At 45.8% G+C, this 125000-nt stretch overlaps 3 protein-coding genes across 3 annotated transcripts; 2 read left to right on the top strand and 1 right to left on the bottom strand.

The window, feature by feature from the left end:
* The first annotated feature begins 20831 nt into the window (after nucleotides 1-20831).
* LOC121571001 (E3 ubiquitin-protein ligase Topors) lies at nucleotides 20832-38703 on the top strand. The gene is made up of 10 exons (XM_045222200.1): nucleotides 20832-21030; nucleotides 21630-21847; nucleotides 22272-22450; nucleotides 29493-29544; nucleotides 29743-30091; nucleotides 31943-32250; nucleotides 36040-36207; nucleotides 36309-36449; nucleotides 37686-38264; nucleotides 38695-38703. The coding sequence occupies exons 3-10, from the start codon at nucleotides 22275-22277 to the stop codon at nucleotides 38701-38703; spliced, it is 1782 nt and encodes a 593-aa protein (XP_045078135.1). The 5' UTR covers nucleotides 20832-21030; nucleotides 21630-21847; nucleotides 22272-22274.
* A 266-nt stretch (nucleotides 38704-38969) lies between these two features.
* On the top strand, nucleotides 38970-44995 carry LOC123491354 (MAGE-like protein 2). Its single transcript, XM_045221714.1, has 3 exons — nucleotides 38970-39465; nucleotides 41745-42616; nucleotides 43029-44995. The coding sequence occupies exons 2-3, from the start codon at nucleotides 42034-42036 to the stop codon at nucleotides 43598-43600; spliced, it is 1155 nt and encodes a 384-aa protein (XP_045077649.1). The 5' UTR covers nucleotides 38970-39465; nucleotides 41745-42033; the 3' UTR covers nucleotides 43601-44995.
* An 11395-nt stretch (nucleotides 44996-56390) lies between these two features.
* LOC121572685 lies at nucleotides 56391-106159 on the bottom strand. Its single transcript, XM_041884708.2, has 3 exons — nucleotides 105897-106159; nucleotides 94271-95416; nucleotides 56391-57033 (listed from the first exon to the last, which is right to left on the bottom strand). The coding sequence occupies exons 2-3, from the start codon at nucleotides 95279-95281 to the stop codon at nucleotides 56986-56988; spliced, it is 1059 nt and encodes a 352-aa protein (XP_041740642.1). The 5' UTR covers nucleotides 95282-95416; nucleotides 105897-106159; the 3' UTR covers nucleotides 56391-56985.
* Between the last annotated feature and the right edge of the window lie 18841 nt (nucleotides 106160-125000).

Below are 125000 nucleotides of genomic sequence, written 5' to 3'. Positions count from 1 at the left end.
GAGAGAGAGAGAGAGAGAGAGAGAGAGAGAGAGAGAGAGAGAGAGAGAGAGAGAGAGAGAGAGAGAGAGAGAGAGAGAGAGGGAGACACACAGAGAGAGAGAGAGAGAGATCTGTTCATGCAAAAATAGGAAACAACCATCTCAGATAATGTCCGTAATTATAAGCCTATAGACAAACAATTGAAGCATTTCGGTACCATAAGGTTGCACCCTAAAGCCCACTATAGCATGGCGTCTATATCGTACAGCTCATCCATACAGCTAACAGTATATCCAGCCGACTAGTCCTGCAGACCAGAGATGCAACCTTTTATATAACACCAACCAACCGAGGTTATAAAATTTACTTTTGAACGATTCACCCACCGGTTCATTGTCTAACTGCGGGGCACAAGGCCACGGCATCACTCTGGTTGGTCGAGCATCTAGAACCGATCCGCCGCTCTCCGGTAGAAGTCTCCATCATCGCTCTCTCTCTCTCTCTCTCTCTCTCTCTCTCCGGCAGACTGGCCGCCATTGCCACCCGGTACCGTTCCGTCAACGATACTTCTCCCCCAAAGTCCGCATCCGTAGGATACTCTTCTCATTCCCCGCACGGAGCGACAGCGCCCGATAGAAAAACAACAACCTTCCACACAGAAAAACGGTAAATTGATTCGCACAAAAACAACAAATAAAATGTTTATTTCATGTTGCGATGTAAATGAATATCAAAGGATTTATTTTACTCGCACTGAACGCATTCGCCTCTGATTGGCCGAGGGTGACAGTGGTTCAGCCAATCAGGGTGACGGGGGGCAGTAGGCTCAGGGAAGTAGCTCGTCTTAATCAACCTGGACTCAGGGGTAAACATAACATAGTAAAGTAAATAAGTCTACCTCCATTAAAATAAAAAATAAAAAAATGGGTCATTTAGCAGACGACTTACAGGAGCAATTAGGGTTAAGTGCCTTGCTCAAGGGCACAGACAGTTTTTTCACCTAGTCGGCTCAGGGATTAGAACCAGCAACCTTTCTGTTACTGGCACAATGCTCTTAACCACTAAGCTACCTGCCACCCTGTGTATGTTATGTTTCATATTGTATGTATTCATTTGTGGATGAGCATCATCCATTTTGTATGATATGTTATGAATTACAAATCGCAACTGGTCTCTGTCAATCGATAAGGAAATCAATAGCCTATAGAACTGACAGTACACATTATATGACTAAACATGTTGGCTCTTGGGATGTTGAAAATGTTTTCCTATATGGTCTCAAACTGTCGTGTACTGCCTACAGAGTCAAAGACCGTGACCTTGTGCCTACAGAGTCAAAGACCGTGACCTTGTGCCTACAGATTCAAAGACCGTGACCTTGTGCCTACAGAGTCAAAGACCGTGACCTTGTGCCTACAGAGTCAAAGACCGTGACCTTGTGCCTACAGATTCAAAGACCGTGACCTTGTGCAAGGAAAGGTGAAATTAATAGAAATGTATTCAAAATTTACATTCTTTAGTGTCACGTGCACAAGTACAGTGAAATGCCTTTCTTGCAAGCTCCAAACCCAACAGTGCAGTAATCAATATCAATAGCTAGGTTTCCATCCAGTTGGTGACAGATTTTCATGCAAATATCCTAAAATCTGCATAAAGAAAATATGTCCATTTTCCCACAAGTGGTGTGTTTCCACCAAACTGACTCAGTGCGTGATGACATAGTGCTTTTCACATACGTTTTTATGTACCGAATAAAAATCTAAAGTTCAATGTGTTTCCATCGCATTTTCAACTCTACCGATAGTTTTGTCACAAAAACTGTTGTGTTAAATAGCAAATGTACCTACTCTGGTCTTGGCACCTGCACTCTAGCCGACAGCTGGCAGATACAGCGACAGCTGGCGACCCGTCATTCAGGGCAGATGGGGCTGATTTAAGGCATTTTTTGCCCTTTTTATCTTGTGGTTGCCTGTTTTGCATGTTATTTTGGCATTCATACGTGTGACATATCAATTTGCAAACAATGTAAAAAAATAAATAAAAATTAATTGAGTTAATAACGCCGCATACAAACATGGTCTCTTTCTTGAGTAAGGCAGCTCCAAAATACAGGTGTTTCAGCCTCGCTCAGTGCTTTCTGTGGTGGTGGGGCAGCCAGCGTAGGGGTTGGTATTATGTTCTCTAGTTGCGCCGTGATTGGCTCAGTGTTCTGTCACTCATGGTCGACACTACATCACTGCCAAATCTAAGGGTAGAGCTGGAAAATTCAAGCCCCCTGGGTGCTGCCATAGAGTTACATAAGAAGTAAAGTACTTAAGTAAAAATACTTTAAAGTACTAGTTAAGTCGTTTATTTTACTATTTATATTTTTGACTACTTTTACTTTTACTTCTCTACATTCCTAAAGAAATTAGTAATGTACTTTTTACTCCATACATTTTCCCTGACACCCAAAAGTACTCATTACATTTTGAATGCTTAGCAGGACAGGAAAATGGTTCAATTCACGCACTTATCAAGAGAACATCCCTGGTCATCCCTACTGCCTCTCATCTGGCGGACTCACGAAAATGGAATGCTTTGTTTGTAAATGATGTCTGAGTGTTGGAGTGTGCCCCTGGCTATCATATAAGGATTTTGAAATGATTTATACTTTTACTTTTTATACTTAAGTATATTTAATAACAAATAATTTTAGACTTTTACTCAAGTATTATTTTACTGGGTGACTTTCACTTTTACTTGAGTCATTTTATAATAAAGTATCTTTACTTTTACTCAAGTATGACAATTGGTTACTTTTTTCCCACCACTGTCTATTCCAAGTTACCACCGGCTAAATCTATGACATTAAAATGCCTATTTACTCTGTTCCATCTGACTGCGCAATCCACTGTCTCATCAGCCCAGCCAGGCAATTTATAAACTTGATCTCCACTATAAAAAGCATCTAGACATTATCTCACATTTCTTTTAGACTAACATTTCGTTTTCAACAGCGGAGATTTGTATAAACCTTGCTGTCTGTCTCTCCGACATTTGCAACATTGTTTCAATATTCAAATTCGATATCCAGCTGTCCCATAGTAATGAACGTGTCGGGAGTCGTGGACGAGACAGACAGGCAGGCAGCGTTTTCTCAGCCAGTCGAAATCATGAATCAGCTGGCATAATTGTTATGGATATGTACAAAGAAATGTCAATTGAAAAAAGGTCAAACGAAATGAAGTGCAGCTAGTTTGCAGTCTTTCCAGCTTCAGTTTGAAGTGATTGTGTTAGCTGTGTTGTTGGCTAGCTCCTCTGAACAACAGTGTCCTGACGAGAGAGCACATTTTCTGTGCCAATATTTTTTTTCTCCCTCATTAGCTAATTGTTATGGATGTATCCAAATAAATGTCACTAGAAAACAGCTTAAACAAATGCAAATGCAGCTACTGTTGTTATTCTGGCTGCACTGTTTGATATGACTGAAAGTTAGCCGTAGTTGGCTAGCTAGCAAGCAAGGGATGAGAACGATGCCAGCCAGTATGACAATGGAACATTTAGAACGAACGACTGGGTCGCGTCCATAGAATTTGAACGACTGGGTCGCGTCTCTGGCAACCGAACCGATAGAACGAACGACCAGCCGACTTCGTCTCGGGCCTAACAACACCCGTGCCAATATACCCTCCAAACACCGGCTTCTCTGGAATTATCACTTACAGTGGGGGAAAAAAAGTATTTAGTCAGCCACCAATTGTGCAAGTTCTCCCACTTAAAAAGATGAGAGAGGCCTGTAATTTTCATCATAGGTACACGTCAACTATGACAGACAAATTGAGGAGAAAAAAAATCCAGAAAATCACATTGTAGGATTTTTAATGAATTTATTTGCAAATTATGGTGGAAAATAAGTATTTTTTTAAAAAGTGTTCTCTTCCTGTTTGATTACAGTGAACATGTCACAGGTCTCACATTTTATGGGTTTTTCTGTCCATCTCCGGAATCTGACTCCAAAACAGAGGAGTCTGACATGCTTATACTCAGGTAAGTAACGGCGGTCCTGGCTACAGGAGTCAACCGCGACGTGAGACAAGCTTTTGCCGTTGACATCCGGGTAACCTAGCTAGCCTGCTAACGTTAGCTCCAGGAGATGGTCAAATCCAGCCGAACACGGTGTGTTAAGAACAGCACTAACAAGGGTTTTAAGGTGTAAAATGTACAAGTGTCTTAGAAATACAAAATGTATAGCTAAGTGTTTATAAAAATGATGAAACGCTGAAGCGCTGTATCGCCACACCAAACTTCCTGCTTCTTACTTAAACGACACCTTTCGACCTGATTTACTGTGAATATAATAAATTGAATGGTGTCTCCACTCAAGTCAATGATGGCATAATGGGTGGACTGGCGGCCATTTTGAGTGTACCCATGCCAGGAAGTAAAAGCAGGAAGTGTACCCTTCAATCTGGGTCATGGCTAGAAGGGAACCAGCTTTTGTCAAATTAACGTCAGATTTGACTTTTCGTTGGCAGGCTTGGAGAACTTACGCAGCAGGTTAGGAGAATTAACGTAGCAGGTTAGGAGAATTAGGTTTAGGTTAGGGAAATGGTTAGGGTTAGCTAAAATGCACCAAAAAAAATCAACTTTCGCGTTAATTTGACAAAAGCTGGATTCCTTCTAGCCATGACCTTCAAGGTTCAATCTGTGCTGTGACATGTTGAGTCAACTCAACTGATATTACAAAAAAATTAATTCCATTGCATGAGCCACATCAGTTAGCATAATTTAAATGAGCATTCTACAATAACATGGCAATTCAGCATCAGTTGATAGAACATTCCAAAATACCTTGGAAATTATTGCATCACAATACCAGGCAGCCATTGCTAGTGTACCCATGAGTTCACCAGTCAAATTCCCAGGGTTAGAGGTTCCAACTCCGTTCTATTCATTATATTTATATGTTTGTCCTGCTCCTCCAATGATGGTATCTATTTAAGTGATAATGCCTGAGAAGCCGGTGTTTGGAGGATACATTGGTACAGTGTCACGATCGTCAAAAGGATTGGACCAATGCGCAGCGTGGAATGCGAACATACTTTATTATATATTCACCACATGAACAAAAACAACAAAACGATACGTGAAGTCCTTGGTAACAAACACAAACCAACACGGAACAAGATCCCACAATACACTGTGCCAAACAGGCTGCCTAAGTATGGTTCCCAATCAGAGACAACCAGCAACAGCTGATTCTCGTTGCCTCTGATTGAGAACCACCCCGGCCAACATAGATACACATGAACTAGATCCTAACATAGAAACACAAACACATAGAATCTACACACCCTGGCTCAACATATAAGAGTCCCAGAGCCAGGGCGTGACATACAGGTGTTGTTAGACCTGAGACGAAGTCGAGGCAAACCGTGCCAACATATCCTCCAAACACCGGCTTCGAGGGCATTATCACTTTTATACAACAGGTTTCCAATTTATGAATTTATTCATACTATTTCAGCCTTCCACAAGATGTAGTCCCGGCACATATCTATGTCTATGTCATATCTGTCTGTCATATCTGTCTGCTAAATGGCATATTATATTATATTATTATTATATTATATATTATTATATTATATTATTATTATTATATTATTATTATTATTATATTATTATATTATATTATTATTATTATATTATTATTATTATATTATTATTATATTATTATTATTATATTATTATTATTATTATATTATTATTATTATATTATTATTATTATTATTTTATTATTATATCTAGGGTTGCTACCCAAGCCGGCTGATCGTTCGTTCTATCGGTTCGGTTGCTAGAGACGCGACCCAGTCGGTCAGTCTTTTTGTTCTGTATCTATGGACGCGACCCAGTCAGTTCCATTGTCATACTGGCTGGCAACGTTCTTATCCCTTGCTTGCTAGCTAGCCAACTACGGCTAACTTACAGTCATATCAAACAGTGCAGCCAGAATAACAACAGTAGCTGCATTTGCATTTGTTTTAGCTGTTTTCTAGTGACATTTATTTGGATACATCCATAACAATGAGCTAATGAGGTGTGATTTCGCCTGGCATAGAAAATGTGCTCTCTCGTCAGGACACTGTTGTTCAGAGGAGCTAGCCAACAACACAGCTAACACAATCACTTCCAACTGAAGCTGGATAGACTGTAAACTAGCTGCACTTCATTTCGTTTGACCTTTTTTCAATTGACATTTCTTTGTATATATCCATAACAATGATGCCAGCTGATTCATGATTTCGACTGGCTGAGAAAAGCTGCCTTCCTGTCTGTCTCGTCCACGACTCCCGACACGTTCATTACTATGGGACAGCTGGAGATAGAATTTGAATATTGAAACAATGTTGCAAATGTCGGAGAGACAGACAGCAAGGTTTATACAAATCTCCGCTGTAGAAAACTAAACGTTAGTCTAAAAGAAATGTGAGATAATGTCTAGATGCTTTTTATAGTGGCGATCAAGTTCATAAATTGCCTGGCTGGGCTGATGAGACAGTGGATTCCGCAGTCAGATGGAACAGAGTAAATATGCATTTTAACGTCATAGATTTAGCCGGTTTTAACCAATCAGCATTCAGGATTAGACCCACCCATTGTATAATATGACATGTTCTATCTCTCCTCCTATCCTGTAGTAGTTATCTGCTGAACCCCTCCTGTAGTAGTTATCAAACAAAAAAACATGTATGCACTCACTCACTAACTCACTCTGGATAAGAGCGTCTGCTAAATGACTAAAATGTAAAATGTGTCCTGGAGGGCGGGTAGTAGGTAGGACAGCCGTGAGTTGGGGAGGAGGGAGGAATTTGGGCCGAGGTCAGGTCAGATAAAGTCAGAAAGAACAGGCTTCACTAAAGTCCTGTCTAGTAACAGAGATGTATTGGCTCTCCAGATGTGCAAGGAGGAGTCTCAGAATAGGAGGAAGGTATAAATACATTTGCTTGTGTAAACATGTCTTGGTCTTTGCAGCTGTTTGACCCATTGGGTGAATAAACTTGGTTTGAGCGTTGACTAGTTGTCCGTTAGTTTTTTCACTCTGTTTGTCAGAACCTAACAAAGTAGCCCTCTCTGTATACATCACATACACCAGGGTTCTTCAATTCCGGTCCTGGAGGGCTGAAACACCTCTGTTTTTCATCCTCTCCTTCTAATCAGGGGCTAATTCAGACCTGGGACACCAGGTGAGTGCAATTAACTACCAGGTAGAAATAAAAAACAGAAGTTTCGGCCCTTCAGGACCGGAATTGAAGAACCCTGACATACACTATCAAACATTTCACACATATTATTTAGATACTGACTGTTAGCACCTGGTGGCCAATAGCAACACCCCAAAAGAAAAGGCTTTAGATGTGCCAGGTGAGCCTGCAACCACAACACTTCAATAACACTTGACATAAGATCTTCTCTAAGCATCACAGGGATATGGCTCTGAATATATACAGCAACATCTCCCCCATAAGCATTCCTGTCTCTTCTATAGATGTTATACTCTTGTATTGCTACTGCTGTATCATCAAATTAATTATCTAAGTGAGTCTCAGAAATGGCTAATATATGAATCTTATCTGATGTTAGCAAGTTATTGATTTCATGAACCTTATTTCTAGGGCTACATATATTAATATGGGCTATTTTCAGCCCTTTCCTGGGTAGCTTATCAGAGATAGACATAATATGAAAAAGAGCAAGCAAAGCAAGAGAAAAAAATATACATTCAGCATCCATTAATCAGTTGGTGTGTGTGTGTGTGAGTGTAATGTTTACTGTTCATTTCTGATTGTTTATTTCATTTTTGTTTGTTGGCCTGTCACCTGGGCCGGTGGTGGGTTTTCCAGTCCTGTGGGAGCGCTCCACCTCAATCTTCCTGTGGTCCATCTTCAATTTCTCAGAGATAATTTCCCTCACTTTGTCCTCAGACTCTGTCCAGGTCTCATGTTGAGATTCTGTAATTCTGTCCACAACCATGTTATTCCGCCTTGATTGTCCCTCGAGATATTCTGATTTATCCGTCAATGTTATAATGGATTCACACACAGAACTGATGTCCTCTCTCAATGACTTACAGATTGCTGTCATCTTGCCGTTCTCCTGTTTCAACTCATTGATCTGACCCTGGGAGAACTGCAAACTGTTCTTCAGGTCCTGGACCTCTCTGGTCAGGTCATCCATTCTTTTATTAGTTGACTCCACCAGTATTTGGACAAAACACTTGAAGCTATTTTCTTGTTGTCGTAACAACTGTATATTTAACTATTTTTGTTCGTTTAAAAGATCCTTCGCCTGTGATAGAGAGACACCACTGTCCTCGACAACGGTACTCCCGCCCGCTTTGGTCTTTGTCATGGTTACGCTGTTACTCCTCTCAGCTCCAGACAGGACAGGTCACAGGGAAGATTGAAAACAACAAACAGCAGGGATCTAGACAGCCACAAACCCGGGTCAATCCGCAGTCCAGACTCCTTGACCACATTTTCCTCAGCAATCTACACACAATACCCCATAATGACAAAGCGAAAACAGGTTTTTAGATTTTTTTTGCAAACTGATTATAAATTAAAAACAGAAATACCTTATTTACATAAGTATTCAGACCCTTTGCAATGAGACTCAAAATTGAGCTCAGGTGCATCCTGTTTCCATTGATCATCCTTGAGATGTTTCTAAAACTTGATTGGAGTCCACTTGTGGTAAATTCAATTGATTGGACATGATTTGGAAAGGTACACACCTGTCTATATAAGGTCCCACAGTTGATAGTGCATGTCAGAGCAAAAACCAAGTCATGAGGTCTAAGGAATTGTCCATAGAGCTCCGAGACAGGATTAGGTCGAGGCACAGATCTGGGGAAGGGTACCAAAACATTTCTGCAGCATTGAAGGTCCCCAAGAACACAGTGGCCTCCATCATTCTTAAATGGAAGAAGTTTGGAACCACCAAGACTCTTCCTAGAGCTGGCCGCCCGGCCAAACTGAGCAATCGGGGGAGAAGGGCCTTGGTCAGGGAGGTGACCAAGAATCAGATGGTCACTCTGACAGAGCTCCAGAGTTCCTCTGTGGAGATGGGAGAACCTTCCAGAAGGACAACCATCTCTGCAGGACTCCACCAATCAGGCCTTTATGGTAGAGTGGCCAGACGGAAGCCACTCCTCAGTAAAATGCACATGACCACCTGCTTGGAGTTAGCCAAAAGGCACCTAAAGGACACTGACCATGAGAAACAAGATTCTTTGGTCTGACGAAACATTTACATTACATTTTACATTGAACATTTTGGCCTGAATGCCAAGCATCACTTCTGGAGAAAACCTGGCACCATCCCTACGGTGAAGCATGGTGGTGGCAGCATCATGCTGTGGGGATGTTTTTCAGCGGCAGGGACTGGGAGACTAGTCAGGATTGAGGGAAAGATGAACGGAGCAAAGTACAGAGAGATCCTTGATGAAAACCTGCTCCAGAGCACTCAGGACCTAGGGTGAAGGTTCACCTTCCAACAGGACAATGACCCTAAGCACACAGCCAAGACAACACAGGAGTGGCTTCGGGACAAGTCTCTGAATGTCATTGAGTGGCCCAGCCAGAGCCCGGACTTGAACCTGATCGAACATCTCTGGAGAGACCTGAAAATAGCTGTGCAGCGACACTCCCCATCCAACCTGAAAGAACTTGAGAGGATCTGCAGAGAAGAATGGGAGAAACTCCCCAAATACAGGTGTGCCAAGCTTGTAGCGTCATATCCAAGAAGACTCGAGGCTTTAATCGCTGCCAAAGGTGCTTCAACAAAGTACTGAGTAAAGGGTCTGAATACTTATGTAAATGTGATATTTCAGTTTTGTATTTTTATTTTTTAGCATTTTCTAAAAACCTGTTTTTGTTTTGTCATTATGGGGTATTGTCTGTAGATTGATGAGGGGGAAAAAGTATTTAATCAATTTTAGAATAAGGCTGTAATGTAACAAAATGTGGAAAAAGTCAAGGGGTCTGAATACTTTCCGAATGCACTGTATATTTAGTATAGTTTTATCTAAAATTGATAAATTGTTTTATGTTTCACAATTATTATTTTTATGAAATTCACTGAGGATGGTACTTCCTCCTCTGAGGAGCCTCCACTGTTTTATTACTCTCATTTCCTCCTTATAGTTACACTATGAACCTCCACACAACTATTATTTATATATATATATATATATATTAACATACAGCCTATTGCCTGAATCAAGACAACGTTGTTTTTATTAATCTCTGATTCTCAGTTTGTCAGTGTCAAAGTAGCCTGTCATTTCGATCATTTGTGCGGTATAAAAAAATTATTCTGCCTTAGTCTCCAGTCCAATTATGTGGAATTGCATGAAACGCATTTATAAGCGGCCACATTTTCCCCGGACACTAGGCTGCTAAAAATGTTCCCCATGTGTGCAACTTCTGTAAGTGCCTGTACTCCACTGCTCTGTGCCACTATGCAAAAAGCGATGTTATGCATGTAAAAAATAAATAAAACATTCAGCATGGTGGTGTAGAAATTAGTCTGAAAGAACAGCAGGTCTAGACAAAGTCGAGACCAGCTTCATCATAGGAGGTCATGTTGACTGGGTCTGGGGAATCTCCATGGTGATGACTGAAGACTAGCTGGGGGGAAATGAGAGCTAGAATTTTTTGATTGGGTGGATTGATGTTTGATTCATTGTTTTGTGATGTCATAATAGATCGAGGGCAGTTAAAATTCTTATGTGTAGGATATTCATTAGAACACACAAAAAAACAGCCCAAACACTCAAACACAGAGCCATATATAGGGTGCGTTCGTAAATTCACTCTAGCTTTCTACTCCGATTTCAGAGCACTCTCGTCTGAGTGTGCCAGAGCGCAGAATAACTGATGAATTTACGAACGCTCAACACCCGTTGAATATGGCCGTTGTCAGTAAACGTCGGCAAAAAAGCGTAATTAAATTGTTGCCAGCAGCACAGTTACAGTCACCAACGCTCTGGATAACATGAAAACAGCCTAACCAGCTCTGCTAGGGCGAGGAAAATGGTCAGAGTGAGCTGTTCTCTCATTTGTGTCTGGAAGTACCACCGTTAGCCAGTTAGCTTGGGTGCTTGACTGCCGTTGTGAGGTCAGAACGCTCTGATCAACCCTACTCCTCTGCCAGAGCGTCCAGTGTGCGCTCTGAACACTCCGAGAGCGAAATGCTCTGAATTTACAAATGGACAATCTGTTCTGGCACTCCAGATTGAATTTACGAACGCACCCAGAGAGTTCAGCCAACTTTAAGAACGGACGTAATTTTGCTGCCATTGAGCATTCCATTTATCCATTCATGACAAGTATTTGGATTCTAATTTTTATTCTAAATGTTCAGTTACATAGCTAGCATTGTTTAAAATTACGAAAATTCCATAAACTGCTATTGGTCAATATTGCCCATGGGGAGCCAAAATGTCTGCCATGTAGTATTCGTTGATTGCAATGTGTCATATACACTACCGTTCAAAAGTGTGGGGTCACTTAGAAATGTCCTTGTTTTCGAAAGAAAAGCAATTTTTTTGTCCATTAAAAGAACATCAAATTGATCAGAAATACAGTGTAGACATTGTTAATGTTGTAAATGGCTAATGTAGCTGGAAACGGCTGATTTTTAATGGAATATCTACATAGGCGTACAGAGGCCCATTATCAGCAACCATCAGTCCTGTGTTCCAATGGCACGTTGTGTTTGCTAATCCAAGTTTATCATTTTAAAAGGCTAATTGATCATTAGAAAACCCTTTTGCAATTATGTTAGCACAGCTGAAAACTGTTGTGCTGATTAAAAAAGCAATAAAACTGGTCTTCTTGAGACTAGTTGAGTATCTGGAGCATCAGAAATTGTGGGTTCGATTACAGGCTCAAAATGGCCAGAAACAAATAACTTTCTTCTGAAACTCGTCAGTCTATTCTTGTTCTGAGAAATGAAGGCTATTCCATGCGAGAAATTGCCAAGAAACTGAAGATCTCGTACAACGCTGTGTACTACTCCCTTCACAGAACAGCGCAAACTGGCTCTAACCAGAATAGAAAGAAGAGTGGGAGGCCCCGGTGCACAACTGAGCAAGAAGACAAATACATTAGAGTGTCTAGTTTGAGAAACAGGCGCCTCACAGGTCCTCAACTGGCAGCTTCATTAAATAGTACCCGCAAAACACCAGTCTCAACGTCAACAGTGAAGAGGCGACTCCGGGATGCTGACCTTCTAGGCAGAGTTGCAAAGAAAAAGCCATAAGGGATGGGAGGAGGGGATGGGAGGAGTGGGCAATCAGACGTCACTAGATGCAGAATTTAGTCTGGGGGAGAGCAGAGAAAGCGTTAAAGGATGAGGAGAAGGAAGAGGCAGAATCAAGAGACAGGAGGTGCTGTGGTTAGTTCTTCCTGTCACTTGTCCTCGACAGGTCTTGAAGGGGGGGCTTGAATTTTTGCTGGTTGTCGTCTTGTCTCCTGGCCTCCGTCTCGGAACATGGCAGAACCCCTGGAGGTCAAAAGCAGAGTAAAGGGAAGAGGGGAGGGGTCCGGGGAGGAGTCGGGGGAGGAGTCAGGGGAGGAGTCAGGGATGGCGGGATGAAAAGATGAAAATGGTTTAGCTGGAAGTTAGTTAATGTTCAATAACATGGGCCTGGTTTAGCTGGAAGTTAGTTAATGTTCAATAACATGGGCCTGGTTTAGCTGGAAGTTAGTTAATGTTCAATAACATGGGCCTGGTTTAGCTGGAAGTTAGTTAATGTTCAATAACATGGGCCTGGTTTAGCTGGAAGTTAGTTAATGTTCAATAACATGGGCCTGGTTTAGCTGGAAGTTAGTTAATGTTCAATAACATGGGCCTGGTTTAGCTGGAAGTTAGTTAATGTTCAATAACATGGGCCTGGTTTAGCTGGAAGTTAGTTAATGTTCAATAACATGGGCCTGGTTTAGCTGGAAGTTAGTTAATGTTCAATAACATGGGCCTGGTTTAGCTGGAAGTTAGTTAATGTTCAATAACATGGGCCTGGTTTAGCTGGAAGTTAGTTAATGTTCAATAACATGGGCCTGGTTTAGCTGGAAGTTAGTTAATGTTCAATAACATGGGCCTGGTTTAGCTGGAAGTTAGTTAATGTTCAATAACATGTGTGCAGGGGTACCAGGTAATAACATGGCTATGTACACGGGGTACCAGTACTGAGTTGATGTGCAGGGGTACGAGGTAATAACATGGCTATGTACACGGGGCACCAGTACTGAGTTGATGTGCAGGGGTACGAGGTAGTAACATGGCTATGTACACGGTACCAGTACTGAGTTGATGTGCAGGGGTACGAGGTAATAACATGGCTATAGAGTGAGGGAAACAAGTATTTGATCCCCTGCTGATTTTGTACGTTTGCCCACTGACAAAGAAAAGATCAGTCTATAATTTTAATGGTAGATTTATTTGAAAAGTGAGAGACAGAATAACAACAAAAAAATCCAGAAAAATGCATGTCAAAAATGTTATAAATTGATTTGCATTTTAATGAGGGAAATAAGTATTTGACCCCCTCTCAATCAGAAAGATTTCTGGCTCCCAGGTGTCTTTTATACAGGTAACGAGCTGAGATTAGGAGCACACTCTTAAAGGGAGTGTTCCTAATCTCAGTTTGTTACCTGTATAAAAGACACCTGTCCACAGAAGCAACCAATCAATCAGATTCCAAACTCTCCACCATGGCCAAGACCAAAGAGCTCTCCAAGGATGTCAGGGCCAAGATTGTAGACCTACACAAGGCTGGAATGGGCTACAAGACCATCGCCAAGCAGCTTGGTGAGAAGGTGACAACAGTTGGTGCGATTATTCGCAAATGGAAGAAACACAAAAGACCTGTCAATCTCCCTCGGCCTGGGGCTCCATGCAAGATCTCACCTCGTGGAGTTGCAATGATCATGAGAACGGTGAGGAATCAGCCCAGAACTACACGGGAGGATCTTGTCAATGATCTCAAGGCAGCTGGGACCATAGTCACCAAGAAAACAATTGGTAACACACTACGCCGCGAAGGACTGAAATCCTGCAGCGCCCGCAAGGTCCCCCTGCTCAAGAAAGCACATATACAGGCCCGTCTGAAGTTTGCCAATGAACATCTGAATGATTCAGAGGAGAACTGGGTGAAAGTGTTGTGGTCAGATGAGACCAAAATCGAGCTCTTTGGCATCAACTCAACTCACCGTGTTTGGAGGAGGAGGAATGCTGCCTATGACCCCAAGAACACCATCCCCACCGTAAAACATGGAGGTGGAAACATTATGCTTTGGAGGTGTTTTTCTGCTAAGGGGACAGGACAACTTCACCGCATCAAAGGGACGATGGACGGGGCCGTCAAATCTTGGGTGAGAACCTCCTTCCCTCAGCCAGGGCATTGAAAATGGGTCGTGGATGGGTATTCCAGCATGACAATGACCCAAAACACACGGCCAAGGAAACAAAGGAGTGGCTCAAGAAGAAGAACATTAAGGTCCTGGAGTGGCCTAGCCAGTCTCCAGACCTTAATCCCAAAATCTGTGGAGGGAGCTGAAGGTTCGAGTTGCCAAACGTCAGCCTCAAAACCTTAATGACTTGGAGAAGATCTGCAAAGAGGAGTGGGACAAAATCCCTCCTGAGATGTGTGAAAACCTGGTGGCCAACTACAAGAAACGTCTGACCTCTGTGATTGCCAACAAGGGTTTTGCCACCAAGTACTAAGTCATGTTTTGCAGAGGGGTCAAATACTTATTTCCCTCATTAAAATGCAAATCAATTTATAACATCTTTGACATGCGTTTCTCTGGATTTTTTTGTTGTTATTCTGTCTCTCACTGTTCAAATAAACCTACCATTAAAATTATAGACTGATCATGTCTTTGTCAGTTGGCAAACGTACAAAATCAGCAGGGGATCAAATACTTTTTTCCCTCACTGTATACACGGGGTACCAGTACTGAGTTGATGTGCAGGGGTACGAGGTAATAACATGGCTATGTACACGGTACCAGTAATGAGTTGATGTGCAGGGGTACGAGGTAATAACATGGCTATGTACACGGTACCAGTACTGAGTTGATGTGCAGGGGTACGAGGTAATAACATGGCTATGTACACGGTACCAGTACTGAGTTGATGTGCAGGGGTACGAGGTAATAACATGGCTATGTACACGGGGCACCAGTACTGAGTTGATGTGCAGGGGTACGAGGTAATAACATGGCTATGTACACGGTACCAGTACTGAGTTGATGTGCAGGGGTACGAGGTAATAACATGGCTATAGAGTGAGGGAAACAAGTATTTGATCCCCTGCTGATTTTGTACGTTTGCCCACTGACAAAGAAAAGATCAGTCTATAATTTTAATGGTAGGTTTATTTGAAAAGTGAGAGACAGAATAACAACAAAAAAATCCAGAAAAATGCATGTCAAAAATGTTATAAATTGATTTGCATTTTAATGAGGGAAATAAGTATTTGACCCCCTCTCAATCAGAAAGATTTCTGGCTCCCAGGTGTCTTTTATACAGGTAACGAGCTGATATTAGGAGCACACTCTTAAAGGGAGTGTTCCTAATCTCAGTTTGTTACCTGTATAAAAGACACCTGTCCACAGAAGCAATCAATCAATCAGATTCCAAACTCTCCACCATGGCCAAGACCAAAGAGCTCTCCAAGGATGTCAGGGACAAGATTGTAGACCTACACAAGGCTGGAATGGGCTACAAGACCATCGCCAAGCAGCTTGGTGAGAAGGTGACAACAGTTGGTGCGATTATTCGCAAATGGAAGAAACACAAGGTCAAGCGCCTCCAAGGTCCCCCTGCGCAAGAAAGCACATATACATGCCCGTCTGAAGTTTGCCAATGAACATCTGAATGATTCAGAGGAGAACTGGGTGAAAGTGTTGTTATCTATTGAACTAACTACACTGAACAAAAATAGAAATGCAACATGTAAAGTGTTGGTCCCATGTTTCATGAGCTGAAATAAAATATCACATAAATTGTCCGTAAGCACAAAAAGCTGATTTCTCTCAGATTTTGTGCACAAATTGGTTTACATCCCTGTTTGTGAGCATTTCTCCTTTGCCAAGATAATCCATCCACCTGGCAGGTGTGGCATATCAAGAAGCTGATTAAACAGCATGATCATTACACAGGTGCACCTTGTGCTGGGGACAATTAAAGGCCACTCTAAAATGTACAGTTTTGTCACAACACAATGCCACAGATGTCTCAAGTTTTGAGGGAGCGTGCAATTGACATGCTGACTACAGGAATGTCCACCAGAGCTGTTGCCAGAGAATCTAATGTTAATTTCTCGACCATAAGACGCCTCCAACGTCGTTTGAAAGAATTTGGCAGTACTTCCAACCGGCCTCACAAGCGCATACCACGTGTAACCACGCCAGCCCAGGACCTCCACATTTGGCTTCTTCACCTGAAGGATCTTCTGAGACCAGCCACCCAGACAGCTGATGAAACTCAGGAGTATTTCTGTCTGTAATAAAGCCCATTTGTTGGGAAGATCACATTCTGATTGGCTGGGCCTGGCTCCCCAGTGGGTGGGCCTATGCCCTCCCAGGCCCACCCATGGCTGCACCCCTGCCCAGTCATGTGAAATCCATAGATTAGAGCCTAATGAATTTATTTCAATTGACTGATTTCCTTATATGAACTGTAACTCAGTAAAACCGTTGAAATTGTTGCATGTTGCGTTTATATTTTTGCTCAGATCAAATCCAGACAGGAACTACATATTATTTTAACAGGTGACCTAAATTATACATTTGATAAGATTGAAAGACATAGTAATAAAAAAGGCATAAAAATGTTAATCTTTACAAATTATTTACCTGGAGATTATTATTCCCAACAACAAAATATTATTTTTTCTCAAAGTAAGTAAAGATATTCAAGAATTGATTACATTTTTATTTCAAAAAATGCACTGGATAAATTTTTTTATGATATAGTGATATCGGATCATTCTCCAGTTTCATGTTTAATTAGACCAATAGAAAATACACTTAGCGACAGAGTTTGAAGAATGAACAGAGCGCATCTTCTGGACCCAAAATTTATTAAATTCGTTAATAAAAAAATAAAAAAACTTTGCCATTCCAAATATAGACATTGAGGACAGAGAAAAGCCTAACCCCCGATATAATTTGGGATGCCTTTATAGCTTACATTAGGGGGGTGACAGCTCATACTTGGAAAAAGTTACATCTGATTTAGAAATTCAAATTAAAGAAAAATAAATCACTATCTTCCCATGAAAAATCTTTCCAAGGTAAAGAAGAAAATACCATTTCGGAACTTAAGCAGGAATACGATATTTTACTTTTGAAGAGAGCCAACAACTACAGGTTAAACTCAAATAAAGCATACTACTTAATGTCAAATAAACCTGGTAAATATCTCGCAGCTTTCACAAAATGAATACATGCTAAAACCAGTTATAAAGATGGGGTAGGGGGGGTGTACTAGTGGGTCTGGGCAGGGTGTTTTTGATGATCTGGAGATGGTGGGGTGTGCTAGTGGGTCTGGGCAGGTGTGATGTTGATGTTTGAATTATGTTGTTGTTTGTATGTTTTGCATTGTTTATCAAATAAAAAAAATTAACAAAAAAAGAGCCTTAGTAAGAGCATCTTCAAATTCCGAGCAGTTTACAAAAACCGTCTTTATTAACGTTGAAAATGTTCGTAATCGAACGCCTGCCTCAGACCACTCGTAGAAGAGCTAAGTGCAATCACCGTTTGCCCTCCCGCGTCACTTTTCACACAGAAGATTTCTGCTAAACATAGAATAAATGTGTTTATTTGTCTGTGACCACCGAAAACTTCAACGTTGAATATAAATAGCCAAAAAAGTTTCCAACGTTATAAATAAACGAAGTAAGGATAATAAAATAAATAAACCCAAGATAACTAAAATAATTATATAATAACTATATTATTAGGCTAAATATTGACATCCCTTTCATATATGTGCAATCATCATATCCTGTTTTTAGGCCACGTTGATATTTTCTATTTTCTATTTCTCTGACTTTGGCTTTATTTATTCTTGTTTACACAAACTGAAGAAATGCAGAATTTACATAATCAAACATTGCATACAAAATAGCATGAGAAAACACTTGTCAAACATAATACAAACACTTAAATAGAATAATTTACATGTAACGACACAGTTACATTTCACTTTGAAACGAGTGCACTGCGTGGTGTTTTGGGAAACGGGTCTTCATCTTCTGCCTGTATTTTTTATAATGCATCGTTAAAACACTCGTAAGCCAAAGTTCCATCGCTATCGGGAAACTGGGCCCAGGTCTGAAATCAAATAATTACATGACAATTTGCACATTTATAGATGGGAAGTGGACAAGTAATACTACGAAAGCGAAAGATGAAATAGTTTCTACCAAAAACAAATGTGGACGCAATCAATCAACATAAACCTCTTATCTTCCTTGGCCACTAGTAGAGCGTGCGGCTGCGCGAAGGGAAAGTCCTCCAGTATTTCAACAAGCATTTTGCTACGGCTGGACATGCTTTCCACCTGGCTACCTCTACCCCGGCCACCAGCTCTGCACCCTCCACTGCAACTTGCCCATGCCCCCCTTCTCCTTCACCCAATTTCAGACAGCCGATGTTCTGAAAGAGCTGCAAAATCTGGACCCATACAAATCAGCTGGGCTAGACAATCTGGATCCTTTCTTTCTAAAATTAGCTGCCGAAATTGTCGCAACTCCTATTACTAGCCTGTTCAACCTCTCTTTCGTATCGTCTGAGATCCCCAGAGATTGGAAAGCTGCTGCGGTCATCCCCCTCTTCAAAGGGGGTAACACTCTAGATCCAAACTGTTACAGACCTGTATCCATCCTGCCCTGCCTTTCGAAAGTATTTGAAAGCCAAGTTAACAAACAGATCACCGACCATTTCGAATCCCACCGTACCTTCTCCGCTATGCAATCTGGTTTCCGAGCTGGTCATGGGTGCACCTCAGCCACGCTCAAGGTCCTAAACGATATTATAACCGCGATCGATAAAAGACAGTACTGTGCAGCCGTCTTCATCTACCAGGCCAAGGCTTTCGACTCTGTCAATCACTGTATTTTTATTGGCAGACTAAATAGCCTTGGTTTCTCAAATGACTGCCTCGCCTGGTTCACCAACTACTTCTTAGATAGAGTTCAATGTGTCAAGTCAGAGGGCCTGTTGTCTGGACCTCTGGCAGTCTCTATGGGGGTGCCACAGGGTTCAATTCTCGGGCCGACTCTATTCTCTGTGTATATCAATGATGTCGCTCTTGCTGCTGGTGACTCTCAGATCCACCTCTACGCAGATGACACCATTTTGTATACATCTGGCCCTTCATTGGACACTGTGTTAACAAACCTCCAAACGAGCTTCAATGCCATAAACACTCCTTCCGTAGCCTCCAACTGCTCTTAAACGCTAGTAAAACTAAATGCATGCTCTTCAATCGAACGCTGCTTGCACCCGCCCGCCCGACTAGAATCACTACTCTCGGCGGGTCTGACTTAGAATATGTGGACAACTACAAATACCTAGATGTCTGGTTAGACTGTAAACTCTCCTTCCAGACTCTGTAGCTCAGCTCTGTAGCTCAGCTGGTAGAGCACGGCGCTTGTAACGCCAAGGTAGTGGGTTCGATCCCCGGGACCACCCATACACAAAAATGTATGCACGCATGACTGTAAGTCGCTTTGGATAAAAGCGTCTGCTAAATGGCATATTATTATTATTATTATTATTTTATATTATAAGCATCTCCAATCAAAAGTTAGATCTAGAATCGGCTTCCTATTTCGCAACAAAGCCTCCTTCACTCATGCTGCCAAACATGCCCTCGTAAAACGGACTATCCTACCGATCCTTGACTTCGGCGATGTCATTTACAAAATAGCCTCCAACACTCTACTCAGCAAATTGGATGTAGTCTATCACAGTGCCATCCGTTTTGTCACCAAAGCCCCATATACTACCCACCATTGTGACCTGTACGCTCTCGTTGGCTGGCCATCACTACATATTCGTCGCCAAACCCACTGGCTCCAGGTCATCTATAAATCACTGCTAGGCAAATCCCCGCCTTATCTTAGCTCATTGGCCACCATAGCAACACCCACCTGTAGTCTGCGCTCCAGCAGGTATATCTCACTGGTCATCCCCAAAGCCAACACCTCCTTTGGCCACCATTCCTTCCAGTTCTCTGCTGCCAATGACTGGAACAAACTGCAAAAATCTCTGAAGCTGGAGACTCTTATCTCCCTCACTAACTTTAAGCATCAGTTGTCAGAGCACCTTACCGATCACTGCACCTGTACACAGCCCATCTGAAATTAGCCCGCCCAACTACCTCATCCCCATATTGTTATTTATTTTGCTAATTTGCACCCCAGTATCTCTATTTGCACATAATCTCTTGCACATCTATCATTCCAGTGTTAATACTAAATTGTAACTATTTTGCACTATGGCCTATTTATTACCTTACCTCCATAACTTGCTACATTTGCACACACTGTATATAGATTCTCTGTTGTATTTTTGACTGTATGTTTTTTTTACCCCATATGTAACTCTGTGTTGTTGTTTTTATCGCACTGCTTTGCTTTATCTTGGCCAGGTCGCAGTTGTAAATGAGAACTTGTTCTCAACTGGCTTCCCTGGTTAAATAAAGGTGAGAGATAATTTAAAAATTAAAAAAAATAAAAAAAATTGTTTTTTCCCGAAATCCTCTTTGTTTCCGACTTGCGCTCTGCTTTCTGATTCACAACACCAAGCTTGCTAGTTCGCCGACATCCTACCATTAATGTTACAATTTATACCTTTCTTTAGGTCTGAATTCGCCGTAATGTCGTCAGATAGCTAGCTAATGAACGACACTAACGGATTCGGTGGTCGGTGTTGTGATGTTTTGAAAGTGAACCGGAGGAGCTCTGCAGGGATTCCAGTTGTCAGGTAGGAAGAGAGACGTTGGCTAACTGTGTTAGCTAGCTAGCGCATGAACTAGCTACTCGGCTAGCCCGTCAGCTGACAAACTAGCTAGCTACCAACCTCTTATTGGTATTGTTTGATTATCATTATTAGTGCTAGCTAGTGATGCAGCTACTTAGCTATCTTTGTAGGTAGTGAGTGACTGCGATTGTTGATACAAGAAACCCAGGGCACGGATGGTTAGTATTAAGGTTAGCACGCTACGCTAGCTAGCTGGAGACGAGGTGGGGACAGACGCGGAAGCAGCACGTCGTTACCAAAGCCAGCTGTGAAGTATATATATATATATGCTAGATCTGGTCGCTAAAACCACACAGACAATTTATGCTTGGTCTGAAAATGTGGTCGGAGGCGCCGTATGGATGGTGTGACGCAAACGCGGATACTCTGGAGGCTCACAGAGGCCAAATTGAGCTCTGTTCCGCATACCTGTGCGCCTCTCAAATGTTGTAACAATACGGAGGGCGCTGTAGAGCTCCGCATTGACATGATTAGTTAACGGTAGGTGAGGGCGGGAGGTCGTGTATAAACAGTCATTTCCTTTATATCTTCCTTCACAACAGCTCTGCGAAGCATGAATGCCCTGACTTCGGCAGAGGCCGGAAATGCCGCCCTGCCAATGCAGACAACGGATTGACCACGCAACTCCTTTTACTGTACACTGTTTTAACCGGCTTTAACACAGTTGCAGCCGACAGTATTTTTCAGTGACGACACGTTTGGCGTCCGTCTTCCGTTTTACACACGGGTGTTCGGAGACGCAGGTGGTTAATTGGCACAGGTGGGTCTTCTGTTTTCCATAAACAAGCGCTGTAACATGGGAATATGGCCGTGTGGGAACCTTAACACTATAAACGTGTGTATCAATTGAACGTTTTTGTTTTTTGAAAATTATTTCTCGCTGATAAGGTCCTTATGCTTCCAAAACCATAACCCCAAGCGATGCCTGTTAATGTTCAGACCAAGCGTTGCAGCTCTTAACAAAACTCCCGGTACAGAAGACGCCTTCATCCAATGACTCTTGTGTGTAATGTAACTGAGAGTTACCAGTGATCTAGTCTAGGGCCTAGATAACATGTTTGTTGATTCACATCCCCATAGTAGGCTAACCTACATTCATCTCAAACATACACTGTAGCAATTTTTGTTCAACTGATGTATTGGGGAGGTGTATCGACTGACTGACACCTTTCCCCTCTCTCTAGAAGATGGCCCCTACTAAGATGAAACTGCGTGTCCGGCGGAAGGAGAGCGGAGGTGCAGGAGGTCAGGAACAGGAAGAGACCTCTAAGACCTCCTCTCAGTCGGTTTCGGCCGAGGCGTCTCCTGACTCTAAATGCCCAATCTGTCTGGACCGCTTCAACAACATGTCTTACCTGGACAGGTATTAGGCTCCCCGATTATCTGCTGCAGAGGCTACTCTTCCTGGGATCCAAACAGGAAACAACACAACAAATAATAATATACATTTACATGACAATTTAGACATTCAGCAGACGCTCCCATCCAGAGAGACCCACAGCTAGTGCAGCGAGACAACCACGTATCACAAACACGTATTACAACCACATATCACAACCACGTATCACCACCACGTATCACAACCACGTATCACAACCACGTATCACCACCACGTATCACCACCACGTATCACAGTCGTATCACAACCACGTATCACAGTCGTATCACAACCACATATCACAGTCGTATCACAACCACGTATCACAACCACGTATCACAACCACGTATCACAGTCGTATCACAACCACGTATCACAGCCACGTATCACAACCACTATCACAGTCGTATCGCAACCACGTATCACAGTCGTATCACAACCACGTATCACAACCACGTATCACAGTCGTATCACAGTCGTATCACAACCACGTATCACAACCACGTATCACAACCACGTATCACAACCACGTATCACAACCCCGTATCACAGTCGTATCACAACCACGTATCACAGTCGTATCGCAACCACGTATCACAGTCGTATCACAACCACGTATCACAGTCGTATCACAACCACGTATCACAACCACGTATCACAGTCGTATCACAGCCACGTATCACAGTCGTATCACAACCACGTATCACAGTCGTATCACAACCACGTATCACAACCACGTATCACAGTCGTATCACAACCACGTATCACAACCACGTATCACAACCACGTATCACAGTCGTATCACAACCACGTATCACAACCACGTATCACAACCACGTATCACAGTCGTATCACAACCACGTATCACAACCACGTATCACAACCACGTATCACAGTCGTATCACAACCACGTATCACAACCACGTATCACAGTCGTATCACAACCACGTATCACAGTCGTATCGCAACCACGTATCACAACCACGTATCACAACCACGTATCACAGTCGTATCACAACCACGTATCACAGTCGTATCACAACCACGTATCACAGTCGTATCACAACCACGTATCACAGTCGTATCACAACCACGAATCACAACCACGTATCACAGTCGTATCACTACCACGTATCACAGTCGTATCACAACCACGTATCACAACCACGTATCACAGTCGTATCACAACCACGTATCACAGTCGTATCGCAACCACGTATCACAACCACGTATCACAACCACGTATCACAGTCGTATCACAACCACGTATCACAGTCGTATCACAACCACGTATCACAACCACGTATCACAGTCGTATCACAACCACGTATCACAGTCGTATCACAACCACGTATCACAACCACGTATCACAGTCGTATCACAACCACGTATCACAACCACGTATCACAACCACGTATCACAACCACGTATTACAACCACGTATCACAACCACGTATCACAACCACGTATCACAGTCGTATCACAACCACGTATCACAACCACGTATCACAACCACGTATCACAACCACGTATCACAACCACGTATCACAGTCGTATCACAACCACGTATCACAACCACGTATCACAACCACGTATCACAACCACGTATCACAGTCGTATCACAACCACGTATCACAGTCGTATCACAACCACGTATCACAGTCGTATCACAACCACGTATCACAACCACGTATCACAGTCGTATCACAACCACGTATCACAGTCGTATCACAACCACGTATCACAGTCGTATCACAACCACGTATCACAGTCGTATCACAACCACGTATCACAACCACGTATCACAACCACGTATCACAGTCGTATCACAACCACATATCACAGTCGTATCACAACCACGTATCACAACCACGTATCACAACCACGTATCACAACCACGTATCACAGTCGTATCACAACCACGTATCACAGTCGTATCACAACCACGTATCACCACCACGTATCACCACCACGTATCACAGTCGTATCACAACCACGTATCACAGTCGTATCACAACCACATATCACAGTCGTATCACAACCACGTATCACAACCACGTATCACAACCACGTATCAGTCGTATCACAACCACGTATCACAGTCGTATCACAACCACGTATCACAGCCACGTATCACAACCACGTATCACAGTCGTATCGCAACCACGTATCACAGTCGTATCACAACCACGTATCACAACCACGTATCACAACCACGTATCACAGTCGTATCACAACCACGTATCACAACCACGTATCACAACCACGTATCACAGTCGTATCGCAACCACGTATCACAGTCGTATCACAACCACGTATCACAGTCGTATCACAACCACGTATCACAACCACGTATCACAACCACGTATCACAGTCGTATCACAGCCACGTATCACAGTCGTATCACAACCACGTATCACAACCACGTATCACAGTCGTATCACAACCACGTATCACAACCACGTATCACAACCACGTATCACAGTCGTATCACAACCACGTATCACAACCACGTATCACAACCACGTATCACAGTCGTATCACAACCACATATCACAGTCGTATCACAACCACGTATCACAGTCGTATCACAACCACGTATCACAGTCGTATCACAACCACGTATCACAGTTGTATCGCAACCACGTATCACAACCACGTATCACAGTCGTATCACAACCACGTATCACAGTCGTATCACAACCACGTATCACAACCACGTATCACAGTCGTATCACAACCACGTATCACAGTCGTATCACAACCACGTATCACAGTCGTATCACAACCACGTATCACAGTCGTATCACAACCACGTATCACAGTCGTATCACAACCACGTATCACAGTCGTATCACAACCACGTATCACAACCACGTATCACAACCACGTATCACAGTCGTATCACAACCACGTATCACAGTCGTATCACAACCACGTATCACAGTCGTATCACAACCACGTATCACAGCCACGTATCACAACCACGAATCACAGTCGTATCAGAACCACGTATCACAGTCGTATCACAACCACGTATCACAGTCGTATCACAACCACGTATCACAGTCGTATCACAACCACGTATCACAGTCGTATCACAACCACGTATCACAGTCGTATCGCAACCACGTATCACAACCACGTATCACAACCACGTATCACAGTCGTATCACAACCACGTATCACAGCCACGTATCACAACCACGTATCACAGTCGTATCACAACCACGTATCACAACCACGTATCACAACCACGTATCACAGTCGTATCACAACCACGTATCACAACCACGTATCACAACCACGTATCACAGTCGTATCACAACCACATATCACAGTCGTATCACAACCACGTATCAGTCGTATCACAACCACGTATCACAGTCGTATCACAACCACGTATCACAGTCGTATCGCAACCACGTATCACAACCACGTATCACAACCACGTATCACAGTCGTATCACAACCACGTATCACAGTCGTATCACAACCACGTATCACAACCACGTATCACAGTCATATCACAACCACGTATCACAACCACGTATCACAACCACGTATTACAACCACGTATCACAACCACGTATCACAACCACGTATCACAGTCGTATCACAACCACGTATCACAACCACGTATCACAACCACGTATCACAACCACGTATCACAACCACGTATCACAGTCGTATCACAACCACGTATCACAACCACGTATCACAACCACGTATCACAACCACGTATCACAGTCGTATCACAACCACGTATCACAGTCGTATCACAACCACGTATCACAGTCGTATCACAACCACGTATCACAACCACGTATCACAGTCGTATCGCAACCACGTATCACAGTCGTATCACAACCACGTATCACAGTCGTATCACAACCACGTATCACAGTCGTATCACAACCACGTATCACAACCACGTATCACAACCACGTATCACAGTCGTATCACAACCACATATCACAGTCGTATCACAACCACGTATCACAACCACGTATCACAACCACGTATCACAACCACGTATCACAGTCGTATCACAACCACGTATCACAGTCGTATCACAACCACGTATCACCACCACGTATCACCACCACGTATCACAGTCGTATCACAACCACGTATCACAGTCGTATCACAACCACATATCACAGTCGTATCACAACCACGTATCACAACCACGTATCACAACCACGTATCAGTCGTATCACAACCACGTATCACAGTCGTATCACAACCACGTATCACAGCCACGTATCGCAACCACGTATCACAGTCGTATCGCAACCACGTATCACAGTCGTATCACAACCACGTATCACAACCACGTATCACAGTCGTATCACAACCACGTATCACAACCACGTATCACAACCACGTATCACAACCACGTATCAGAGTCGTATCGCAACCACGTATCACAGTCGTATCACAACCACGTATCACAGTCGTATCACAACCACGTATCACAACCACGTATCACAACCACGTATCACAGTCGTATCACAGCCACGTATCACAGTCGTATCACAACCACGTATCACAACCACGTATCACAGTCGTATCACAACCACGTATCACAACCACGTATCACAACCACGTATCACAGTCGTATCACAACCACGTATCACAACCACGTATCACAACCACGTATCACAGTCGTATCACAACCACATATCACAGTCGTATCACAACCACGTATCACAGTCGTATCACAACCACGTATCACAGTCGTATCACAACCACGTATCACAGTCGTATCGCAACCACGTATCACAACCACGTATCACAACCACGTATCACAGTCGTATCACAACCACGTATCACAACCACGTATCACAGTCGTATCACAACCACGTATCACAGTCGTATCACAACCACGTATCACAGTCGTATCACAACCACGTATCACAGTCGTATCACAACCACGTATCACAGTCGTATCACAACCACGTATCACAACCACGTATCACAACCACGTATCACAGTCGTATCACAACCACGTATCACAACCACGTATCACAACCACATATCACAGTCGTATCACAACCACGTATCACAGTCGTATCACAACCACGTATCACAGCCACGTATCACAACCACGTATCACAGTCGTATCGCAACCACGTATCACAGTCGTATCACAACCACGTATCACAGTCGTATCACAACCACGTATCACAGTCGTATCACAACCACGTATCACAGTCGTATCGCAACCACGTATCACAACCACGTATCACAACCACGTATCACAGTCGTATCACAACCACGTATCACAGCCACGTATCACAACCACGTATCACAGTCGTATCACAACCACGTATCACAACCACGTATCACAACCACGTATCACAGTCGTATCACAACCACGTATCACAACCACGTATCACAACCACGTATCACAGTCGTATCACAACCACATATCACAGTCGTATCACAACCACGTATCACAGTCGTATCACAACCACGTATCACAGTCGTATCACAACCACGTATCACAGTCGTATCGCAACCACGTATCACAACCACGTTCACAACCACGATCACAGTCGTATCACAACCACGTATCACAGTCGTATCACAACCACGTATCACAACCACGTATCACAGTCGTATCACAACCACGTATCACAGTCGTATCACAACCACGTATCACAGTCGTATCACAACCACGTATCACAGTCGTATCACAACCACGTATCACAGTCGTATCGCAACCACGTATCACAACCACGTATCACAACCACGTATCACAGTCGTATCACAACCACGTATCACAGTCGTATCACAACCACGTATCACAACCACGTATCACAGTCGTATCACAACCACGTATCACAGCCACGTATCACAACCACGTATCACAGTCGTATCGCAACCACGTATCACAGTCGTATCACAACCACGTATCACAGTCGTATCACAACCACGTATCACAGTCGTATCACAACCACGTATCACAGTCGTATCACAACCACGTATCACAGTCGTATCACAACCACGTATCACAGTCGTATCGCAACCACGTATCACAACCACGTATCACAACCACGTATCACAGTCGTATCACAACCACGTATCACAGCCACGTATCACAACCACGTATCACAGTCGTATCGCAACCACGTATCACAGTCGTATCACAACCACGTATCACAACCACGTATCACAACCACGTATCACAACCACGTATCACAACCACGTATCACAGTCGTATCACAACCACGTATCACAGTCGTATCACAACCACGTATTACAACCACGTATCACAGTCGTATCACAGTCGTATCACATACATAATACAATGCATAGAAATATCTGTGTGTCTCTTCACAGTCCCCGTCGTGCCGAAAGGTGCTCTGTTATCTGTTTTTTAAAATCTATTTTTATTGCTAGTTTGAGTTACCTGGGGTGGCAGAGAGTTCCATGTAGTCATGGCTCTATTTAATACTGTGTGTTTCCCAGCCTCTGTTCTGGACCTGGGGACTGGGAAGAGACCTCTGGGTTGCATGTCTTGTGTTGTACCGATGAGTGTCCGAACTGTGTGCCAACTGCTTGAACAGACCGTTCGGTAACTTCAACACATCAATACCTCCCTCAAAGACCCCAATAGTGATGCAGTCAATCTCTCCTCAACTTTGAGCCAGGAGAGATTGACGTGCATGTCATTGACATTCGCCGTCCGTGTACTTCTAAGTGCGATCCGTACGTGCTGCTCTGTTCTGGACCAACTGCAATTAGCCGATATCCTTCTTAGCTGCACCAGAACACACAACTGGACAGTCCAGAACTAGGGCCCAGGTAAAGGAATGACAGGCTGTTCCCAAATGTAAGTTCTGACTTCAGCAGACTTCACCCGACGAAGACTTCCTGTGAATTCAAAATGTGTGTATTTTGGTAGTATATTCTTTTTAGCCCAGCAGCAGTATTGTGAAGTTTAGGATGTCACCCGTTTCACCCGTTTCACCCGTTTCACCCGTTTCACCCGTTTCACCCGTTTCTTCATGACCAGGTGCCTCCACCGCTTCTGCTTCCGATGCATACAGGAGTGGAGCAACAACAAGGTAGGAGTCAAGTGTCCGAAATAGAACCCTATTCCCTATGTAGTGCACTACTTTTTTTGTACACAGAAGAAGCACTAGGCTAGACTTTGTGTATTTACAATATCATTGCTCTGAGTTGCTTTTTGATTGCTGAAATGATTGACAAACCAATTTGCCCTCTGGGATGAATAAAGAATGTTATTTGTGATCTATCTCTAGGTGGAGTGTCCGCTGTGTAAGCAGCCGTTCTCCTCCATCCTCCACTCTATCAAGGCCCAGGACAACTTTAAAGAGTTTACTCTCAGACCGGCACCTGTACCTGGAGAGAACGGGACCGCAATGATCGCAGCTGCCGAAGCAGCCGCCGCTGCCTTGGTGACCGCCAGGGTGGGCGATAATCAGGGAGAACGAAGGAGGACGCGGAGAAGAGGAGGAGGAGGAGGAGGGAGAGAGAGGAGACAGTCAGGACGACTGTGGAGAGGGAGGGGACTCTCTTCTGCTCCTTCCCCTCCTCTCCCCACTCTTCATCCCCCTCCTCTACCCCGGCCCGATGAAGGAGGGATGAGAGGTAACCTTAGACACGATTTGTTTTTACCACTTTGGAAAGAAATGTTTTCATTCATATTTTAAAGTGCTCTATTTTTTTACCCAAATAAATTCAATTTACTGCTTGAGGTTGGTCTAGAGGGTACCTTCACCTGTAGGAGTTACACACACCTTCACCTGTAGGAGTTATACACACCTTCACCTGTAGGAGTTACACACACCTTCACCTGTAGGAGTTACATACACCTTCACCTGTAGGAGTTATACACACCTTCACCTGTAGGAGTTACTGTAGGAGTTATACACACCTTCACCTGTAGGAGTTACACACACCTTCACCTGTAGGAGTTATACACACCTTCACCTGTAGGAGTTACTGTAGGAGTTATACACACCTTCACCTGTAGGAGTTATACACACCTTCACCTGTAGGAGTTATACACACCTTCACCTGTAGGAGTTACACACACCTTCACCTGTAGGAGTTACACACACCTTCACCTGTAGGAGTTATACACACCTTCACCTGTAGGAGTTACTGTAGGAGTTATACACACCTTCACCTGTAGGAGTTACACACACCTTCACCTGTAGGAGTTATACACACCTTCACCTGTAGGAGTTACTGTAGGAGTTATACACACCTTCACCTGTAGGAGTTACACACACCTTCACCTGTAGGAGTTCTACACCACCCCAGTGTGGGTACCTTCACAGCTATTCTGCATCTCTCCTCACTGTTTCCACACTCATTTCACTCCCGGTCTGGAGAAACTGAAAAGATTGGGATTTTTTTTTTGTTCTCACCCCTCTCTCTCTCTGTCCCTCTCCCGTCTCTCTCTCTGTCCCTCTCCCGTCTCTCTCTCTCTCTCTGTCCCTCTCCCGTCTCTCTCTCTCTCTCTGTCCCTCTCCCCGTCTCTCTCTCTCTCTCTCTGTCCCTCTCCCCGTCTCTCTCTCTCTCTCCCCCTCTCTCTCTATCCCTCTCTCCCCTCTCTCTCTCTCTCTCTCTCTCTCTCTCTCTGTCTCTGTCCCCGTCTCTCTCTCTCTCTCTCTCTCTCTCTCTCTCTCTCTCTCTCTCTGCTCTCTCTCTGTCCCTCTCTCCCCTCTCTCTCTCTCTCTCTCTCTCTCTCTCTCTCTCTCTGTCCCTCTCTCCCCTCTCTCTCTCTCTCTCTCTCTCTCTCTCTCTCTCTCTCTCTCTCCCTCTCTCCCCTCTCTCTCTCTCTCTCTCTCTCTCTCTCTCTCTCTCTCTGTCCCTCTCTCCCTCTCTCTCTGTCCCTCTCCCCCTCTCTCTCTCTCTCTCTCTCTCTGTCCCTCTCCCCCTCTCTCTCTCTGTCCCTCTCCCCCTCTCTCTCTCTCTCTCTCTCTCTCTCTCACTCTCTGTGTACCTCTCCCCCCTCTCTCTCTCTCTCTCTCTCTCTCTCCCTCTCCCCCCTCTCTCTCTCTCTCTCCCCCTCTCTGTCTGTCCCTCTCTCTCTCTCTCCCTCTCTCCCTCTCTCCCTCTCCCCCCTCTCTCTCTGTCCCTCTGTCCCCCTCTCTCTCTCTCTCTCTCTCTCTCTCTCTCTCTCCCCCCCTCTCTCTCTGTCCCTCTCCCCCCCTCCCTCTCTCCCCTCTCTCTCTCTCTCTCTGTCTCCCTCTCTCCCCTCTCTCTCTCTCTCTCTCTCTCTCTCTCTCTCTCTCTCTCTCTCTCTCTCTCTCTCTCTCTCTCTCTCTCTCTCTCTCTCTCTCTCTCTCTCTCTCTCTCTCTCTGTCCCTCTCCCCCTTTCTCTCTCTCTCTGTCCCTCTGTCCCTCTCTCTCTCTCTCTCCCCCCTCTCTCTCTCTGTCCCTCTGTCCCTCTCCCTCTCTCCCTCTCCCCCTGTCCCACTTCCCTCTCAGGAGAGATGGATGGAGAGGACCCGGGGGTGATCTTTGAAGGGCTGACTGGTGTGGCCGCACCCCCCCCTCACGACCGAGGGGTACAGCGCCTCATGGTGCGGCTGGCTGCTAGGCGACGGTCCCAGAGAGAGGGGCGCTCCGCAAGACTGCTCCGACCACGGGAGATGCTCTCCTTTCGCCGGGCTCTCTACCGCAGTGGCGTACGTGTCAGGAACGGTCGCGGCAGTGGCGAGAGGCCCCGTGACATCACGGCGGCATTTTACCAGCGGAACCCGGCAGGTCTCCATAGACTCCTCCCCTGGTTACAGGTGTGTGTGGTTACAGATGGATGCTGTTTCTACTTGCAGTGCATCTGGAAAGTATTCAGACCCCTTGACCTTCTCCACATTTTGTTACTTTACAGCCTTATTCTAAAATTGATGAAATTGTTTTTTCCCCTCAAATCTACACACGATACCACATAATGACAAAGCAAAAACAGGTTTTTGGAAATGTTTGCACATTTATTAAAGACAAAATACTGAAATATTACATTTGCATAAGTATTCAGACCCTTTACTCAATACTTTGCTGAAGCACCTTTGGCAGCGATTACAGCCTTGAGTCTTCTTGGGTATGACACTACAAGCTTGGCACACCTGTATTTGGGGAGTTTCTCCCATTGTTCTCTGCAGATCCTCTCAAGCTCTGTCAGGTTGGATGGGGAGCGTCGCTGCACAGCTATTTTCAGGTCTCTCCAGAGATGTTAGATCGAGTTCAAGTCCGGGCTCTGGCTGGGCAACTCAATGACATTCAGAGGCTTGTCCCGAAGCCACTCCTGCGTTGTCTTGGATGTGTGCTTAGGGTCGTTGTCCTGTTGGAAGGTGAACCTTCGCCCCAGTCTGAGGTCCTGAGCGCTCTGGAGCAGGTTTTCATCAAGGATCTCTCTGTACTTTGCTCCGTTCATCTTTCCCTCGATCCTGACTAGTCTCCCAGTCCCTGCCGCTGAAAAACATCCCCACAGCATGATGCTGCCACCACCATGCTTCACCGTAGGGGTGGTGCCAGGTTTCCTCCAGACGTGATGCTTGGCATTCAGGCCAAAGAGTTCAATCTTGGTTTCATCAGACCAGAGAATCTTGTTTCTCATGGTCTGAGAGTCCTTTAGGTGCCTTTTGGCAAACTCCAAGCAGGCTGTCATGTGCCTTTTACTGAGGAGTGGCTTCTGCCTGGCCACTCTACCATAAAGGCCTGATTGGTGGAGTGCTGCAGAGATGGTTGTCCTTCTGGAAGGTTCTCCCATCTCCACAGAGGAACTCTGGAGCTCTGTCAGAGTGACCACCTGGTTCTTGTTCACCTCCCTGACCAAGGCCCTTCTCCCCCGATTGCTCAGTTTGGCCGGGCGGCCTGCTCTAGGAAGAGTCTTGGTGGTTCCAAACCTCTTCCATTTAAGAATGATGGAGGCCACTGTGTTCTTGGGGACCTTCAATGCTGCAGAAATGTTTTGGTACCCTTCCCCAGATCTGTGCCTCGACACAATCCTGTCTCTGAGCTCTACGGACAATTCCTTCAACCTCATGGCTTGGTTTTTGCTCTGACATGCACTGTCAACATGTGGGACCGTATATAGACAGGTGTGTGCCTTTCCAAATCATGTCAAATCAATTGAATTGACCACAGGTGGACTCCAATCAAGTTGTAGAAACATCTCAAGGATGATCAATGGAAACAGGATGCACCTGGGCTCAATTTCAAGATTCATAGTAAAGGGTCTGAATACTTATGTAAATAAGGTATTCCTGTTTTTTAAATTGTAATCATTTGCAAAAATTTATATATCTGTTTCTGCTTTGTCATTAAGGGGGTATTGTGTGTAGACTGATGAGGGGGAAAAAATAATTTGATTAATTTTAGAATAAGGCTGTAACGTAAAATGTGGAAAAAGTCAAGGGGTATGAATACAAAAATGCTTAAACCACATCAGGAGACCACTTTTGAGGTCTGGGGAAATTTAGATTTCTAGTAGTTACCTTTTTAATTCCAGTGCACCTCTAGCAAGAGCCGCTTTAGTGATGTTTTTGTAGCACAGGTGATGGTTTGCAAAACAAATATCCACGGGATTGATGCGAATAATCATGATATCATTCTGACAGGCTACTTTGTAGTTAATATTTAATTGAGAAGGTTTTTGGGAAAGCCTTTCCATTACCAGAAGATTCTTCATAGGCTTCATAGCAAACGGTTACACAAAGTGGTGGACACATGCACCGCTCATACGTACAGGAGGAATTCTCCTTGCCTCTTCAGAAAGATTCAGGAAATATGAATCACTGATGCATTCTGTTCATGGCTTATGATCAACTTGGGCAAATACATTTTCAATACAGTTAGTTGATTCCCTACTAAGTAAAAAAAATATATATAATATTGTAGAATTCCGTTTTAATGTCTGGATTCCGTGATTCCGTCCGTGTTCGCTGTATCTCTGATCTTATAGGGCCCTAGGTGTAGGGTGATTTTATAGGGCCCTAGGTGTAGGGTGATTTCATAGGGCCCTAGGTGTAGGGTGATCTTTATAGGGCCCTAGGTGTAGGGTGATTTTATAGGGCCCTAGGTGTAGGGTGATTTCATAGGGCCCTAGGTGTAGGGTGATTTTATAGTAGGTGTAGGGTGATTTCATAGGGCCCTAGGTGTAGGGTGATTTTATAGGGCCCTAGGTGTAGGGTGATTTTATAGGGCCCTAGGTGTAGGGTGATTTTATAGGGCCCTAGGTGTAGGGTGATTTTATAGGGCCCTAGGTGTAGGGTGATTTTATAGGGCCCTAGGTGTAGGGTGATTTTATAGGGCCCTAGGTGTAGGGTGATTTTATAGGGCCCTAGGTGTAGGGTGATTTTATAGGGCCCTAGGTGTAGGGTGATTTTATAGGGCCCTAGGTGTAGGGTGATTTTATAGGGCCCTAGGTGTAGGGTGATTTTATAGGGCCCTAGGTGTAGGGTGATTTTATAGGGCCCTAGGTGTAGGGTGATCTTATTGGGCCCTAGGTGTAGGGTGATTTTATAGGGCCCTAGGTGTAGGGTGATTTTATAGGGCCCTAGGTGTAGGGTGATTTCATAGGGCCCTAGGTGTAGGGTGATTTCATAGGGCCCTAGGTGTAGGGTGATTTCATAGGGCCCTAGGTGTAGGGTGATTTCATAGGGCCCTAGGTGTAGGGTGATTTCATAGGGCCCTAGGTGTAGGGTGATTTCATAGGGCCCTAGGTGTAGGGTGATTTTATAGGGCCCTAGGTGTAGGGTGATTTTATAGGGCCCTAGGTGTAGGGTGATTTCATAGGGCCCTAGGTGTAGGGTGATTTCATAGGGCCCTAGGTGTAGGGTGATTTCATAGGGCCCTAGGTGTAGGGTGATTTCATAGGGCCCTAGGTGTAGGGTGATTTCATAGGGCCCTAGGTGTAGGGTGATTTCATAGGGCCCTAGGTGTAGGGTGATTTCATAGGGCCCTAGGTGTAGGGTGATTTCATAGGGCCCTAGGTGTAGGGTGATTTTATAGGGCCCTAGGTGTAGGGTGATTTCATAGGGCCCTAGGTGTAGGGTGATTTTATAGGGCCCTAGGTGTAGGGTGATTTCATAGGGCCCTAGGTGTAGGGTGATTTTATAGGGCCCTAGGTGTAGGGTGATTTCATAGGGCCCTAGGTGTAGGGTGATTTCATAGGGCCCTAGGTGTAGGGTGATTTCATAGGGCCCTAGGTGTAGGGTGATTTTATAGGGCCCTAGGTGTAGGGGTGATTTCATAGGGCCCTAGGTGTAGGGGTGATTTTATAGGGCCCTAGGTGTAGGGTGATTTCATAGGGCCCTAGGTGTAGGGTGATTTCATAGGGCCCTAGGTGTAGGGTGATTTCATAGGGCCCTAGGTGTAGGGTGATTTTATAGGGCCCTAGGTGTAGGGTGATTTTATAGGGCCCTAGGTGTAGGGCAAGGCCAGTAAGCTTTGCAATCAAATGTATTTTACTGCCGCTGGTATCAAGTCTCTCAGAGCGTGTTTGCAGTTTGCATATTTGATTAATTGAAACTTTGACCGCTAACCCTTGACCTGTAACCCTTGACCTGTAACCCTGGTTACAGCGGGAGCTGACGGTGCTGTACGGCGCCCACGGCTCATTGGTCAACATCGTCCAACGCATCATCACATCGCGAATCACACGTCACGACATGGAGGGAGGGGGCGGGGCCATCCAGGACGAGCTCCGTCCCTTCCTGCTGGCGAGGACTGATCACTTCCTCCACGAGCTGGTGAGCACCCTCTCCCTAAACCACATGCACTCAATCACGCACTAACTCACCCCCTCCAACCTCACCCCCCCCCCCACTAACCCTCGTGTCTCTCCCCCCAGATCAGTTTTGCCCGTTCCCCTCTCAGTTTGGAAGCGTATGACCAGCTGGCCATCTACGACCCTCCAGCGCCGTCCTACGAGGACAGGATGACATCATCTAGCGACACTGACGACTCCGTCATCGCCATCTCGGATGAAGAGGTTTATATATATATATTTTTATTGCTACTTCTTACTGAATACTTTTTAAATAGTTGCTGAGAGAAGAGTTGGTGAGTAAGCATGTCATTGTACTGTCTACACTATGCTGTATCCTGTCTACACTATGCTGTATCCTGTCTACACTATGCTGTATCCTGTCTACACTACGCTGTATCCTGTCTACACTACGCTGTATCCTGTCTACACTATGCTGTATCCTGTCTACACTATGCTGTATCCTGTCTACACTATGCTGTATCCTGTCTACACTATGCTGTATCCTGTCTACACTATGCTGTATCCTGTCTACACTATGCTGTATCCTGTCTACACTATGCTGTATCCTGTCTACACTATGCTGTATCCTGTCTACACTATGCTGTATCCTGTCTACACTACGCTGTATCCTGTCTACACTATGCTGTATCCTGTCTACACTATGCTGTATCCTGTCTACACTACGCTGTATCCTGTCTACACTATGCTGTATCCTGTCTACACTATGCTGTATCCTGTCTACACTACGCTGTATCCTGTCTACACTATGCTGTATCCTGTCTACACTATGCTGTATCCTGTCTACACTATGCTGTATCCTGTCTACACTATGCTGTATCCTGTCTACACTATGCTGTATCCTGTCTACACTATGCTGTATCCTGTCTACACTACGCTGTATCCTGTCTACACTATGCTGTATCCTGTCTACACTATGCTGTATCCTGTCTACACTATGCTGTATCCTGTCTACACTATGCTGTATCCTGTCTACACTATGCTGTATCCTGTCTACACTATGCTGTATCCTGTCTACACTATGCTGTATCCTGTCTACACTATGCTGTATCCTGTCTACACTACGCTGTATCCTGTCTACACTATGCTGTATCCTGTCTACACTACGCTGTATCCTGTCTACACTATGCTGTATCCTGTCTACACTATGCTGTATCCTGTCTACACTACGCTGTATCCTGTCTACACTATGCTGTATCCTGTCTACACTATGCTGTATCCTGTCTACACTATGCTGTATCCTGTCTACACTACGCTGTATCCTGTCTACACTATGCTGTATCCTGTCTACACTACGCTGTATCCTGTCTACACTATGCTGTATCCTGTCTACACTACGCTGTATCCTGTCTACACTACGCTGTATCCTGTGCATTTGATTTGAGGACGAATAGGAGTATATTTCCCCTCAGGAGTCTGTCTGTCTCTCTGTCTCTCCAGGAAGAGGAAGGAGGGTCGATGGGAGGACGGGAGAGACGGCCGGTGTCGGTAGCAGGAAGTAGCGCTCTGAGCCAATCCGCTTGGGACGATGAAACACCAGGACCCTCCTACTCTACAGCTGAGCCGTCCCATTCCCCCATGCCGCTGTCGATCAGCCCTGGGGGGCGGGACTCTGGTCCAGTGGGAGCCAATCAGCATCCTGCTCAGGACATGACAGCGGCAGGAGATGAGGAGGAGGAGGAGGGAGAACAGTGTATGATCGTGGGGTTTGTTAAAGCCATGGCTGAGAGAACTCCTGAACTGGTCCAACTCTCCTCTGACCCCTCAGACGAAGAGGAGAAAGAGACTCTTCCACTTCCAGCACTACCCCCTCTCTCTCTCGCTATCTCTCCTCTGTTTAAAAACACCAGCACAGAGAGACAGGGAGGAGTGGGGGAGAGCGGAGTGGGGGAGGGCGGAGTGGGGGAGGGCGGAGTGGGGGAAGGGACTGGGGAGAGGGGACTGGGGGAGAGCGGACTGGGGGAGAGCGGACTGGGGGAGAGCGGACTGGGGGAGAGCGGACTGGGGGAGGGAGAGGGAGTGGGGGAGAGCGGAGTGGGGGAGAGGGAGAGCGGAGTGGGGGAGAGCGGAGAGAGGGAGAGGGGACTGGGGGAGAGGGAGAGGGGAGTGGGGGGAGAGGGAGAGCGGAGTGGGGGGAGAGGGAGAGCGGAGTGGGGAGAGCGGAGAGAGGGAGAGGGGACTGGGGGAGAGGGGAGTGGGGGAGAGGGAGGGGAGTGGGGGAGAGGGAGAGGGGAGTGGGGGAGAGGGAGAGCGGAGTGGGGGAGAGGGAGAGCGGAGTGGGGGAGAGGGAGAGGGGAGTGGGACTAAAACATCTAGACAGAGAGAGAGAGCGGGTAGAAGAGAGACTCCTCTATTGCCCTCTAGTGGAGAGAAGGGAGGGCAGACCCCGAGAGAGGTCTAGAAGCAGACAGCGGTCAGCGAGCGTCTGGTCACGGTCCCGTCGGTCCAGGAGTTCTGAACGGAGCTGGTCGGCATGGAGCGCCGTGTCCGTACGGAGCGATGACAGCAGCCAGGAACGCCACCGGAAGAGACGGGCGAGAGAGCGGGAGAAAAGGAGAAAAGAGAAGGGAAAAAGAAGAGACAAGACATCCCACTGCAGAGGCTCCTATAGACAACACAGCAGACAGCGCAGGAGGGAGAGACAGACCAGTGGAGAGAGGGAGAGGGAGAGGGAGAGGGAGAGGGAGAGGGAGAGACAGACCAGTGGAGAGAGGGAGAGGGAGAGGGAGAGGGAGAGGGAGAGGCAGACCAGTGGAGGAAGTGAGAGGGAGAGAAGCAGAGGTAGAGACCGAGCGAGAGAAAGGATTCCATATGAACCAGCCAGGTCCAAATATTCTCACGCAGGAATAGTCTTTAGTCCGGAATACAGCGTCCTATCCCATTCCCCGTCCTTATCCTGGAGTAGCCAGCGAGGACCAGAATCCCCTGGGGAACACCGGCGTTCCCGGTCCTCCGACAGCCTCTCTTCCTCCAGCTCCCTGTCCCATCTCTCTGCAGACAGACAACATTCCCGGCGTTCCCAACGCTCCGACAAGCCAGGAGGGAAGAGGAAGTATAAAACGCGGCATCTGGAAGACCCTTCCTGGGAGCCATCCAGCTCCGCAAGGAGAGAGCGGGGGAGAGGGGGAGAGAGGGGGAGAGGCGGAGAGAGAGAGAAGAGGGGACGGGGAGCAGAAGCCACCGCTAGCCCCAGGAAGTGCAGAGGCGGTCTGGAAGAGAGGTGAGGAGGACTGGGGCTTGGAGAGGGTTCTAGTCTATACCATAACATACTGGGTGAGTCCCAAATGTTACCTTATTCCTTATATAGTGCACTACTTTAGACCAGAGCCCTATGGTCAAAAGTAGTGCACTATATAGGGCAGGGGTAGACCCTACGAGGTCCGGAGCCTGCTGGTTTTCTGTTCTACCTAATAATGATCTTTTTCTTTTTTGTTGCCTTACAACCTGGAATTAAAATGTTTTTTTTTGGGGGGGGGGGTTGTATCATTTGATTTACACAACATGCCTACCACTTTGAAGATGCAAAATATGTTTTATTGTGAAACAAACAAGAAATAAGACAATTTGAGCGCTCATAACTATTCACCCCCCCACATCTAGCCACTGGGATTTTGCCCATTCTTCAAGGCAAAACTGCTCCAGCTCCTTCAAGTTGGATGGGTTCCGCTGGTGTACAGCAATCTTTAAGTCATACCACAGATTCTCAATCCGATTGAGGTCTGGGCTTTGACTAGGCCATTCCAAGACATTTAAATGTTACCCCTTAAACCACTCGAGTGTTGCTTTAGCAGTATGCTTAGGGTCATTGTCCTGCTGGAAGGTGAACCTCTGTCCCAGTCTCAAATCTCTGGAAGACTGAAACAGGTTCCCCTCAAGAATTTCCCTGTATTTAGCGCCATCCATCATTCCTTCAATTCTGACCAGTTTCCCAGTCCCTGCAGATGAAAAACATCCCCACAGCATGATGCTGCCACCACCATGCTTCACTGTGATGGTGTTCTTGGGGTGATGAGAGGTGTTGGGTTTGCACCAGACATAGCGTTTTCCTTGATGGCCAAAAAGCTCAATTTTAGTCTCATCTGACCAGAGTATGTTTGGGGAGTCTCCCACATGCATTTTGGTGAACACCAAACATGTTTGCTTATTTTTTTCTTTAAGCAATGTCTTTTTTCTGGCCACTCTTCCGTAAATCCCAGCTCTGTGGAGTGTTTGGCTTAAAGTGGTCCTATGGACAGATACTCCAATCTCCGCTGTGGAGCTTTGCAGATCCTTCAGGGTTATCTTTGGTCTCTTTGTTGCCTCTCTGATTAATGACCTAAGTTTGTTGTGGTGCCATATTCTTTCAATTTTTTAATAATGGATTTAATAGTGCTCCGTGGGATGTTCAAAGTTTCTGATATTTTTTTATAACCCAACCCTGATCTGTACTTCTCCACAACTTTGTCCCTGACCTGTTTGGAGAGCTCCTTGGTCTTCATGGTGCCGCTTGCTTGGTGGTGCCCCTTGCTTAGTGGTGTTGCAGACTCTGGGACCTTTCAGAACAGGTGTATATATACTGAGATCATGTGACACTTAGATTGCAAACAGGTGGACTTTATTTAACTAATTATGTGACTTATGAAGGTAATTGGTTGCACCAGGTCTTATTAAGGGGCTTCATAGCAAAGGGGGTGAATACATATGCACGCACCACTTTTCCATTATTTATTTGAATTTTTTTAAACAAGTTATTTTTTTCATTTCACTTCAGCAATTTGGACTATTTTGTGTATGTCCATTACATGAAATCCAAATAAAAATCAATTTAACTTACAGGTTGTAATGCAACAAAATAGGAAAAACGCCAAGGGGGATGAATAATTTTGCAAGGCACTGTAAATCAGTCCCTGATTTTTAGAGGGGAACAATTAAAAAACACAGTGGAACTGGCTTGGAGGTCCAGAGGGTAGTTTGAGGGGATAGGGTGACATTTGGGATACTTCCACTGTTGATTTCTAATCCTATAGTGTATTCTCACTAGGTATGTCATTTCTAACTCTGTGTGTCTTTCTGTCTGTGTGTGTGTCTGTCTGTGTGTGTCTGTCTGTGTGTGTCTGTCTGTGTGTGTGTGTGTCTGTGTGTGTGTGTCTGTCTGTGTGTGTGTCTGTGTGTCTGTCTGTGTGTGTGTGTCTGTCTGTGTGTCTGTCTGTGTGTGTCTGTCTGTGTGTGTGTGTCTGTCTGTGTGTCTGTCTGTGTGTCTGTCTGTGTGTCTGTGTGTGTGTGTGTGTCTGTGTGTGTGTGTCTGTCTGTGTGTCTTTCTGTGTGTGTGTATCTGTCTGTGTGTCTGTCTGTGTGTGTCTGTGTGTGTGTGTCTGTCTGTCTGTGTGTCTGTGTGTGTGTGTGTATCTGTGTGTCTGTCTGTCTGTGTATCTGTGTGTGTGTCTGTCTGTGTGTGTATCTGTGTGTGTGTCTGTCTGTGTGTCTGTGTGTGTGTCTGTGTGTGTGTCCATCCGTCCCCAGTGTGAAGAAGAGAAGGCGTCAGTCCCGCAGCCCCAGTATTGAAATCCTCTATGAAGGGAAGACTGTGAATGCTGCTAGCCCTTTACGACCGCAACACAAACGCAATGGCCGGAGGAAACAACGCCTCGACCGCACCCTCCAACACTCTCCCGTGGTCATTACCATAGACAGCGACAGCGACAACAAACATACAGTCCAAACAACCACACTGGAAGATGATCGCGCCCTGGATTTATCTGACCGTGCTCTGACCGTGCCTGGTCTTCCACTTGGCGACCACAACCTGGACATGGGGGTCGATATCAGTGATTTACCGGTCGATATTCTCGACCGTTCTTTGACCGTTTCGGACCACAACTCGGACATTGACCACAATGATGTAATCGACCATAAAACGGATGTCGATGACGACTGTGTAGTTGACGTTTCTATAGACGTCAAGGACCGCGTTCTGAACACAAACACTGACGCAAATGCGGTGGATCGTACCCAGAACGCAGACGGTGGCGGTCTTGTTCGCCCCCAGGTCAACCACAGCTGTGACCCTGGGGGCGCAGCCTCCGACTCCCGTCTCCTAGCAACCATCCTGCAGGACCTGGAACATATCACGCAGCCTAACCTGACCTTTACCCCCAACCTGAACCCAGACCCTAACCGCATGCAGAAAGCCAGGCCGCCCAGAGAGACCACACCGACTCCTTGGTCCTCTGAGGGAGAGACTAACTTCAACACCAACAGCCCTGTTTCACCTACAGCGACCCACTCTACTAGTTCTGTATCATTCACAGACTACCACTCTGCTAGTCCTGTATCGCCTATAGGTCACTCTGCTAGTCCTGTATCGCCTATAGGTCACTCTGCTAGTCCTATAGGTCACTCTGCTAGTCCTGTATCGCCTATAGGTCACTCTGCTAGTCCTGTATCGCCTATAGGTCACTCTGCTAGTCCTATAGGTCACTCTCACGCCTATAGGTCACCCTGCTAGTCCTGTATCGCCTATAGGTCACTCTGCTAGTCCTATAGGTCACTCTGCTAGTCCTATATCGCCCATAGGTCACTCTGCTAGTCCTATATCGCCCATAGGTCACTCTGCTAGTCCTATATCGCCTATAGGTCACTCTGCTAGTCCTGTATTGCCTATAGGTCACTCTGCTAGTCCTATAGGTCACTCTGCTAGTCCTATATCGCCTATAGGTCACCCTGCTAGTCCTATATCGCCCATAGGTCACTCTGCTAGTCCTATATCGCCTATAGGTCACCCTGCTAGTCCTATATCGCCTATAGGTCACTCTGCTAGTCCTATATCGCCTATAGGTCACCCTGCTAGTCCTATATCGCCTATAGGTCACTCTGCTAGTCCTATATCACCTATAGGTCACCCTGCTAGTCCTATATCGCCTATAGGTCACCCTGCTAGTCCTATATCGCCTATAGGTCACCCTGCTAGTCCTATATCGCCTATAGGTCACCCTGCTAGTCCTATATCGCCTATAGGTCACTCTGCTAGTCCTATATTGCCTATAGGTCACTCTGCTAGTCCTATATCGCCTATAGGTCACTCTGCTAGTCCTATAGGTCACTCTGCTAGTCCTATAGGTCACCCTGCTAGTCCTATAGGTCACTCTTCTAGTCCTATAGGTCACCCTGCTAGTCCTATAGGTCACAACTCTAACTCTAGTGCATTATCACCCATTGTCCACCCTTCTAACAGTCCTTTATCATCACCCATAGCTGGCCCTGTATCGGTAGAAACCCCCCACTTACCTTTTAGCCCAGGATCATCTATATCGCCCAGTCCTTTATCATCACCCATAGCTGGCCCTGTATCGGTAGAAAACCCCCCACTTACCTTTTAGCCCAGGATCATCTATATCGCCCAGTCCTTTATCATCACCCATAGCTGGCCCTGTATCGGTAGAAACCCCCCACTTACCTTTTAGCCCAGGATCATCTATATCGCCCAGTCCTTTATCATCACCCATAGCTGGCCCTGTATCGGTAGAAAACCCCCCACTTACCTTTTAGCCCAGGATCATCTATATCGCCCAGTCCTTTATCATCACCCATAGCTGGCCCTGTATCGGTAGAAACCCCCACTTACCTTTTAGCCCAGGATCATCTATATCGCCCAGTCCTTTATCATCACCCATAGCTGGCCCTGTATCGGTAGAAAACCCCCCACTTACCTTTTAGCCCAGGATCATCTATATCGGCCAGTCCTTTATCATCACCCATAGCTGGCCCTGTATCGGTAGAAACCCCCACTTACCTTTTAGCCCAGGATCATCTATATCGCCCAGTCCTTTATCATCACCCATAGCTGGCCCTGTATCGGTAGAAACCCCCACTTACCTTTTAGCCCAGGATCATCTATATCGCCCAGTCCTTTATCATCACCCATAGCTGGCCCTGTATCGGTAGAAAACCCCCCACTTACCTTTTAGCCCAGGATCATCTATATCGCCCAGTCCTTTATCATCACCCATAGCTGGCCCTGTATCGGTAGAAACCCCCCACTTACCTTTTAGCCCAGGATCATCTATATCGCCCAATCAGGAGAGGCCTATCCACGAACACGGTATACAGCACTGACTGATCACCTGGACACACGCACACAGGGACGCACGCACGCACGCACGCCACACACACACACACACACACACACACACACACACACACTTAAACTGTCATACACACTTAAACTGTCATACACACCGTTTGAATATGCTGAGTTTGTTTAACTGTTATTTGATCAAAACCTGTTGTCTTCTGCCAGATGGACTCTTTAATCTGTTGTCTTCTGCCAGATGGACTCTTTAACGTGTTATCTTCTGCCAGATGGACTCTTTAATCTGTTGTCTTCTGCCAGATGGACTCTTTAATCTGTTGTCTTCTGCCAGATGGACTCTTTAGCCTGTTGTCTTCTGCCAGATGGACTCTTTAACCTGTTGTCTTCTGCCAGATGGACTCTTTAATCTGTTGTCTTCTGCCAGATGGACTCTTTAATCTGTTGTCTTCTGCCAGATGGACTCTTTAACCTGTTATCTTCTGCCAGATGGACTCTTTAACCTGTTGTCTTCTGCCAGATGGACTCTTTAATCTGTTGTCTTCTGCCAGATGGACTCTTTAATCTGTTGTCTTCTGCCAGATGGACTCTTTAACCTGTTGTCTTCTGCCAGATGGACTCTAATGAAACTGTTATCTTTCTGCAGAAAAAAATATAAAAATAAAATCACATTTGATGATTATCATTTTATTTTATTATGTTTGATCATTTTGAGGTGCCGAGTACTGTATTTTCAGTTCTGTGTTTTCAGGTAGTGTACTATATAGGGAATAGGGTGCCATAGGGCTCTGGTAAGGTAGTGTACTACAAAGGGAATAGGGTGTCATAGGGCTCTGGTCTAAAGTAGTGCACTATATAGGGAATAGGGTGTCATAGGGCTCTGGTAAGGTAGTGCACTATATACGGAATAGGGTGCCATTCTCTGGTCTAAAGTAGTGCACTATATAGGGAATAGGGTGCCATTCTCTGGTCTAATGTAGTGCACTATATAGGGAATAGGGTGCCATTCTCTGGTCTAAAGTAGTGCACTATATAGGGAATAGGGTGCCATTCTCTGGTCTAAAGTAGTGCACTACATAGGGAATAGGGTGCCATTCTCTGGTCTAAAGTAGTGCACTATATAGGGAATAGGGTGCCATTCCCTGGTCTAAAGTAGTGCACTACATAGGGAATAGGGTTCCATTCTCTGGTCTAAAGTAGTGCACTATATAGGGAATAGGGTGCCATTCTCTGGTCTAAAGTAGTGCACTACATAGGGAATAGGCTGCCATTCTCTGGTCTAAAGTAGTGCACTATATAGGGAATAGGGTTCCATTCTCTGGTCTAAAGTAGTGCACTATATAGGGAATAGGGTGCCATTCTCTGGTCTAAAGTAGTGCACTATATAGGGAATAGGCTGCCATTCTCTGGTCTAAAGTAGTGCACTACATAGGGAATAGGGTGCCATTCTCTGGTCTAAAGTAGTGCACTATATAGGGAATAGGGTGCCATTCTCTGGTCTAAAGTAGTGCACTATATAGGGAATAGGCTGCCATTCTCTGGTCTAAAGTAGTGCACTATATAGTGAATAGGGTGCCATTCTCTGGTCTAAAGTAGTGTACTATATAGGGAATAGGGTGCCATTCTCTGGTCTAAAGTAGTGCACTATATAGGGAATAGGGTGCCATTCTCTGGTCTAAAGTAGTGCACTATATAGGGAATAGGGTGCCATTCTCTGGTCTAAAGTAGTGCACTATATAGGGAATAGGGTGCCATTCTCTGGTCTAAAGTAGTGCACTATATAGGGAATAGGGTGCCATTCTCTGGTCTAAAGTAGTGCACTATATAGTGAATAGGGTGCCATTCTCTGGTCTAAAGTAGTGCACTATATAGGGAATAGGGTACCATTTGGGATGCACCCCTGGAGTTTAAACTTAAACGTCATGGTCACATCTCTGAAACCATTGGTAATTAAAGGTGCAATCCAGCTGTCAAATCATTTCTGGGTAACAATTAGGTAGACCTATACACCTTACTGTTATTGTTTTCAATTAAAATGGTCAAAATAAACAAAAATAGCTTATTGCTTATTAGTAAAGGCGAAAATTGAAAACTAGCTGTTATTGGCAGAGAGGTTTGGAACTCTATTTCTTATTGGTCTATTAACTAATTTACCACCTGGTGATGTCATCAGGCAGGCCAAAACTCCATCTCACCAAAACAGGCTGAAATTTCAGCCGATCTTTTCAAACAGCTCTTGCACTAAAAGGGCATTTATCATTTTTACAATTTCACAGTGTGGAAATGTATACTGAACAAAAATATAAACGCAACATGTGAAGTGTTGGTTTCATGAGCTGAAATAAAAGATCCCAGAAATGTTCCATACGCACAACAAACTAATTTCTCTCCAATGTTGTGCACACATTTGTTTACATCCCTGTTAGTGAGCATTTCTCCTTTGCCAAGATAATCCATCCACCTGACAGGTGTGGCATATCAAGAAGCTGATTAAACAGCATGATCATTACACAGTTGCACCTTGTGCTGGGGACAATAAAAGGCCACTTTAAAATGTGCAGTTTTGTCACACAACTCAATGCCACAGATGTCTGTTGTTAGAGTATACCATTTAGATTAATTAAGACAAAAAACCTAATTGGTAAAAAATAATAATAAAGTCTGTTTTTAGTGACTTTATTTTCGACCCATTACACTCTCACCTCCTCTTTTTGATGTCTCCTGACTGCGTTTGCTCCATTACACGTGCAATTGGCATGCTGACTGCAGGAATGTCCACCAGAACTGTTGCCAGATAATTTAACGTTAATTTCTCTACCATAAGTTTTAGAGAATTTGGCAGTACGTCCAACCGGCCTCACAACCGCAGACCACGTGTAACCACGACAACCCAGGACCTCCACATCCGGCTTCTTCACCTGCGGGATCGTCTGAGACCAGCCACCCGGACTGCTGATGAAACAGTGGGTTTACACAACTGAAGATGTTCTGCACAAACTTTCAGAAACCGGGAAGCTCATCTGTTTGCTAGTCGTCCTCATCAGGGTCTTGACCTGACTGCAGTTCGGCGTCGTAACCAACTTTAGTGGGCAAATGCTCACCTTCAATGGCCACTGGCACGCTGGAGAAGTGTGCTCTTCACAGATTAATCTGTACCGGGCAGATGGCAGACAGTGTTGTGTGGGCGAGCGGTTTGCTGATGTCAATGTTGTGAACAGAGTGCCCCATGGTGGTGGTGGGGTTATGGTATGGGCAGGCATAAGCTACGGACAACAAACACAATTGTATTTTATTGATGGCAATTTGAATGCTCAGAGATACCGTGACGAGATCCTGAGGCCCATTGTCGTGCCATTCATCCGCCGCCATCACCTCATGTTTCAGCATGATAATGCACAGCCCCATGTCGCAAGGATCTGTACACAATTCCTGGAAGCTGAAAATGTCCCAGTTCTTCCATGGCCTGCATACTCACCGGACATGTCACCCATTGAGCATGTTTGGGATGCTCTGGATCAACGTGAACGACAGCGTGTTCCAGTTCCCGCCAATATCCAGCAACTTCGCACATCCATTGAAGAGGAGTGGGACAACATTCCACAGGCTACAATCAACAGCGTGATCAACTCTATACAAATGAGATGTGTCACGCTGCATGAGGCAAATGGTGGACACGCCAGATACTGACTGGTTTTCTGATCCACACCCCTACCTTTTTGTTAAGGTATCTGTGACCAACCGCGATGCATATCTGTATTCCCAGTCATGTGAAATCCATAGATTAAGGCCTAATGAATTTATTTCAATTGACTAATTTCCTTATATGAACTGTAACTCAGTAATATCTTTGAAATTGTTGCATGTTGCGTTAATATTTTTGTTCAGTGTATATAAAACACAGGAAAATCACGTTTTCGACTGCACTGGGCCTTTACGGTAATGATTATGTCACCTTATTCCCCAGCCAGCATGTCCAGGTGAGATGTCAGGTGCTCCACCTGAGTTTCATATGGGCTTCAGGGCTCTAAACGGTTATCTTAGGTGGTACCCAGTTGGGGGTCAGACATGGACAAATCTACAGTACCAGTCAAAAGTTTGGACACCTACTCATTCAAGGGTTTTTCTTTATTTTAACTATTTTCGACATTGTAGAATAATAGTGAAGACATCAAAACTATGAAATAACACACATGGAATCATGTAGTAACCAAAAAAGTGCTCAGCATATGTGGGAACTCCTTCAAGACTGTTGGAAAAGCATTCCAGGTGAAGCTGGTTGAGAAAATGCCAAGAGTGTGCAAAGATGTCTTCAAGGCAAAGGGTGGCTATTTGAAGAATCTCAAATATAAAATGTATTTTGATTTGTTTAACACTTTTTTGGTTACTACATGATTCCATATGTGTGATTTCATAGTTTTGATACCTTCACAATTATTCTACAATGTAGAAAATAGTAATAATAATATGCCATTTAGCAGACGCTTTTATCCAAAGCGACTTACAGTCATGCGTGCATACATTTAAAAAAAAATGTTTTGTGTATGGGTGGTCCTGGGGATCAAACCCACTACCCTGCCGTTACAAGCGCCGTGCTCTACCAGCTGAGCTACAGAGGACCACCAAATAAAGAAAAACCCTTGAATGAGTAGGTGTGTCCAAACTTTTGACTGGTACTAGTGTGGGTCCCAAATGAGCCCTGAATTTTTTTTTTTATGCGCTGTAATAAAAAAATTAAAAAATATTTCACCTTTATTTAACCAGGTAAGAAGCCAGTTGAGAACAAGTTCTCATTTACAACTGCGACCTGGTCAAGATAAAGCAAAGCAGTGCGATAAAAACAGCAACACAGAGTTACATATGGGGTTAGGGTTAGGGTTAGAAAATATATATACAGTGTGTGCAAATGTAGCAAGTTATGGAGGTAACACAATAAATAGGCCATAGTGCAAAATAATTACAATTTAGTATTAACACTGGAATGATAGATGTGCAAGAGATGATGTGCAAATAGAGATACTGGGGTGCAAATGAGCAAAAATAAATAACAATATGGGGATGAGGTAGTTGGGTGGGCTAATTACAGATGGGCTGTGTACAGGTGCAGTGATCGGTAAGGTGCTCTGACAACTGATGCTTAAAGTTAGTGAGGGAGATAAGAGTCTCCAGCTTCAGAGATTTTTGCAGTTCGTTCCAGTCATTGGCAGCAGAGAACTGGAAGGAATGGCGGCCAAAGGAGGTGTTGGCTTTGGGGATGACCAGTGAGATATACCCGCTGGAGCGCAGACTACGGGTGGGTGTTGCTATGGTGACCAATGAGCTAAGGTAAGGCGGGGATTTGCCTAGCAGTGATTTATAGATGACCTGGAGCCAGTGGGTTTGGCGACGAATATGTAGTGAGGGCCAGCCAACGAGAGTGTACAGGTCAGAATGGTGGGTAGTATATGGGGCTTTGGTGACAAAACGGATGGCACTGTGATAGACTACATCCAATTTGCTGAGTAGAGTGTTGGGGGCTATTTTGTAAATGACATCGCCGAAGTCAAGGATCGGTAGGATAGTCAGTTTTACGAGGGCATGTTTGGCAGCATGAGTGAAGGAGGCTTTGTTGCGAAATAGGAAGCCGATTCTAGATTTAACTTTGGATTGGAGATGCTTAATGTGAGTCTGGAAGGAGAGTTTACGGTCTAACCAGACACCTAGGTATTTGTAGTTGTCCACATATTCCAAGTCAGACCCGCCGAGAGTAGTGATTCTAGTCGGGCGGGCGGGTGCAAGCAGCGTCGGTTGAAGAGCATGCATTTAGTTTTCACTAGCGTTTAAGAGCAGTTGGAGGCTACGGAAGGAGTATTGCATGGCATTGAAGCTCGTTTGGAGGTTTGTTAACACAGTGTCCAATTAAGGGCCAGATGTATACAAAATGGTGTCATCTGCGTAGAGGTGGATCTGAGAGTCACCAGCAGCAAGAGCGACATCATTGATATACACAGAGAATAGAGTCGGCCCGAGAATTGAACCCTGTGGCACCCCCATAGAGACTGCCAGAGGTCCAGACAACAGGCCCTCCGATTTGACACATTGAACTCTTTCTGAGAAGTAGTTGGTGAACCAGGCGAGGCAGTCATTTGAGAAACCAAGGCTATTTAATCTGCCAATAAGAATGCGGTGATTGACAGAGTCGAAAGCCTTGGCCAGGTCGATGAAGACGGCTGCACAGTACTGTCTTTTATCGATCGCGGTTATAATATCGTTTAGGACCTTGAGCGTGGCTGAGGTGCACCCATGACCAGCTCGGAAACCAGATTGCATAGCGGAGAAGGTACGGTGGGATTCGAAATGGTCGGTGATCTGTTTGTTAACTTGGCTTTCAAATACTTTCGAAAGGCAGGGCAGGATGGATATAGGTCTGTAACTGCTGAACAAGCTTGCGTTAGTAAAGGAAACTCTTGTTTGAACCTCAGAGTTGATTTTTTTCATTCTTTGTGAGTGTAAAATTCTCAGTAGCTAGCTAATTATACGGTCTTCGCTGTATTTGTCGGCTGTTGGTTTCGAGGCTGTTTGTACCGAGGCATTTACAATTTGACAGGACTGATGACGGCTGCCATTTTGAATTGTTGAGGAAATTATTCGCGATTCACATGCTGTAATATGTTGGGAATTTATTTTTAAGGGATCAAGTCTTTTTTTGCGTTATTTTTTAAATTTTATAAAGGTCGTTGTAGTTTCGTAAAAAAACAACAAACTGAAACGAACCCAAAACTACATTTAAATGAGAAACTTTGCCTCCTACACTAACTGAAATCAAATAAATACCGTGTTAAATGATTGAGCAGTCTTGTACAGACTGACCAGAAAAGTTCAAATTACATAATCTTGAATTTATTCTGAATGGTCCAAAACAGTCTTTAAAATGAAATAAATAATGTTTATATAATCATAAGCGAATAAGGTTACTGTATGTCAACTACAGCCCTTTTTTTTTTTTATGGTAAAGAGTCCATTTGGCTGCATTTACACAGGAAGCCCAATTTTGATCTTTTGCCCAATTATTGTCAAAAGAGCTGATCTGATTGGTCAAAAGACCAATTAGTGGAAACAATTATCAGAATTGGGCTGCTTGTGTAAACGCAGCCATAGGGACCAATGTTGTAGCCCACATGGGTTTTCCATGTCTGGCCCAAAAGGTTATTAACCCAACTAGGTACCAGGTCAAATGGCCATTTAGAGTCCTTGGATAAAGAAAACATGTTGAACTAGATCAGTAGCCTAAATAATGAGTTTCATTTTCACAGCTACCTGACGACCGAGGTCAGCCTGCAGGCGCCCGGCCCGCCACAAGGAGTCGCTAGAGCGCCATGAGCCAAGTAAAGCCCCCCCTACCAAACCCTCCCCTAACCCGGACGACGCTGGGCCAATTGTGCGCCGCCCTATGGAACTCCCGATCACGGCCGGTTGTGATACAGCCTGGAATGGAAACCAGGTCTGTAGTGACGCCTCAAGCGCTGCGATGCAGGGCCTTAGACCGCTGTGAGGCCTCGAGCGCTGCGATGCAGGGCCTTAGACCGCTGTGAGGCCTCAAGCGCTGCGATGCAGGGCCTTAGACCGCTGTGAGGCCTCAAGCGCTGCGATGCAGGGCCTTAGACCGCTGTGAGGCCTCGAGCGCTGCGATGCAGGGCCTTAGACCGCTTTGAGGCCTCGAGCGCTGCGATGCAGGGCCTTAGACCGCTGTGAGGCCTCGAGCGCTGCGATGCAGGGCCTTAGACCGCTGTGAGGCCTCGAGCGCTGCGATGCAGGGCCTTGGACCGCTGTGAGGCCTCAAGCGCTGCGATGCAGGGCCTTAGACCGCTGTGAGGCCTCGAGCGCTGCGATGCAGGGCCTTAGACCGCTGTGAGGCCTCAAGCGCTGCGATGCAGGGCCTTAGACCGCTGTGAGGCCTCAAGCGCTGCGATGCAGGGCCTTAGACCGCTGTGAGGCCTCGAGCGCTGCGATGCAGGGCCTTAGACCGCTTTGAGGCCTCGAGCGCTGCGATGCAGGGCCTTAGACCGCTGTGAGGCCTCGAGCGCTGCGATGCAGGGCCTTAGACCGCTGTGAGGCCTCGAGCACTGCGATGCAGGGCCTTGGACCGCTGTGAGGCCTCAAGCGCTGCGATGCAGGGCCTTAGACCGCTGTGAGGCCTCGAGCGCTGCGATGCAGGGCCTTAGACCGCTGTGAGGCCTCGAGCGCTGCGATGCAGGGCCTTAGACCGCTGTGAGGCCTCGAGCGCTGCGATGCAGGGCCTTAGACCGCTGTGAGGCCTCGAGCGCTGCGATGCAGGGCCTTAGACCGCTGTGAGGCCTCGAGCGCTGCGATGCAGGGCCTTGGACAGCTGTGAGGCCTCGAGCGCTGCGATGCAGGGCCTTAGACCGCTGTGAGGCCTCGAGCGCTGCGATGCAGGGCCTTGGACCGCTGTGAGGCCTCGAGCGCTGCGATGCAGGGCCTTGGACCGCTGTGAGGCCTCGAGCGCTGCGATGCAGGGCCTTAGACCGCTGTGAGGCCTCGAGCGCTGCGATGCAGGGCCTTAGACCGCTGTGAGGCCTCGAGCGCTGCGATGCAGGGCCTTGGACCGCTGTGAGGCCCTCGAGCGCTGCGATGCAGGGCCTTGGACCGCTGTGAGGCCTCGAGCGCTGCGATGCAGGGCCTTGGACCGCTGTGAGGCCTCGAGCGCTGCGATGCAGGGCCTTAGACCGCTGTGAGGCCTCGAGCGCTGCGATGCAGGGCCTTGGACCGCTGTGAGGCCTCGAGCGCTGCGATGCAGGGCCTTAGACCGCTGTGAGGCCTCGAGCGCTGCGATGCAGGGCCTTGGACCGCTGTGAGGCCTCGAGCGCTGCGATGCAGGGCCTTGGACCGCTGTGAGGCCTCGAGCGCTGCGATGCAGGGCCTTAGACCGCTGTGAGGCCTCGAGCGCTGCGATGCAGGGCCTTAGACCGCTGTGAGGCCTCGAGCGCTGCGATGCAGGGCCTTAGACCGCTGTGAGGCCTCGAGCGCTGCGATGCAGGGCCTTGGACCGCTGTGAGGCCTCGAGGGCTGCGATGCAGGGCCTTAGACCGCTGTGAGGCCTCGAGCGCTGCGATGCAGGGCCTTGGACCGCTGTGAGGCCTCGAGCGCTGCGATGCAGGGCCTTGGACCGCTGTGAGGCCTCGAGCGCTGCGATGCAGGGCCTTAGACCGCTGTGAGGCCTCGAGCGCTGCGATGCAGGGCCTTAGACCGCTGTGAGGCCTCGAGCGCTGCGATGCAGGGCCTTGGACCGCTGTGAGGCCTCGAGCGCTGCGATGCAGGGCCTTAGACCGCTGTGAGGCCTCAAGCGCTGCGATGCAGGGCCTTGGACCCCCCGCACCTCACACACACCCCCCACCCACCCCCCACACACACACACACCACCCACACACACATAGATTATTTCAAACCTTTTTATTACTCGACACAACGTCTATATACAACCTTTCAAAAACCAAAACATGTTATTATCATGTGACAGACAATTTAGAGAGGAGGGGCTTAATCAATGAAAAGGGTCCCCGAGAGTTTAGAGAGGAGGGGCTTAATCAATGAAAAGGGTCCCAAATGGCACCCTATTATTCCTTATATAGTGTACTACTTTCAAAGTAATGCACTAATTGCACAATTAATAAGTAGTGCACTATATAGGGAATAGGGTGCTGTTTGGGAAGCAGGCAGATGTTTCTGGAATATCATGTGATGATTCTCTTGGAACACGAGGAAATGAGCGGAACCTTCTTGAGTTCTAAAGTTCTGTTCCTTTGCCAGTTAGTTAGTTAGTTAGTTGTGGTCCATCAACGCTTCTCTTTAGAGTTCCAAAAATGAACCTTGTTATAATCCAAGGTTGAGTTAAATGATGGTCCAACGGTTTTAGACCTGGTTTAGGTCTGTCAGTCCAGAGTTGAGGAAGGGTCTGGGGTTAGAGAGAGGTGAGGCAATACAGATCCATCGTTTCACAGAGGGAGAAGTTCTGGTAGTAGTAGTAGTAGTAGTAGTAGTAGTAGTGTAGTCCACTGTAGTATAATAGTAGTAGTACTAGTAGTAGTAGTAGTAGTAGTAGTGTAGTCCACTGTAGTATAGTAGTAGTAGTACTAGTAGTAGTAGTAGTAGTAGTAGTAGTAGTAGTAGTAGTGTAGTCCACTGTAGTATAGTAGTAGTAGTACTAGTAGTAGTAGTAGTAGTAGTAGTAGTAGTAGTAGTAGTGTAGTCCACTGTAGTATAGTAGTACTAGTAGTAGTAGTAGTAGTAGTAGTAGTGTAGTCCACTGTAGTATAGTAGTACTAGTAGTATTAGTAGTAGTACTACTACTAGTAGTAGTAGTAGTAGTAGTGTAGTCCACTGTAGTATAGTAGTACTAGTAGTTGTAGTAGTAGTAGTAGTAGTAGCAGTAGTAGTAGTAGTAGTAGTAGTAGTAGTAGTAGTAATAGTGTAGTCCACTGTAGTATAGTAGTAGTAGTAGTATTATTGGTGTAGTCCACTGTAGTAGTAGTAGTAGTAGTAGTAGTGTAGTCCACTGTAGTACAGTAGTGTAGTACTAGTAGTAGTAGTAGTAGTAGTAGTAGTAGTAGTGTAGTCCACTGTAGTATAGTAGTAGTAGTAGTAGTAGTATTGGTGTAGTCCACTGTAGTAGTGGTAGTAGTAGTAGTAGTAGTGGTAGTATAGTAGTATAGTAGTAGTAGTAGTAGTAGTAGTATAGTATTATTATTAGTAGTAGTAGTAGTGGTAGTGTAGTCCACTGTAGTATAGCAGTTTAGTAGTGCAGTTCACTGTAGTATAGTTGTAGTACTGTAGTCCACTGTAATCCAATGTAGTATAGTAGTGTAGTCCAATGTAGAACAGTAGTAGTAGTAGTAGTAGATAGTATTCTCCACTGTAGTCTAGTAGTAGTAGTGTAGTAGTAGTGTAGTCCACTGTAGTATAGTATTAGTAGTAGTAGTAGTAGCAGTACTAGTAGTAGTAGTAGTAGTAGTAGTGTAGTAGTAGTGTAGTCCACTGTAGGATAGTATTAGTAGTACTAGTAGTAGTAGTAGTAGTAGTAGCAGCAGTACTAGTAGTAGTAGTAGTAGTGTAGTAGTAGTGTAGTAGTAGTGTAGTCCACTGTAGGATAGTATTAGTAGTAGTAGTAGTAGTAGTACTAGTAGTAGTAGTAGTAGTGTAGTAGTAGCATAGTAGTGTAGTAGTAGTGTAGTCCACTGTAGGATAGTATTAGTAGTAGTAGTAGTAGTAGTAGTAGCAGTACTAGTAGTAGTAGTGTAGTAGTAGTGTAGTAGTAGTGTAGTCCACTGTAGGATATTATTAGTAGTAGTAGTAGTAGTAGTAGTGTAGTAGTAGCATAGTAGTGTAGTAGTGTACTCCACTGTAGTATAGTATTGTAGTAGTGTGCAGTAGTAGGCCAGTCTACCATAAAGGCCTGATTGGTGGAGTGCTGCAGAGATGGTTGTCCTTCTGGAAGGTTCTCCCATCTCCACAGAGGAACTCTGGAGCTCTGTCAGATTGACCATCAGGTTCTTGGTCACCTCCCTGACCAAGGCCCTTCTCCCCCGATTGCTCAGTTTGGCCGGGCGGCCAGCTCTAGGAAGAGTCTTGGTGGTTCCAAACCTCTTCCATTTAAGAATGCTGCAAAAATGTTTTGGTACCCTTCCCCAGATCTGTGCCTCAACACAATACTGTCTCGGAGCTCTACAGAAAATTCATTTGACCTCATGACTTGGTTTTTGCTCTGACATTCACTGTCAACTGTGGGACCTTATATAGACAGGTGTGTGCCTTTCCAAATTGTGTCCAATCAATTGAATTGACCACAGGTGGACTCCAATCAAGTTGTAGAAACATCTCAAGGATGATCAATGGAAACAGGATGCACCTGAGCTCAATTTCGAGTCTCATAGCAAAGGGTCTGAATACTTATGTAAATAAGGTATTTCTGTTTTTTTAATTTTTTGATCAATTTGCAAAAATGTCTAAACACCTGTTTTCACTTTGTCATTATGGGGTATTGTGTGTAGATTGATGCAGATTTTATTTTATTTTATCCATTTTAGAATAAGGCTGTAATGTAACAAAATGTGGAAAAAGTCAAGGGGTCTGAATACTTTCCAAATGCACTGTAAACCGTGTTTGGACCACACTCTTAAACCATGGTTGGACCACACTCTTAAACCGTGGTTGGACCACACTCTTAAACCGTGGTTGGACCACACTCTTAAACCGTGGTTGGACCACACTCTTAAACCGTGGTTGGACCACACTCTTAAACCGTGGTTGGATCACACTCTTAAACCGTGGTTGGACCACACTCTTAAACCGTGGTTGGAACACACTCTTAAACCGTGGTTGGACCACACTCTTAAACCGTGGTTGGACCACACTCTTAAACCGTGGTTGGACCACACTCTTAAACCGTGGTTGGATCACACTCTTAAACCGTGGTTGGACCACACTCTTAAACCGTGGTTGGATCACACTCTTAAACCGTGGTTGGACCACACTCTTAAACCGTGTTTGGATCACTGGCACTGACTGTAATGTCTCCAAGCTAGGTACGGATTTGGAGGTTTAAGTGCCCTGTCTCTGTCTGTGAAGAGGAGAAGAAGAGAAGAAGGGCTAATGTGGTCTTGTTGAGATTCTGTTGTGGTCTGACATCTAGTAGATCCATCCGAAAGCTTCTCCACAGGGCACCGAGGGAGGTCTCTGAGAAGGAAACATACTGTTAGAATACTGACCAGTGGATATAGAGACTGGACTGTTAGAATACTGACCAATAGGAATAGAGACTGGACTGGTAGAATACTGACCAGTGGGAATAGAGACTGGACTGGTAGAATACTGACCAGTGGGAATAGAGACTGGACTGGTAGAATACTGACCAGTGGGAATAGAGACTGGACTGTTAGAATACTGACCAGTGGATATAGAGACTGGACTGTTAGAATACTGACCAGTGGGAATAGAGACTGGACTGGTAGAATACTGACCAATAGGAATAGAGACTGGACTGGTAGAATACTGACCAGTGGGAATAGAGACTGGACTGGTAGAATACTGACCAGTGGGAATAGAGACTGGACTGGTAGAATACTGACCAGTGGGAATAGAGACTGGACTGGTAGAATACTGACCAATAGGAATAGAGACTGGACTGGTAGAATACTGACCAGTGGGAATAGAGACTGGACTGGTAGAATACTGACCAGTGGGAATAGAGACTGGACTGGTAGAATACTGACCAGTGGGAATAGAGACTGGACTGGTAGAATACCGACCAGTGGGAATAGAGACTGGACTGGTAGAATACTGACCAGTGGGAATAGAGACTGGACTGGTAGAATACTGACCAGTGGGAATAGAGACTGGACTGGTAGAATACTGACCAGTGGATATAGAGACTGGACTGGTAGAATACTGACCAGTGGATATAGAGACTGGACTGTTAGAATACTGACCAGTGGGAATAGAGACTAGAATGGTAGAATACTGACCAGTGGGAATAGAGACTGGACTGTTAGAATACTGACCAGTGGGAATAGAGACTGGACTGGTAGAATACTGACCAGTGGGAATAGAGACTGGACTGGTAGAATACTGACCAGTGGGAATAGAGACTGGACTGGTAGAATACTGACCAGTTGGAATAGAGACTGGACTGTTAGAATACTGACCAGTGGGAATAGAGACTGGACTGGTAGAATACTGACCAGTGGATATAGAGACTGGACTGTTAGAATACTGACCAGTGGATATAGAGACTGGACTGTTAGAATACTGACCAATAGGAATAGAGACTGGACTGGTAGAATACTGACCAGTGGGAATAGAGACTGGACTGGTAGAATACTGACCAGTGGGAATAGAGACTGGACTGGTAGAATACTGACCAGTGGGAATAGAGACTGGACTGTTAGAATACTGACCAGTGGATATAGAGACTGGACTGTTAGAATACTGACCAGTGGGAATAGAGACTGGACTGGTAGAATACTGACCAATAGGAATAGAGACTGGACTGGTAGAATACTGACCAGTGGGAATAGAGACTGGACTGGTAGAATACTGACCAGTGGGAATAGAGACTGGACTGGTGGAATACTGACCAGTGGGAATAGAGACTGGACTGGTAGAATACTGACCAATAGGAATAGAGACTGGACTGGTAGAATACTGACCAGTGGGAATATAGACTGGACTGGTAGAATACTGACCAGTGGGAATAGAGACTGGACTGGTAGAATACTGACCAGTGGGAATAGAGACTGGACTGGTAGAATACTGACCAGTGGGAATAGAGACTAGAATGGTAGAATACTGACCAGTGGGAATAGAGACTGGACTGTTAGAATACTGACCAGTGGGAATAGAGACTGGACTGGTAGAATACTGACCAGTGGAATAGAGACTGGACTGGTAGAATACTGACCAGTTGGAATAGAGACTGGACTGTTAGAATACTGACCAGTGGGAATAGAGACTGGACTGGTAGAATACTGACCAGTGGATATAGAGACTGGACTGTTAGAATACTGACCAGTGGGAATAGAGACTGGACTGTTAGAATACTGACCAGTGGGAATAGAGACTGGACTGGTAGAATACTGACCAGTGGGAATAGAGACTAGACTGGTAGAATACTGACCAGTGGGAATAGAGACTGGACTGGTAGAATACTGACCAGTGGGAATAGAGACTGGACTGGTAGAATACTGACCAGTGGGAATAGAGACTGGACTGGTAGAATACTGACCAGTGGGAATAGAGACTGGACTGGTAGAATACTGACCAGTGGGAATAGAGACTGGACTGGTAGAATACTGACCAGTGGGAATAGAGACTGGACTGGTAGAATACTGACCAGTGGGAATAGAGACTGGACTGGTAGAATACTGACCAGTGGGAATAGAGACTGGACTGGTAGAATACTGACCAGTGGATATAGAGACTGGACTGGTAGAATACTGACCAGTGGGAATAGAGACTGGACTGGTAGAATACTGACCAGTGGGAATAGAGACTGGACTGGTAGAATACTGACCAGTGGGAATAGAGACTGGACTGGTAGAATACTGACCAGTGGGAATAGAGACTGGACTGGTAGAATACTGACCAGTGGGAATAGAGACTGGACTGGTAGAATACTGACCAGTGGGAATAGAGACTGGACTGGTAGAATACTGACCAGTGGGAATAGAGACTGGACTGGTAGAATACTGACCAGTGGGAATAGAGACTGGACTGTTAGAATACTGACCAGTGGGAATAGAGACTAGACTGGTAGAATACTGACCAGTGGGAATAGAGACTGGACTGTTAGAATACTGACCAGTGGGAATAGAGACTGGACTGTTAGAATACTGACCAGTGGATATAGAGACTGGACTGTTAGAATACTGACCAGTGGGAATAGAGACTGGACTGGTAGAATACTGACCAGTGGGAATAGAGACTGGACTGGTAGAATACTGACCAGTGGGAATAGAGACTGGACTGGTAGAATACTGACCAGTGGGAATAGAGACTGGACTGGTAGAATACTGACCAGTGGGAATAGAGACTGGACTGGTAGAATACTGACCAGTGGATATAGAGACTGGACTGTTAGAATACTGACCAGTGGGAATAGAGACTAGAATGGTAGAATACTGACCAGTGGGAATAGAGACTGGACTGTTAGAATACTGACCAGTGGGAATAGAGACTGGACTGGTAGAATACTGACCAGTGGGAATAGAGACTGGACTGGTAGAATACTGACCAGTGGGAATAGAGACTGGACTGGTAGAATACTGACCAGTTGGAATAGAGACTGGACTGTTAGAATACTGACCAGTGGGAATAGAGACTGGACTGGTAGAATACTGACCAGTGGATATAGAGACTGGACTGTTAGAATACTGACCAGTGGATATAGAGACTGGACTGTTAGAATACTGACCAATAGGAATAGAGACTGGACTGGTAGAATACTGACCAGTGGGAATAGAGACTGGACTGGTAGAATACTGACCAGTGGGAATAGAGACTGGACTGGTAGAATACTGACCAGTGGGAATAGAGACTGGACTGGTAGAATACTGACCAGTGGGAATAGAGACTGGACTGGTAGAATACTGACCAGTGGGAATAGAGACTGGACTGGTAGAATACTGACCAGTGGATATAGAGACTGGACTGTTAGAATACTGACCAGTGGGAATAGAGACTAGAATGGTAGAATACTGACCAGTGGGAATAGAGACTGGACTGTTAGAATACTGACCAGTGGGAATAGAGACTGGACTGGTAGAATACTGACCAGTGGGAATAGAGACTGGACTGGTAGAATACTGACCAGTGGGAATAGAGACTGGACTGGTAGAATACTGACCAGTTGGAATAGAGACTGGACTGTTAGAATACTGACCAGTGGGAATAGAGACTGGACTGGTAGAATACTGACCAGTGGATATAGAGACTGGACTGTTAGAATACTGACCAGTGGATATAGAGACTGGACTGTTAGAATACTGACCAATAGGAATAGAGACTGGACTGGTAGAATACTGACCAGTGGGAATAGAGACTGGACTGGTAGAATACTGACCAGTGGGAATAGAGACTGGACTGGTAGAATACTGACCAGTGGGAATAGAGACTGGACTGTTAGAATACTGACCAGTGGATATAGAGACTGGACTGTTAGAATACTGACCAGTGGGAATAGAGACTGGACTGGTAGAATACTGACCAATAGGAATAGAGACTGGACTGGTAGAATACTGACCAGTGGGAATAGAGACTGGACTGGTAGAATACTGACCAGTGGGAATAGAGACTGGACTGGTAGAATACTGACCAGTGGGAATAGAGACTAGAATGGTAGAATACTGACCAGTGGGAATAGAGACTGGACTGGTAGAATACTGACCAGTGGATATAGAGACTGGACTGTTAGAATACTGACCAGTGGGAATAGAGACTAGAATGGTAGAATACTGACCAGTGGGAATAGAGACTGGACTGTTAGAATACTGACCAGTGGGAATAGAGACTGGACTGGTAGAATACTGACCAGTGGGAATAGAGACTGGACTGGTAGAATACTGACCAGTGGGAATAGAGACTGGACTGGTAGAATACTGACCAGTGGGAATAGAGACTGGACTGGTAGAATACTGACCAATAGGAATAGAGACTGGACTGTTAGAATACTGACCAGTGGGAATACAGACTGGACTGGTAGAATACTGACCAGTGGGAATAGAGACTGGACTGGTAGAATACTGACCAGTGGGAATAGAGACTGGACTGGTAGAATACTGACCAGTGGGAATAGAGACTGGACTGTTAGAATACTGACCAGTGGGAATAGAGACTGGACTGGTAGAATACTGACCAGTGGGAATAGAGACTGGACTGGTAGAATACTGACCAGTGGATATAGAGACTGGACTGTTAGAATACTGACCAGTGGGAATAGAGACTAGAATGGTAGAATACTGACCAGTGGGAATAGAGACTGGACTGGTAGAATACTGACCAGTGGGAATAGAGACTGGACTGGTAGAATACTGACCAGTGGGAATAGAGACTGGACTGTTAGAATACTGACCAGTGGGAATAGAGACTAGACTGGTAGAATACTGACCAGTGGGAATAGAGACTGGACTGTTAGAATACTGACCAGTGGGAATAGAGACTGGACTGGTAGAATACTGACCAATAGGAATAGAGACTGGACTGGTAGAATACTGACCAGTGGGAATAGAGACTGGACTGGTAGAATACTGACCAGTGGGAATAGAGACTGGACTGGTAGAATACTGACCAGTGGGAATAGAGACTGGACTGGTAGAATACTGACCAATAGGAATAGAGACTGGACTGGTAGAATACTGACCAGTGGGAATACAGACTGGACTGGTAGAATACTGACCAGTGGATATAGAGACTGGACTGGTAGAATACTGACCAGTGGGAATAGAGACTAGACTGGTAGAATACTGACCAGTGGGAATAGAGACTGGACTGGTAGAATACTGACCAGTGGAATAGAGACTGGACTGGTAGAATACTGACCAGTGGGAATAGAGACTGGACTGGTAGAATACTGACCAGTGGGAATAGAGACTGGACTGTTAGAATACTGACCAGTGGGAATAGAGACTAGACTGGTAGAATACTGACCAGTGGATATAGAGACTGGACTGGTAGAATACTGACCAGTGGGAATAGAGACTGGACTGTTAGAATACTGACCAATAGGAATAGAGACTGGACTGGTAGAATACTGACCAGTGGATATAGAGACTGGACTGGTAGAATACTGACCAATAGGAATAGAGACTGGACTGGTAGAATACTGACCAGTGGATATAGAGACTGGACTGGTAGAATACTGACCAGTGGGAATAGAGACTGGACTGGTAGAATACTGACCAGTGGGAATAGAGACTGGACTGTTAGAATACTGACCAGTGGGAATAGAGACTGGACTGGTAGAATACTGACCAATAGGAATAGAGACTGGACTGGTAGAATACTGACCAGTGGGAATAGAGACTGGACTGGTAGAATACTGACCAGTGGGAATAGAGACTGGACTGGTAGAATACTGACCAGTGGGAATAGAGACTGTTAGAATACTGCCAGGGGGAATAGAGACTGGACTGGTAGAATACTGACCAGTGGATATAGAGACTGGACTGTTAGAATACTGACCAATAGGAATAGAGACTGGACTGGTAGAATACTGACCAATAGGAATAGAGACTGGACTGGTAGAATACTGACCAGTGGGAATAGAGACTGGACTGGTAGAATACTGACCAGTGGATATAGAACTGGACTGGTAGAATACTGACCAGTGGGAATAGAGACTGGACTGGTAGAATACTGACCAGTGGGAATAGAGACTGGACTGGTAGAATACTGACCAGTGGGAATAGAGACTGGACTGGTAGAATACTGACCAGTGGGAATAGAGACTGGACTGGTAGAATACTGACCAGTGGGAATAGAGACTGGACTGGTAGAATACTGACCAGTGGGAATAGAGACTGGACTGGTAGAATACTGACCAGTGGAAATAGAGACTGGACTGGTAGAATACTGACCAGTGGGAATAGAGACTGGACTGGTAGAATACTGACCAGTGGGAATAGAGACTGGACTGGTAGAATACTGACCAGTGGGAATAGAGACTGGACTGGTAGAATACTGACCAGTGGGAATAGAGACTGTTAGAATACTGCCAGTGGGAATAGAGACTGGACTGGTAGAATACTGACCAGTGGATATAGAGACTGGACTGTTAGAATACTGACCAATAGGAATAGAGACTGGACTGGTAGAATACTGACCAATAGGAATAGAGACTGGACTGGTAGAATACTGACCAGTGGGAATAGAGACTGGACTGGTAGAATACTGACCAGTGGATATAGAGACTGGACTGGTAGAATACTGACCAGTGGGAATAGAGACTGGACTGGTAGAATACTGACCAGTGGGAATAGAGACTGGACTGGTAGAATACTGACCAGTGGGAATAGAGACTGGACTGGTAGAATACTGACCAGTGGGAATAGAGACTGGACTGGTAGAATACCGACCAGTGGGAATAGAGACTGGACTGGTAGAATACTGACCAGTGGGAATAGAGACTGGACTGGTAGAATACTGACCAGTGGAAATAGAGACTGGACTGGTAGAATACTGACCAGTGGGAATAGAGACTGGACTGGTAGAATACTGACCAGTGGGAATAGAGACTGAGACTGGTAGAATACTGACCAGTGGGAATAGAGACTGGACTGGTAGAATACTGACCAGTGGATATAGAGACTGGACTGTTAGAATACTGACCAGTGGGAATAGAGACTGGACTGGTAGAATACTGACCAGTGGGAATAGAGACTGGACTGGTAGAATACTGACCAGTGGATATAGAGACTGGACTGGTAGAATACTGACCAGTGGGAATAGAGACTAGACTGGTAGAATACTGACCAGTGGGAATAGAGACTGGACTGGTAGAATACTGACCAGTGGGAATAGAGACTAGACTGGTAGAATACTGACCAGTGGATATAGAGACTGGACTGGTAGAATACTGACCAGTGGGAATAGAGACTGGACTGTTAGAATACTGACCAATAGGAATAGAGACTGGACTGGTAGAATACTGACCAATAGGAATAGAGACTGGACTGGTAGAATACTGACCAGTGGGAATAGAGACTGGACTGGTAGAATACTGACCAGTGGATATAGAGACTGGACTGGTAGAATACTGACCAGTGGGAATAGAGACTAGACTGGTAGAATACTGACCAGTGGGAATAGAGACTGGACTGGTAGAATACTGACCAGTGGGAATAGAGACTGGACTGGTAGAATACTGACCAGTGGGAATAGAGACTGGACTGGTAGAATACTGACCAGTGGGAATAGAGACTGGACTGGTAGAATACTGACCAATGGATATAGAGACTGGACTGGTAGAATACTGACCAGTGGGAATAGAGACTGGACTGGTAGAATACTGACCAATAGGAATAGAGACTGGACTGGTAGAATACTGACCAATAGGAATAGAGACTGGACTGGTAGAATACTGACCAGTGGATATAGAGACTGGACTGGTAGAATACTGACCAGTGGGAATAGAGACTGGACTGGTAGAATACTGACCAGTGGGAATAGAGACTGGACTGGTAGAATACTGACCAGTGGGAATAGAGACTGGACTGGTAGAATACTGACCAGTGGGAATAGAGACTGGACTGGTAGAATACTGACCAGTGGATATAGAGACTGGACTGTTAGAATACTGACCAGTGGGAATAGAGACTGGACTGGTAGAATACTGACCAGTGGGAATAGAGACTGGACTGGTAGAATACTGACCAGTGGGAATAGAGACTGGACTGGTAGAATACTGACCAGTGGGAATAGAGACTGGACTGGTAGAATACTGACCAGTGGGAATAGAGACTGGACTGTTAGAATACTGACCAGTGGGAATAGAGACTGGACTGGTAGAATACTGACCAGTGGATATAGAGACTGGACTGTTAGAATACTGACCAGTGGGAATAGAGACTGGACTGGTAGAATACTGACCAGTGGGAATAGAGACTGGACTGGTAGAATACTGACCAATAGGAATAGAGACTGGACTGGTAGAATACTGACCAGTGGGAATAGAGACTGGACTGGTAGAATACTGACCAGTGGGAATAGAGACTGGACTGGTAGAATACTGACCAGTGGGAATAGAGACTGGACTGGTAGAATACTGACCAGTGGGAATAGAGACTGGACTGGTAGAATACTGACCAGTGGGAATAGAGACTGGACTGGTAGAATACTGACCAGTGGGAATAGAGACTGGACTGGTAGAATAATGACCAGTGGGAATAGAGACTGGACTGGTAGAATACTGACCAGTGGATATAGAGACTGGACTGGTAGAATACTGACCAGTGGGAATAGAGACTGTTAGAATACTGACCAGTGGGAATAGAGACTGGACTGGTAGAATACTGACCAGTGGATATAGAGACTGGACTGGTAGAATACTGACCAGTGGGAATAGAGACTGGACTGGTAGAATACTGACCAGTGGGAATAGAGACTGGACTGGTAGAATACTGACCAGTGGATATAGAGACTGGACTGGTAGAATACTGACCAGTGGGAATAGAGACTGGACTGGTAGAATACTGACCAGTGGGAATAGAGACTGGACTGTTAGAATACTGACCAGTGGGAATAGAGACTGGACTGGTAGAATACTGACCAGTGGATATAGAGACTGGACTGTTAGAATACTGACCAGTGGGAATAGAGACTAGACTGGTAGAATACTGACCAGTGGGAATAGAGACTGGACTGGTAGAATACTGACCAATAGGAATAGAGACTGGACTGGTAGAATACTGACCAGTGGATATAGAGACTGGACTGGTAGAATACTGACCAGTGGGAATAGAGACTGGACTGGTAGAATACTGACCAGTGGGAATAGAGACTGGACTGGTAGAATACTGACCAGTGGGAATAGAGACTGGACTGTTAGAATACTGACCAGTGGGAATAGAGACTGGACTGGTAGAATACTGACCAGTGGGAATAGAGACTGGACTGGTAGAATACTGACCAGTGGGAAAAGAGACTGGACTGGTAGAATACTGACCAATAGGAATAGAGACTGGACTGGTAGAATACTGACCAGTGGATATAGAGACTGGACTGGTAGAATACTGACCAGTGGGAATAGAGACTGGACTGGTAGAATACTGACCAGTGGGAATAGAGACTGGACTGGTAGAATACTGACCAGTGGGAATAGAGACTGGACTGGTAGAATACTGACCAGTGGGAATAGAGACTGGACTGTTAGAATACTGACCAGTGGGAATAGAGACTAGACTGGTAGAATACTGACCAGTGGGAATAGAGAGCTGGACTGTTAGAATACTGACCAATAGGAATAGAGACTGGACTGGTAGAATACTGACCAATAGGAATAGAGACTGGACTGGTAGAATACTGACCAATAGGAATAGAGACTGGACTGGTAGAATACTGACCAGTGGATATAGAGACTGGACTGGTAGAATACTGACCAGTGGAATAGAGACTGGACTGGTAGAATACTGACCAGTGGGAATAGAGACTGGACTGGTAGAATACTGACCAGTGGATATAGAGACTGGACTGGTAGAATACTGACCAGTGGGAATAGAGACTGGACTGGTAGAATACTGACCAGTGGGAATAGAGACTGGACTGGTAGAATACTGACCAGTGGGAATAGAGACTGGACTGGTAGAATACTGACCAGTGGATATAGAGACTGGACTGGTAGAATACTGACCAGTGGGAATAGAGACTAGACTGGTAGAATTCTGACCAGTGGGAATAGAGACTGGACTGGTAGAATACTGACCAGTGGGAATAGAGACTGGACTGTTAGAATACTGACCAGTGGGAATAGAGACTGGACTGGTAGAATACTGACCAGTGGATATAGAGACTGGACTGGTAGAATACTGACCAGTGGGAATAGAGACTGGACTGGTAGAATACTGACCAGTGGATATAGAGACTGGACTGGTAGAATACTGACCAGTGGGAATAGAGACTGGACTGGTAGAATACTGACCAGTGGATAGAGACTGGACTGGTAGAATACTGACCAGTGGGAATAGAGACTGGTCTGGTAGAATACTGACCAGTGGGAATAGAGACTGGACTGGTAGAATACTGACCAGTGGATATAGAGACTGGACTGGTAGAATACTGACCAGTGGGAATAGAGACTGGACTGGTAGAATACTGACCAGTGGGAATAGAGACTGGACTGGTAGAATACTGACCAGTGGGAATAGAGACTGGACTGGTAGAATACTGACCAGTGGATATAGAGACTGGACTGGTAGAATACTGACCAGTGGGAATAGAGACTGGACTGGTAGAATACTGACCAGTGGGAATAGAGACTGGACTGGTAGAATACTGACCAGTGGGAATAGAGACTGGTCTGGTAGAATACTGACCAGTGGGAATAGAGACTGGACTGTTAGAATACTGACCAGTGGGAATAGAGACTGGACTGGTAGAATACTGACCAGTGGATATAGAGACTGGACTGGTAGAATACTGACCAGTGGGAATAGAGACTGGACTGGTAGAATACTGACCAGTGGAATAGAGACTGGACTGGTAGAATACTGACCAGTGGGAATAGAGACTGGACTGGTAGAATACTGACCAGTGGGAATAGAGACTGGACTGGTAGAATACTGACCAGTGGATATAGAGACTGGACTGTTAGAATACTGACCAGTGGGAATAGAGACTGGACTGGTAGAATACTGACCAGTGGGAATAGAGACTGGTCTGGTAGAATACTGACCAATAGGAATAGAGACTGGACTGGTAGAATACTGACCAGTGGATATAGAGACTGGACTGTTAGAATACTGACCAGTGGGAATAGAGACTGGACTGGTAGAATACTGACCAGTGGGAATAGAGACTGGACTGTTAGAATACTGACCAGTGGGAATAGAGACTGGACTGGTAGAATACTGACCAGTGGGAATAGAGACTGGACTGTTAGAATACTGACCAATAGGAATAGAGACTGGACTGGTAGAATACTGACCAGTGGGAATAGAGACTGGACTGGTAGAATACTGACCAGTGGGAATAGAGACTGGTCTGGTAGAATACTGACCAATAGGAATAGAGACTGGACTGGTAGAATACTGACCAGTGGATATAGAGACTGGACTGTTAGAATACTGACCAGTGGGAATAGAGACTGGACTGGTAGAATACTGACCAGTGGGAATAGAGACTGGACTGGTAGAATACTGACCAGTGGGAATAGAGACTGGACTGTTAGAATACTGACCAGTGGGAATAGAGACTGGACTGGTAGAATACTGACCAGTGGGAATAGAGACTGGACTGGTAGAATACTGACCAGTGGGAATAGGGACTGGTAGAATACTGACCAGTGGGAATAGAGACTGGACTGGTAGAATACTGACCAGTGGGAATAGAGACTGGACTGTTAGAATACTGACCAGTGGATATAGAGACTGGACTGGTAGAATACTGACCAGTGGGAATAGAGACTGGACTGGTAGAATACTGACCAGTGGGAATAGAGACTGGACTGGTAGAATACTGACCAGTGGGAATAGAGACTGGACTGGTAGAATACTGACCAGTGGGAATAGAGACTGGACTGGTAGAATACTGACCAGTGGGAATAGAGACTGGACTGTTAGAATACTGACCAGTGGGAATAGAGACTGAAACATACTGTTAGAATACTGACCAGTGGGAATAGAGACTGGACTGTTAGAATACTGACCAGTGGGAATAGAGACTGGACTGGTAGAATACTGACCAGTGGATATAGAGACTGGACTGGTAGAATACTGACCAGTGGGAATAGAGACTGGACTGGTAGAATACTGACCAGTGGGAATAGAGACTGGACTGGTAGAATACTGACCAGTGGGAATAGAGACTGGACTGGTAGAATACTGACCAGTGGATATAGAAACTGGACTGGTAGAATACTGACCAGTGGGAATAGAGACTGGACTGGTAGAATACTGACCAGTGGGAATAGAGACTGGACTGGTAGAATACTGACCAGTGGGAATAGAGACTGGACTGGTAGAATACTGACCAGTGGATATAGAGACTGGACTGGTAGAATACTGACCAGTGGAATAGAGACTGGACTGGTAGAATACCGACCAGTGGATATAGAGACTGGACTGGTAGAATACTGACCAGTGGGAATAGAGACTGGACTGGTAGAATACTGACCAGTGGGAATAGAGACTGGACTGGTAGAATACTGACCAGTGGGAATAGAGACTGGTCTGGTAGAATACTGACCAGTGGGAATAGAGACTGGACTGGTAGAATACTGACCAGTGGATATAGAGACTGGACTGGTAGAATACTGACCAGTGGGAATAGAGACTGGACTGGTAGAATACTGACCAGTGGGAATAGAGACTGGACTGGTAGAATACTGACCAGTGGGAATAGAGACTGGACTGGTAGAATACTGACCAGTGGATATAGAGACTGGACTGGTAGAATACTGACCAGTGGGAATAGAGACTGGACTGGTAGAATACTGACCAGTGGGAATAGAGACTGGACTGGTAGAATACTGACCAGTGGGAATAGAGACTGGTCTGGTAGAATACTGACCAGTGGGAATAGAGACTGGACTGGTAGAATACTGACCAGTGGATATAGAGACTGGACTGGTAGAATACTGACCAGTGGGAATAGAGACTGGACTGGTAGAATACTGACCAGTGGGAATAGAGACTGGACTGTTAGAATACTGACCAGTGGGAATAGAGACTGGACTGTTAGAATACTGACCAGTGGGAATAGAGACTGGACTGGTAGAATACTGACCAGTGGATATAGAGACTGGACTGTTAGAATACTGACCAGTGGGAATAGAGACTGGACTGGTAGAATACTGACCAGTGGGAATAGAGACTGGTCTGGTAGAATACTGACCAATAGGAATAGAGACTGGACTGGTAGAATACTGACCAGTGGATATAGAGACTGGACTGTTAGAATACTGACCAGTGGGAATAGAGACTGGACTGGTAGAATACTGACCAGTGGGAATAGAGACTGGACTGTTAGAATACTGACCAGTGGGAATAGAGACTGGACTGGTAGAATACTGACCAGTGGGAATAGAGACTGGACTGGTAGAATACTGACCAGTGGGAATAGAGACTGGACTGTTAGAATACTGACCAATAGGAATAGAGACTGGACTGGTAGAATACTGACCAGTGGGAATAGAGACTGGACTGGTAGAATACTGACCAGTGGGAATAGAGACTGGTCTGGTAGAATACTGACCAATAGGAATAGAGACTGGACTGGTAGAATACTGACCAGTGGATATAGAGACTGGACTGTTAGAATACTGACCAGTGGGAATAGAGACTGGACTGGTAGAATACTGACCAGTGGGAATAGAGACTGGACTGGTAGAATACTGACCAGTGGGAATAGAGACTGGACTGGTAGAATACTGACCAGTGGGAATAGAGACTGGACTGGTAGAATACTGACCAGTGGGAATAGAGACTGGACTGGTAGAATACTGACCAGTGGGAATAGGGACTGGTAGAATACTGACCAGTGGGAATAGAGACTGGACTGGTAGAATACTGACCAGTGGGAATAGAGACTGGACTGTTAGAATACTGACCAGTGGATATAGAGACTGGACTGGTAGAATACTGACCAGTGGGAATAGAGACTGGACTGGTAGAATACTGACCAGTGGGAATAGAGACTGGACTGGTAGAATACTGACCAGTGGGAATAGAGACTGGACTGGTAGAATACTGACCAGTGGGAATAGAGACTGGACTGGTAGAATACTGACCAGTGGGAATAGAGACTGGACTGTTAGAATACTGACCAGTGGGAATAGAGACTGGAAACATACTGTTAGAATACTGACCAGTGGGAATAGAGACTGGACTGTTAGAATACTGACCAGTGGGAATAGAGACTGGACTGGTAGAATACTGACCAGTGGATATAGAGACTGGACTGGTAGAATACTGACCAGTGGGAATAGAGACTGGACTGGTAGAATACTGACCAGTGGGAATAGAGACTGGACTGGTAGAATACTGCCATGTGGGAATAGAGACTGGACTGGTAGAATACTGACCAGTGGATATAGAGACTGGAGTGGTAGAATACTGACCAGTGGGAATAGAGACTGGACTGGTAGAATACTGACCAGTGGGAATAGAGACTGGACTGGTAGAATACTGACCAGTGGGAATAGAGACTGGTCTGGTAGAATACTGACCAGTGGGAATAGAGACTGGACTGTTAGAATACTGACCAGTGGGAACAGAGACTGGACTGGTAGAATACTGACCAGTGGATATAGAGACTGGACTGGTAGAATACTGACCAGTGGGAATAGAGACTGGACTGGTAGAATACTGACCAGTGGGAATAGAGACTGGACTGTTAGAATACTGACCAGTGGGAATAGAGACTGGACTGTTAGAATACTGACCAGTGGGAATAGAGACTGGACTGGTAGAATACTGACCAGTGGGAATAGAGACTGGACTGGTAGAATACTGACCAGTGGGAATAGAGACTGGACTGGTAGAATACTGACCAATAGGAATAGAGACTGGACTGGTAGAATACTGACCAGTGGATATAGAGACTGGACTGGTAGAATACTGACCAGTGGGAATAGAGACTGGACTGGTAGAATACTGACCAGTGGGAATAGAGACTGGACTGGTAGAATACTGACCAGTGGGAATAGAGACTGGACTGGTAGAATACTGACCAGTGGGAATAGAGACTGGACTGTTAGAATACTGACCAGTGGGAATAGAGACTAGACTGGTAGAATACTGACCAGTGGGAATAGAGACTGGACTGTTAGAATACTGACCAATAGGAATAGAGACTGGACTGGTAGAATACTGACCAATAGGAATAGAGACTGGACTGGTAGAATACTGACCAATAGGAATAGAGACTGGACTGGTAGAATACTGACCAGTGGATATAGAGACTGGACTGGTAGAATACTGACCAGTGGGAATAGAGACTGGACTGGTAGAATACTGACCAGTGGGAATAGAGACTGGACTGGTAGAATACTGACCAGTGGATATAGAGACTGGACTGGTAGAATACTGACCAGTGGGAATAGAGACTGGACTGGTAGAATACTGACCAGTGGGAATAGAGACTGGACTGGTAGAATACTGACCAGTGGGAATAGAGACTGGACTGGTAGAATACTGACCAGTGGATATAGAGACTGGACTGGTAGAATACTGACCAGTGGGAATAGAGACTAGACTGGTAGAATTCTGACCAGTGGGAATAGAGACTGGACTGGTAGAATACTGACCAGTGGGAATAGAGACTGGACTGTTAGAATACTGACCAGTGGGAATAGAGACTGGACTGGTAGAATACTGACCAGTGGATATAGAGACTGGACTGGTAGAATACTGACCAGTGGGAATAGAGACTGGACTGGTAGAATACTGACCAGTGGATATAGAGACTGGACTGGTAGAATACTGACCAGTGGGAATAGAGACTGGACTGGTAGAATACTGACCAGTGGGAATAGAGACTGGACTGGTAGAATACTGACCAGTGGGAATAGAGACTGGTCTGGTAGAATACTGACCAGTGGGAATAGAGACTGGACTGGTAGAATACTGACCAGTGGATATAGAGACTGGACTGGTAGAATACTGACCAGTGGGAATAGAGACTGGACTGGTAGAATACTGACCAGTGGGAATAGAGACTGGACTGGTAGAATACTGACCAGTGGGAATAGAGACTGGACTGGTAGAATACTGACCAGTGGATATAGAGACTGGACTGGTAGAATACTGACCAGTGGGAATAGAGACTGGACTGGTAGAATACTGACCAGTGGGAATAGAGACTGGACTGGTAGAATACTGACCAGTGGGAATAGAGACTGGTCTGGTAGAATACTGACCAGTGGGAATAGAGACTGGACTGTTAGAATACTGACCAGTGGGAATAGAGACTGGACTGGTAGAATACTGACCAGTGGATATAGAGACTGGACTGGTAGAATACTGACCAGTGGGAATAGAGACTGGACTGGTAGAATACTGACCAGTGGGAATAGAGACTGGACTGTTAGAATACTGACCAGTGGGAATAGAGACTGGACTGTTAGAATACTGACCAGTGGGAATAGAGACTGGACTGGTAGAATACTGACCAGTGGATATAGAGACTGGACTGTTAGAATACTGACCAGTGGGAATAGAGACTGGACTGGTAGAATACTGACCAGTGGGAATAGAGACTGGTCTGGTAGAATACTGACCAATAGGAATAGAGACTGGACTGGTAGAATACTGACCAGTGGATATAGAGACTGGACTGTTAGAATACTGACCAGTGGGAATAGAGACTGGACTGGTAGAATACTGACCAGTGGGAATAGAGACTGGACTGTTAGAATACTGACCAGTGGGAATAGAGACTGGACTGGTAGAATACTGACCAGTGGGGAATAGAGACTGGACTGTTAGAATACTGACCAGTGGGAATAGAGACTGGACTGGTAGAATACTGACCAGTGGGAATAGAGACTGTTAGAATACTGACCAATAGGAATAGAGACTGGACTGGTAGAATACTGACCAGTGGGAATAGAGACTGGACTGGTAGAATACTGACCAGTGGGAATAGAGACTGGTCTGGTAGAATACTGACCAATAGGAATAGAGACTGGACTGGTAGAATACTGACCAGTGGATATAGAGACTGGACTGTTAGAATACTGACCAGTGGGAATAGAGACTGGACTGGTAGAATACTGACCAGTGGGAATAGAGACTGGACTGGTAGAATACTGACCAGTGGGAATAGAGACTGGACTGTTAGAATACTGACCAATGGGAATAGAGACTGGACTGGTAGAATACTGACCAGTGGGAATAGAGACTGGTCTGGTAGAATACTGACCAGTGGGAATAGAGACTGGACTGGTAGAATACTGACCAGTGGGAATAGAGACTGGACTGGTAGAATACTGACCAGTGGGAATAGAGACTGGACTGGTAGAATACTGACCAGTGGGAATAGAGACTGGTCTGGTAGAATACTGACCAGTGGGAATAGAGACTGGACTGGTAGAATACTGACCAGTGGGAATAGAGACTGGTCTGGTAGAATACTGACCAGTGGGAATAGAGACTGGACTGTTAGAATACTGACCAGTGGGAATAGAGACTGGACTGGTAGAATACTGACCAGTGGGAATAGAGACTGGTCTGGTAGAATACTGACCAGTGGGAATAGAGACTGGACTGTTAGAATACTGACCAGTGGGAATAGAGACTGGACTGGTAGAATACTGACCAGTGGATATAGAGACTGGACTGGTAGAATACTGACCAGTGGGAATTGTGACGTCACGAGAGGCTACACAGCTTTCAGCGGGATTGCTCAAGTAGTGCAAGGAGACAAGGTTCAAACAAAACAAGGATTTTATTATAGCTCTTGGGAAATTAACGAAAATATAACAAAATTCTGTTCTCTTGTGGCTCTTTAAGGGTTAACAGTTCAGGGATGTCTCTTCCACATCCAAAATCATAATTCTCACTCGCTCAGATAACTTTTCCCCAGCCTTACTGTAGTCCACGTTGCAGCTAGTGGCCAACCCAGCAAAAAGTCCTTCCAAATGTCTCTCACGTATTTCCACAGGTGCATATATCCAAAGGTGAGTATTTCCCAAAGGTAAGTATCTCCAAATCCTTATATTCCTCATGGAAGTGGACGTGCAGCACTCTTGTCCTCCAGAGAGCCCAGGTTGGAGACTGTGTCTCTTCCCTTCCCCAAACCTTCAGCTCATCAGCTCCTCATTTGTTTCAGCTGCGTGGGAAGATTGGCCATAGAGGGGTGGAGTTCCCGACCATACCAGCAGATGGAGCCATAGCTGTCTGGGTTTGCAGCCACCTCAGGGGGATGTAACGTCCCTCCAGGACACAGCCTCTCGTGACATCACACATCCCCCTCCTCGGGACCGACGTCCTCGTCGGGTAAAGGCAGCGAAGAAGGCATCACGCCGGGAGAGGGCGTCCGCATTGCCGTGGTGCTTGCCAGCCTGCTCTCTCTTCAACTCCTCCACCTCTAGGACCAGGGACTCAGCCTCCTGTTGTCTCTCCTGAGTTTCTTACTGAACGCATCAGCCTTGGTTTTAGCAGAGTTTAGCTTCTGTTGAGCAGCTTTCAGTTCCTTCTCTCTCTCTGCCTCCGCATTCTTCATCTTGTTCTCCAACACCTTGTACTTTTCCTCTGCCTTCTTCTGGACCTCCTTACTACTGCGCAGGGTCTCCTCACACTCCTCGATGGTCCTGCGCAGCCTCTCCAGCTCCTCCTGTTGCTTATGGAAGGAGCTCTGTTGGAGTTTAGCCTGGAGGATATCTAACTCTTCTGTCTTCATGTCTAACTGTTGCTTTAACAAACGATACCTCTCAGCGGTCCCCTTCAGACCAGACAGTTCTTTGTCCAGATTCTGTAGCTCCGTCTCTGTGTCGGTCTGGGCACCTGCCATCCCTATCAGAGCCCGGGCGGGAGTGAGTAATCGGAGGATTGCACCGGAGCCTTCCCAGGATGAGTCTTGCCTCTCCGTTTCCGAGGTACTCGGGTTATCCTCTCCTGAGACTCTCTCCAGAGTGGGTAAAAGGCTGGGCAGTCTCGTCCAATTAGGACAGGGACGGGGAGGGAATCAACCACCCCCGCCGTCGTGTGTATGGTTCCCCGTGTGCTGGTCATTGTAAGTTCAGTAATGGGGTATTCTCTGGTGTCCCCATGGACACAGGAAACTGGGAGGACTTTCCCCGGGGTCAGACACGTGGGGCCCACCAAATCCTTACGCACCAGGGTGGCCCGGCTACCAGAATCCAGTAAGGCCTCCACATCATGGTGATTCACAGTTACCGGGCAGGTGGGGGGTCGATCTGGGCCGCCATCTACGACTCCCAAGAGCGAGGCAAAACGATGTGTGGGTGCTGAGCTGGAGGACTCGCAGTGGGCATAGGTTCATCGGCTGGTTTCCCACACTGCCAGGAGATATGTCCCATCTCCCCACACCGGTAACACTGTCGAGGTTCCCCATCCTGGTGTACTCTTCTTGGACCCGCCTGGTTTCTGGCTCCCCCTGGAGCCGGGATAAGTCCTGACGCGGCGGGGTTCGAGACCTTGGGGGTCCTTTGGACGGGTTCTTCCCATTTGCGGTGGGGCCGCACTCCTGGGGGTCTTTTCGGAAGCATTCAGCATCTCCGCTGTGGCCTGGTACTTTTCCACAGCTTCCACGGTCAGATCAGCCGTGGTCAAGGCCTGTTGACTGATGAACCGTTTTTGCCTCATAAGGCAGGGGCGCGTAGGTACCGATCCACCACAACGGCCTCCACCACCGCCGCTGCTGTATTCCTCTGCGGGATCCAGCCATTTCCTTGCGATTCGGACAAGTTCATGCATCTGCGCCCGAGGAGGTTGGTCTGGTTGGAAGGTCCAGCTGTGAAAGCGCTGGGCCATACCAAACTTTGTGAGTCCATATCTGCTGAGGATCTCAGACTTCAGGGCATCATAGTCAGTAACCTGGTCAGGGCCCAGGTCCCGGACAGCATTCAGCGATTCCCGGTTAGAAAGGGGGCTAACAGACCAACCCACTGTTGCTTGGGCCAGGCTTCCCTAGTGGCCGTGGCCTCAAATGCATGCAGGTATGCCTCAATGTCATCGGTAGCTCCCATCTTAGGTATAAAGTCACTTGCCTTTATTGGGCGGGTATTTTGGACCACCCTCTGTCTCTGCAACTGCAATTCCTCTGCCTTCAGAAGGTTGGCTTTCTTTTGCTCCTCCAAGAGAGCCACGTTTGCTTGCATCTGGGCTTGCTGGCCAGCAACAAGGGCTTTCAATATGTCCTCCATTTCAGTCGGCGGGGAGCCTACGGCCAACTTGGAAAACCGGGTGATCAAACCTTCGGTATCCTCCTCTGACATGCACTATTAACGCTTGAGCGTGCCCGTATTCTCCACCATCTGTGACGTCACGAGAGGCTACACAGCTTTCAGCGGGATTGCTCAAGTAGTGCAAGGAGACAAGGTTCAAACAAAACAAGGATTTTATTATAGCTCTTGGGAAATTAACGAAAATATAACAAAATTCTGTTCTCTTGTGGCTCTTTAAGGGTTAACAGTTCAGGGATGTCTCTTCCACATCCAAAATCATAATTCTCACTCGCTCAGATAACTTTTCCCCAGCCTTACTGTAGTCCACGTTGCAGCTAGTGGCCAACCCAGCAAAAAGTCCTTCCAAATGTCTCTCACGTATTTCCACAGGTGCATATATCCAAAGGTGAGTATTTCCCAAAGGTAAGTATCTCCAAATCCTTATATTCCTCATGGAAGTGGACGTGCAGCACTCTTGTCCTCCAGAGAGCCCAGGTTGGAGACTGTGTCTCTTCCCTTCCCCAAACCTTCAGCTCATCAGCTCCTCATTTGTTTCAGCTGCGTGGGAAGATTGGCCATAGAGGGGTGGAGTTCCCGACCATACCAGCAGATGGAGCCATAGCTGTCTGGGTTTGCAGCCACCTCAGGGGGATGTAACGTCCCTCCAGGACACAGCCTCTCGTGACATCACAGAATAGAGACTGGACTGGTAGAATACTGACCAGTGGGAATAGAGACTGGACTGTTAGAATACTGACCAGTGGGAATAGAGACTGGACTGTTAGAATACTGACCAGTGGGAATAGAGACTGGACTGGTAGAATACTGACCAGTGGGAATAGAGACTGGACTGGTAGAATACTGACCAGTGGGAATAGAGACTGGACTGGTAGAATACTGACCAATAGGAATAGAGACTGGACTGGTAGAATACTGACCAGTGGATATAGAGACTGGACTGGTAGAATACTGACCAGTGGGAATAGAGACTGGACTGGTAGAATACTGACCAGTGGGAATAGAGACTGGACTGGTAGAATACTGACCAGTGGGAAAAGAGACTGGACTGGTAGAATACTGACCAGTGGGAATAGAGACTGGACTGTTAGAATACTGACCAGTGGGAATAGAGACTAGACTGGTAGAATACTGACCAGTGGGAATAGAGACTGGACTGTTAGAATACTGACCAATAGGAATAGAGACTGGACTGGTAGAATACTGACCAATAGGAATAGAGACTGGACTGGTAGAATACTGACCAATAGGAATAGAGACTGGACTGGTAGAATACTGACCAGTGGATATAGAGACTGGACTGGTAGAATACTGACCAGTGGGAATAGAGACTGGACTGGTAGAATACTGACCAGTGGAATAGAGACTGGACTGGTAGAATACTGACCAGTGGGAATAGAGACTGGACTGGTAGAATACTGACCAGTGGGAATAGAGACTGGACTGGTAGAATACTGACCAGTGGGAATAGAGACTGGACTGGTAGAATACTGACCAGTGGATATAGAGACTGGACTGGTAGAATACTGACCAGTGAATAGAGACTAGACTGGTAGAATTCTGACCAGTGGGAATAGAACTGGACTGGTAGAATACTGACCAGTGGGAATAGAGACTGGACTGTTAGAATACTGACCAGTGGGAATAGAGACTGGACTGGTAGAATACTGACCAGTGGATATAGAGACTGGACTGGTAGAATACTGACCAGTGGGAATAGAGACTGGACTGGTAGAATACTGACCAGTGGATATAGAGACTGGACTGGTAGAATACTGACCAGTGGAATAGAGACTGGACTGGTAGAATACTGACCAGTGGGAATAGAGACTGGACTGGTAGAATACTGACCAGTGGGAATAGAGACTGGTCTGGTAGAATACTGACCAGTGGGAATAGAGACTGGACTGGTAGAATACTGACCAGTGGATATAGAGACTGGACTGGTAGAATACTGACCAGTGGGAATAGAGACTGGACTGGTAGAATACTGACCAGTGGGAATAGAGACTGGACTGGTAGAATACTGACCAGTGGGAATAGAGACTGGACTGGTAGAATACTGACCAGTGGATATAGAGACTGGACTGGTAGAATACTGACCAGTGGGAATAGAGACTGGACTGGTAGAATACTGACCAGTGGGAATAGAGACTGGACTGGTAGAATACTGACCAGTGGGAATAGAGACTGGTCTGGTAGAATACTGACCAGTGGGAATAGAGACTGGACTGTTAGAATACTGACCAGTGGGAATAGAGACTGGACTGGTAGAATACTGACCAGTGGATATAGAGACTGGACTGGTAGAATACTGACCAGTGGGAATAGAGACTGGACTGGTAGAATACTGACCAGTGGGAATAGAGACTGGACTGTTAGAATACTGACCAGTGGGAATAGAGACTGGACTGTTAGAATACTGACCAGTGGGAATAGAGACTGGACTGGTAGAATACTGACCAGTGGATATAGAGACTGGACTGTTAGAATACTGACCAGTGGGAATAGAGACTGGACTGGTAGAATACTGACCAGTGGGAATAGAGACTGGTCTGGTAGAATACTGACCAATAGGAATAGAGACTGGACTGGTAGAATACTGACCAGTGGATATAGAGACTGGACTGTTAGAATACTGACCAGTGGGAATAGAGACTGGACTGGTAGAATACTGACCAGTGGGAATAGAGACTGGACTGTTAGAATACTGACCAGTGGGAATAGAGACTGGACTGGTAGAATACTGACCAGTGGGAATAGAGACTGGACTGTTAGAATACTGACCAATAGGAATAGAGACTGGACTGGTAGAATACTGACCAGTGGGAATAGAGACTGGACTGGTAGAATACTGACCAGTGGGAATAGAGACTGGTCTGGTAGAATACTGACCAATAGGAATAGAGACTGGACTGGTAGAATACTGACCAGTGGATATAGAGACTGGACTGTTAGAATACTGACCAGTGGGAATAGAGACTGGACTGGTAGAATACTGACCAGTGGGAATAGAGACTGGACTGGTAGAATACTGACCAGTGGGAATAGAGACTGGACTGTTAGAATACTGACCAATGGGAATAGAGACTGGACTGGTAGAATACTGACCAGTGGGAATAGAGACTGGACTGGTAGAATACTGACCAGTGGGAATAGGGACTGGTAGAATACTGACCAGTGGGAATAGAGACTGGACTGGTAGAATACTGACCAGTGGGAATAGAGACTGGACTGTTAGAATACTGACCAGTGGATATAGAGACTGGACTGTTAGAATACTGACCAGTGGATATAGAGACTGGACTGGTAGAATACTGACCAGTGGGAATAGAGACTGGACTGATAGAATACTGACCAGTGGATATAGAGACTGGACTGGTAGAATACTGACCAGTGGGAATAGAGACTGGACTGGTAGAATACTGACCAGTGGGAATAGAGACTGGACTGGTAGAATACTGACCAGTGGGAATAGAGACTGGACTGGTAGAATACTGACCAGTGGGAATAGAGACTGGACTGGTAGAATACTGACCAGTGGGAATAGAGACTGGACTGTTAGAATACTGACCAGTGGGAATAGAGACTGGAAACATACTGTTAGAATACTGACCAGTGGGAATAGAGACTGGACTGTTAGAATACTGACCAGTGGGAATAGAGACTGGACTGGTAGAATACTGACCAGTGGATATAGAGACTGGACTGGTAGAATACTGACCAGTGGGAATAGAGACTGGACTGGTAGAATACTGACCAGTGGGAATAGAGACTGGACTGGTAGAATACTGACCAGTGGGAATAGAGACTGGACTGGTAGAATACTGACCAGTGGATATAGAGACTGGACTGGTAGAATACTGACCAGTGGGAATAGAGACTGGACTGGTAGAATACTGACCAGTGGGAATAGAGACTGGACTGGTAGAATACTGACCAGTGGGAATAGAGACTGGTCTGGTAGAATACTGACCAGTGGGAATAGAGACTGGACTGTTAGAATACTGACCAGTGGGAATAGAGACTGGACTGGTAGAATACTGACCAGTGGATATAGAGACTGGACTGGTAGAATACTGACCAGTGGGAATAGAGACTGGACTGGTAGAATACTGACCAGTGGGAATAGAGACTGGACTGTTAGAATACTGACCAGTGGGAATAGAGACTGGACTGTTAGAATACTGACCAGTGGGAATAGAGACTGGACTGGTAGAATACTGACCAGTGGATATAGAGACTGGACTGTTAGAATACTGACCAGTGGGAATAGAGACTGGACTGGTAGAATACTGACCAGTGGGAATAGAGACTGGTCTGGTAGAATACTGACCAATAGGAATAGAGACTGGACTGGTAGAATACTGACCAGTGGATATAGAGACTGGACTGTTAGAATACTGACCAGTGGGAATAGAGACTGGACTGGTAGAATACTGACCAGTGGGAATAGAGACTGGACTGTTAGAATACTGACCAGTGGGAATAGAGACTGGACTGGTAGAATACTGACCAGTGGGAATAGAGACTGGACTGTTAGAATACTGACCAATAGGAATAGAGACTGGACTGGTAGAATACTGACCAGTGGGAATAGAGACTGGACTGGTAGAATACTGACCAGTGGGAATAGAGACTGGTCTGGTAGAATACTGACCAATAGGAATAGAGACTGGACTGGTAGAATACTGACCAGTGGATATAGAGACTGGACTGGTAGAATACTGACCAGTGGGAATAGAGACTGGACTGGTAGAATACTGACCAGTGGAAATAGAGACTGGACTGGTAGAATACTGACCAGTGGGAATAGAGACTGGACTGTTAGAATACTGACCAGTGGGAATAGAGACTGGACTGGTAGAATACTGACCAGTGGGAATAGAGACTGGACTGGTAGAATACTGACCAGTGGGAATAGGGACTGGTAGAATACTGACCAGTGGGAATAGAGACTGGACTGGTAGAATACTGACCAGTGGGAATAGAGACTGGACTGTTAGAATACTGACCAGTGGATATAGAGACTGGACTGTTAGAATACTGACCAGTGGATATAGAGACTGGACTGGTAGAATACTGACCAGTGGGAATAGAGACTGGACTGTTAGAATACTGACCAGTGGATATAGAGACTGGACTGGTAGAATACTGACCAGTGGGAATAGAGACTGGACTGGTAGAATACTGACCAGTGGGAATAGAGACTGGACTGGTAGAATACTGACCAGTGGGAATAGAGACTGGACTGGTAGAATACTGACCAGTGGGAATAGAGACTGGACTGGTAGAATACTGACCAGTGGGAATAGAGACTGGACTGTTAGAATACTGACCAGTGGGAATAGAGACTGGAAACATACTGTTAGAATACTGACCAGTGGGAATAGAGACTGGACTGTTAGAATACTGACCAGTGGGAATAGAGACTGGACTGGTAGAATACTGACCAGTGGATATAGAGACTGGACTGGTAGAATACTGACCAGTGGGAATAGAGACTGGACTGGTAGAATACTGACCAGTGGGAATAGAGACTGGACTGGTAGAATACTGACCAGTGGGAATAGAGACTGGACTGGTAGAATACTGACCAGTGGATATAGAGACTGGACTGGTAGAATACTGACCAGTGGGAATAGAGACTGGACTGGTAGAATACTGACCAGTGGGAATAGAGACTGGACTGGTAGAATACTGACCAGTGGGAATAGAGACTGGTCTGGTAGAATACTGACCAGTGGGAATAGAGACTGGACTGTTAGAATACTGACCAGTGGGAATAGAGACTGGACTGGTAGAATACTGACCAGTGGATATAGAGACTGGACTGGTAGAATACTGACCAGTGGGAATAGAGACTGGACTGGTAGAATACTGACCAGTGGGAATAGAGACTGGACTGTTAGAATACTGACCAGTGGGAATAGAGACTGGACTGTTAGAATACTGACCAGTGGGAATAGAGACTGGACTGGTAGAATACTGACCAGTGGATATAGAGACTGGACTGTTAGAATACTGACCAGTGGGAATAGAGACTGGACTGGTAGAATACTGACCAGTGGGAATAGAGACTGGTCTGGTAGAATACTGACCAATAGGAATAGAGACTGGACTGGTAGAATACTGACCAGTGGATATAGAGACTGGACTGTTAGAATACTGACCAGTGGGAATAGAGACTGGACTGGTAGAATACTGACCAGTGGGAATAGAGACTGGACTGTTAGAATACTGACCAGTGGGAATAGAGACTGGACTGGTAGAATACTGACCAGTGGGAATAGAGACTGGACTGTTAGAATACTGACCAATAGGAATAGAGACTGGACTGGTAGGAATACTGACCAGTGGGAATAGAGACTGGACTGGTAGAATACTGACCAGTGGGAATAGAGACTGGTCTGGTAGAATACTGACCAATAGAATAGAGACTGGACTGGTAGAATACTGACCAGTGGATATAGAGACTGGACTGGTAGAATACTGACCAGTGGGAATAGAGACTGGACTGGTAGAATACTGACCAGTGGAAATAGAGACTGGACTGGTAGAATACTGACCAGTGGGAATAGAGACTGGACTGGTAGAATACTGACCAGTGGGAATAGAGACTGGACTGGTAGAATACTGACCAGTGGGAATAGAGACTGGACTGGTAGAATACTGACCAGTGGGAATAGGGACTGGTAGAATACTGACCAGTGGAATAGAGACTGGACTGGTAGAATACTGACCAGTGGGAATAGAGACTGGACTGTTAGAATACTGACCAGTGGATATAGAGACTGGACTGTTAGAATACTGACCAGTGGATATAGAGACTGGACTGGTAGAATACTGACCAGTGGGAATAGAGACTGGACTGTTAGAATACTGACCAGTGGATATAGAGACTGGACTGGTAGAATACTGACCAGTGGGAATAGAGACTGGACTGGTAGAATACTGACCAGTGGGAATAGAGACTGGACTGGTAGAATACTGACCAGTGGGAATAGAGACTGGACTGGTAGAATACTGACCAGTGGGAATAGAGACTGGACTGGTAGAATACTGACCAGTGGGAATAGAGACTGGACTGTTAGAATACTGACCAGTGGGAATAGAGACTGGAAACATACTGTTAGAATACTGACCAGTGGGAATAGAGACTGGACTGTTAGAATACTGACCAGTGGGAATAGAGACTGGACTGGTAGAATACTGACCAGTGGATATAGAGACTGGACTGGTAGAATACTGACCAGTGGGAATAGAGACTGGACTGGTAGAATACTGACCAGTGGGAATAGAGACTGGACTGGTAGAATACTGACCAGTGGATATAGAGACTGGACTGTTAGAATACTGACCAGTGGGAATAGAGACTGGACTGGTAGAATACTGACCAGTGGGAATAGAGACTGGACTGGTAGAATACTGACCAGTGGGAAATAGAGACTGGACTGGTAGAATACTGACCAGTGGGAATATAGACTGGACTGGTAGAATACTGACCAGTGGGAATAGAGACTGGACTGTTAGAATACTGACCAGTGGGAATAGAGACTGGACTGGTAGAATACTGACCAGTGGGAATAGAGACTGGACTGGTAGAATACTGACCAGTGGGAATAGGGACTGGTAGAATACTGACCAGTGGGAATAGAGACTGGACTGGTAGAATACTGACCAGTGGGAATAGAGACTGGACTGTTAGAATACTGACCAGTGGATATAGAGACTGGACTGTTAGAATACTGACCAGTGGATATAGAGACTGGACTGGTAGAATACTGACCAGTGGGAATAGAGACTGGACTGTTAGAATACTGACCAGTGGATATAGAGACTGGACTGGTAGAATACTGACCAGTGGGAATAGAGACTGGACTGGTAGAATACTGACCAGTGGGAATAGAGACTGGACTGGTAGAATACTGACCAGTGGGAATAGAGACTGGACTGGTAGAATACTGACCAGTGGGAATAGAGACTGGACTGGTAGAATACTGACCAGTGGGAATAGAGACTGGACTGTTAGAATACTGACCAGTGGGAATAGAGACTGGAAACATACTGTTAGAATACTGACCAGTGGGAATAGAGACTGGACTGTTAGAATACTGACCAGTGGGAATAGAGACTGGACTGGTAGAATACTGACCAGTGGATATAGAGACTGGACTGGTAGAATACTGACCAGTGGGAATAGAGACTGGACTGGTAGAATACTGACCAGTGGGAATAGAGACTGGACTGGTAGAATACTGACCAGTGGATATAGAGACTGGACTGTTAGAATACTGACCAGTGGAATAGAGACTGGACTGGTAGAATACTGACCAGTGGGAATAGAGACTGGACTGGTAGAATACTGACCAGTGGAAATAGAGACTGGACTGGTAGAATACTGACCAGTGGGAATATAGACTGGACTGGTAGAATACTGACCAGTGGGAATAGAGACTGGACTGTTAGAATACTGACCAGTGGATATAGAGACTGGACTGGTAGAATACTGACCAGTGGATATAGAGACTGGACTGTTAGAATACTGACCAGTGGGAATAGAGACTGGACTGGTAGAATACTGACCAGTGGGAATAGAGACTGGACTGTTAGAATACTGACCAGTGGGAATAGAGACTAGACTGGTAGAATACTGACCAGTGGATATAGAGACTGGACTGGTAGAATACTGACCAGTGGGAATAGAGACTGGACTGGTAGAATACTGACCAGTGGATATAGAGACTGGACTGGTAGAATACTGACCAGTGGGAATAGAGACTGGACTGTTAGAATACTGACCAGTGGAAATAGAGACTGGAAACATACTGTTAGAATACTGACCAGTGGGAATAGAGACTGGACTGTTAGAATACTGACCAGTGGGAATAGAGACTGGACTGTTAGAATACTGACCAGTGGGAATAGAGACTGGAAACATACTGTTAGAATACTGACCAGTGGGAATAGAGACTGGACTGTTAGAATACTGACCAGTGGGAATAGAGACTGGACTGGTAGAATACTGACCAGTGGATATAGAGACTGGACTGGTAGAATACTGACCAGTGGGAATAGAGACTGGACTGGTAGAATACTGACCAGTGGGAATAGAGACTGGACTGGTAGAATACTGACCAGTGGGAATAGAGACTGGACTGGTAGAATACTGACCAGTGGGAATAGAGACTGGACTGGTAGAATACTGACCAGTGGATATAGAGACTGGACTGTTAGAATACTGACCAGTGGGAATAGAGACTGGACTGGTAGAATACTGACCAGTGGGAATAGAGACTGGACTGGTAGAATACTGACCAGTGGGAATAGAGACTGGACTGGTAGAATACTGACCAGTGGGAATAGAGACTGGACTGGTAGAATACTGACCAGTGGGAATAGAGACTGGACTGTTAGAATACTGACCAGTGGGAATAGAGACTGGAAACATACTGTTAGAATACTGACCAGTGGGAATAGAGACTGGACTGTTAGAATACTGACCAGTGGGAATAGAGACTGGACTGGTAGAATACTGACCAGTGGATATAGAGACTGGACTGGTAGAATACTGACCAGTGGGAATAGAGACTGGACTGGTAGAATACTGACCAGTGGGAATAGAGACTGGACTGGTAGAATACTGACCAGTGGATATAGAGACTGGACTGTTAGAATACTGACCAGTGGGAATAGAGACTGGACTGGTAGAATACTGACCAGTGGGAATAGAGACTGGAAACATACTGTTAGAATACTGACCAGTGGGAATAGAGACTGGACTGTTAGAATACTGACCAGTGGGAATAGAGACTGGACTGGTAGAATACTGACCAGTGGATATAGAGACTGGACTGGTAGAATACTGACCAGTGGGAATAGAGACTGGACTGGTAGAATACTGACCAGTGGGAATAGAGACTGGACTGGTAGAATACTGACCAGTGGGAATAGAGACTGGACTGGTAGAATACTGACCAGTGGGAATAGAGACTGGACTGGTAGAATACTGACCAGTGGATATAGAGACTGGACTGTTAGAATACTGACCAGTGGGAATAGAGACTGGACTGGTAGAATACTGACCAGTGGGAATAGAGACTGGACTGGTAGAATACTGACCAGTGGGAATAGAGACTGGACTGGTAGAATACTGACCAGTGGGAATAGAGACTGGACTGGTAGAATACTGACCAGTGGGAATAGAGACTGGACTGTTAGAATACTGACCAGTGGGAATAGAGACTGGAAACATACTGTTAGAATACTGACCAGTGGGAATAGAGACTGGACTGTTAGAATACTGACCAGTGGGAATAGAGACTGGACTGGTAGAATACTGACCAGTGGATATAGAGACTGGACTGGTAGAATACTGACCAGTGGGAATAGAGACTGGACTGGTAGAATACTGACCAGTGGGAATAGAGACTGGACTGGTAGAATACTGACCAGTGGATATAGAGACTGGACTGTTAGAATACTGACCAGTGGGAATAGAGACTGGACTGGTAGAATACTGACCAGTGGGAATAGAGACTGGACTGGTAGAATACTGACCAGTGGAAATAGAGACTGGACTGGTAGAATACTGACCAGTGGGAATATAGACTGGACTGGTAGAATACTGACCAGTGGGAATAGAGACTGGACTGTTAGAATACTGACCAGTGGATATAGAGACTGGACTGGTAGAATACTGACCAGTGGATATAGAGACTGGACTGTTAGAATACTGACCAGTGGGAATAGAGACTGGACTGGTAGAATACTGACCAGTGGGAATAGAGACTGGACTGTTAGAATACTGACCAGTGGGAATAGAGACTAGACTGGTAGAATACTGACCAGTGGATATAGAGACTGGACTGGTAGAATACTGACCAGTGGGAATAGAGACTGGACTGGTAGAATACTGACCAGTGGATATAGAGACTGGACTGGTAGAATACTGACCAGTGGGAATAGAGACTGGACTGTTAGAATACTGACCAGTGGGAATAGAGACTGGAAACATACTGTTAGAATACTGACCAGTGGGAATAGAGACTGGACTGTTAGAATACTGACCAGTGGGAATAGAGACTGGACTGTTAGAATACTGACCAGTGGGAATAGAGACTGGAAACATACTGTTAGAATACTGACCAGTGGGAATAGAGACTGGACTGTTAGAATACTGACCAGTGGGAATAGAGACTGGACTGGTAGAATACTGACCAGTGGATATAGAGACTGGACTGTAGAATACTGACCAGTGGGAATAGAGACTGGACTGGTAGAATACTGACCAGTGGGAATAGAGACTGGACTGGTAGAATACTGACCAGTGGGAATAGAGACTGGACTGGTAGAATACTGACCAGTGGGAATAGAGACTGGACTGGTAGAATACTGACCAGTGGATATAGAGACTGGACTGTTAGAATACTGACCAGTGGGAATAGAGACTGGACTGGTAGAATACTGACCAGTGGGAATAGAGACTGGACTGGTAGAATACTGACCAGTGGGAATAGAGACTGGACTGGTAGAATACTGACCAGTGGGAATAGAGACTGGACTGGTAGAATACTGACCAGTGGGAATAGAGACTGGACTGGTAGAATACTGACCAGTGGATATAGAGACTGGACTGGTAGAATACTGACCAGTGGGAATAGAGACTGGACTGGTAGAATACTGACCAATAGGAATAGAGACTGGACTGGTAGAATACTGACCAGTGGGAATAGAGACTGGACTGTTAGAATACTGACCAGTGGGAATAGAGACTGGACTGGTAGAATACTGACCAGTGGGAATAGAGACTGGACTGGTAGAATACTGACCAATAGGAATAGAGACTGGACTGGTAGAATACTGACCAGTGAGAATAGAGACTGGACTGGTAGAATACTGACCAGTGGATATAGAGACTGGACTGGTAGAATACTGACCAGTGGGAATAGAGACTGGACTGGTAGAATACTGGCCAGTGGGAATAGAGACTGGACTGGTAGAATACTGACCAGTGGGAATAGAGACTGGACTGGTAGAATACTGACCAGTGGGAATAGAGACTAGACTGGTAGAATACTGACCAGTGGGAATAGAGACTGGACTGTTAGAATACTGACCAGTGGGAATAGAGACTGGACTGGTAGAATACTGACCAATAGGAATAGAGACTGGACTGGTAGAATACTGACCAGTGGGAATAGAGACTGGACTGTTAGAATACTGACCAGTGGGAATAGAGACTGGACTGGTAGAATACTGACCAGTGGGAATAGAGACTGGACTGGTAGAATACTGACCAGTGGGAATAGAGACTGGAAACATACTGTTAGAATACTGACCAGTGGGAATAGAGACTGGACTGGTAGAATACTGACCAGTGGATATAGAGACTGGACTGGTAGAATACTGACCAGTGGGAATAGAGACTGGACTGGTAGAATACTGACCAGTGGGAATAGAGACTGGACTGGTAGAATACTGACCAATAGGAATAGAGACTGGACTGGTAGAATACTGACCAGTGAGAATAGAGACTGGACTGGTAGAATACTGACCAGTGGATATAGAGACTGGACTGGTAGAATACTGACCAGTGGGAATAGAGACTGGACTGGTAGAATACTGGCCAGTGGGAATAGAGACTGGACTGGTAGAATACTGACCAGTGGGAATAGAGACTGGACTGGTAGAATACTGACCAGTGGGAATAGAGACTAGACTGGTAGAATACTGACCAGTGGGAATAGAGACTGGACTGTTAGAATACTGACCAGTGGGAATAGAGACTGGACTGGTAGAATACTGACCAATAGGAATAGAGACTGGACTGGTAGAATACTGACCAGTGGGAATAGAGACTGGACTGTTAGAATACTGACCAGTGGGAATAGAGACTGGACTGGTAGAATACTGACCAGTGGGAATAGAGACTGGACTGTTAGAATACTGACCAGTGGGAATAGAGACTGGACTGGTAGAATACTGACCAATAGGAATAGAGACTGGACTGGTAGAATACTGACCAGTGGATATAGAGACTGGACTGGTAGAATACTGACCAGTGGGAATAGAGACTAGACTGGTAGAATACTGACCAGTGGGAATAGAGACTGGACTGGTAGAATACTGACCAGTGGGAATAGAGACTGGACTGGTAGAATACTGACCAGTGGGAATAGAGACTGGACTGGTAGAATACTGACCAGTGGGAATAGAGACTGGACTGGTAGAATACTGACCAGTGGGAATAGAGACTGGACTGGTAGAATACTGACCAGTGGGAATAGAGACTGGACTGGTAGAATACTGACCAGTGGGAATAGAGACTGGACTGTTAGAATACTGACCAGTGGGAATAGAGACTGGTCTGTTCGAAAACTGACCAGTGGGAATAGAGACTGGACTGGTAGAATACTGACCAGTGGGAATAGAGACTGGACTGGTAGAATACTGACTGATTATGTTACAGAGAGGTGTGACAGAGTTTAAACTAATCTATACCTATCCAATCATCTCAAATATACACAGGTCAGGGATGTCCAACATAAAGCCCAACGTGTATGGATGAAGACCGTCCTCAAAATAAAATAACCGCCATAACCGTTAAAACGAACTTTTTTGTGTGTGTGGAATCAACAGCTAACTGAAGATGGGACGGCCGGGCATTCATGAGTCCTTTTCTACAGTAACATGGAATCTACAGTAACATGGACTCTACAGTAACATGGACTCTACAGTAACATGGACTCTACAGTAACATGGAATCTACAGTAACATGGAATCTACAGTAACATGGACTCTACAGTAACATGGACTCTACAGTAACATGGACTCTACAGTAACATGGAATCTACAGTAACATGGACTCTACAGTAACATGGACTCTACAGTAACATGGAATCTACAGTAACATGGACTCTACAGTAACATGGAATCTACAGTAACATGGACTCTACAGTAACATGGACTCTACAGTAACATGGACTCTACAGTAACATGGAATCTACAGTAACATGGAATCTACAGTAACATGGAATCTACAGTAACATGGAATCTACAGTAACATGGACTCTACAGTAACATGGAATCTACAGTAACATGGACTCTACAGTAACATGGAATCTACAGTAACATGGACTCTACAGTAACATGGACTCTACAGTAACATGGACTCTACAGTAACATGGAATCTACAGTAACATGGACTCTACAGTAACATGGACTCTACAGTAACATGGAATCTACAGTAACATGGACTCTACACTAACATGGAATCTACAGTAACATGGAATCTACAGTAACATGGACTCTACAGTAACATGGACTCTACAGTAACATGGACTCTACAGTAACATGGACTCTACAGTAACATGGAATCTACAGTAACATGGAATCTACAGTAACATGGACTCTACAGTAACATGGAATCTACAACGTGCAAGGTGTTGTGGCAAATGAGTCTTCAGTTGCCTAGGCAACACCCCCCCTCCCTGCAGTCAGGAGCGGAGGAGATCATGTTGACGTGACCGCGGCCATTTGGCTGACCAATAGTATCCAAAATTCCTAAAACTATCTTTTGCTAATTCTGACGGTAGGGAAATGTAAGACATTATCAGTGCGGCCGTCCGGACCTCGTTGAAGACCCAATCCGTCTCCCGGGTCAAACTGAGTTTGACACCCCTGGCCTATGTGCTAGGGGCTAGGGGCTAGGGGCTAGGGGTGGAATAGGGTGTGTGTGGCTGTGTTCTGATTCTCTACCCCTATCCTGAAGTGTGCACTCGTTCACTAACCCCTCATGGATTGGATTGGTGCAAGAACAGCTGGAGGGAGTTTCCACCAAATTCCTCACACCAGTCCATTCCTTTTGAATCCATGAGAGGGAGTGTACGACTGCAGACTTCAGGAGAAGCGTAGAGAATCTGAACTTAGAATCTGTGTGTGTGTGGACGTGTTTAACTATACTTGTGGGGACCAGAAGTCCCAGTATCCCTGGGACCAGAAGTCCCCACAAGTATACAGTGGGGGAAAAAAGTATTTAGTCAGCCACCAATTGTGCAAGTTCTCCCACTTAAAAAGATGAGAGAGGCCTGTAATTTTCATCATAGGTACACGTCAACTATGACAGACAAATTGAGGAAAAAAAATCCAGAAAATCACATTGTAGGATTTTTTATGAATTTATTTGCAAATAATGGTGGAAAATAAGTATTTGGTCACCTACAAACAAGCAAGATTTCTGGCTCTCACAGACCTGTAACTTCTTCTTTAAGAGGCTCCTCTGTCCTCCACTCATTACCTGTATTAATGGCACCTGTTTGAACTTGTTATCAGTATAAAAGACACCTGTCCACAACCTCAAACAGTCACACTCCAAACTCCACTATGGCCAAGACCAAAGAGCTGTCAAAGGACACCAGAAACAAAATTGTAGACCTGCACCAGGCTGGGAAGACTGAATCTGCAATAGGTAAGCAGCTTGGTTTGAAGAAATCAACTGTGGGAGCAATTATTAGGAAATGGAAGACATACAAGACCACTGATAATCTCCCTCGATCTGGGGCTCCACGCAAGATCTCACCCCGTGGGGTCAAAATGATCACAAGAACGGTGAGCAAAAATCCCAGAACCACACGGGGGGACCTAGTGAATGACCTGCAGAGAGCTGGGACCAAAGTAACAAAGCCTACCATCAGTAACACACTACGCCGCCAGGGACTCAAATCCTGCAGTGCAAGACGTGTCCCCTGCTTAAGCCAGTACATGTCCAGGCCCGTCTGAAGTTTGCTAGAGTGCATTTGGATGATCCAGAAGAGGATTGGGAGAATGTCATATGGTCAGATGAAACCAAAATAGAACTTTTTGGTAAAAACTCAACTCGTCGTGTTTGGAGGACAAAGAATGCTGAGTTGCATCCAAAGAACACAATTACCTACTGTGAAGCATGGGGGTGGAAACATCATGCTTTGGGGCTGTTTTTCTGCAAAGGGACCAGGACGACTGATCCGTGTAAAGGAAAGAATGAATGGGGCCATGTATCGTGAGATTTTGAGTGAAAACCTCCTTCCATCAGCAAGGGCATTGAAGATGAAACGTGGCTGGGTCTTTCAGCATGACAATGATCCCAAACACACCGCCCGGCAACGAAGGAGTGGCTTCGTATGAAGCATTTCAAAGGTCCTGGAGTGGCCTAGCCAGTCTCCAGATCTCCACCCCATAGAAAATCTTTGGAGGGAGTTGAAAGTCTGTGTTGCCCAGCGACAGCCCCAAAACATCTCTGCTCTAGAGGAGATCTGCATGGAGGAATGGGCCAAAATACCAGCAACAGTGTGTGAAAACCTTGTGAAGACTTACAGAAAACGTTTGACCTGTGTCATTGCCAACAAAGGGTATATAACAAAGTATTGAGAAACTTTTGTTATTGACCAAATACTTATTTTCCACCATAATTTGCAAATAAATTCATTAAAAATCCTACAATGTGATTTTCTGGAGGAAAAAAAATCTCATTTTGTCTGTCATAGTTGATGTGTACCTATGATGAAAATTACAGGCCTCTCTCATCTTTTTAAGTGGGAGAACATGCACAATTGGTGGCTGACTAAATACTTTTTTCCCCCACTGTAGTTAACCAAGAAAAATTTGACCACAAGGTCAAATGCTATTTCTAGGGGGTTTAGGGTTAAAGTTAGAATTAGTGTTAGGGTTAGAATTAAGGTTAGGGTACGGGTTAGGTTTAGGGTTAGGGAAAATAGGATGTTGAATGGGACTGAATTGTATGTCCCCACAAGGTTAGCTGCGAAAGACTGTGTGTGTGCTGTCTGTCTGTCTGTCTCCTACCTCTAGTTGTGTACTCCCAGCCTTCTTCTTCAGCTCGTCACACTTCCTGAACTTACAGATCTGATGACCTGTCTTCCTGTTCCTACAGGCTGAACACACCCCACAGTTAATCAGCCTTCTGCAGGGGGCACACACCCCACACCGCTTCCTCTTCCTCTTGGATGCTCCTGACCCCTGACCCCCAGAGGTCATCCCCGGGGAGGTCGAGGGGCAAGGGGAGGAGTTAGTCTGGTTGGCATGGTGGCCGTCCGATAACAGTTGGTTATGATTGGTCGCCATCTGGAAGTGGGAGGAGTCCGAAATGTTATTGTGCGACCCCATCGCCATGACGATGACCCCGGGCGGTAACCCCAACATTCCGGCGGGGAAGTTGGACACGTTGACCCCGTTAACTCCGCCTCCGTTGCCACTGCTGCTGCGATTCGATAGGCTGAGCATGTCCTGGTGGGCGTGGCCTTGTTTGGTCATGTGATTGGCGGCGGAATAGCAGGACTGGAAATGTGTATTCCCGTGGTGATTATGAGTTTCCTGTCCATGGGAGGAGGCGTGCTGTTTCCCCTCTCCGCCGCTGGTCCGGTAGGGCTGCATGTGCGTTGTCGAGGGCGACAGGTGTGTTGTGGGCGGCGCTAGGGGCGTGGCCTGATGCACGGGAGGTTTCCGCCCCCAAAGCATCGCCGCCGCGTTGACGTTCATATTCATGTTTATGTTGTCATGACAACCCCATGGCGTCATCCCGAGCCTGCCACCGGGGAATATAGGAGCGGTGATGTGGGCGAGCTTGGTCGACTGAGGGAAGTTCATGCTGTTAACGGCGTTCATATTCGCATTGGTTTTAGTGTAGAAGTTAGCGAAGGATCGGTAGCGCTCCATCTCAGCCGTGTAGCCCAGGACCGGAGTAAGACCACAACCGTCCATGGTGACCTCACCGCTCTGACCGTGGTGGTGGTGGTGACCGTGTGTGGTTGAGGTTGAGGAGAGGTTGTGACCGCTGGACCTGGTCAGACCGGACATGACCACACGGTGGGAACACGGTTGGAGTTCTGCAGTCTGGTCAGTCTGAAGGAGAGTTAAGCCACACTAACCACGGGGTCACGTTGCTGTCTGTAGAGGAGATGTAACCCTTTATGGTCTCATTTGATGACCCCTCTGGAGAGAGAGAGAAAATATATATTTTTAATATAGTGAATAACTTAACAACATACACACACAGAAAAAAAATATATGCCAGGATCGGTTTGGTCTAACTATATCCTCTAACCACTGGCTTAGTTTGGCCTAACTACAGTTGAAGTCGGAAGTTTACATACACTTAGGCTGGATTCATCAAAACACGTTTTTCATCTACTTCGTGCATGACACAAGTAATTTTTCCAACAATTGTTTACAGACAGATAATTTCACTTATAATTCACTGTATCACAATTCCAGTGAGTCAGAAGTTTACATACACTAAGTTGACTGTGCCTTTAAACAGCTTGGAAAATTCCAGAAAATGATGTCATGGCTTTAGAAGCTTCTGATAGGCTAATTGACATCATTTGAGTCAATTGGAGGTGTACCTGTGGATGTATTTCAAGGCCTATCTTCAAACTCAGTGCCTCTTTGCTTGACATCATGGGAAAATCAAAAGAAATCAGCCAAGACCTCAGAAAAATAATTGTAGACCTCCACAAGTCTGGTTCATCCTTGGGAGCAATTTCCAAACGCCTGAAGGTACCAGGTTCATCTGTATAAACAATAGTACGCAAGTATAAACACCATGGGACCACGCAGCCGTCATACCGCTCAGGAAGGAGACGCGTTCTGTCTCCTAGAGATGAACGTACTTTGTAGCGAAAAATGCAAATCAATCCCAGAACAACAGCAAAGGACCTTGTGAAGATGCTGGAGGAAACAGGTACAAAAGTATCTATATCCACAGTAAAACGAGTCCTATATCGACATAACCTGAAAGGCCGCTCAGCAAGGAAGAAGCCACTGCTCCAAAACCGCCATAAAAAAGGCAGACTACGGTTTGTAACTGCACATGGGGACAAAGATCGTACTTTTTGGAGAAATGTCCTCTGGTCTGATGAAACAAAAATAGAAGTGTTTGGCCATAATGTATATTTGTAAACAACAGCTGGTGCACAAAATCATATACTCAGGAAGTCTCGAGGTTTTGCTCACCTGAGGTAGAGTATCTTATGATAAGCTGTAGACCACACTATTTACCAAGAGAGTTTTCATCTATATTTTTCATAGCTGTCTATTTACCACCACAAACCAATGATGGCATTAAGATTGCACTCAATGAGCTGTATAAGGCCATAACTAAACAGGAAAACGCTCATCCAGAGGCAGCGCTCCTAGTGGCCGGGGACTTTAATGCAGGGAAACTTAAATCAGTTCTACCTAATTTCTACCAGCATGTTAAATGTGCAACCAGAGGAAAAAACACTTCTAGACCACCTTTACTCCACACACAGAGACGCATACAAAGCTCTCCCTCCATTTGGCAAATCTGACCACAATTATATCCTCCTGATTCCTGCTTATAAGCAAAAACTAAAGCAGGAAGCACCAGTGACTCGGTTAATAAAAAAGTGGTCAGATGACGCAGATGCTAAGCTACAGGACTGTTTTGCTAGCACAGACTGGAACATGTTCCGGGATTCTTCAGATGGCATTGAGGAGTACACCACATCAGTCACTGGCTTCATAAATAAGTGCATCGATGACATCGTCCCCACAGTGACCGTACGTACATACCCCAACCAGAAGCCATGGATTACAGGCAACATCCGCACTGAGCTAAAGGGTAGAGCTTCCGCTTTCAAAGAGCGGGACTCTAATCTGGACGCTTATAAGAAATCCTGCTATGCCCTCCGACGAACCATCAAACAGGCAAAGAGTCAATACAGGACTAAGATTGAATCATACTACACAGGCTCTGATGCTCATCGGATGTGGCAGGGCTTGAAAACTATTACAGACTACAAAGGGAAGCACAGCCGCGAGCTGCCCAGTGACACAAGCCTACCAGACGAGCTAAATCACTTCTATGCTCGCTTCGAGGCAAGCAACAATGAAGCATGCATGAGAGCACCAGCTGTTCCGGATGACTATGTGATCAAGCTCTCCATAGCCGATGTGAGTAAGACTTTTAAGCAGGTCAACATTCACAAGGCCGCAGGGCCAGACGGATTACCAGGACGTGTATTCCGAGCATGTGCTGACCAACTGGCAAGTGTCTTCACTGACATTTTGACATTTTCCCGGAACATGTTCCAGTCTTAAGGACAACAAAGTCAAGGTATTGGAGTGGCCATCACAAAGCCCTGACCTCAATCCTATAGAAAATGTGTGGGCAGAACTGAAAAAGAATGTGCGAGCAAGGAGGCCTACAAACCTGACTCAGTTACACCAGCTCTGTCAGTAGGAATGGGCCAAAATTCACCCAACTTATTGTGGGAAGCTTGTGGAAGGCTACCCGAAACGTTTGACAATGCTACCAAATACTAATTGAGTGTATGTAAACTTCTGACACACTGGGAATGTGATGAAAGAAATAAAAGCTGAAATAAATCATTCTCTCTACTATTATTCGGACATTTCACATTCTTAAAATAAAGTGGTGATCCTAACTGACCTAAGACAGGGAATTTTTACTAGGATTAAATGTCAGGAATTGTGAAAAACTGAGTTTAAATGTGTTTGGCGTATGTAAACATTCTACTTCAACTGTATATCCTCTCCATCTCTCTGTCACAAGCTTAGCAGTGGTGGGAAAAGTACCCAATTATCATACTTCAGTAAAAGTAAAGATACCTTAATAGAAAATGACTCAAGTAAAAGTGAAAGTCACCCAGTAAAATACTACTTGAGTAAAAGTCTAAAAGTATTTGATTTTAAATATACTTACGTATCAAAATTAAATGAAATTGCTAAAATATACTTAAGTATCAAAAGTAAAAGTATAAATCATTTCACATTCCTTATATTAAGCAAACCAGATGGCACGATTTTCTTGTTTTATTATTTTACTGATAGCCAGGGGCACACTCCAACACTCAGACATAATTTACAAACGAAGCATTTGTGTTCAGTGAATCTGCCAGATCAGAGGCAGTAAGGATGACCAGGGATGTTCCCTTGATAAGTGCATGAATTGGACCAGTTTCCTGTCCTGCTAAGCATTCAAAATGTAACGAATACTTTTGGGAGTCTGGGAAAATGTATGGAGTAAAAAGTACATTATTTCCCTAAGGAATGTACTGAAGTAAAAGTTGTCAAAAAAATATAAATAGTAAAGTGAAGTACAGAAACCCCCAAAAACAACTTATAATAATAATAAGACATTTAGCAGACGCTTTTATCCAAAGCGACTTAAAGTCATGCGTGCATATTTTTTTTGGGTGGTCCTGGGGATCGAACCCACTACCCTGGCGTTACAAGCGCCGTACTCTACCAGCTGAGCTACAGAGGACCACAGCTTAAGTAGTACTTTAAATACTTTTACTTAAGTACTTTAAACCACTGCTAGGTTTCCATCCAATTGGCGACAGATTTTCATGCAAATATTCTAAAATCCGCATAAATAAAATTTTCCCACCGGTGGTGTTTCCACCAAACTGACTTGATGAAGTAATGTGCACAAAATGTACGCTCTTTTCAATGTCCAATGTGTTTCGATTACATTTTCAACTCTACCGATAGTTTTGTCACAAACTGTTGCGTTAAATAGCAAATGTGCCTACTCTGGTCTTGGCATGTGCTCTCTAGCCGACAGATTGCAGATACAGTGTGGGTAAACTAGTCTACATGATGAGATTATTATGGATAAGAGCGAGAATATTTGTATTCGTCAAATGGCAGTCAAGCATCGATCATCATGTCACCAGAATAAGACCCTCTATCAGTGGCGGCTCCTGAAAAAATTCTCAGGGGGGGCAATTTTTCTGATGATTTAGGTGACCTACACACATTTTAAAAAAGATATGTCCAGCAACAACATGAAGACAGGGGCAGCATATAAGTCAATACTGATATACACATTACTTGCTTCAAAAAGGCCTCATGGTTGAATTGGAAATATGTGCACCTGAGCAAGCAGGAGCTTTTGATAGAGGCTACTGAAAACATTGATGCAAGTTATTGGTAATAAGAAATTTTTATAGACTTCCATATTCTGCCCTCTTGTATAGATTTGTGAAAATGAACAGTGATAGACATTTTGCCTGAAAACAGAATTTGAAAATAATTTCTAGAAAAGGTAAACACAGCTATCTGTATGGCTTTGTAAATATGAACAACCATATTCTGGCCAATTGTATAGATTTGTAAAAAAAATTGTTTACTTTTTTAAATGAAAAATAACTATTTTAAACAACATCAACTGTGAACTGATTTGGGCGTGTGTGTGTTAAAGAGACAGACAGGGAGGGACAAAGAGAGAGAGAGGCTACATTACTTGTACTGAAACTGTTCTCTTCTCTCTTTCAATGCAGCAAAGCGGTCAATGACTTTCTCATTGAAATCAGGCATGCTGAGGACTAGTTTACTAGTTACTTTTTAGCTTGCTGCATGATCAAATTCAGCTGATGCGCATAGCAATGCACGTAATGGCCTTTCTTGAAATGCTCACGCACCTTTTGCCTTCTCTCGCCTCATCACACTGGCTCCATCGTAAGCTTGCGCAATGAGTTTGACTTTCACGTCGTCGGCAAAAAGACCGTTCAGTCTCTCCAAAAGCACACTGGCGATTGAGACTGAGGTTGATTCCGAGATGGTAAGGAACTCAAAAAGCGCTCCTGCACTTTGTGGTTGTCTCTTTGATGTGAACTTCTTTCAAAGAGACAATCGAAAGTTGCACTGAACGCTATAGCCATCTTGATAGTAGTACGTGAATTGATTGATGCTGCTACCCGCTCTTTTCTTAGTTACGTTCATGGTTACGTTACGTATGACGAAAGCGCGTAAGTGCAAGCCCTCAGAAACCCATAGAGATTGTATTGAAAGCTCTGAAATTTGAAAAAATAGATTTTACATGGGAGTCTATGACAGACTTCTGGGCGATTTTCAACCTGACTGAAATCGCCCCAAAAGGGGGGCATTTGAAGCACGACTTTAGCCTGATTGGACATTTAGTGGCAGTGTGGCACTGTGGCAGATCAGACGTCTAGATTACAACACTGATAACTACTGTTGCCGTGATATAATTGATTAGAAAAAAAATCCCTTCCTTTTCCCGTTTGGCAGTGCGTCGCCCATATCGCCCTATTGAACACACCGCCCCTGCTCTACTCTCTAAACAGCACCTACCCTCTACTCTCTAAACAGCACCTACCCCCTACTCTCTAAACAGCACCTACCCTCTACTCTCTAAACAGCACCTACCCTCTACTCTCTAAACAGCACCTACCCCCTACTCTCTAAACAGCACCTACCCTCTACTCTCTAAACAGCACCTACCCTCTACTCTCTAAACAGCACCTACCCTCTACCCTCTACTCTCTAAACAGCACCTACCCCCTTCTCTCTAAACAGCACCTACCCCTTCTCTCTAAACAGCACCTACCCTCTACTCTCTAAACAGCACCTAACCCCTACTCTCTAAACAGCACCTACCCCCTACTCTCTAAACAGCACCTACCCTCTACTCTCTAAACAGCACCTACCCCCTACTCTCTAAACAGCACCTACCCCCTACTCACTAAAAAGCACCTACCCCCTACACTCTAAACAGCACCTACCCTCTACTCTCTAAACAGCACCTACCCCTACTCTCTAAACAGCACCTACCCCCTACTCTCTAAACAGCACCTACCCTCTACTCTCTAAACATCACCTACCCTCTACTCTCTAAACAGCACCTACCCCCTACTCTCTAAACAGCACCTACCCTCTACTCTCTAAACAGCACCTACTCTCTAAACAGCACCTACCCTCTACTCTCTAAACAGCACCTACCCCTTACTCTCTAAACAGCACCTACCCTCTACTCTCTAAACAGCACCTACCCTCTACTCTCTAAACAGCACCTACCCTCTACTCTCTAAACAGCACCTACCCCCTACTCTCTAAACAGCACCTACCCCTACTCTCTAAACAGCACCTACCCTCTACTCTCTAAACAGCACCTACCCTCTACTTTCTAAACAGCACCTACCCTCTACTCTCTAAACAGCACCTACCCTCTACTCTCTAAACAGCACCTACCCTCTACTCTCTAAACAGCACCTACCCTCTACTCTCTAAACAGCACCTACCCTCTACTCTCTAAACAGCACCTACCCTCTACTCTCTAAACAGCACCTACCCCCTTCTCTCTAAACAGCACCTACCCCCTACTCTCTAAACAGCACCTACCCCCTACTCTCTAAACAGCACCTACCCTCTACTCTCTAAACAGCACCTACCCCCTTCTCTCTAAACAGCACCTACCCCCTTCTCTCTAAACAGCACCTACCCCTACTCTCTAAACAGCACCTACCCTCTACTCTCTAAACAGCACCTACCATCTACTCTCTAAACAGCACCTACCCTCTACTCTCTAAACAGCACCTACCCCCTTCTCTCTAAACAGCACCTACCCCCTACTCTCTAAACAGCACCTACCCTCTACTCTCTAAACAGCACCTACCCCCTTCTCTCTAAACAGCACCTACCCCCTTCTCTCTAAACAGCACCTATCCCCTACTCTCTAAACAGCACCTATCCTCTACTCTCTAAACAGCACCTACCCCCTACTCTCTAAACAGCACCTACCCTCTACTCTCTAAACAGCACCTACCCCCTACTCTCTAAACAGCACCTACCCTCTACTCTCTAAACAGCACCTACCCCCTTCTCTCTAAACAGCACCTACCCCCTTCTATCTAAACAGCACCTACCCCCTACTCTCTAAACAGCACCTGCCCTCTACTCTCTAAACAGCACCTACCCTCTACTCTCTAAACAGCACCTACCCTCTACTCTCTAAACAGCACCTACCCTCTACTCTCTAAACAGCACCTACCCCTTCTCTCTAAACAGCACCTACCCCCTACTCTCTAAACAGCACCTACCCCCTACTCTCTAAACAGCACCTACCCTCTACTCTCTAAACAGCACCTACCCCCTTCTCTCTAAACAGCACCTACCCCTTCTCTCTAAACAGCACCTACCCCCTACTCTCTAAACAGCACCTACCCCCTACTCTCTAAACAGCACCTACCCTCTACTCTCTAAACAGCACCTACCATCTACTCTCTAAACAGCACCTACCCTCTACTCTCTAAACAGCACCTACCCCCTACTCTCTAAACAGCACCTACCCTCTACTCTCTAAACAGCACCTACCCTCTACTCTCTAAACAGCACCTACCCCCTACTCTCTAAACAGCACCTACCCTCTACTCTCTAAACAGCACCTACCCTCTACTCTCTAAACAGCACCTACCCCCTTCTCTCTAAACAGCACCTACCCCCTTCTCTCTAAACAGCACCTACCCTCTACTCTCTAAACAGCACCTACCCCCTACACTCTAAACAGCACCTACCCTCTACTCTCTAAACAGCACCTACCCCCTACTCTCTAAACAGCACCTACCCTCTACTCTCTAAACAGCACCTACCCTCTACTCTCTAAACAGCACCTACCCTCTACTCTCTAAACAGCACCTAACCTCTACTCTCTAAACAGCACCTACCCTCTACTCTCTAAACAGCACCTACCCCCTACTCTCTAAACAGCACCTACCCTCTACTCTCTAAACAGCACCTACCCTCTACTCTCTAAACAGCACCTACCCTCTACTCTCTAAACAGCACCTACCCTCTACTCTCTAAACAGCACCTACCCCCTACTCTCTAAACAGCACCTACCCTCTACTCTCTAAACAGCACCTACCCTCTACTCTCTAAACAGCACCTACCCTCTACTCTCTAAACAGCACCTACCCTCTACTCTCTAAACAGCACCTGCCCCCTACTCTCTAAACAGCACCTACCCTCTACTCTCTAAACAGCACCTACCCTCTACTCTCTAAACAGCACCTACCCCTACTCTCTAAACAGCACCTACCCTCTACTCTCTAAACAGCGCCTACCCTCTACTCTCTAAACAGCACCTACCCTCTACTCTCTAAACAGCACCTACCCTCTACTCTCTAAACAGCACCTACCCCCTACTCTCTAAACAGCACATACCCCCTACTCTCTAAACAGCACCTTCCCCCTTCTCTCTAAACAGCACCTACCCCCTTCTCTCTAAACAGCACCTACCCCCTACTCTCTAAACAGCACCTACCCCCTACTCTCTAAACAGCACCTACCCCCTTCTCTCTAAACAGCACCTACCCCCTTCTCTCTAAACAGCACCTACCCCCTTCTCTCTAAACAGCACCTACCCCCTTCTCTCTAAACAGCACCTACCCTCTACTCTCTAAACAGCACCTACCCCCTTCTCTTTAAACAGCACCTACCCTCTACTCTCTAAACAGCACCTACCCTCTATATGTATTGGAAAGGAGCATCAAGCTCATCACCGTGCACTTTCACCACCCTGTGAAGTTCATCATAACTTATTTCATCTGTAGCTTAATAAACTGCACGGTTTCCCGAGTCGGAGTGGGAGGACCACACACCATGTCATCGAGTGACTCCAAGTTTACTGCATAGAGACATTTCCACGCCATTTTGTGTATAATTGATTTTACCGACACAAAAAGATCCCTGTAGCTCAGCTGGTAGAGCACGGCGCTTGTAACGCCAAGGTAGTGGGTTCGATCCCCGGGACCACCCATACACAAAAATGTATGCACGCATGACTGTAAGTCGCTTTGGATAAAAGCGTCTGCTAAATGGCATATTATTTATTTTTATTATTTATCCCACCATGTCGAACAAACAAATGATCTGTTGGCATTTATAAAAAATGTACCGAAAGTTCCTGTTTCCATCACAGCTGTCATGATTTTCTTTTCTAGGTTATGACTTAACTCACATCAAAACTGGATGGAAACATGGTTATAGAGAGCAATGGTAATGGCTTGTTGGTTCGTTGGACGAAGCCAATGGGGAAATGAAATGGGGGTTTTGGAGGGTTGTTGGATAAAGGTAAACAATAAGGTCTGTGGTAAACACAGGCTTAGGAGTGGTCTGTGGTAAACACAGGCTTCGGAGTGGTCTGTGGTAAACACAGGCTTCGGAGATCTTATACGTTTTGTTCTATGAGATAATCTTCATCAGCTAAGATAACTTCTTGTGAATTTTGAAGCATTTATGTAATCAAAGCAAGCCCATAAAGCACATAAAGGCTTGATAATTCATAAAGGTCATGTTAACTGACTGATATTATCTCTGATATATATTATTACCTATTCTCTCTCTCCTATTCTCTCTCTCCTATTCTCTCTCTCCTATTCTCTCTCTCCTATTCTCTCTCTCCTATTCTCTCTCTCCTATTCTCTCTCTCCTCCTATTCTCTCTCTCCTATTCTCTCTCTCTCCTATTCTCTCTCTCTCCTATTCTCTCTCTCCTATTCTCTCTCTCCTATTCTCTCTCTCCTATTCTCTCTCTCCTATTCTCTCTCTCCTATTCTCTCTCTCCTATTCTCTCTCTCCGCTCATCTTCCTTTTTTCTGTTCCTCCTGACCTCCAAAAAGTAGTTTTCTTCCCAACCCATCTCTCTTAGGGTCTCTTGTTTCAGTACTATCTCACTGTCCTCTACCTCCCCCTCTCTCCCTCTCTACCTTCCCCTCTCTCTCCTCCTCTCTTCCTACCCCTCTCTCTCCTCCTCTCTTCCTCCCCCTCTCTCTCCTCCTCTCTTCCCTCCCCCTCTCTCTCCTCCTCTCTTCCTCCCCCTCTCTCTCCTCTCCCTCCCCCTCTCTCTCCTCCTTTCTTCCTCCCCCTCTCTCCTCCTCTCTTCCTCCCCCTCTCTCTCCTCCTCTCTTCCTCCCCCTCTCTCTCCTCCCCCTCTTCCTCCCCCCTCTCTCTCCTCCTCTCTTCCTCCCCCTCTCTCCTCCTCTCTCCCTCCCCCTCTCTCTCCTCTCCCTCCCCCTCTCTCTCCCTCTCAATTCAATTCAATTTAAGGGCTTTATCCTGTCTCTCCCCCTCAGCCTCCCCCTCTCTTCTGTACCTCCCCCTCTCTCTCCCTCTGTCTAATGGACAAATCTGATATGTTACAGTAATGTTCTCCTCACAACACTCAAATGACACCCCCTGCACCCAAGCCCAGAGTGTCTGTGTGTGTGTGTGTTTAGGATCAATATTTTATGTAATCATCAGTGACAAACCCTGAAGGTGTGTCCATGCATCCCCCTAAATTGTATTAAAATAAAATAGTAGTAGCACCAACCTTATAATCAATCTTATATTAAATCCATATGACACTGTGTGTGTGTGTGTGGCCCGTTGCCCCCAGGGCTATAGCTAATTATCCTCTGTGTCTATCTGGTCAGACAGCAGGCGGCGCAAGCGGCGGAAGGTCACCGACCGTGGAAATTGAACCTCCCCGCGAGCAAACCGCCCTCTCTCTCTCTTTCTCTCTCTCTCTCCTGTAGGCCTACATCACCGTAAATTAAGGCAGCATGCAGCACCGTAAAGGAAGGCAGCAGCTAACGGATGCAGCGGGAGAAAGAAGATGGATGCCGTCACCTACTCACCGACTCCCGGAGGGGAGAGGAGGCGGGAAGCGCGAGCACCCACGGTGGAGCATGTCCGTCTCTGTCTGGCGGATAGGGAGAGGAGGAAGGAGGGGGCACCGACACACTGATCTGCCTCCCCTCAGTAAACGTTACCCGTGGGGTTAAAAACTAAACGGCGGAAACGGGTAAAAGTCTGGAGCAGGTTATGGCAACATGGCGACCCGTGGGGCTAGCGGGAAGAAGGAGGATAATAATGAATGATGGCGGAAGGAGGGAGGGCAGACTGATAAGGGGAGCGCTGTGCCTGTGTGCGTCCTCAAAGACACGCAGTGGGAGGGGAGGGGAGAGTGGGATGAGGAGGGGAGGGAGGTGTTATTGTGTGGGTGAGGAGAGTGTTCGTTTCTGCTCCCCCCAGTGTGTCTGTCTGTCGCTGCGTGCGGCTGATTGGAGTGTGGCGAGTTGAGGAACAGAAGAACCCCTGCCGATCATTGGCTAAATACTTACTACATTTATTTGCACACATAAGATGACATTTGAAATGTCTTTATTCTTTTGGAACTTTTGTGAGTGTAATGTTTACTGTTCATTTTGATTGTTTATTTCACATTTGTTTATTTCACATTTGTTTATGATCTATTTCACTTGCTTTGGCAATGTTAACATATGTTTCCCATGCCAATAAAGTCCATGAATTGAAATTGAAAAATTGAAATGGTGGGAGGGAGAGAGAGAGAGATGGAGGAAGGGAGGGAGGGAGAAAGAGAGATAGGTAGATGGAGAGAGAAGGGAGAGACAGAGGGAAAGCTGTGAGAAGAGAAAGAAGGGGGGAGATTTCAACATGTTGATCTCTTGGAACTGGACTTGTTCATGACCACAGCAGCTTCCAGTCTAATGCCTGAACAGTACAACACTGCCCCTGTGGTAGAATGTGTTCATTACCGCCCGTAGTTCTACAGCATGGGCAAAGCCAGTCGCTCCATGAGTCCTCATCAACCTGCAGGCTACTAGACTAGGCATTTATATACAGTCTGCCATTTAGCAGACACTTGTATCTCAAACAACTTGGTGTGATTGCATATATTATATACAAACAAATAAATAAAAGCACACAGGACCAACTGAGCCACACAGCACCTACCCTCTACTCTCTAAACAGCACCTACCCTCTACTCTCTAAACAGCACCTACCCTCTACTCTCTAAACAGCACCTACCCTCTACTCTCTAAACAGCACCTACCCTCTACTCTCTAAACCGCACCTACCCTCTACTTTCTAAACAGCACCTACCCTCTACTCTCTAAACAGCACCTACCCTCTACTCTCTAAACAGCACCTACCCTTTAAACAGCACCTACCCTCTACTCTCTAAACAGCACCTACCCTCTACTCTCTAAACAGCACCTACCCTTTAAACAGCACCTACCCTCTACTCTCTAAACAGCACCTACCCTCTACTCTCTAAACAGCACCTACCCTTTAAACAACACCTACCCTCTACTCTCTAAACAGCACCTACCATCTACTCTCTAAACAGCACCTACCCTCTACTCTCTAAACAGCACCTACCCTCTACTCTCTAAACAGCACATACCCTTTAAACAGCACCTACACTCTACTCTCTAAACAGCACCTACCCTCTACTCTCTAAACAGCACCTACCCTTTAAACAGCACCTTCCCTCTACTCTCTAAACAGCACCTACCCTCTACTCTCTAAACAGCACCTACACTCTACTCTCTAAACAGCACCTACTCTCTAAACAGCACCTACCCTCTACTCTCTAAACAGCACCTACCCTCTACTCTCTAAACAGCACCTACCCTCTAAACAGCACCTACCCTCTATACAGCACCTATCCTCTACTCTCTAAACAGCACCTACTCTCTAAACAGCACCTACCCTCTACTCTCTAAACAGCACCTACCCTCTACTCTCTAAACAGCACCTACTCTCTACTCTCTAAACAGCACCTACCCTCTACTCTCTAAACATCACCCACCCTCTAAACAGCACCTACCCTCTACTCACTAAACAGCACCTACTCTCTAAACAGCACCTACTCTCTAAACAGCACCTACCCTCTACTCTCTAAACAGCACCTACCCTCTACTCTCTAAACAGCACCTACCCTCTACTCTCTAAACAGCACCTACCCTCTACTCTCTAAACAGCACCTACCCTCTACTCTCTAAACAGCACCTACAGTGGGGAAAAAAAGTATTTAGTCAGCCACCAATTGTGCAAGTTCTCCCACTTAAAAAGATGAGAGAGGCCTGTAATTTTCCATCATAGGTACACGTCAACTATGACAGACAAATTGAGAAAAAAAATCCAGAAAATCCCATTGTAGGATTTTTAATGAATTTATTTGCAAATTATGGTGGAAAATAAGTATTTGGTCACCTACAAACAAGCAAGATTTCTGGCTCTCACAGACCTGTAACTTCTTCTTTAAGAGGCTCCTCTGTCCTCCACTCGTTACCTGTATTAATGGCACCTGTTTGAACTTGTTATCAGTATAAAAGACACCTGTCCACAACCTCAAACAGTCACACTCCAAACTCCACAATGGCCAAGACCAAAGAGCTGTCAAAGGACACCAAAAACAAAATTGTAGACCTGCACCAGGCTGGGAAGACTGAATCTGCAATAGGTAAGCAGCTTGGTTTGAAGAAATCAACTGTGGGAGCAATTATTAGGAAATGGAAGACATACAAGACCACTGATAATCTCCCTCGATCTGGGGCTCCACGCAACATCTCACCCCGTGGGGTCAAAATGATCACAAGAACGGTGAGCAAAAATCCCAGAACCACACGGGGGACCTAGTGAATGACCTGCAGAGAGCTGGGACCAAAGTAACAAATCCTACCATCAGTAACACACTACGCCGCCAGGGACTCAAATCCTGCAGTGCGAGACGTGTCCCCCTGCTTAAGCCAGTACATGTCCAGGCCCGTCTGAAGTGCATTTGGATGATCCAGAAGAGGATTGGGAGAATGTCATACGGTCAGATGAAACCAAAATATAACTTTTTGGTAAAAACTCAACTCGTCATGTTTGGAGGACAAAGAATGCTGAGTTGCATCCAAAGAACACCATACCTACTGTGAAGCATGGGGTTGGAAACATCATGCTTTGGGGCTGTTTTTCTGCAAAGGGACCAGGACGACTAATCCGTGTAAAGGAAAGAATGAATGGAGCCATGTATCGTGAGATTTTGAGTGAAATCCTCCTTCCATCAGCAAGGGCATTGAAGATGAAACGTGGCTGGGTCTTTCAGCATGACAATGATCCCAAACACACCGCCCGGGCAACGAAGGAGTGGCTTCGTAAGAAGCATTTCAAGGTCCTGGAGTGGCCTAGCCAGTCTCCAGATCTCAACCCCATAGAAAATCTTTGGAGGGAGTTGAAAGTCTGTGTTGCCCAGCGACAGCCCCAAAACATCACTGCTCTAGAGGAGATCTGCATGGAGGAATGGGCCAAAATACCAGCAACAGTGTATGAAAACCTTGTGAAGACTTACAGAAAACGTTTGACCTGTGTCATTGCCAACAAAGGGTATATAACAAAGTATTGAGAAACTTTTGTTATTGACCAAATACTTATTTTCCACCATCATATGCCAATAAATTCATAAAAAATCCTACAATGTGATTTTCTGGAATTTTTTTCTCATTTTGTCTGTCATAGTTGACGTGTACCTATGATGAAAATTACAGGCCTCTCTCATCTTTTTAAAGTGGGAGAACTTGCACAATTGGTGGCTGACTAAATACTTTTTTTCCCCACTGTACCCTCTACTCTCTAAACATCACCTACCCTCTACTCTCTAAACAGCACCTACCCTCTACTCTCTAAACAGCAACTACCCTCTACTCTCTAAACAGCACCTACCCCCTACTCTCTAAACAGCACCTACTCTCTAAACAGCACCTACCCTCTACTCTCTAAACAGCACCCACTCTCTAAACAGCACCTACCCTCTACTCTCTAAACAGCACCTACCCTCTAAACAGCACAACCCCTATTCTCTAAACAGCAAATCCTCTACTCTCTAAACAGCACCTACCCTCTACTCTCTAAACAGCACCTACCCTCTACTCTCTAAACAGCACCTACTCTCTACTCTCTAAACAGCACCTACCCTCTACTATCTAAACAGCACCCACCCTCTAAACAGCACCTACCCTCTACTCTCTAAACAGCACCTACTCTCTAAACAGCACCTACCCTCTACTCTCTAAACAGCACCTACCCTCTACTCTCTAAACAGCACCTACCCTCTACTCTCTAAACAGCACCTACCATCTACTCTCTAAACAGCACCTACCCTCTACTCTCTAAACAGCACCTACCCTCTACTCTCTAAACAGCACCTACCCTTTAAACAGCACCTACCCTCTACTCTCTAAACAGCACCTACCCTCTACTCTCTAAACAGCACCTACCCTTTAAACAGCACCTACCCTCTACTCTCTAAACAGCACCTACCCTCTACTCTCTAAACAGCACCTACCCTTTAAACAACACCTACCCTCTACTCTCTAAACAGCACCTACCATCTACTCTCTAAACAGCACCTACCCTCTACTCTCTAAACAGCACCTACCCTCTACTCTCTAAACAGCACATACCCTTTAAACAGCACCTACACTCTACTCTCTAAACAGCACCTACCCTCTACTCTCTAAACAGCACCTACCCTTAAACAGCACCTTCCTCTACTCTCTAAACAGCACCTACCCTCTACTCTCTAAACAGCACCTACACTCTACTCTCTAAACAGCACCTACTCTCTAAACAGCACCTACCCTCTACTCTCTAAACAGCACCTACCCTCTACTCTCTAAACAGCACCTACCCTCTAAACAGCACCTACCCTCTAACAGCACCTATCCTCTACTCTCTAAACAGCACCTACTCTCTAAACAGCACCTACCCTCTACTCTCTAAACAGCACCTACCCTCTACTCTCTAAACAGCACCTACTCTCTACTCTCTAAACAGCACCTACCCTCTACTCTCTAAACATCACCCACCCTCTAAACAGCACCTACCCTCTACTCACTAAACAGCACCTACTCTCTAAACAGCACCTACTCTCTAAACAGCACCTACCCTCTACTCTCTAAACAGCACCTACCCTCTACTCTCTAAACAGCACCTACCCTCTACTCTCTAAACAGCACCTACCCTCTACTCTCTAAACAGCACCTACCCTCTACTCTCTAAACAGCACCTACCCTCTACTCTCTAAACATCACCTACCCTCTACTCTCTAAACAGCACCTACCCTCTACTCTCTAAACAGCAACTACCCTCTACTCTCTAAACAGCACCTACCCCCTACTCTCTAAACAGCACCTACTCTCTAAACAGCACCTACCCTCTACTCTCTAAACAGCACCCACTCTCTAAACAGCACCTACCCTCTACTCTCTAAACAGCACCTACCCTCTAAACAGCACAACCCCTACTCTCTAAACAGCAAATCCTCTACTCTCTAAACAGCACCTACCCTCTACTCTCTAAACAGCACCTACTCTCTACTCTCTAAACAGCACCTACCCTCTACTATCTAAACAGCACCCACCCTCTAAACAGCACCTACCCTCTACTCTCTAAACAGCACCTACTCTCTAAACAGCACCTACCCTCTACTCTCTAAACAGCACCTACCCTCTACTCTCTAAACAGCACCTACCCTCTACTCTCTAAACAGCACCCACCCTCTAAACAGCACCTACCCTCTACTCTCTAAACAGCACCTACCCTCTACTCTCTAAACAGCACCTACCCTCTACTCTCTAAACAGCACCTACCCTCTACTCTCTAAACAGCACCTACCCTCTACTCTCTAAACAGCACCTACCCTCTACTCTCTAAACAGCACCTACCCCCTACTCTCTAAACAGCACCTACTCTCTAAACATCACCTACCCTCTACTCTCTAAACAGCACCTACTCTCTAAACAGCACCTACCCACTACTGTCTAAACAGCACCCACTCTCTAAACAGCACCTACCCTCTACTCTCTAAACAGCACCTACCCTCTAAACAGCACAACCCCTACTCTCTAAACAGCAACTACCTCTACTCTCTAAACAGCACCCACCCTCTAAACAGCACCTACCCTCTACTCTCTAAACAGCACCTACCCTCTACTCTCTAAACAGCACCTACCCTCTACTCTCTAAACAGCACCTACCCTCTACTCTCTAAACAGCACCTACTCTCTAAACAGCACCTACCCTCTACTCTCTAAACAGCACCTACCCTCTACTCTCTAAACAGCACCTACCCTCTACTCTCTAAACAGCACCTACCCCCTACTCTCTAAACAGCACCTACCCTCTACTCTCTAAACAGCACCTACTCTCTAAACATCACCTACCCTCTACTCTCTAAACAGCACCTACTCTCTAAACAGCACCTACCCTCTACTCTCTAAACAGCACCCACCCTCTAAACAGCACCTACCCTCTACTCTCTAAACAGCACCTACCCTCTACTCTCTAAACAGCACCTACCCTCTACTCTCTAAACAGCACCTACCCTCTACTCTCAAAACAGCACCTACCCTCTACTCTCTAAACATCACCTACCCTCTACTCTCTAAACAGCACCTACCCTCTACTCTCTAAACAGCACCTACCCTCTACTCTCTAAACAGCACCTACCCCCTACTCTCTAAACAGCACCTACTCTCTAAACAGCACCTACCCTCTACTCTCTAAACAGCACCCCCCTCTAAACAGCACCTACCCTCTACTCTCTAAACAGCACCTACCCTCTAAACAGCACACCCCCTACTCTCTAAACAGCACCTACCTCTACTCTCTAAACAGCACCTACCCTCTACTCTCTAAACAGCACCTACCTTCTACTCTCCTAAACAGCACCTACCCTCTACTATCTAAACAGCACCTACCCCCCTCTAAACAGCACCTACCCTCCCTACTCTCTAAACAGCACCTACTCTCTAAACAGCACCTACCCTCTACTCTCTAAACAGCACCTACCCTCTACTCTCTAAACAGCACCTACCCTCTACTCTCTAAACAGCACCCACCCTCTAAACAGCACCTACCCTCTACTCTCTAAACAGCACCTACCCTCTACTCTCTAAATAGCACCTACCCTCTACTCTCTAAACAGCACCTACACTCTACTCTCTAAACAGCACCTACCCTCTACTCTCTAAACAGCACCTACCCTCTACTCTCTAAACAGCACCTACCCCTACTCTCTAAACAGCACCTACTCTCTAAACATCACCTACCATCTACTCTCTAAACAGCACCTACTCTCTAAACAGCACCTACCCTCTACTCTCTAAACAGCACCCACTCTCTAAACAGCACCTACCCCTACTCTCTAAACAGCACCTACCCTCTACTCTCTAAACAGCACCTACACTCTACTCTCTAAACAGCACCTACCCTCTACTCTCTAAACAGCACCTACCCCTCTACTCTCTAAACAGCACCTACCATCTACTCTCTAAACAGCACCCACTCTAAACAGCACCTACCCTCTACTCTCTAAACAGCACCTACCCTCACTCTCTAAACAGCACCTACCCTCTACTCTAAACAGCACCTACTCTAAACATCACAACCCTACCCTCTACTCTCTAAACAGCACCTACCCCTACTCTCTAAACAGCACCTACCCTCTAACTCTCCTAAACAGCACCTACCCCCACTCTCTAAACAGCACCTACCCTCTACTCTCTAAACAGCACCTACTCTCTAAACATCACCTACCCTCTACTCTCTAAACAGCACCTACTCTCTAAACAGCACCTACCCTCTACTCTCTAAACAGCACCCACCCTCTAAACAGCACCTACCCTCTACTCTCTAAACAGCACCTACCCCCTACTCTCTAAACAGCACCTACCCTCTACTCTCTAAACAGCACCTACTCTCTAAACAGCACCTACCCTCTACTCTCTAAACAGCACCTACCCTCTACTCTCTAAACAGCACCTACCCCCTACTCTCTAAACAGCACCTACCCTCTACTCTCTAAACAGCACCTACCCTCTACTCTCTAAACAGCACCTACCCTCTACTCTCTAAACAGCACCTACCCCCTACTCTCTAAACAGCACCTACCCCTACTCTCTAAACAGCACCTACCCCTCTACTCTCTAAACAGCACCTACCCTCTACTACTCTAAACAGCACCTACCTTCTACTCTCTAAACAGCACCTACCCTCTACTCTCTAAACAGCACCTACCCTCTACTCTCTAAACAGCACCTACCCTCTAACTCTCTAAACAGCACCTACCCTCTACTCTCCAAACAGCACCTACCTCTACTCTCCTAAACAGCACCCTACCCCCTCTCTCTAAACAGCACCTACCCCCTACTCTCTAAACAGCACCTACCCCCTACTCTCTAAACAGCACCTACCCTCTACTCTCTAAACAGCACCTACCCCTTCTCTCTAAACAGCACCTACCCCTCTTCTCTCTAAACAGCACCTACCCCCTACTCTCTAAACAGCACCTACCCCTTACTCTCTAAACAGCACCTACCCCTCTACTCTAAACAGCACCTACCATCTACTCTCCAAACAGCACCTACCCTCTACTCTCTAAACAGCACCTACCCCTCTCTCTAAACAGCACCTACCCCCTACTAAACAGCACCTACCCTCTACTCTTAAACAGCACCTACCCTCTCTCTCTAAACAGCACCTACCCCTTCTCTAAACAGCACCTACACCCTCTCCTCTCTAAACAGCACCTACCCCTCTACTCTCCAAACAGCACCTACCCTCTACTCTAAACAGCACCTACCCCTCTACTCTCTAAACAGCACCTACCCTCTACTCTCTAAACAGCACCTACCCTCTACTCTCTAAACAGCACCTACCCACTCTCTAAACAGCACCCACCCCCTACTCTCTAAACAGCACCTACCCCTCTACTCTCTAAACAGCACCTACCCTCTACTCTCTAAACAGCACCTACCCTCTACTCTCTAAACAGCACCTACCTCTACTCTCTAAACAGCACCTACCCCCTACTCTCTAAACAGCACCTACCCTCTACTCTCTAAACAGCACCTACCCTCTACTCTCTAAACAGCACCTACCATCTACTCTCCTAAAACAGCACCTACCCTCTACTCTCTAAACAGCACCTACCCCTTCTCTCTAAACAAGCACCTACCCCTACTCTCTAAACAGCACCTACCCCCTACTCTCCTAAACAGCACCCCCACCCCCTACTCTCTAAACAGCACCTACCCCCTTCTCTAAACAGCACCTACCCCCTTCTCTCTAAACAGCACCTACCCCCTACTCTCTAAACAGCACCTACCCTCTACTCTCTAAACAGCACCTTCCCCCTACTCTCTAAACAGCACCTACCCTCTACTCTCTAAACAGCACCTACCCTCTATTCTCTAAACAGCACCTACCCTCTACTCTCTAAACAGCACCTACCCTCTACTCTCTAAACAGCACCTACCCTCTACACTCTAAACAGCACCTACCCTCTACCACTCTAAACAGCACCTACCCTCTACTCTCTAAACAGCACCTACCCCTCTACTCTCTAAACAGCACCTACCCTCTACTCTCTAAACAGCAATTCCTGCCCTACTCTCTAAACAGCACCTACCCTCTACTCCTCTAAACAGCACCTACCCTCTACTCTCCTAAACAGCACCTACCCTCTACTCTCTAAACAGCACCTACCATCTCTACTTCTCTAAACAGCACCTACCATCTAAACAGCACCTACCCTCTAAACAGCACCTACCCTCTACTCTCTAAACAGCACCTACCCCCTACTCTCTAAACAGCACCTACCCCCTACTCTCTAAACAGCACCTACCCTCTACTCTCTAAACAGCACCTTACCCTCTACTCTCTAAACAGCACCTACCCTCTACTCTCTCTAAACAGCACCACCCTCTACTCTCTAAACAGCACCTACCTTCTATTCTCTGAACAGCACCTACCCTCTACTCCTCTAAACAGCACCTACCCTCTACTCTCTAAAACAGCACCTACCCTACTCTCAAACAGCACCTACCCTCTACTCTCTAAATACAGCACCTACCTCTACTCTCTAAACAGCACCTACCCTCTACTCTCTAAACAGCACCTACCCTCTACCCAAACAGCACCTACCCCTCTACTCTCCTAAACAGCACCTACCCTCTACTCTCTAAACAGCACCTACCTCTATTATCTAAACAGCACCTACCCTCTACTCTCTAAACAGCACCTACCCTCTACTCTCAAACAGCACCTACCCTCTACTCTCTAAACAGCACTTACCCTCTACTCTCTAAACAGCACCTACCCTCTACTCTCCAAACAGCACCTACCCTACTCTCTAAACAGCACCTACCCTCTACTCTCTAAACAGCACCTACCCCTACTCTAAACAGCACCTACCCTCTACTCTCTAAACAGCACCTACCCTCTACTCTCTGGGAAACAGCACTCTCTACTCTCTAAACAGCACCTACCCTCTACTCTCTAAACAGCACCTACCCTCTAAAGCAGCACTACACTCTAAACAGCACCTACCCTCTACTCTCTAAACAGCACCTACCCCCTACTCTCTAAACAGCACCTACCCCCTACTCTCTAAACAGCACCTACCCTCTACTCTCTAAACAGCACCTACCCTCTACTCCTCTAAACAGCACCTACCTCTACTCTCCTAAACAGCACCTACTCTCTAAACATCACCTACCCTCTACTCCTCTAAACAGCACCTACCCTCTACTCTCTAAACAGCACCTACGCACCTCTACTCTCTAAACGAGTACCTACCCCCTTCTCTCTAAACAGTACCTACCTCTACTCTGCTAAACAGCACCTACATCTCTAAACAGCACCTACCCTCACTCTCTAAACAGCACCTACTCTACCTAAACAGCACCTACCTCTACTCTCTAAATAGCACCTACCCTACTCTAAACAGTACCTACCCTCTACTCTCTAAACAGCACCTACCACTAACCATCACCACCATTTTTTCCTCTATCTCTAAATAACACCTACTCTACTTTCAAACAGCACCTACCCTCCTCTCTCTCAAACAGTACCTATCTACATCTCAAACACACTCCACTTCTAAATAGACTTTATACCCCCTACTCTCCTAAACAGCACCTACTTAAACAGCACAACCCTACTTAAACAGCAAACTCTACTTCTAAACAGCACCTACCTCTACTCTCCTAAACAGCACCTACCCTCTAAATGAGCACCTACCCTCACTCTCTAAACAGACCTACCCTCTACTCTCTAAACAGCACCCTACCCTCTACTCTCCTAAACAGCACCTACCCTCTAGTCTCTAAACAGCACCTACCCTCCTCTCTAAACAGCACCTACCCTCTACTCTCTAAACAGCACCTACCCTCTACTCTCTAAAACAGCACCTACCCTCTACTCTCTAAACAGGCACCTACCCTCTACTCTCTAAACAGCACCTACCCTACTCTCTAAACAGCACCTACCCCTACTAACAGCACCTACTCTCTAAACAGCACCTACCCTCTACTCTCTAAACAGCACCTACTCTCTCTCTCTAAACATCACCTACCCTCTATTCTCTAAACAGCACCTACCTTTTCTAAACAGCACCTACCCTCTACTCTCCTAAACCAGCACCTACCCTCTCTCTCTAAACAGCACCTACCCTCTACTCTAAACAGCACCTACCCTCCTACTCTCTAAACAGCACCTACCCTCTACTCTCTAAAACAGCACCTACCCCTACTCTCTAAACATCACCCTACCCTACTCTCTAAACAGCACCTACTCTCTCTCCTAAACAGCACCTACCTCCTCTAAACAGCACCTACCCTCACTAAACAGCACCTACCCTCTACTCTCTAAACAGCACCTACCCCTACTCTCTAAACAGCACCCTACCCCTCTACTCTCTAAACAGCACCTACCTCTCTCTCTAAACAGCACCTACCCTCACTCTCTAAACAGCACCTACCCTACTCTCGTAAACAGCACCTACCCTCTACTCTAGCTAAACAGCACCTACCCTCTACTCTCTAAACAGCACCTACCCATCTACTCTCTAAACAGCACCTACCCCTACCTAAACAGCACCTACCCATCTACTTCCTCTAAACAGCACCTACCTCTACTTCTAAACAGCACCTACCCCTACTTTCTAAACAGCACCTACCTCTCTACTCTCTAAACAGCACCTACCTACTCTCTAAACAGCACCTACCTTTCTCTCTAAACAGCACCTACCCTCTACTCTCTAAACAGCACCTACCCCCTACTCTCAAACAGCACCTACCCTCTACTCTCTAAACAGCAACCTACCACTCTCTAAACAGCACCTACCCTCTACTCTCTCTAAACAGCACCTACCCCTCTCTCTAAACAGCACCTACCCTCTACTCTCTAAACAGCACCTACCCTCTACTCTCCTAAACAGCACCTACCCCCTACTCTCTAAACTAGCACCTACCCTCTACTCTCCTAAACAGCACCTACCCTCTACTCTCTAAACAGCACCTACTCTCTACTCTAAACATCACCTACCATCTACTCTCTAAACAGCACCTACTCTCTAAAGCAGCACCTACCCTCTACTCTCTAAACAGCACCCACCCTCTAAACAGCACCTACCCTCTACTCTCTAAACAGCACCTACCCCTACTCTCTAAACAGTGCACATACCCCCTACTCTCTAAACAGCACTACTCCTCTATCAAACAGCACCTACCCTCTACTCTCTAAACAGCACTCTACTCTCTAAACAGCACCTACCACTCTACTCTCTAAACAGCACCTACCCTCTAAACTCTCTAAATAGCACCTACCCCTCTACTCTCTAAACAGCACCTACCCTCTGCTCTCTATAAACTATCACCCTACCCCTACTCTAAACAGCACCCTACCACCCTACTCTTAAACAGCACCTCCACCCTCTACTCTCTAAACAGCCCTACCCTCTACTCTCTAAACAGCACCTACCCCCTCTCTAAACAGCACCTACCCTCTACTCTCTAAAAGCACATACCCTCTACTCTCAAACAGCACCTACCCTCTCTCTTAAAACATCACCTACCCTCTACTCTCCTAAACAGCACCTACCCTCTCCTCCGCACCACCCTCTCTGAAACCAGCACCACCCTCTACTCTAAACAGCACCTACCCTCACTAAACAGCACCTACCCTCTACTCTCTAAACAGCACCTACCCTCTAAACATCTCTAAACAGCACCTACCCCCTTCTCTAAACAGCACCTACCCTCTACTCTCTAAACAGCACCTACCCTCTACTCTAAACAGCACCTACCTCTCTACTCTCTAAACAGCACCTACTCTCTAAACATCACGCACCCTCTACTCTCTAAACAGCCCTACCCTCTACTCTCTAAACAGCACCTACCCTCTACTCTCTAAACAGCACCTCCGGCCTACTCTCTAAACAGCACCTACCTCTACTCTCTAAACAGCACCTACTCTCTAAACAGCACCTACTCTACTCTCTAAACAGCACCTACTCTCTAAACAGCACCTCCCTCTACTTACTCTAAATAGCACCACCCTCCTAAACAGTACCTTACCCTCTACTCTCTAAACAGCACCTACCCCTACTCTCTAAACAGCACCTACCCTCTACTCTCCTAAACAGCACCTACTCTCAAACAGCACCCACCCTCTACTCTCTAAACAGCACCTACCCTTCTACTCTCTAAACAGCACCTACCCCCTACTCTCTAAAACAGCACCTTCCCTCTACTCTCCTATTATCACCTACTACCTCTACTCTCTAAACAGCACCTACCCCCTACTCTCCTAAACAGCACCTACCCCTACTCTCTAAACAGCACCTACCCTCTACTCTCTAAACAGCACTCTACCCTCTACTCTCTAAACACTACCTACCCTCTACTTTCTAAACAGCACCTACCCTCTCTCTCCCCCTACCCTCTACTCTAAACAGCACCTACCTCTACTCTAAACAGCACCGTACCCTCTACTCTCTAACCAGCACCTACCCTTTCTACTCTCTAAACAGCACCTGCACCCCTCTACTCTCTAAACAGCACCTACCCCTACTCTCTAAACAGCACCTACCCTCTACTTTCTAAACAGCACCTACCCTCTACTCTCTAAACAGCACCTACCCTCTACTCTAACAGCACCTACCCTCTACTCTCAAACAGCACCTACCCTCATCACTCTCTAACCAGCACCTACCCTCTACTCTCTAAACAGCACTACCCTCTACTCTCTAAACAGCACCTCCCCACTACTCTCTAAACAGCACCTACCTCTCTAAACAACAGCACACCTACCTCTACTCTCCTAAACAGCACCAACTCTCTAAACAGCACCTACCCTCTATTCTAAACAGCACCACCCTCTACTCTCTAAACAGCACCTACTCCCCTCTACTCTCTAAACAGCACCTACCCTCTACTCTCTAAACAGCACCTACCCTCTCTCTCTTTAAACGCACCTTCCCCTACTCTCTAGACAGCACCTACCCTCTACTCTCTAAACAGCACCTACCCTCTACTCTCTAAACAGCACCTACCCTCTACTCTCTAAACAGCACCTACCCTCTACTCTCTAAACAGCACCTACCATCTAAACAGCACCTACCCTCTAAACAGCACCTACCCTCTACTCTCTAAACAGCACCTACCCCCTACTCTCTAAACAGCACCTACCCCCTACTCTCTAAACAGCACCTACCCTCTACTCTCTAAACAGCACCTACCCTCTACTCTCTAAACAGCACCTACTCTCTAAACATCACCTACCCTCTACTCTCTAAACAGCACCTACCCTCTATTCTCTAAACAGCACCTACCCTCTACTCTCTAAAAACAGCACCTACCCCTACTCTCTAAACAGCACCTACCCTCTACTCTCCTAAACAGCACCTACTCTAAACATCACCTACCCTCTACTCTCTAAACAGCACCTATCTCCTAAACAGCACCTACCCTCTACTCTCTAAACAGCACCCACCCACTCTAAACAGCACCTACCCCTCTACTCTCTAAACAGCACCTACCCCCTACTCTCTAAACAGCACCTACCCTCTACTCTCTAAACCAGCACCACCTACTCCTAAACAGCACCTACTCTCTACTCTCTAAACAGCACCTACCCTCTACTCTCAAACAGCACCTACTACTCTCTAAACAGCACCCCTCTACTCTCTAAACAGCACCTACCCTCTCTCTTTAAACTTCATCTACCTCTACTCTCTAAACAGCACCTACCCTCTCTAAACAGCACCTACCCACTACTCTCCTAAACAGCACCGACCCTCTCTAAACAGCACCTACCCTCTACTTTCCTAAACAGCACCTACCCTCTACTCTCTAAACAGCACCTACCCTCTACTCTCTAAACAGCACCTACTTAAAAATCCTCTACTCTCTAAACAGCACCTACCCTCTACTCTCTAAACAGCACCTACCCTCTACTCTCTAAACAGCACCTACCCTCTACTCTCTAAACAGCACCTACCATCTAAACAGCACCTACCCTCTAAACAGCACCTACCCTCTACTCTCTAAACAGCACCTACCCCCTACTCTCTAAACAGCACCTACCCCCTACTCTCTAAACATCACCTACCCTTACTCTCTAAACAGCACCTACCCTCTACTCTCTAAACAGCACCTACCTTCTCTAAACATCACGACTCCCTCTACTCTAAACAGCACCTACCCTCTATTCTCTAAACCAGCACCTCCCCTACTCTCTAAACATCACCTACCCACTTAAACAGCACCTACTCTCTAAACAGCACCTACCCTCTACTCTAACACACACACCTCTAAACAGCACCTACTCTCTAAACAGCACCTACCCTCTACTCTCTAAACAGCACCACCTACTCCAAAACAGCACCTACCCTCTCTCTCTAAACAGCACCTACCTCTACTCTCTAAACAGCACCTACCCTCACTCTCTAAACAGCACCTACCCTCTACTCTCTAAACAGCACCTACCTCTAAACAGCACCTACCCTCTACTCTCTAAACAGCACCTTACCCCTACTCCAAAACAGCACCTACCCTCTACTCTCTAAACAGCACCCACCCTCTAAACAGCACCTACCCTCACTCTCTAAACAGCCCCTACCCCCCCTCTCTAAACAGCACCTACCCTCTACTCTCTAAACAGGCACCTACACTCTACTCTCCTAACAGCACCTACCCCTACTCCTCTAAACCAGCACCTACCCTCTACTCTCTAAACAGCACCTACCCTCTATTATCTAAACAGGCACCTACTCCCTCCTACTCTCTAAACAGCACCTACCCTCTACTCTCTAAAACAGCACCTACCCTCTACTCTCTAAACAGCACCTACTCCTCTACTCTCTAAACAGCACCTACCCTCTTCTCTCTAAACAGCACCTACCCTCTACTCTCTAAACCGCACCTACCCTCTACTCTCTAAACAGCACCTGTACCCCCACCCCTACTCCCCTTCTAAAAACAGCACCTACCCTCTACTCTCTAAACAGCACCTACCTCACTCTCTAAACAGCACCTACCCTCTACTCTCCTAAACAGCACCTACCCTCTACTCTCTAAACAGCACCTACCATCTAAACAGCACCTACCCCCTCTACTCTCTCTCAACAGCACCTACCCCCTACTCTCTAAACAGCACCTACCCCTACTCTCCTAAACAGCACCTACCCTCTACTCTCTAAACAGCACCTACCCTCTACTCTCTAAACAGCACCTACCCTCTACTCTCTAAACAGCACCTACACTTTACTTTCTAAACAGCACCTACCCTTTACTCTCTAAACAGCACCTACCCCTACTTTCTAAAAACAGCACCTACCCTCTAAACAGCACCTACTCTTCCTCTCTAAACAGCACCCTACTCCCTACTTCTAAACAGCACCTACCTACTTCTAAACAGCACCTACCTCTACTTAAACAGCACCCTACCCTCTACTCTCTAAACAGCACCTACCCTCTACTCTCTAAACAGCCCCTACTCTCTACTCTCTAAACAGCACCTACTCCTCTAATCTCTAAACAGCACCTACCTCTCTACTCTCTAAACAGCACCTACCCTCTACTCTCTAAACACGTACTCTACTTTTTAAACAGCACCTACCTCTACTTTCTAAACAGCACCTACCCTCTACTCTAAAACAGCACTCAATTCTTCTCTACTCTCTAAACAGCACCTACCCTCTACTCTCTAAATACCACCTACCTCTACTCTACAAACAGCACCTACCTCTACTCTAAACAGCACCTACCATCTAAACAGCACCTACCTCTTAAACAGCACCTACCTCTACTTAAAAACAGCACCTATCTCTACTTCTAAACAGCACCTACTCCCTACTTAAACAGAATTCCACTTACTTCTAAACAGCACCTACCTCTACTTAAACAGCACCCTACCCTACTTCTAACAGCACCTACCCTACTTCTAAACAGTGCACGACTCACTTTTGAACAGCACCTACTCTTCTACTTTCTAAACAGCACCACCTACTTCTAAACAGCACCTACCTCTACTTCTAAACAGTACCTACTCTACTTCTAAACAGTAATTCACCCCACCTACTCTCTAAACAGCACCTACCTCTACTTCTAAACTGCACCTACTCTACTTAAAACAGCACCTACCATCTACTCTCTAAACAGCACCTACCTCTACTTTCTAAACAGCACCTACTCCCCCTCTTTCTAAACAGCACTTACTCCTCTTACTTCTAAATAGTAATTTACCTCTACTTTCTAAACAGCACCTACTCCCCTACTTCTAAACAGCACCCTACCCTTCTTCTAAACAGCACCTACTCCCCTTCTAAACAGCACTTCCCCACTTCTACTTCTAAACAGTAATTTACTCCTCTACTCTCTAAACAGCACCTACCCCTACTTCTAAACAGCACCTACCCTCTACTTAAACAGCACTTCTACCTCTACTTTTAAACAGCACCTACTTACTCTCTAAACAGCACCTACCTCTACTTTCTAAACAGCACCTACCTCTACTCTAAACAGCACTTCACTTTCTACTTCTAAACAGCACCTACTCCCCTACTTTCTAAACAGCACCTACCTCCTACTCTCTCTAAACATCACTCTACCTCTACTTTCTAAACAGCACCTACCTCTACTTCTAAACAGCACCTACCTCTACCTCTAAACAGCACCCTACCATCTAAACAGCACCTACCCTAAACAGCACCTACCTCTACTCTCTAAACAGCACCACCCCCTACTTTCTAAACACCACCTACCCCCTACCTCTAAACAGCACCTACCCTTACTCTCTAAACAGTACCTTACCTCTACTTAAACAGCATCTAATTCTCTACTTCCTAAACAGCACCTACCCTCTACTCTCTAAACAGCACCTACCCTCTACTTTCCAAACAGCACCTACCCTCTACTCTCTAAACAGCACCTACCCTCTACTCTCTCTAAACAGCACCTACCATCTAAACAGCACCTAACCTCTAAACAGCACCTACCCTACTCTTAAACAGCACCTACTCTACTCTCTAAACAGCACCTACCTCCCTACTCTTTAAACAGCACCTTACCCTCTACTCTCTAAACAGTACCTACCTCTACTTCTAAACAGCACCTACCCTCTACTTTCTTAAACAGCACATACCTCTACTCTCTAAACAGCACCTACCTCACTCAAACAGCACCTACCTCTTCTACTATAAACAGCACCTACCCCCAAACAGTACCTCCCCCTACTCTAAAAACAGCACCTACCCTACTCTAAAAACAGCACCTACCTCTAATCTCTAAACACCCTACCCTCTACTTCTCTAAACAGCACCTACCCTCTACTCTCTCTAAACAGCACCTACCCCCTACTTCTAAACAGCACTCTACTCTACTTCCTAAACAGCACCTACCTCTTTTTTAAACAGCACTTACTCTACTTATGAATCCAGACTTACCTCATTTCTAACAGCACTTACCTCTACTTCTTAAACAGCACTTCACTTTTACTTCTAAACAGCACCTACTCCTCTACTTTCTAAACAGCACCTACTCCCCTACTCTCTAAACAGCACCCACTCCATACTTCTAAACAGAAATCTACCCTCTAATTCT

The sequence above is a fragment of the Coregonus clupeaformis genome, chromosome 8, assembly GCF_020615455.1.
Source record: "Coregonus clupeaformis isolate EN_2021a chromosome 8, ASM2061545v1, whole genome shotgun sequence".
NCBI classification, from domain to species: domain Eukaryota; kingdom Metazoa; phylum Chordata; class Actinopteri; order Salmoniformes; family Salmonidae; genus Coregonus; species Coregonus clupeaformis.
Note: the sequence above shows the minus strand (reverse complement) of the source record. Positions and strands in the feature narration are given on the sequence as shown.

Coding starts and splice junctions, on each gene's coding strand:
- LOC121571001 (XM_045222200.1), top strand. CDS start 22,275: ATGGCCCCTACTAAGATGAAACTGCGTGTCCGGCGGAAGGAGAGCGGA. Junction 29,545..29,742: donor AGGAGTGGAGCAACAACAAG/GTAGGAGTCAAG, acceptor ATCTATCTCTAG/GTGGAGTGTCCGCTGTGTAA. Junction 36,450..37,685: donor TCGCCATCTCGGATGAAGAG/GTTTATATATAT, acceptor CTGTCTCTCCAG/GAAGAGGAAGGAGGGTCGAT.
- LOC121572685 (XM_041884708.2), bottom strand. CDS start 95,281: ATGTCCGGTCTGACCAGGTCCAGCGGTCACAACCTCTCCTCAACCTCA. Junction 57,034..94,270: donor CTGGGAGTACACAACTAGAG/GTAGGAGACAGA, acceptor TTTCCTTCTCAG/AGACCTCCCTCGGTGCCCTG.
- LOC123491354 (XM_045221714.1), top strand. CDS start 42,034: ATGGGGGTCGATATCAGTGATTTACCGGTCGATATTCTCGACCGTTCT. Junction 42,617..43,028: donor TCACTCTGCTAGTCCTATAG/GTCACTCTGCTA, acceptor TATCGCCTATAG/GTCACTCTGCTAGTCCTATA.